Source organism: Euprymna scolopes, chromosome 36 (genome assembly GCF_053919585.1).
Source record: "Euprymna scolopes isolate OS-2025 chromosome 36, ASM5391958v1, whole genome shotgun sequence".
NCBI classification, from domain to species: Eukaryota; Metazoa; Mollusca; class Cephalopoda; order Sepiida; family Sepiolidae; genus Euprymna; species Euprymna scolopes.
In genome coordinates this window covers 69,715,451-69,859,629 of record NC_136517.1, presented here as the reverse complement: position 1 = coordinate 69,859,629, position 144,179 = coordinate 69,715,451, and positions in this window count along the sequence as shown.

Below are 144,179 nucleotides of genomic sequence, written 5' to 3'. Positions count from 1 at the left end.
AGAAATAAATAACACAAGAAAGGAATAACACAAGAAATAAATAACACAAGAAATAAATAACACATGAAATAAATCACACGAGAAATGAATAATACAAGAAACAAATAACACAAGAAATAAATAACACAAGAAATGAATAACAAAAGAAATTAATAACACAAAACATGAATAACACAAGAAAGGAATAACACAAGAAATGAATAACACACGAAATAAATAACACAAGAAATAAATAACACAAGAAATGAATAATACAAGAAATAAATAACACAAGAAATGAATAACACAAGAAATAAATAACACAAGCAATAAATAACACAAGAAAGGAAAAATACAAGAAATAAATAACACAAGAAATAAATAATACAAGAAATGAATAATACAAGAAATAAATAACACAAGAAATTACTAATACAGGAAATGAATAATACAAGAAATGGATAACAAAAGAAATGAAAAACTCAAGAAATAAATAACACAAGAAATGAATAATACTAGAAATAAACACCACAAGAAATAAATAACACAACAAATGAATAATACAAGAAATGAATAAACATGACATAAATAACACAAGAAATGGATAATACAAGAAATGAATAACACAAGAAATGAATAACTTAAGAAATGAATAACACAAGAAATGAAAAATACAAGAAATAAATAATAAAAAAATAAATAACACAAGAAATAAATAACACAAGAGATGAATAATACAAGCAATGAAAAACACAAGAAATGAAAAACACAAGAAATAAATAACACAAGAAATGAATAACTTAAGAAATAAATAATACAAGAAATGAATAACACAATAAATAAAAAATAATACAAGAGATGAAAAATAGAAGAAATAAAAAACACAAGAAATAAATAACACAAGAAATAAATAACACAAGAAATGAATAACTTAAGAAATAAATAATACAAGAAATGAATAACACAATAAATAAAAAATAATACAAGAGATGAAAAATAGAAGAAATAAAAAACACAAGAAATAAATAACACAAGAAATAAATAACACAAGAAATAAATAACACAAGAAATAAATAACACAAGAAATGAATAAATTAAGAAATAAATAATACAAGAAATGAATAACACAATAAATAAAAAATACAAGAAATGAATAACACAAGAAATAAATAACACAAGAAATAAATAACACAAGATAAATAACACAAGAAATGAATAACACAAGAAATAAATAACACAGGAAATCAATAACACAAGGAATGAATAACACAAGAAATAAATAACACATGGAAAAAATAACACGAGAAATGAATAATACAAGAAATAAATAACACAAGAAATGAATAACACAAGAATGAATAACACAAGAAATAAATAACACAAGAAATAAATAACACAAGAAATTAATAATACAAGAAATAAATAACACAAGAAATAAATAACACAAGAAATAAATAACACAAGAAATTATTACCAAAAGAAATTAAAAACACAAGAAATGACTAACACAAGAAATGAATAACACAAGAAATAAAAAACACAAGAAATAAATAACACAAGAAATGAAACATACAAGAAATTAATAACACAAGAAATGAATAATACAAGAAATAAACAACACAAGACATAAATAATACAAGAAATAAATAACACAAGAAATAAATAACAGCAGAAATGCATAACACAAGAAATAAAAAACACAAGAAATAAATAACACAAGAAATAAATAACACAAGAAATAAATAACACAAGAAATAAAGAACACAAGAAATAAATAACACTAGAAATTAAAAATACAAGAATTAATAACACAAAGAAATGAATAATACAAGAAATGAATAACACTTGAAATAAATAGCACAAGAAATAAATAACAGCAGAAATGCATAACACAAGAAACAAATAACACAATAAATGGGTAACACAAGATTAAATAACACAAGAAATAAATAACACAAGACATAAATAACACAAAGAAATGAATAATACAAGAAAGTAATAACACAAGAAATAAATAACACAAGAAATAAATAACACAAGAAATGAAAAATACAAGAAATAAATAACACAAGAAATAAATAACACCAGAAATGAATAACACAACAAATAAATAGCACAAGAAATAAATACCACAAGAAATAAATAACACAAGAAATGAATGACACAAGGAATAAAGAACACAAGAAATAAATAACACAAGAAATGAAAAATACAAGAAATAAATAACACAAGAAATAAATAATACAAGCAATTAATAACACAAGAAATAAATAACACAAGAAATAAATAACACAAGAAATGAATAACTTAAGAAATAAATAACACAAGAAATGAATAAAACAAGAAATGAATAACACAAGAAATAAATGACACAAGAAATAAATAACACCAGAAATGCATAACACAAGAAATAAATAACACAAGAAATGAAAAATACAAGAAATAAACAACACAAGAAATGAATAACACAAGAAATGAATAACACAAGAAATGAATAACACAAGAAATAAATAACACAAGAAATAAATAACACAAGAAATAAATAACACAAGAAATGAATAATACAAGAAATAAATAACAACAGAAATAAATAACACAAGAAATGAATCACACAAGAAATAAATAACACAAAAAATGAATAACACAAGAAATGAATAACACAAGATATAAATAACACAATAAATAAATAACACAAGAAATAAATAACAAAAGAAATGAATAATACAAGAAATGAATAACACAAGAAATGAATAATACAAGAAATAAATAACACAAGAAATAAATAACACAAGAAATAAATAACACAAGAAATAAATAACACAAGAAATGAATAACACAAGAAATAAATAACACAAGAAATAAATAACACAAGAAATGAATAACACAAGAAATAAATAACACAAGAAATGAATAACACAAGAAATAAAGAACACAAGAAATAAATAACACAAGAAATTAAAAATACAAGAAATAAATAACACAAGAAATGAATAATACAAGAAATGAATAACACATGAAATTAATAGCACAAGAAATAAATAACACAAGAAATAAATAACACAAGAAATGGGTAACACAAGAAATAAATAACACAAGAAATAAATAACACAAGAAATAAATAACACAAAGAAATGAATAATACAAGAAATAAATAACACAAGAAATAAATAACACAAGAAATAAATAACACAAGAAATGAAAAATACAAGAAATAAATAACACAAGAAATAAATAACATCAGAAATGAATAACAGAAGAAAAAAATAACACAAGAAATAAATAACACAAGAAATAAATAACACAAGAAATAAATAACACAAGAAATAAATAACACAAGAAATAAAGAACACAAGAAAAAAAACACAAGAAATAAATAACACATGAAATGAATAACACAAGAAATAAATAACTCAAGAAATAAATAACACAAGAAATAAATAACACAAGAAATAAATAACACAAGAAATAAAGAACACAAGAAAAAAATAACACAAGAAATAAATAACACATTAAATGAATAACACAAGAAATAAATAACACAAGAAATTAATAACACAAGAAATAAATAACACAAGAATTGAAAAATACAAGAAATGAATAACACAAGAAATAAATAACACAAGAAATAAATAACACAAGAAATAAATAACACAAGAAATAAATAACACAAGAAATGAATAACACAAGAAATGAATAACACAAGAAATAAATAACACAAGAAATGAATAACACAAGAAATGAATAACACAAGAAATTAAAAATACAAGAAATAAATAACACAATAAATAAATAACACAAGAAATGAATAACACAAGAAATTAATAACACAAGAAATAAATAAAACAAGAAATAAATAATACAAGAAATGAATAACACAAGAAATAAATAACACAAGAAGTGAATAACACAAGAAATAAATAACACAAGAAATAAATAACACAAGAAAGGAATAACACAAGAAATAAATAACACAAGAAATGAATAATACAAGAAATAAATAACACAAGAAATGTATAACACAAGAAATGAATAATACAAGAAATAAATAACACAAGAAAGGAATAACGCAAGAAATGAATAACACATGAAATGAATAATACAAGAAATAAATAACACAATAAATAAATAAAACAAGAAATGAATAATACAAGAAATGATTAACACAAGAAATGAATAACACATGAAATGAATAACACAAGAAATAAATAACACAAGAAATAAATAAAACAAGAAATGAATAATACATGAAATGATTAACACAAGAAAAAAATAACACAAGAAATGAATAACACATGAAATGAATAATACAAGAAATGAATAACACAAGAAATTAATAACACAAGAAATAAATAACACAAGAAATAAATAACACAATAAATAAAACAAGAAATGAATAACACAAGAAATGAATAACACAAGAAATGAATAATACAAGAAATAAATAACACAAGAAATAAATAAAACAAGAAATGAATAACACAAGAAATAAATAACACAAGAAATAAATAACACAAGAAATGCATAACACAAGAAATAAATAACACAAGAAATAAATAACACATGAAATGAATTACACAAGAAATAAATAACACAAGAAATGAATAACACAAGAAATGAATAACACTAGAAATGAATAACACAAGAAATGAATAATACAAGAAATGGATAACACAAGAAATAAATAACACATGTAATGAATTACACATGAAATGATTCACACAAGAAATAAATAACACAAGAAATAAATAACACATGAAATGAATAACACAAGAAATAAATAACACAAGAAATGAATAACACATGAAATGAATAACACAAGAAATAAATAACACAAGAGAGAGATTGATAGATAGATAGATAGATAGATAGATCGATAGATAGATAGATAGAGAAAGAGAAACGCAGTCTTCGTTATTTTAAAATATTTAAAAATCTGTTTACACAGTTACTTACTAAATGTTTATCTTTGAATGTCAGCAACTTCAATATAGTCAATTTTTCTATAATTTTCAATTTGGCTTTTTGTTGGCTTTTTTTACTTAAAAAATGTGCCCGCGCTTTTGGATTTTGCCTTTTTGCTTTTTTTTCTGAAAAATTTGGCTTTAAATAATTATTATCGTCTGCCAATCCAAGCAGAGAGAGAAAAAAGAGAACGCTCAAGGTAGAGAGAGAAAAAAGAAAAGAAAAACAAACGTTTAATGTAGTAGGAGTAAAAATATACTGCGAAACCATCATTCTCTCTCTCTCTCTGTTTCTGTCTCCCTCTATATCAGTAAACAAATGTATAAGTACATACACAAATGAAAATTTAGTAGTAGCATACGGCGGTCTCTCTTTCTCCCCCTCTCTCTCTCTGTCTGCTGCCTCTCTCTCTCATTATATTTCTCTCTCTCTCTCTCTCTCTCTCTCTGTATGTCTTTTTACTTCACTCTCTCTCTCTATCTATCTATCTCTCTCTAAACGGGAAATTTTCACGGGTCCAGCTAGTATTAATAAATACTGTTAGAGAACTTATTGTTACCTTTGAGAAATTAAAGAAAGCAGTGAAAATGAACTAACAGATATATTAATAAATATTGTTAGGGAACTTATTGTTACCCTTGAGGAAATAAAGAAAGCAGTGAAAATGAACCAACAGATATATTAATAAATATTGTTAGAGAACTTATTGTTACCCTTGGGGAAACAAAGAAAGCAGTGAAAATGAACTAACAGATATATTAATAAATATTGTTAGAGACTTTATTGTTACATTTGAGGAAATAAAGAAAGCAGTGAAAATGAACCAACAGATTTATTAATTAATACTGTTAGAGAACTTATTGTTACCTTTAGGGAAATAAAGAAAGCAGTGAAAATGAACTAACAGATATATTAATAAATACTGTTAGAAAACTTATTGTTACCCTTGGGGAAATAAAGAAAGCAGTGAAAATGAACCAACAGATATATTAATACATACTGTTAGAGAACTTATTGTTACCCTTGGGGAAATAAAGAAAGCAGTGAAAATGAACCAACAGATATATTAATAAATACTGTTAGAGAACTTATTGTTACCCTTGGGGAAATAAAGAAAGCAGTGAAAATGAACCAACAGATATATTAATAAATACTGTTAGAGAACTTATTGTTACCCTTGGGGAAATACAGAAAGCAGTGAAAATGAACCAACAGATATATTAATAAATACTGTTAGAGAACTTATTGTTACCCTTGGGGAAATAAAGAAAGCAGTGAAAATGAACCAACAGATATATTAATAAATACTGTTAGAGAACTTATTGTTACCCTTGGGGAAATACAGAAAGCAGTGAAAATGAACCAACAGATATATTAATAAATACTGTTAGAGAACTTATTGTTACCCTTGGGGAAATAAAGAAAGCAGTGAAAATGAACTAACAGATATATTAATAAATATTGTTAGGGAACTTATTGTTACCCTTGGGGGAATAAAGAAAGCAGTGAAAATGAACCAACAGATATATTAATAAATATTGTTAGAGAACTTATTGTTACCCTTGGGGAAATAAAGAAAGCAGTGAAAATGAACCAACAGATATATTAATAAATACTGTTAGGGAACTTATTGTTACCCTTGGGGAAATAAAGAAAGCAGTGAAAATGAACCAACAGATATATTAATAAATATTGTTAGAGAACTTATTGTTACCCTTGGGGAAATAAATAAAGCAGTGAAAATGAACTAACAGATATATTAATAAATATTGTTAGGGAACTTATTGTTACCCTTGGGGAAATAAAGAAAGCAGTGAAAATGAACCAACAGATATATTAATAAATACTGTTAGGGAACTTATTGTTACCCTTGGGGAAATAAAGAAAGCAGTGAAAATGAACCAACAGATATATTAATAAATACTGTTAGAGAACTTATTGTTACCCTTGGGGAAATAAAGAAAGCAGTGAAAATGAACCAACAGATATATTAATAAATACTGTTAGAGAACTTATTGTTACCCTTGGGGAAATAAAGAAAGCAGTGAAAATGAACCAACAGATATATTAATAAATATTGTTAGAGAACTTATTGTTACCCTTGGGGAAATAAAGAAAGCAGTGAAAATGAACCAACAGATATATTAATAAATATTGTTAGAGAACTTATTGTTACCCTTGGAGAAATAAAGAAAGCAGTGAAAATGAACCAACAGATATATTAATAAATATTGTTAGAGAACTTATTGTTACCCTTGGGGAAATAAAGAAAGCAGTTAAAATGAACCAACAGATATATTAATAAATATTGCTAGAGAACTTATTGTTACCCTTGGGGAAATAAAGAAAGCAGTGAAAATGAACCAACAGATATATTAATAAATATTGTTAGAGAACTTATTGTTACCCTTGGGGAAATAAATAAAGCAGTGAAAATGAACTAACAGATATATTAATAAATATTGTTAGGGAACTTATTGTTACCCTTGGGGAAATAAAGAAAGCAGTGAAAATGAACCAACAGATATATTAATAAATACTGTAAGGGAACTTATTGTTACCCTTGGGGAAATAAAGAAAGCAGTGAAAATGAACCAACAGATATATTAATAAATACTGTTAGAGAACTTATTGTTACCCTTGGGGAAATAAAGAAAGCAGTGAAAATGAACCAACAGATATATTAATAAATACTGTTAGAGAACTTATTGTTACCCTTGGGGAAATAAAGAAAGCAGTGAAAATAAACCAACAGATATATTAATAAATATTGTTAGAGAACTTATTGTTACCCTATGGGAAATAAAGAAAGCAGTGAAAATGAACCAACAGATATATTAATAAATATTGTTAGAGAACTTATTGTTACCCTTGGAGAAATAAAGAAAGCAGTGAAAATGAACCAACAGATATATTAATAAATATTGTTAGAGAACTTATTGTTACCCTTGGGGAAATAAAGAAAGCAGTGAAAATGAACCAACAGATATATTAATAAATATTGTTAGAGAACTTATTGTTACCCTTGGAGAAATAAAGAAAGCAGTGAAAATGAACCAACAGATATATTAATAAATATTGTTAGAGAACTGATTGTTACATTTGAGGAGATAAAGAAAGTAGTGAAAATGAACCAACAGATATATTAATAAATATTGTTAGAGCAGTTAGTGTTACCCTTCGAGAAATAAAGAAAGCAGTGAAAATGAACCAACAGATATATTAATAAATATTGTTAGAGAACTTATTGTTACCCTTGGAGAAATAAAGAAAGCAGTTTAAATGAACCAACATATATATTAATAAATATTGTTAGAGAACTTATTGTTACCCTTGGAGAAATAAAGAAAGCAGTGAAAATGAACCAACAGATATATTAATAAATATTGTTAGAGAACTTATTGTTACCCTTGGAGAAATAAAGAAAGCAGTGAAAATGAACTAACAGATATATTAATAAATATTGTTAGAGAACTTATTGTTACCCTTGGGGAAATAAAGAAAGCAGTGAAAATGAACCAACAGATATATTAATAAATATTGTTAGAGAACTTATTGTTACCCTTGGGGAAATAAAGAAAGCAGTGAAAATAAACTAACAGATATATTAATAAATATTGTTAGAGAACTTATTGTTACCCTTGGAGAAATAAAGAAAGCAGTGAAAATGAACTAACAGATATATTAATAAATATTGTTAGGGAACTTATTGTTACCCTTGGGGAAATAAAGAAAGCAGTGAAAATGAACCAACAGATATATTAATAAATATTGTTAGAGAACGTATTTTTACCCTTGGGGAAATAAAGAAAGCAGTGAAAATGAACCAACAGATATATTAATAAATATAGTTAGAGAACGTATTTTTACCCTTGGGGAAATAAAGAAAGCAGTGAAAATGAACCAACAGATATATTAATAAATACTGTTAGAGAACTTATTGTTACCCTTGGGGAAATAAAGAAAGCAGTGAAAATGAACCAACAGATATATTAATAAATATTGTTAGGGAACTTATTGTTACCCTTGGAGAAATAAAGAAAGCAGTGAAAAGGAACCAACAGATATATTAATAAATATTGTTAGAGAACTTATTGTTACCCTTGGGGAAATAAAGAAAGCAGTGAAAATGAACCAACAGATATATTAATAAATATTGTTAGAGAACGTATTTTTACCCTTGGAGAAATAAAGAAAGTAGTGAAAATGAACCAACAGATATATTAATAAATATTGTTAGAGAACGTATTTTTACCCTTGGGGAAATAAAGAAAGCAGTGAAAATGAACCAACAGATATATTAATAAATATTGTTAGAGAACGTATTTTTACCCTTGGGGAAATAAAGAAAGCAGTGAAAATGAACCAACAGATATATTAATAAATACTGTTAGAGAACTTATTGTTACCCTTGGGGAAATAAAGAAAGCAGTGAAAATGAACCAACACATATATTAATAAATATTGTTAGGGAACTTATTGTTACCCTTGGAGAAATAAAGAAAGCAGTGAAAAGGAACCAACAGATATATTAATAAATATTGTTAGAGAACTCATTGTTACCCTTGGGGAAATAAAGAAAGCAGTGAAAATGAACCAACAGATATATTAATAAATATTGTTAGGGAACTTATTATTACCCTTGGAGAAATAAAGGAAGCAGGGAAAAGGAACCAACAGATATATTAATAAATATTGTTAGAGAACTGATTGTTACATTTGAGGAGATAAAGAAAGTAGTGAAAATGAACCAACAGATATATTAATAAATATTGTTAGAGCAGTTAGTGTTACCCTTCGAGAAATAAAGAAAGCAGTGAAAATGAACCAACAGATATATTAATAAATATTGTTAGAGAACTTATTGTTACCCTTTGAGAAATAAAGAAAGCAGTTTAAATGAACCAACATATATATTAATAAATATTGTTAGAGAACTTATTGTTACCCTTGGAGAAATAAAGAAAGCAGTGAAAATGAACCAACAGATATATTAATAAATATTGTTAGAGAACTTATTGTTACCCTTGGAGAAATAAAGAAAGCAGTGAAAATGAACTAACAGATATATTAATAAATATTGTTAGAGAACTTATTGTTACCCTTGGGGAAATAAAGAAAGCAGTGAAAATGAACCAACAGATATATTAATAAATATTGTTAGAGAACTTATTGTTACCCTTGGGGAAATAAAGAAAGCAGTGAAAATAAACTAACAGATATATTAATAAATATTGTTAGAGAACTTATTGTTACCCTTGGAGAAATAAAGAAAGCAGTGAAAATGAACTAACAGATATATTAATAAATATTGTTAGGGAACTTATTGTTACCCTTGGGGAAATAAAGAAAGCAGTGAAAATGAACCAACAGATATATTAATAAATATTGTTAGAGAACGTATTTTTACCCTTGGGGAAATAAAGAAAGCAGTGAAAATGAACCAACAGATATATTAATAAATATAGTTAGAGAACGTATTTTTACCCTTGGGGAAATAAAGAAAGCAGTGAAAATGAACCAACAGATATATTAATAAATACTGTTAGAGAACTTATTGTTACCCTTGGGGAAATAAAGAAAGCAGTGAAAATGAACCAACAGATATATTAATAAATATTGTTAGGGAACTTATTGTTACCCTTGGAGAAATAAAGAAAGCAGTGAAAAGGAACCAACAGATATATTAATAAATATTGTTAGAGAACTTATTGTTACCCTTGGGGAAATAAAGAAAGCAGTGAAAATGAACCAACAGATATATTAATAAATATTGTTAGAGAACGTATTTTTACCCTTGGAGAAATAAAGAAAGTAGTTAAAATGAACCAACAGATATATTAATAAATATTGTTAGAGAACGTATTTTTACCCTTGGGGAAATAAAGAAAGCAGTGAAAATGAACCAACAGATATATTAATAAATATTGTTAGAGAACGTATTTTTACCCTTGGGGAAATAAAGAAAGCAGTGAAAATGAACCAACAGATATATTAATAAATACTGTTAGAGAACTTATTGTTACCCTTGGGGAAATAAAGAAAGCAGTGAAAATGAACCAACACATATATTAATAAATATTGTTAGGGAACTTATTGTTACCCTTGGAGAAATAAAGAAAGCAGTGAAAAGGAACCAACAGATATATTAATAAATATTGTTAGAGAACTCATTGTTACCCTTGGGGAAATAAAGAAAGCAGTGAAAATGAACCAACAGATATATTAATAAATATTGTTAGGGAACTTATTATTACCCTTGGAGAAATAAAGGAAGCAGGGAAAAGGAACCAACAGATATATTAATAAATATTGTTAGAGAACTTATTGTTACCCTTGGGGAAATAAAGAAAGCAGTGAAAATGTACCAACAGATATATTAATAAATACTGTTAGAAAACTTATTGTTACCCTTGGGGAAATAAAGAAAGCAGTGAAAATGAACCAACAGATATATTAATCAATATTGTTAGGGAACTTATTGTTACCCTTGGAGAAAAAAAGAAAGCAGTGAAAAGGAACCAACAGATATATTAATAAATATTGTTAGAGAACTTATTGTTACCCTTGGGGAAATAAAGAAAGCAGTGAAAATGAACCAACAGATATATTAATAAATATTGTTAGGGAACTTATTGTTACCCTTGGGGAAATAAAGAAAGCAGTGAAAATGAACCAACAGATATATTAATAAATATTGTTAGAGAACGTATTTTTACCCTTGGGGAAATAAAGAAAGCAGTGAAAATTAACCAACAGATATATTAATAAATACTGTTAGAGAACTTATTGTTACCCTTGGGGAAATAAAGAAAGCAGTGAAAATGAACCAACAGATATATTAATAAATATTGTTAGGGAACTTATTGTTACCCTTGGAGAAATAAAGAAAGCAGTGAAAAGGAACCAACAGATATATTAATAAATATTGTTAGAGAACTTATTGTTACCCTTGGGGAAATAAAGAAAGCAGTGAAAATGAACCAACAGATATATTAATAAATATTGTTAGAGAACTTATTGTTACCCTTGGGGAAATAAAGAAAGCAGTGAAAATGAACCAACAGATATATTAATAAATATTGTTAGAGAACTTATTGTTACCCTTGGGGAAATAAAGAAAGCAGTGAAAATGAACCAACAGATATATTAATAAATATTGTTAGAGAACTTATTGTTACCCTTCGAGAAATAAAGAAAGCAGTGAAAATGAACCAACAGATATATTAATAAATATTGCTAGAGAACTTATTGTTACCCTTGGGGAAATAAAGAAAGCAGTGAAAATGAACCAACAGATATATTAATAAATATTGCTAGAGAACTTATTGTTACCCTTGGAGAAATAAAGAAAGCAGTGAAAATGAACCAACAGATATATTAATAAATATTGTTAGAGAACTGATTGTTACATTTGAGGAGATAAAGAAAGTAGTGAAAATGAACCAACAGATATATTAATAAATATTGTTAGAGAACTTATTGTTACCCTTGGAGAAATAAAGAAAGCAGTTAAAATGAACCAACAGATATATTAATAAATATTGTTAGAGAACTTATTGTTACCCTTGGAGAAATAAAGAAAGCAGTTAAAATGAACCAACAGATATATTAATAAATATTGTTAGAGAACTTATTATTACCCTTCGAGAAATAAAGAAAGCAGTGAAAATGAACCAACAGATATATTAATAAATATTGTTAGAGAACTTATTGTTACCCTTCGAGAAATAAAGAAAGCAGTGAAAATTACCCAACAGATATATTAATAAATATTGCTAGAGAACTTATTGTTACCCTTGGGGAAATAAAGAAAGCAGTGAAAATGAACCAACAGATATATTAATAAATATTGTTAGAGAACTTATTGTTACCCTTGGAGAAATAAAGAAAGCAGTGAAAATGAACCAACAGATATATTAATAAATATTGTTAGAGAACTTATTGTTACCCTTGGAGAAATAAAGAAAGCAGTGAAAATGAACCAACAGATATATTAATAAATATTTTTAGAGAACTGATTGTTACATTTGAGGAGATAAAGAAAGTAGTGAAAATGAACCAACAGATATATTAATAAATATTGTTAGAGAACTTATTGTTACCCTTGGAGAAATAAAGAAAGCAGTTAAAATGAACCAACAGATATATTAATAAATATTGTTAGAGAACTTATTGTTACCCTTGGAGAAATAAAGAAAGAAGTGAAAATGAACTAACAGATATATTAATAAATATTGTAAGAGAACTTATTGTTACCCTTGGAGAAATAAAGAAAGCAGTTAAAATGAACCAACAGATATATTAATAAATATTGTTAGAGAACTTATTGTTACCCTTCGAGAAATAAAGAAAGCAGTGAAAATGAACCAACAGATATATTAATAAATATTGCTAGAGAACTTATTGTTACCCTTGGGGAAATAAAGAAAGCAGTGAAAATGAACCAACAGATATATTAATAAATATTGTTAGAGAACTTATTGTTACCCTTGGAGAAATAAAGAAAGCAGTGAAAATGAACCAACAGATATATTAATAAATATTGTTAGAGAACTGATTGTTACATTTGAGGAGATAAAGAAAGTAGTGAAAATGAACCAACAGATATATTAATAAATATTGTTAGAGAACTTATTGTTACCCTTCGAGAAATAAAGAAAGCAGTGAAAATGAACCAACAGATATATTAATAAATATTGTTAGAGAACTTATTGTTACCCTTCGACAAATAAGGAAAGCAGTGAAAATGAACCAACAGATATATTAATAAATATTGCTAGAGAACTTATTGTTACCCTTGGGGAAATAAAGAAAGCAGTGAAAATGAACCAACAGATATATTAATAAATATTGTTAGAGAACTTATTGTTACCCTTGGAGAAATAAAGAAAGCAGTTAAAATGAACAAACAGATATATTAATAAATATTGTTAGAGAACTTATTGTTACCCTTCGAGAAATAAAGAAAGCAGTGAAAATGAACCAACAGATATATTAATAAATATTGTTAGAGAACTTATTGTTACCCTTGGAGAAATAAAGAAAGCAGTGAAAATGTACCAACAGATATATTAATAAATACTGTTAGAAAACTTATTGTTACCCTTGGGGAAATAAAGAAAGCAGTGAAAATGAACCAACAGATATATTAATAAATATTGTTAGAGAACTTATTGTTACCCTTGGGGAAATAAAGAAAGCAGTGAAAATGAACCAACAGATATATTAATAAATATTGTTAGAGAACTTATTGTTACCCTTGGGGAAATAAAGAAAGCAGTGAAAATGAACCAACAGATATATTAATAAATATTGTTAGAGAACTTATTGTTACCCTTGGGGAAATAAAGAAAGCAGTGAAAATGAACCAACAGATATATTAATAAATATTGTTAGAGAACTTATTGTTACCCTTGGGGAAATAAAGAAAGCAGTGAAAATGAACCAACAGATATATTAATAAATATTGTTAGAGAACTTATTGTTACCCTTCGAGAAATAAAGAAAGCAGTGAAAATGAACCAACAGATATATTAATAAATATTGCTAGAGAACTTATTGTTACCCTTGGGGAAATAAAGAAAGCAGTGAAAATGAACCAACAGATATATTAATAAATATTGCTAGAGAACTTATTGTTACCCTTGGAGAAATAAAGAAAGCAGTGAAAATGAACCAACAGATATATTAATAAATATTGTTAGAGAACTGATTGTTACATTTGAGGAGATAAAGAAAGTAGTGAAAATGAACCAACAGATATATTAATAAATATTGTTAGAGAACTTATTGTTACCCTTGGAGAAATAAAGAAAGCAGTTAAAATGAACCAACAGATATATTAATAAATATTGTTAGAGAACTTATTGTTACCCTTGGAGAAATAAAGAAAGCAGTTAAAATGAACCAACAGATATATTAATAAATATTGTTAGAGAACTTATTATTACCCTTCGAGAAATAAAGAAAGCAGTGAAAATGAACCAACAGATATATTAATAAATATTGTTAGAGAACTTATTGTTACCCTTCGAGAAATAAAGAAAGCAGTGAAAATTACCCAACAGATATATTAATAAATATTGCTAGAGAACTTATTGTTACCCTTGGGGAAATAAAGAAAGCAGTGAAAATGAACCAACAGATATATTAATAAATATTGTTAGAGAACTTATTGTTACCCTTGGAGAAATAAAGAAAGCAGTGAAAATGAACCAACAGATATATTAATAAATATTGTTAGAGAACTTATTGTTACCCTTGGAGAAATAAAGAAAGCAGTGAAAATGAACCAACAGATATATTAATAAATATTTTTAGAGAACTGATTGTTACATTTGAGGAGATAAAGAAAGTAGTGAAAATGAACCAACAGATATATTAATAAATATTGTTAGAGAACTTATTGTTACCCTTGGAGAAATAAAGAAAGCAGTTAAAATGAACCAACAGATATATTAATAAATATTGTTAGAGAACTTATTGTTACCCTTGGAGAAATAAAGAAAGAAGTGAAAATGAACTAACAGATATATTAATAAATATTGTAAGAGAACTTATTGTTACCCTTGGAGAAATAAAGAAAGCAGTTAAAATGAACCAACAGATATATTAATAAATATTGTTAGAGAACTTATTGTTACCCTTCGAGAAATAAAGAAAGCAGTGAAAATGAACCAACAGATATATTAATAAATATTGCTAGAGAACTTATTGTTACCCTTGGGGAAATAAAGAAAGCAGTGAAAATGAACCAACAGATATATTAATAAATATTGTTAGAGAACTTATTGTTACCCTTGGAGAAATAAAGAAAGCAGTGAAAATGAACCAACAGATATATTAATAAATATTGTTAGAGAACTGATTGTTACATTTGAGGAGATAAAGAAAGTAGTGAAAATGAACCAACAGATATATTAATAAATATTGTTAGAGAACTTATTGTTACCCTTCGAGAAATAAAGAAAGCAGTGAAAATGAACCAACAGATATATTAATAAATATTGTTAGAGAACTTATTGTTACCCTTCGACAAATAAGGAAAGCAGTGAAAATGAACCAACAGATATATTAATAAATATTGCTAGAGAACTTATTGTTACCCTTGGGGAAATAAAGAAAGCAGTGAAAATGAACCAACAGATATATTAATAAATATTGTTAGAGAACTTATTGTTACCCTTGGAGAAATAAAGAAAGCAGTTAAAATGAACAAACAGATATATTAATAAATATTGTTAGAGAACTTATTGTTACCCTTCGAGAAATAAAGAAAGCAGTGAAAATGAACCAACAGATATATTAATAAATATTGTTAGAGAACTTATTGTTACCCTTGGAGAAATAAAGAAAGCAGTGAAAATGTACCAACAGATATATTAATAAATACTGTTAGAAAACTTATTGTTACCCTTGGGGAAATAAAGAAAGCAGTGAAAATGAACCAACAGATATATTAATAAATATTGTTAGAGAACTTATTGTTACCCTTGGGGAAATAAAGAAAGCAGTGAAAATGTACCAACAGATATATTAATAAATACTGTTAGAAAACTTATTGTTACCCTTGGGGAAATAAAGAAAGCAGTGTAAATGAACCAACAGATATATTAATCAATATTGTTAGGGAACTTATTGTTACCCTTGGAGAAAAAAAGAAAGCAGTGAAAAGGAACCAACAGATATATTAATAAATATTGTTAGAGAACTTATTGTTACCCTTGGGGAAATAAAGAAAGCAGTGAAAATGAACCAACAGATATATTAATAAATATTGTTAGGGAACTTATTGTTACCCTTGGGGAAATAAAGAAAGCAGTGAAAATGAACCAACAGATATATTAATAAATATTGTTAGAGAACGTATTTTTACCCTTGGGGAAATAAAGAAAGCAGTGAAAATTAACCAACAGATATATTAATAAATACTGTTAGAGAACTTATTGTTACCCTTGGGGAAATAAAGAAAGCAGTGAAAATGAACCAACAGATATATTAATAAATATTGTTAGGGAACTTATTGTTACCCTTGGAGAAATAAAGAAAGCAGTGAAAAGGAACCAACAGATATATTAATAAATATTGTTAGAGAACTTATTGTTACCCTTGGGGAAATAAAGAAAGCAGTGAAAATGAACCAACAGATATATTAATAAATATTGTTAGAGAACTTATTGTTACCCTTGGGGAAATAAAGAAAGCAGTGAAAATGAACCAACAGATATATTAATAAATATTGTTAGAGAACTTATTGTTACCCTTGGGGAAATAAAGAAAGCAGTGAAAATGAACCAACAGATATATTAATAAATATTGTTAGAGAACTTATTGTTACCCTTCGAGAAATAAAGAAAGCAGTGAAAATGAACCAACAGATATATTAATAAATATTGCTAGAGAACTTATTGTTACCCTTGGGGAAATAAAGAAAGCAGTGAAAATGAACCAACAGATATATTAATAAATATTGCTAGAGAACTTATTGTTACCCTTGGAGAAATAAAGAAAGCAGTGAAAATGATCCAACAGATATATTAATAAATATTGTTAGAGAACTGATTGTTACATTTGAGGAGATAAAGAAAGTAGTGAAAATGAACCAACAGATATATTAATAAATATTGTTAGAGAACTTATTGTTACCCTTGGAGAAATAAAGAAAGCAGTTAAAATGAACCAACAGATATATTAATAAATATTGTTAGAGAACTTATTGTTACCCTTGGAGAAATAAAGAAAGCAGTTAAAATGAACCAACAGATATATTAATAAATATTGTTAGAGAACTTATTATTACCCTTCGAGAAATAAAGAAAGCAGTGAAAATGAACCAACAGATATATTAATAAATATTGTTAGAGAACTTATTGTTACCCTTCGAGAAATAAAGAAAGCAGTGAAAATTACCCAACAGATATATTAATAAATATTGCTAGAGAACTTATTGTTACCCTTGGGGAAATAAAGAAAGCAGTGAAAATGAACCAACAGATATATTAATAAATATTGTTAGAGAACTTATTGTTACCCTTGGAGAAATAAAGAAAGCAGTGAAAATGAACCAACAGATATATTAATAAATATTGTTAGAGAACTTATTGTTACCCTTGGAGAAATAAAGAAAGCAGTGAAAATGAACCAACAGATATATTAATAAATATTTTTAGAGAACTGATTGTTACATTTGAGGAGATAAAGAAAGTAGTGAAAATGAACCAACAGATATATTAATAAATATTGTTAGAGAACTTATTGTTACCCTTGGAGAAATAAAGAAAGCAGTTAAAATGAACCAACAGATATATTAATAAATATTGTTAGAGAACTTATTGTTACCCTTGGAGAAATAAAGAAAGAAGTGAAAATGAACTAACAGATATATTAATAAATATTGTAAGAGAACTTATTGTTACCCTTGGAGAAATAAAGAAAGCAGTTAAAATGAACCAACAGATATATTAATAAATATTGTTAGAGAACTTATTGTTACCCTTCGAGAAATAAAGAAAGCAGTGAAAATGAACCAACAGATATATTAATAAATATTGCTAGAGAACTTATTGTTACCCTTGGGGAAATAAAGAAAGCAGTGAAAATGAACCAACAGATATATTAATAAATATTGTTAGAGAACTTATTGTTACCCTTGGAGAAATAAAGAAAGCAGTGAAAATGAACCAACAGATATATTAATAAATATTGTTAGAGAACTGATTGTTACATTTGAGGAGATAAAGAAAGTAGTGAAAATGAACCAACAGATATATTAATAAATATTGTTAGAGAACTTATTGTTACCCTTCGAGAAATAAAGAAAGCAGTGAAAATGAACCAACAGATATATTAATAAATATTGTTAGAGAACTTATTGTTACCCTTCGACAAATAAGGAAAGCAGTGAAAATGAACCAACAGATATATTAATAAATATTGCTAGAGAACTTATTGTTACCCTTGGGGAAATAAAGAAAGCAGTGAAAATGAACCAACAGATATATTAATAAATATTGTTAGAGAACTTATTGTTACCCTTGGAGAAATAAAGAAAGCAGTTAAAATGAACAAACAGATATATTAATAAATATTGTTAGAGAACTTATTGTTACCCTTCGAGAAATAAAGAAAGCAGTGAAAATGAACCAACAGATATATTAATAAATATTGTTAGAGAACTTATTGTTACCCTTGGAGAAATAAAGCAAGCAGTGAAAATGAACTAACAGATATATTAATAAATATTGTTAGAGAACTTATTGTTACCCTTGGGGAAATAAAGAAAGCAGTGAAAATGAACCAACAGATATATTAATAAATATTGTTAGAGAACTTATTGTTACCCTTGGGGAAATAAAGAAAGCAGTGAAAATGAACCAACAGATATATTAATAAATATTGTTAGAGAACTTATTGTTACCCTTCGAGAAATAAAGAAAGCAGTGAAAATGAACCAACAGATATATTAATAAATATTGTTAGAGAACTTATTGTTACCCTTGGGGAAATAAAGAAAGCAGTGAAAATGTACCAACAGATATATTAATAAATACTGTTAGAAAACTTATTGTTACCATTGGGGAAATAAAGAAAGCAGTGAAAATGAACCAACAGATATATTAATAAATATTGTTAGGGAACTTATTGTTACCCTTGGAGAAAAAAAGAAAGCAGTGAAAAGGAACCAACAGATATATTAATAAATATTGTTAGGGAACTTATTGTTACCCTTGGGGAAATAAAGAAAGCAGTGAAAATGAACCAACAGATATATTAATAAATATTGTTAGAGAACGTATTTTTACCCTTGGGGAAATAAAGAAAGCAGTGAAAATGAACCAACAGATATATTAATAAATACTGTTAGAGAACTTATTGTTACCCTTGGGGAAATAAAGAAAGCAGTGAAAATGAACCAACAGATATATTAATAAATATTGTTAGGGAACTTATTGTTACCCTTGGAGAAATAAAGAAAGCAGTGAAAAGGAACCAACAGATATATTAATAAATATTGTTAGAGAACTTATTGTTACCCTTGGGGAAATAAAGAAAGCAGTGAAAATGAACCAACAGATATATTAATAAATATTGTTAGAGAACTTATTGTTACCCTTGGGGAAATAAAGAAAGCAGTGAAAATGAACCAACAGATATATTAATAAATATTGTTAGAGAACTTATTGTTACCCTTGGGGAAATAAAGAAAGCAGTGAAAATGAACCAACAGATATATTAATAAATATTGTTAGAGAACTTATTGTTACCCTTCGAGAAATAAAGAAAGCAGTGAAAATGAACCAACAGATATATTAATAAATATTGCTAGAGAACTTATTGTTACCCTTGGGGAAATAAAGAAAGCAGTGAAAATGAACCAACAGATATATTAATAAATATTGCTAGAGAATTTATTGTTAAACTTGGAGAAATAAAGAAAGCAGTGAAAATGAACCAACAGATATATTAATAAATATTGTTAGAGAACTGATTGTTACATTTGAGGAGATAAAGAAAGTAGTGAAAATGAACCAACAGATATATTAATAAATATTGTTAGAGAACTTATTGTTACCCTTGGAGAAATAAAGAAAGCAGTTAAAATGAACCAACAGATATATTAATAAATATTGTTAGAGAACTTATTGTTACCCTTGGAGAAATAAAGAAAGCAGTTAAAATGAACCAACAGATATATTAATAAATATTGTTAGAGAACTTATTATTACCCTTCGAGAAATAAAGAAAGCAGTGAAAATGAACCAACAGATATAATTATAAATATTGTTAGAGAACTTATTGTTACCCTTCGAGAAATAAAGAAAGCAGTGAAAATGACCCAACAGATATATTAATAAATATTGCTAGAGAACTTATTGTTACCCTTGGGGAAATAAAGAAAGCAGTGAAAATGAACCAACAGATATATTAATAAATATTGTTAGAGAACTTATTGTTACCCTTGGGGAAATAAAGAAAGCAGTGAAAATGAACCAACAGATATATTAATAAATATTGTTAGGGAACTTATTGTTACCCTTGGAGAAATAAAGAAAGCAGTGAAAAGGAACCAACAGATATATTAATAAATATTGTTAGAGAACTTATTGTTACCCTTGGGGAAATAAAGAAAGCAGTGAAAATGAACCAACAGATATATTAATAAATATTGTTAGAGAACTTATTGTTACCCTTGGGGAAATAAAGAAAGCAGTGAAAATGAACCAACAGATATATTAATAAATATTGTTAGAGAACTTATTGTTACCCTTGGGGAAATAAAGAAAGCAGTGAAAATGAACCAACAGATATATTAATAAATATTGTTAGAGAACTTATTGTTACCCTTCGAGAAATAAAGAAAGCAGTGAAAATGAACCAACAGATATATTAATAAATATTGCTAGAGAACTTATTGTTACCCTTGGGGAAATAAAGAAAGCAGTGAAAATGAACCAACAGATATATTAATAAATATTGCTAGAGAACTTATTGTTACCCTTGGAGAAATAAAGAAAGCAGTGAAAATGAACCAACAGATATATTAATAAATATTGTTAGAGAACTGATTGTTAAATTGGAGGAGATAAAGAAAGTAGTGAAAATGAACCAACAGATATATTAATAAATATTGTAAGAGAACTTATTGTTACCCTTGGAGAAATAAAGAAAGCAGTTAAAATGAACCAACAGATATATTAATAAATATTGTTAGAGAACTTATTGTTACCCTTCGAGAAATAAAGAAAGCAGTGAAAATGAACCAACAGATATAATAATAAATATTGCTAGAGAACTTATTGTTACCCTTGGGGAAATAAAGAAAGCAGTGAAAATGAACCAACAGATATATTAATAAATATTGTTAGAGAACTTATTGTTACCCTTGGAGAAATAAAGAAAGCAGTGAAAATGAACCAACAGATATATTAATAAATATTGTTAGAGAACTGATTGTTACATTTGAGGAGATAAAGAAAGTAGTGAAAATGAACCAACAGATATATTAATAAATATTGTTAGAGAACTTATTGTTACCCTTCGAGAAATAAAGAAAGCAGTGAAAATGAACCAACAGATATATTAATAAATATTGTTAGAGAACTTATTGTTACCCTTCGACAAATAAGGAAAGCAGTGAAAATGAACCAACAGATATATTAATAAATATTGCTAGAGAACTTATTGTTACCCTTGGGGAAATAAAGAAAGCAGTGAAAATGAACCAACAGATATATTAATAAATATTGTTAGAGAACTTATTGTTACCCTTGGAGAAATAAAGAAAGCAGTTAAAATGAACAAACAGATATATTAATAAATATTGTTAGAGAACTTATTGTTACCCTTCGAGAAATAAAGAAAGCAGTGAAAATGAACCAACAGATATATTAATAAATATTGTTAGAGAACTTATTGTTACCCTTGGAGAAATAAAGAAAGCAGTGAAAATGAACTAACAGATATATTAATAAATATTGTTAGAGAACTTATTGTTACCCTTGGGGAAATAAAGAAAGCAGTGAAAATGAACCAACAGATATATTAATAAATATTGTTAGAGAACTTATTGTTACCCTTGGGGAAATAAAGAAAGCAGTGAAAATGAACTAACAGATATATTAATAAATATTGTTAGAGAACTTATTGTTAGCCTTGGAGAAATAAAGAAAGCAGTGAAAATGAACTAACAGATATATTAATAAATATTGTTAGGGAACTTATTGTTACCCTTGGGGAAATAAATCAAGCAGTGAAAATGAACCAACAGATATATTAATAAATATTGTTAGAGAACTTATTGTTACCCTTGGAGAAATAAAGAAAGCAGTGAAAATGAACTAACAGATATATTAATAAATATTGTTAGAGAACGTATTGTTACCCTTGGAGAAATAAAGAAAGCAGTGAAAATGAACCAACAGATATATTAATAAATATTGTTAGAGAACTTATTGTTACCCTTGGGGAAATAAAGAAAGCAGTGAAAATGAACCAACAGATATATTAATAAATATTGTTAGAGAACTTATTGTTACCCTTGGGGAAATAAAGAAAGCAGTGAAAATGAACCAACAGATATATTAATAAATATTGTTAGGGAACTTATTGTTACCCTTGGAGAAAAAAAGAAAGCAGTGAAAAGGAACCAACAGATATATTAATAAATATTGTTAGGGAACTTATTGTTACCCTTGGGGAAATAAAGAAAGCAGTGAAAATGAACCAACAGATATATTAATAAATATTGTTAGAGAACGTATTTTTACCCTTGGGGAAATAAAGAAAGCAGTGAAAATGAACCAACAGATATATTAATAAATACTGTTAGAGAACTTATTGTTACCCTTGGGGAAATAAAGAAAGCAGTGAAAATGAACCAACAGATATATTAATAAATATTGTTAGGGAACTTATTGTTACCCTTGGAGAAATAAAGAAAGCAGTGAAAAGGAACCAACAGATATATTAATAAATATTGTTAGAGAACTTATTGTTACCCTTGGGGAAATAAAGAAAGCAGTGAAAATGAACCAACAGATATATTAATAAATATTGTTAGAGAACTTATTGTTACCCTTGGGGAAATAAAGAAAGCAGTGAAAATGAACCAACAGATATATTAATAAATATTGTTAGAGAACTTATTGTTACCCTTGGGGAAATAAAGAAAGCAGTGAAAATGAACCAACAGATATATTAATAAATGTTGTTAGAGAACTTATTGTTACCCTTGGAGAAATAAAGAAAGCAGTGAAAATGAACCAACAGATATATTAATAAATATTGCTAGAGAACTTATTGTTACCCTTGGGGAAATAAAGAAAGCAGTGAAAATGAACCAACAGATATATTAATAAATATTGCTAGAGAACTTATTGTTACCCTTGGAGAAATAAAGAAAGCAGTGAAAATGAACCAACAGATATATTAATAAATATTGTTAGAGAACTGATTGTTACATTTGAGGAGATAAAGAAAGTAGTGAAAATGAACCAACAGATATATTAATAAATATTGTTAGAGAACTTATTGTTACCCTTGGAGAAATAAAGAAAGCAGTTAAAATGAACCAACAGATATATTAATAAATATTGTTAGAGAACTTATTGTTACCCTTGGAGAAATAAAGAAAGCAGTTAAAATGAACCAACAGATATATTAATAAATATTGTTAGAGAACTTATTATTACCCTTCGAGAAATAAAGAAAGCAGTGAAAATGAACCAACAGATATAATTATAAATATTGTTAGAGAACTTATTGTTACCCTTCGAGAAATAAAGAAAGCAGTGAAAATGACCCAACAGATATATTAATAAATATTGCTAGAGAACTTATTGTTACCCTTGGGGAAATAAAGAAAGCAGTGAAAATGAACCAACAGATATATTAATAAATATTGTTAGAGAACTTATTGTTACCCTTGGAGAAATAAAGAAAGCAGTGAAAATGAACCAACAGATATATTAATAAATATTGTTAGAGAACTTATTGTTACCCTTGGAGAAATAAAGAAAGCAGTGAAAATGAACCAACAGATATATTAATAAATATTTTTAGAGAACTGATTGTTACATTTGAGGAGATAAAGAAAGTAGTGAAAATGAACCAACAGATATATTAATAAATATTGTTAGAGAACTTATTGTTACCCTTGGAGAAATAAAGAAAGCAGTTAAAATGAACCAACAGATATATTAATAAATATTGTTAGAGAACTTATTGTTACCCTTGGAGAAATAAAGAAAGAAGTGAAAATGAACCAACAGATATATTAATAAATATTGTAAGAGAACTTATTGTTACCCTTGGAGAAATAAAGAAAGCAGTTAAAATGAACCAACAGATATATTAATAAATATTGTTAGAGAACTTATTGTTACCCTTGGGAAAATAAAGAAAGCAGTGAAAATGAACCAACAGATATATTAATAAATATTGCTAGAGAACTTATTGTTACCCTTGGGGAAATAAAGAAAGCAGTGAAAATGAACCAACAAATATATTAATAAATATTGTTAGAGAACTTATTGTTACCCTTGGAGAAATAAAGAAAGCAGTGAAAATGAACCAACAGATATATTAATAAATATTGTTAGAGAAGTGATTGTTACATTTGAGGAGATAAAGAAAGTAGTGAAAATGAACCAACAGATATATTAATAAATATTGTTAGAGAACTTATTGTTACCCTTCGAGAAATAAAGAAAGCAGTTAAAATGAACCAACAGATATATTAATAAATATTGTTAGAGAACTTATTGTTACCCTTCGACAAATAAGGAAAGCAGTGAAAATGAACCAACAGATATATTAATAAATATTGCTAGAGAACTTATTGTTACCCTTGGGGAAATAAAGAAAGCAGTGAAAATGAACCAACAGATATATTAATAAATATTGTTAGAGAACTTATTGTTACCCTTGGAGAAATAAAGAAAGCAGTTAAAATGAACAAACAGATATATTAATAAATATTGTTAGAGAACTTATTGTTACCCTTCGAGAAATAAAGAAAGCAGTGAAAATGAACCAACAGATATATTAATAAATATTGTTAGAGAACTTATTGTTACCCTTGGGGAAATAAAGAAAGCAGTGAAAATGAACTAACAGATATATTAATAAATATTGTTAGAGAACTTATTGTTACCCTTGGAGAAATAAAGAAAGCAGTGAAAATGAACTAACAGATATATTAATAAATATTGTTAGGGAACTTATTGTTACCCTTGGGGAAATAAATCAAGCAGTGAAAATGAACCAACAGATATATTAATAAATATTGTTAGAGAACTTATTGTTACCCTTGGAGAAATAAAGAAAGCAGTGAAAATGAACTAACAGATATATTAATAAATATTGTAAGAGAACGTATTGTTACCCTTGGAGAAATAAAGAAAGCAGTGAAAATGAACCAACAGATATATTAATAAATATTTTTAGGGAACTTATTGTTACCCTTGGTGAAATAAAGAAAGCAGTGAAAATGAACCAACAGATATATTAATAAATATTGTTTGAGAACTTATTGTTACCCTTGGGAAAATAAAGAAAGCAGTGAAAATGAACCAACAGATATATTAATAAATATTGTTAGAGAACTTATTGTTACCCTTCGAGAAATAAAGAAAGCAGTGAAAATGAACCAACAGATATATTAATAAATATTGTTAGAGAACTTATTGTTACCCTTGGGGAAATAAAGAAAGCAGTGAAAATGAACCAACAGATATATTAATAAATATTGTTAGAGAACTTATTGTTACCCTTGGGGAAATAAAGAAAGTAGTGAAAATGAACCAACAGATATTTTAATAAATATTGTTAGAGAACGTATTGTTACCCTTGGGGAAATAAAGAAAGCAGTGAAAATGAACCAACAGATATATTAATAAATATTGTTAGAGAACCTATTGTTACCCTTGGGGAAATAAAGAAAGCAGTGAAAATGAACTAACAGATATATTAATAAATATTGTTAGAGAACTTATTGTTACCCTTGGAGAAATAAAGAAAGCAGTGAAAATGAACCAACAGATATATTAATAAATATTGTTAGAGAACTTATTGTTACCCTTGGGGAAATAAAGAAAGCAGTGAAAATGCACCAACAGATATATTAATAAATATTGTTAGGGAACTTATTGTTACCCTTGGGGAAATAAAGAAAGCAGTGAAAATGAACCAACAGATATATTAATAAATATTGTTAGAGAACTTATTGTTACCCTTGGGGAAATAAAGAAAGCAGTGAAAATGAACCAACAGATATATTAATAAATATTGTTAGAGAACTTATTGTTACCCTTGGGGAAATAAAGAAAGCAGTGAAAATGAACCAACAGATATATTAATAAATATTGTTAGAGAACTTATTGTTACCCTTGGAGAAATAAAGAAAGCAGTTAAAATGAACAAACAGATATATTAATAAATATTGTTAGAGAACTTATTGTTACCCTTCGAGAAATAAAGAAAGCAGTGAAAATGAACCAACAGATATATTAATAAATATTGTTAGAGAACTTATTGTTACCCTTGGGGAAATAAAGAAAGCAGTGAAAATGAACTAACAGATATATTAATAAATATTGTTAGAGAACTTATTGTTACCCTTGGAGAAATAAAGAAAGCAGTGAAAATGAACTAACAGATATATTAATAAATATTGTTAGGGAACTTATTGTTACCCTTGGGGAAATAAATCAAGCAGTGAAAATGAACCAACAGATATATTAATAAATATTGTTAGAGAACTTATTGTTACCCTTGGAGAAATAAAGAAAGCAGTGAAAATGAACTAACAGATATATTAATAAATATTGTAAGAGAACGTATTGTTACCCTTGGAGAAATAAAGAAAGCAGTGAAAATGAACCAACAGATATATTAATAAATATTTTTAGGGAACTTATTGTTACCCTTGGTGAAATAAAGAAAGCAGTGAAAATGAACCAACAGATATATTAATAAATATTGTTTGAGAACTTATTGTTACCCTTGGGAAAATAAAGAAAGCAGTGAAAATGAACCAACAGATATATTAATAAATATTGTTAGAGAACTTATTGTTACCCTTCGAGAAATAAAGAAAGCAGTGAAAATGAACCAACAGATATATTAATAAATATTGTTAGAGAACTTATTGTTACCCTTGGGGAAATAAAGAAAGCAGTGAAAATGAACCAACAGATATATTAATAAATATTGTTAGAGAACTTATTGTTACCCTTGGGGAAATAAAGAAAGTAGTGAAAATGAACCAACAGATATTTTAATAAATATTGTTAGAGAACGTATTGTTACCCTTGGGGAAATAAAGAAAGCAGTGAAAATGAACCAACAGATATATTAATAAATATTGTTAGAGAACCTATTGTTACCCTTGGGGAAATAAAGAAAGCAGTGAAAATGAACTAACAGATATATTAATAAATATTGTTAGAGAACTTATTGTTACCCTTGGAGAAATAAAGAAAGCAGTGAAAATTAACCAACAGATATATTAATAAATATTGTTAGAGAACTTATTGTTACCCTTGGGGAAATAAAGAAAGCAGTGAAAATGCACCAACAGATATATTAATAAATATTGTTAGGGAACTTATTGTTACCCTTGGGGAAATAAAGAAAGCAGTGAAAATGAACCAACAGATATATTAATAAATATTGTTAGAGAACTTATTGTTACCCTTGGGGAAATAAAGAAAGCAGTGAAAATGAACCAACAGATATATTAATAAATATTGTTATAGAACTTATTGTTACCCTTGGGGAAATAAAGAAAGCAGTGAAAATGAACCAACAGATATATTAATAAATATTGTTAGAGAACTTATTGTTACCCTTGGAGAAATAAAGAAAGCAGTGAAAATGAACCAACAGATATATTAATAAATATTGTTAGAGAACTGATTGTTACATTTGAGGAGATAAAGAAAGTAGTGAAAATGAACCAACAGATATATTAATAAATATTGTTAGAGAACTTATTGTTACCCTTCGAGAAATAAAGAAAGCAGTGAAAATGAACCAACAGATATATTAATAAATATTGTTAGAGAACTTATTGTTACCCTTCGACAAATAAGGAAAGCAGTGAAAATGAACCAACAGATATATTAATAAATATTGCTAGAGAACTTATTGTTACCCTTGGGGAAATAAAGAAAGCAGTGAAAATGAACCAACAGATATATTAATAAATATTGTTAGAGAACTTATTGTTACCCTTGGAGAAATAAAGAAAGCAGTTAATATGAACAAACAGATATATTAATAAATATTGTTAGAGAACTTATTGTTACCCTTCGAGAAATAAAGAAAGCAGTGAAAATGAACCAACAGATATATTAATAAATATTGTTAGAGAACTTATTGTTACCCTTGGAGAAATAAAGAAAGCAGTGAAAATGAACTAACAGATATATTAATAAATATTGTTAGAGAACTTATTGTTACCCTTGGGGAAATAAAGAAAGCAGTGAAAATGAACCAACAGATATATTAATAAATATTGTTAGAGAACTTATTGTTACCCTTGGGGAAATAAAGAAAGCAGTGAAAATGAACTAACAGATATATTAATAAATATTGTTAGAGAACTTATTGTTACCCTTGGAGAAATAAAGAAAGCAGTGAAAATGAACTAACAGATATATTAATAAATATTGTTAGGGAACTTATTGTTACCCTTGGGGAAATAAAGAAAGCAGTGAAAATGAACCAACAGATATATTAATAAATACTGTTAGAGAACTTATTGTTACCCTTGGGGAAATAAAGAAAGCAGTGAAAATGAACCAACAGATATATTAATAAATATTGTTAGGGAACTTATTGTTACCCTTGGAGAAATAAAGAAAGCAGTGAAAAGGAACCAACAGATATATTAATAAATATTGTTAGAGAACTTATTGTTACCCTTGGGGAAATAAAGAAAGCAGTGAAAATGAACCAACAGATATATTAATAAATATTGTTAGAGAACTTATTGTTACCCTTGGGGAAATAAAGAAAGCAGTGAAAATGAACCAACAGATATATTAATAAATATTGTTAGAGAACTTATTGTTACCCTTGGGGAAATAAAGAAAGCAGTGAAAATGAACCAACAGATATATTAATAAATATTGTTAGAGAACTTATTGTTACCCTTCGAGAAATAAAGAAAGCAGTGAAAATGAACCAACAGATATATTAATAAATATTGCTAGAGAACTTATTGTTACCCTTGGGGAAATAAAGAAAGCAGTGAAAATGAACCAACAGATATATTAATAAATATTGCTAGAGAACTTATTGTTACCCTTGGAGAAATAAAGAAAGCAGTGAAAATGAACCAACAGATATATTAATAAATATTGTTAGAGAACTGATTGTTACATTTGAGGAGATAAAGAAAGTAGTGAAAATGAACCAACAGATATATTAATAAATATTGTTAGAGAACTTATTGTTACCCTTGGAGAAATAAAGAAAGCAGTTAAAATGAACCAACAGATATATTAATAAATATTGTTAGAGAACTTATTGTTACCCTTGGAGAAATAAAGAAAGCAGTTAAAATGAACCAACAGATATATTAATAAATATTGTTAGAGAACTTATTATTACCCTTCGAGAAATAAAGAAAGCAGTGAAAATGAACCAACAGATATAATTATAAATATTGTTAGAGAACTTATTGTTACCCTTCGAGAAATAAAGAAAGCAGTGAAAATGACCCAACAGATATATTAATAAATATTGCTAGAGAACTTATTGTTACCCTTGGGGAAATAAAGAAAGCAGTGAAAATGAACCAACAGATATATTAATAAATATTGTTAGAGAACTTATTGTTACCCTTGGAGAAATAAAGAAAGCAGTGAAAATGAACCAACAGATATATTAATAAATATTGTTAGAGAACTTATTGTTACCCTTGGAGAAATAAAGAAAGCAGTGAAAATGAACCAACAGATATATTAATAAATATTTTTAGAGAACTGATTGTTACATTTGAGGAGATAAAGAAAGTAGTGAAAATGAACCAACAGATATATTAATAAATATTGTTAGAGAACTTATTGTTACCCTTGGAGAAATAAAGAAAGCAGTTAAAATGAACCAACAGATATATTAATAAATATTGTTAGAGAACTTATTGTTACCCTTGGAGAAATAAAGAAAGAAGTGAAAATGAACCAACAGATATATTAATAAATATTGTAAGAGAACTTATTGTTACCCTTGGAGAAATAAAGAAAGCAGTTAAAATGAACCAACAGATATATTAATAAATATTGTTAGAGAACTTATTGTTACCCTTGGGAAAATAAAGAAAGCAGTGAAAATGAACCAACAGATATATTAATAAATATTGCTAGAGAACTTATTGTTACCCTTGGGGAAATAAAGAAAGCAGTGAAAATGAACCAACAGATATATTAATAAATATTGTTAGAGAACTTATTGTTACCCTTCGAGAAATAAAGAAAGCAGTTAAAATGAACCAACAGATATATTAATAAATATTGTTAGAGAACTTATTGTTACCCTTCGACAAATAAGGAAAGCAGTGAAAATGAACCAACAGATATATTAATAAATATTGCTAGAGAACTTATTGTTACCCTTGGGGAAATAAAGAAAGCAGTGAAAATGAACCAACAGATATATTAATAAATATTGTTAGAGAACTTATTGTTTCCCTTGGAGAAATAAAGAAAGCAGTTAAAATGAACAAACAGATATATTAATAAATATTGTTAGAGAACTTATTGTTACCCTTCGAGAAATAAAGAAAGCAGTGAAAATGAACCAACAGATATATTAATAAATATTGTTAGAGAACTTATTGTTACCCTTGGGGAAATAAAGAAAGCAGTGAAAATGAACTAACAGATATATTAATAAATATTGTTAGAGAACTTATTGTTACCCTTGGAGAAATAAAGAAAGCAGTGAAAATGAACTAACAGATATATTAATAAATATTGTTAGGGAACTTATTGTTACCCTTGGGGAAATAAATCAAGCAGTGAAAATGAACCAACAGATATATTAATAAATATTGTAAGAGAACGTATTGTTACCCTTGGAGAAATAAAGAAAGCAGTGAAAATGAACCAACAGATATATTAATAAATATTTTTAGGGAACTTATTGTTACCCTTGGTGAAATAAAGAAAGCAGTGAAAATGAACCAACAGATATATTAATAAATATTGTTTGAGAACTTATTGTTACCCTTGGAAAAATAAAGAAAGCAGTGAAAATGAACCAACAGATATATTAATAAATATTGTTAGAGAACTTATTGTTACCCTTCGAGAAATAAAGAAAGCAGTGAAAATGAACCAACAGATATATTAATAAATATTGTTAGAGAACTTATTGTTACCCTTGGGGAAATAAAGAAAGTAGTGAAAATGAACCAACAGATATTTTAATAAATATTGTTAGAGAACTTATTGTTACCCTTGGGGAAATAAAGAAAGCAGTGAAAATGAACCAACAGATATATTAATAAATATTGTTAGAGAACCTATTGTTACCCTTGGGGAAATAAAGAAAGCAGTGAAAATGAACTAACAGATATATTAATAAATATTGTTAGAGAACTTATTGTTACCCTTGGAGAAATAAAGAAAGCAGTGAAAATGAACTAACAGATATATTAATAAATATTGTTAGAGAACTTATTGTTACCCTTCGAGAAATAAAAAAAGCAGTGAAAATGAACCAACAGATATATTAATAAATATTGTTAGAGAACTTATTGTTACCCTTGGGGAAATAAAGAAAGTAGTGAAAATGAACCAACAGATATTTTAATAAATATTGTTAGAGAACGTATTGTTACCCTTGGGGAAATAAAGAAAGCAGTGAAAATGAACCAACAGATATATTAATAAATATTGTTAGAGAACCTATTGTTACCCTTGGGGAAATAAAGAAAGCAGTGAAAATGAACTAACAGATATATTAATAAATATTGTTAGAGAACTTATTGTTACCCTTGGAGAAATAAAGAAAGCAGTGAAAATGAACCAACAGATATATTAATAAATATTGTTAGAGAACTTATTGTTACCCTTGGGGAAATAAAGAAAGCAGTGAAAATGCACCAACAGATATATTAATAAATATTGTTAGGGAACTTATTGTTACCCTTGGGGAAATAAAGAAAGCAGTGAAAATGAACCAACAGATATATTAATAAATATTGTTAGAGAACTTATTGTTACCCTTGGAGAAATAAAGAAAGCAGTGAAAATGAACCAACAGATATATTAATAAATATTGTTAGAGAACTTATTGTTACCCTTGGAGAAATAAAGAAAGCAGTGAAAATGAACTAACAGATATATTAATAAATATTGTTGGAGAACTTATTGTTACCCTTGGGGAAATAAAGAAAGCAGTGAAAATGAACCAACAGATATATTAATAAATATTGTTAGAGAACTTATTGTTACCCTTCGAGAAATAAAGAAAGCAGTGAAAATGAACCAACAGATATATTAATAAATATTGTTAGAGAACTTATTGTTACCCTTGGAGAAATAAAGAAAGCAGTGAAAATGAACCAACAGATATATTAATAAATATTGTTAGAGAACTTATTGTTACCCTTCGAGAAATAAAGAAAGCAGTGAAAATGAACCAACAGATATATTAATAAATATTGTTAGAGAACTTATTGTTACCCTTGGAGAAATAAAGAAAGCAGTGAAAATGAACCAACAGATATATTAATAAATATTGTTAGAGAACGTATTGTTACCCTTGGAGAAATAAAGAAAGCAGTGAAAATGAACCAACAGATATATTAATAAATATTGTTAGAGAACTTATTGTTACCCTTGGGGAAATAAAGAAAGCAGTGAAAATGAACTAACAGATATATTAATAAATATTGTTAGAGAACTTATTGTTACCCTTGGAGAAATAAAGAAAGCAGTGAAAATGAACCAACAGATATATTAATAAATCTTGTTAGAGAACTTATTGTTAACCTTGGAGAAATAAAGAAAGCAGTGAAAATGAACCAACAGATATATTAATAAATATTGTTAGAGAACGTATTGTTACCCTTGGAGAAATAAAGAAAGCAGTGAAAATGAACCAACAGATATATTAATAAATATTGTTAGAGAACTTATTGTTACCCTTGGGGAAATAAAGAAAGCAGTGAAAATGAACTAACAGATATATTAATAAATATTGTTAGAGAACTTATTGTTACCCTTGGAGAAATAAAGAAAGCAGTGAAAATGAACCAACAGATATATTAATAAATATTGTTAGAGAACTTATTGTTACCCTTGGAGAAATAAAGAAAGCAGTGAAAATGAACCAACAGATATATTAATAAATATTGTTAGAGAACGTATTGTTACCCTTGGAGAAATAAAGAAAGCAGTGAAAATGAACCAACAGATATATTAATAAATATTGTTAGAGAACTTATTGTTACCCTTGGGGAAATAAAGAAAGCAGTTAAAATGAACTAACAGATATATTAATAAATATTGTAAGAGAACTTATTGTTACCCTTGGAGAAATAAAGAAAGCAGTGAAAATGAACCACCAGATATATTAATAAATATTGTTAGAGAACTTATTGTTACCCTTGGGGAAATAAAGAAAGCAGTGAAAATAACCAACAGATATATTAATAAATATTGTTAGAGAACTTATTGTTACCCTTGGGGAAATAAAGAAAGCAGTGAAAATGAACCAACAGATATATTAATAAATATTGTTAGAGAACTTATTGTTACCCTTGGAGAAATAAAGAAAGCAGTGAAAATGACCCAACAGATATATTAATAAATATTGTTTGAGAACTTATTGTTATCCTTGGGGAAATAAAGAAAGCAGTGAAAATGAACAAACAGATATATTAATAAATATTGTTAGAGAACTTATTGTTACCCTTGGAGAAATAAAGAAAGCAGTGAAAATGAACCAACAGATATATTAATAAATATTGTTAGAGAACTTATTGTTACCCTTGGGGAAATAAAGATAGCAGTGAAAATGAACCAACAGATATATTAATAAATATTGTTTGAGAACTTATTGTTACCCTTGGGGAAATAAAGAAAGCAGTGAAAGTGAACCAACATATATATTAATAAATATTGTTAGAGAACTTATTGTTACCCTTGGGGAAATAAAGAAAGCAGTGAAAATTAACTAACAGATATATTAATAAATATTGTTAGAGAACTTATTGTTACCCTTGGGGAAATAAAGAAAGCAGTGAAAATGAACTAACAGATATATTAATAAATATTGTTAGAGAACTTATTGTTACCCTTGGGGAAATAAAGAAAGCAGTGAAAATTAACTAACAGATATATTAATAAATATTGTTAGAGAACTTATTGTTACCCTTGGGGAAATAAAGAAAGCAGTGAAAATTAACTAACAGATATATTAATAAATATTGTTAGAGAACTTATTGTTACCCTTGGGGAAATAAAGAAAGCAGTGAAAATTAACTAACAGATATATTAATAAATATTGTTAGAGAACTTATTGTTACCCTTGGGGAAATAAAGAAAGCAGTGAAAATTAACTAACAGATATATTAATAAATATTGTTTGAGAACTTATTGTTACCCTTGGGGAAAAAAAGAAAGCAGTGAAAATTAACTAACAGATATATTAATAAATATTGTTAGAGAACTTATTGTTACCCTTGGGGAAATAAAGAAAGCAGTGAAAATGAACTAACAGATATATTAATAAATATTGTTAGAGAACTTATTGTTACCCTTGGAGAAATAAAGAAAGCAGTGAAAATGAACTAACAGATATATTAATAAATATTGTTAGAGAACTTATTGTTACCCTTGGGGAAATAAAGAAAGCAGTGAAAGTGAACCAACAGATATATTAATAAATATTGTTAGAGAACTTATTGTAACCCTTGGGGAAATAAAGAAAGCAGTGAAAATGAACAAACAGATATATTAATAAATATTGTTTGAGAACTTATTGTTACCCTTGGGAAAATAAAGAAAGCTGTGAAAATGAACCAACAGATATATTAATAAATATTGTTAGAGAACTTATTGTTACCCTTGGGGAAATAAAGAAAGCAGTGAAAATGAACCAACAGATATATTAATAAATATTGTTTGAGAACTTATTGTTACCCTTGGGGAAATAAAGAAAGCAGTGAAAATGAACTAACAGATATATTAATAAATATTGTTAGAGAACTTATTGTTACCCTTGGGGAAATAAAGAAAGCAGTGAAAGTGAACCAACAGATATATTAATAAATATTGTTAGAGAACTTATTGTTACCCTTGGGGAAATAAAGAAAGCAGCTAAAATGAACCAACAGATATATTAATAAATATTGTTAGAGAACTTATTGTTACCCTTGGGGAAATAAAGAAAGCAGTGAAAATGAACCAACAGATATATTAATAAATATTGTTAGAGAACTTATTGTTACCCTTGGGGAAATAAAGAAAGCAGTGAAAATGAACTAACAGATATATTAATAAATATTGTTAGAGAACTTATTGTTACCCTTGGAGAAATAAAGAAAGCAGTGAAAATGAACCAACAGATATATTAATAAATATTGTTAGAGAACTTATTGTTACCCTTGGAGAAATAAAGAAAGCAGTGAAAATGAACCAACAGATATATTAATAAATATTGTTAGAGAACGTATTGTTACCCTTGGAGAAATAAAGAAAGCAGTGAAAATGAACCAACAGATATATTAATAAATATTGTTAGAGAACTTATTGTTACCCTTGGGGAAATAAAGAAAGCAGTTAAAATGAACTAACAGATATATTAATAAATATTGTAAGAGAACTTATTGTTACCCTTGGAGAAATAAAGAAAGCAGTGAAAATGAACCACCAGATATATTAATAAATATTGTTAGAGAACTTATTGTTACCCTTGGGGAAATAAAGAAAGCAGTGAAAATAACCAACAGATATATTAATAAATATTGTTAGAGAACTTATTGTTACCCTTGGGGAAATAAAGAAAGCAGTGAAAATGAACCAACAGATATATTAATAAATATTGTTAGAGAACTTATTGTTACCCTTGGAGAAATAAAGAAAGCAGTGAAAATGACCCAACAGATATATTAATAAATATTGTTTGAGAACTTATTGTTATCCTTGGGGAAATAAAGAAAGCAGTGAAAATGAACAAACAGATATATTAATAAATATTGTTAGAGAACTTATTGTTACCCTTGGAGAAATAAAGAAAGCAGTGAAAATGAACCAACAGATATATTAATAAATATTGTTAGAGAACTTATTGTTACCCTTGGGGAAATAAAGATAGCAGTGAAAATGAACCAACAGATATATTAATAAATATTGTTTGAGAACTTATTGTTACCCTTGGGGAAATAAAGAAAGCAGTGAAAGTGAACCAACATATATATTAATAAATATTGTTAGAGAACTTATTGTTACCCTTGGGGAAATAAAGAAAGCAGTGAAAATTAACTAACAGATATATTAATAAATATTGTTAGAGAACTTATTGTTACCCTTGGGGAAATAAAGAAAGCAGTGAAAATGAACTAACAGATATATTAATAAATATTGTTAGAGAACTTATTGTTACCCTTGGGGAAATAAAGAAAGCAGTGAAAATTAACTAACAGATATATTAATAAATATTGTTAGAGAACTTATTGTTACCCTTGGGGAAATAAAGAAAGCAGTGAAAATTAACTAACAGATATATTAATAAATATTGTTAGAGAACTTATTGTTACCCTTGGGGAAATAAAGAAAGCAGTGAAAATTAACTAACAGATATATTAATAAATATTGTTAGAGAACTTATTGTTACCCTTGGGGAAATAAAGAAAGCAGTGAAAATTAACTAACAGATATATTAATAAATATTGTTTGAGAACTTATTGTTACCCTTGGGGAAAAAAAGAAAGCAGTGAAAATTAACTAACAGATATATTAATAAATATTGTTAGAGAACTTATTGTTACCCTTGGGGAAATAAAGAAAGCAGTGAAAATGAACTAACAGATATATTAATAAATATTGTTAGAGAACTTATTGTTACCCTTGGAGAAATAAAGAAAGCAGTGAAAATGAACTAACAGATATATTAATAAATATTGTTAGAGAACTTATTGTTACCCTTGGGGAAATAAAGAAAGCAGTGAAAGTGAACCAACAGATATATTAATAAATATTGTTAGAGAACTTATTGTAACCCTTGGGGAAATAAAGAAAGCAGTGAAAATGAACAAACAGATATATTAATAAATATTGTTTGAGAACTTATTGTTACCCTTGGGAAAATAAAGAAAGCTGTGAAAATGAACCAACAGATATATTAATAAATATTGTTAGAGAACTTATTGTTACCCTTGGGGAAATAAAGAAAGCAGTGAAAATGAACCAACAGATATATTAATAAATATTGTTTGAGAACTTATTGTTACCCTTGGGGAAATAAAGAAAGCAGTGAAAATGAACTAACAGATATATTAATAAATATTGTTAGAGAACTTATTGTTACCCTTGGGGAAATAAAGAAAGCAGTGAAAGTGAACCAACAGATATATTAATAAATATTGTTAGAGAACTTATTGTTACCCTTGGGGAAATAAAGAAAGCAGCTAAAATGAACCAACAGATATATTAATAAATATTGTTAGAGAACTTATTGTTACCCTTGGGGAAATAAAGAAAGCAGTGAAAATGAACCAACAGATATATTAATAAATATTGTTAGAGAACTTATTGTTACCCTTGGGGAAATAAAGAAAGCAGTGAAAATGAACCAACAGATATATTAATAAATATTGTTAGAGAACTTGTTGTTACCCTTGGGAAAATAAAGAAAGCAGTGAAAGTGAACCAACAGATATATTAATAAATATTGTTAGAGAACTTATTGTTACCCTTGGGGAAATAAAGAAAGCAGTGAAAGTGAACCAACAGATATATTAATAAATATTGTTAGGGAACTTATTGTTACCCTTGGGGAAATAAAGAAAGCAGCTAAAATGAACCAACAGATATATTAATAAATATTGTTAGAGAACTTATTGTTACCCTCGGGAAAATAAAGAAAGCAGTGAAAGTGAACCAACAGATATATTAATAAATATTGTTAGGGAACTTATTGTTACCCTTGGGAAAATAAAGCAAGCAGTTAAAATGAACCAACAGATATATTAATAAATATTGTTAGAGAACTTATTGTTACCCTTGGGGAAATAAAGAAAGCAGTGAAAATGAACCAACAGATATATTAATAAATATTGTTAGAGAACTTATTGTTACCCTTGGGAAAATAAAGAAAGCTGTGAAAATGAACCAACAGATATATTAATAAATATTGTTAGAGAACTTATTGTTACCCTTGGGAAAATAAAGAAAGCTGTGAGAATGAACCAACAGATATATTAATAAATATTGTTAGAGAACTTATTGTTACCCTTGGGAAAATAAAGAAAGCAGTGAAAGTGAACCAACAGATATATTAATAAATATTGTTTGAGAACTTATTGTTACCCTTGGGAAAATAAAGAAAGCTGTGAAAATGAACCAACAGATATATTAATAAATATTGTTTGAGAACTTATTGTTACCCTTGGGGAAATAAAGAAAGCAGTGAAAATGAACCAACAGATATATTAATAAATATTGTAAGAGAACTTATTGTTACCCTTGGAGAAATAAAGAAAGCAGTGAAAGTGAACCAACAGATATATTAATAAATATTGTTAGAGAACTTATTGTTACCCTTGGAGAAATAAAGAAAGCAGTGAAAATGAACCAACAGATATATTAATAAATATTGTTAGAGAACTTATTGTTACCCTTGGGGAAATAAAGAAAGCAGTGAAAGTGAACCAACAGATATATAATAAATATTGTTAGAGAACTTATTGTTACCCTTGGGGAAATAAAGAAAGCAGCTAAAATGAACCAACAGATATATTAATAAATATTGTTAGAGAACTTATTGTTACCTTTGGGGAAATAAAGAAAGCAGTGAAAGTGAACCAACAGATATATTAATAAATATTGTTAGAGAACTTATGGTTACCCTTGGAGAAATAAAGAAAGCAGCTAAAATTAACCAACAGATATATTAATAAATATTGTTAGAGAACTTATTGTTACCCTTGGGAAAATAAAGAAAGCTGTGAAAATGAACCAACAGATATATTAATAAATATTGTTAGAGAACTTATTGTTACCCTTGGGGAAATAAAGAAAGCAGTGAAAATGAACCAACAGATATATTAATAAATATTGTTAGAGAACTTATTGTAACCCTTGGGGAAATAAAGAAAGCAGTGAAAATGAACCAACAGATATATTAATAAATATTGTTAGAGAACTTATTGTTACCCTTGGAGAAATAAAGAAAGCAGTGAAAATGAACCAACAGATATATTAATAAATATTGTTAGAGAACTTATTGTTACCCTTGGAGAAATAAAGAAAGCAGTGAAAGTGAACCAACAGATATATTAATAAATATTGTTAGAGAACTTATTGTTACCCTTGGAGAAATAAAGAAAGCAGTGAAAATGAACCAACAGATATATTAATAAATATTGTTAGAGAACTTATTGTTACCCTTGGAGAAATAAAGAAAGCAGTGAAAATGAACCAACAGATATATTAATAAATATTGTTAGAGAACTTATTGTTACCCTTGGGGAAATAAAGAAAGCAGTGAAAATGAACCAACAGATATATTAATAAATATTGTTAGAGAACTTATTGTTACCCTTGGGGAAATAAAGAAAGTAGTGAAAGTGAACCAACAGATATATTAATAAATATTGTTAGAGAACTTATTGTTACCCTTGGGGAAATAAAGAAAGCAGTGAAAATGAACCAACAGATATATTAATAAATATTGTTAGAGAACTTATTGTTACCCTTGGAGAAATAAAGAAAGCAGTGAAAATGAACCAACAGATATATTAATAAATATTGTTAGAGAACTTATTGTTACCCTTGGGGAAATAAAGAAAGCAGTGAAAATGAACCAACAGATATATTAATAAATATTGTTAGAGAACTTATTGGTACCCTTGGGAAAATAAAGAAAGCTGTGAAAATGAACCAACAGATATATTAATAAATATTGTAAGAGAACTTATTGTTACCCCTGGGAAAATAAAGAAAGCAGTGAAAGTGAACCAACAGATAAATTAATAAATATTGTTAGAGAACTTATTGTTACCCTTGGAGAAATAAAGAAAGCAGTGAAAATGAACCAACAGATATATTAATAAATATTGTAAGAGAACTTATTGTTACCCTTGGGAAAATAAAGAAAGCAGTGAAAGTGAACCAACAGATATATTAATAAATATTGTTAGAGAACTTATTATTACCCTTGGGGAAATAAAGAAAGCAGTGAAAGTGAACCAACAGATATATTAATAAATATTGTTAGAGAACTTATTGTTACCCTTGGGGAAATAAAGAAAGCAGCTAAAATGAACCAACAAATATATTAATAAATATTGTTAGAGAACTTATTGTAACCCTTGGGAAAATAAAGAAAGCTGTGAAAATGAACCAACAGATATATTAATAAATATTGTTAGAGAACTTATTGTAACCCTTGGGAAAATAAAGAAAGCTGTGAAAATGAACCAACAGATATATTAATAAATATTTTTAGAGAACTTATTGTTACCCTTGGGAAAATAAAGAAAGCTGTGAAAATGAACCAACAGATATATTAATAAATATTGTTAGAGAACTTATTGTTACCCTTGGGAAAATAAAGAAAGCTGTGAAAATGAACCAACAGATATATTAATAAATATTGTTAGAGAACTTATTGTTACCCTTGGGGAAATAAAGAAAGCAGTGAAAATGAACCAACAGATATATTAATAAATATTGTTAGAGAACTTATTGTTACCCTTGGGGAAATAAAGAAAGCAGTGAAAATTAACCAACAGATATATTAATAAATATTGTTTGAGAACTTATTGTTACCCTTGGGAAAATAAAGAAAGCAGTGAAAGTGAACCAACAGATATATTAATAAATATTGTTTGAGAACTTATAGGTACCCTTGGGAAAATAAAGAAAGCTGTGAAAATGAACCAACAGATATATTAATAAATATTGTTAGAGAACTTATTGTTACCCTTGGGGAAATAAAGAAAGCTGTGAAAATTAACCAACAGATATATTAATAAATATTGTTAGAGAACTTATTGTTACCCTTGGGAAAATAAAGAAAGCAGTGAAAATGAACCAACAGATATATTAATAAATATTGTTAGAGAACTTATTGTTAACCTTGGGGAAATAAAGAAAGCAGTGAATGTGAACCAACAGATATATTAATAAAACTTGTTAGAGAACTTATTGTTACCCTTGGGAAAATAAAGAAAGCTGTGAAAATGAACTAACAGATATATTAATAAATATTGTTAGAGAACTTATTGTTACCCTTGGGGAAATAAAGAAAGCTGTGAAAATGAACTAACAGATATATTAATAAATATTGTTTAAGAACTTATTGTTACCCTTGGGGAAATAAAGAAAGCTGTGAAAATGAACTAACAGATATATTAATAAATATTGTTAGAGAACTTATTGTTACCCTTGGGGAAATAAAGCAAGCAGTGAAAGTGAACCAACAGATATATTAATAAATATTGTTAGAGAACTTATTGTTACCCTTGGGAAAATAAAGAAAGCAGTGAAAATGAACCAACAGATATATTAATAAATATTGTTAGAGAACTTATTGTTACCCTTGGAGAAATAAAGAAAGCTGTGAAAATGAACCAACAGATATATTAATAAATATTGTTAGAGAACTTATTGTTACCCTTGGGGAAATAAAGAAAGCTGTTAAAATGAACCAACAGATATATTAATAAATATTGTTTGAGAACTTATTGTTACCCTTGGGGAAATAAAGAAAGCAGTGAAAATGAACCAACAGATATATTAATAAATATTGTTAGAGAACTTATTGTTACCCTTGGGGAAATAAAGAAAGCAGTGAAAATGAACCAACAGATATATTAATAAATATTGTTTGAGAACTTATTGTTACCCTTGGGAAAATAAAGAAATCAGTGAAAGTGAACCAACAGATATATTAATAAATATTGTTTGAGAACTTATTGTTACCCTTGGAGAAATAAAGAAAGCAGTGAAAATGAACCAACAGATATATTAATAAATATTGTTTGAGAACTTATTGTTACCCTTGGGAAAATAAAGAAAGCAGTGAAAGTGAACCAACAGATATATTAATAAATATTGTTTGAGAACTTATTGTTACCCTTGGGGAAATAAAGAAAGCTGTGAAAATGAACCAACAGATATATTAATAAATATTGTTAGAGAACTTATTGTTACCCTTGGGGAAATAAAGAAAGCTGTGAAAATGAACCAACAGATATATTAATAAATATTGTTTGAGAACTTATTGTTACCCTTGGGGAAATAAAGAAAGCAGTGAAAATGAACTAACAGATATATTAATAAATATTGTTAGAGAACTTATTGTTTCCCTTGGGGAAATAAAGAAAGCTGTGAAAATGAACCAACAGATATATTAATAAATATTGTTAGAGAACTTATTGTTACCCTTGGGGAAATAAAGAAAGCAGTGAAAATGAACTAACAGATATATTAATAAATATTGTTAGAGAACTTATTGTTACCCTTGGGGAAATAAAGAAAGCAGTGAAAATGAACCAACAGATATATTAATAAATATTGTTAGAGAACTTATTGTTACCCTTGGGGAAATAAAGAAAGCAGTGGATGTGAACCAACAGATATATTAATAAATATTGTTAGAGAACTTATTGTTACCCTTGGGAAAATAAAGAAAGCAGTGAAAATGAACCAACAGATATATTAATAAATATTGTTAGAGAACTTATTGTTAACCTTGGGGAAATAAAGAAAGCAGTGAATGTGAACCAACAGATATATTAATAAAAATTGTTAGAGAACTTAATGTTACCCTTGGGAAAATAAAGAAAGCTGTGAAAATGAACTAACAGATATATTAATAAATATTGTTTGAGAACTTATTGTTACCCTTGGGGAAATAAAGAAAGCAGTGAAAATGAACCAACAGATATATTAATAAATATTGTTAGAGAACTTATTGTTACCCTTGGGGAAATAAAGAAAGCAGTGAAAATGAACCAACAGATATATTAATAAATATTGTTAGAGAACTTATTGTTACCCTTGGGAAAATAAAGAAAGCTGTGAAAATGAACCAACAGATATATTAATAAATATTGTTAGAGAACTTATTGTTACCCTTGTGGAAATAAAGAAAGCAGTGAAAATGAACCAACAGATATATTAATAAATATTGTTAGAGAACTTATTGTTACCCTTGGGGAAATAAAGAAAGCAGTGAAAGTGAACCAACAGATATATTAATAAATATTGTTTGAGAACTTATTGTTACCCTTGGGAAAATAAAGAAAGCAGTGAAAGTGAACCAACAGATATATTAATAAATATTGTTTGAGAACTTATTGTTACCCTTGGGGAAATAAAGAAAGCAGTGAAAATGAACCAACAGATATATTAATAAATATTGTTAGAGAACTTATTGTTACCCTTGGGGAAATAAAGAAAGCTGTGAAAATTAACCAACAGATATATTAATAAATATTGTTAGAGAACTTATTGTTACCCTTGGGGAAATAAAGAAAGCTGTGAAAATGAACCAACAGATATATTAATAAATATTGTTAGAGAACTTATTGTTACCCTTGGGGAAATAAAGAAAGCTGTGAAAATTAACCAACAGATATATTAATAAATATTGTTAGAGAACTTATTGTTACCCTTGGGGAAATAAAGAAAGCTGTGAAAATGAACCAACAGATATATTAATAAATATTGTTAGAGAACTTATTGTTACCCTTGGGGAAATAAAGAAAGCAGTGAAAATGAACCAACAGATATATTAATAAATATTGTTTGAGAACTTATTGTTACCCTTGGGGAAATAAAGAAAGCAGTGAAAATGAACCAACAGATATATTAATAAATATTGTTTGAGAACTTATTGTTACCCTTGGGGAAATAAAGAAAGCAGTGAAAATTAACCAACAGATATATTAATAAATATTGTTTGAGAACTTATTGTTACCCTTGGGGAAATAAAGAAAGCAGTGAAAATGAACCAACAGATATATTAATAAATATTGTTAGAGAACTTATTGTTACCCTTGGGGAAATAAAGAAAGCTGTGAAAATTAACCAACAGATATATTAATAAATATTGTTAAAGAACTTATTGTTACCCTTGGGGAAATAAAGAAAGCTGTGAAAATGAACCAACAGATATATTAATAAATATTGTTAGAGAACTTATTGTTACCCTTGGGGAAATAAAGAAAGCTGTGAGAATTAACCAACAGATATATTAATAAATATTGTTAGAGAACTTATTGTTACCCTTGGGGAAATAAAGAAAGCTGTGAAAATGAACCAACAGATATATTAATAAATATTGTTAGAGAACTTATTGTTACCCTTGGGGAAATAAAGAAAGCAGTGAAAGTGAACCAACAGATATATTAATAAATATTGTTTGAGAACTTATTGTTACCCTTGGGAAAATAAAGAAAGCAGTGAAAGTGAACCAACAGATATATTAATAAATATTGTTAGAGAACTTATTGTTACCCTTGGGAAAATAAAGAAAGCAGTGAAAGTGAACCAACAGATATATTAATAAATATTGTTTGAGAACTTATTGTTACCCTTGGGAAAATAAAGAAAGCAGTGAAAATGAACCAACAGATATATTAATAAATATTGTTAGAGAATTATTGTTACCCTTGGGGAAATAAAGAAAGCTGTGAAAATGAACCAACAGATATATTAATAAATATTGTTTGAGAACTTATTGTTACCCTTGGGGAAATAAAGAAAGCTGTGAAAATGAACTAACAGATATATTAATAAATATTGTTAGAGAACTTATTGTTACCCTTGGGGAAATAAAGAAAGCAGTGAAAGTGAACCAACAGATATATTAATAAATATTGTTAGAGAACTTATTGTTACCCTTGGGAAAATAAAGAAAGCAGTGAAAATGAACCAACAGATATATTAATAAATATTGTTAGAGAACTTATTGTAACCCTTGGGGAAATAAAGAAAGCAGTGAAAGTGAACCAACAGATATATTAATAAAACTTGTTAGAGAACTTATTGTTACCCTTGGGAAAATAAAGAAAGCTGTGAAAATGAACTAACAGATATATTAATAAATATTGTTAGAGAACTTATTGTTACCCTTGGGGAAATAAAGAAAGCTGTGAAAATGAACTAACAGATATATTAATAAATATTGTTTGAGAACTTATTGTTACCCTTGGGGAAATAAAGAAAGCTGTGAAAATGAACTAACAGATATATTAATAAATATTGTTAGAGAACTTATTTTTACCCTTGGGGAAATAAAGCAAGCAGTGAAAATGAACCAACAGATATATTAATAAATATTGTTAGAGAACTTATTGTTACCCTTGGGGAAATAAAGAAAGCAGTGAAAATGAACCAACAGATATATTAATAAATATTGTTAGAGAACTTATTGTTACCCTTGGGGAAATAAAGAAAGCAGTGAAAGTTAACCAACAGATATATTAATAAATATTGTTAGAGAACTTATTGTTACCCTTGGGGAAATAAAGCAAGCAGTGAAAATGAACCAACAGATATATTAATAAATATTGTTAGAGAACTTATTGTTACCCTTGGGGAAATAAAGAAAGCAGTGAAAATGAACCAACAGATATATTAATAAATATTGTTAGAGAACTTATTGTTACCCTTGGGGAAATAAAGCAAGCAGTGAAAGTGAACCAACAGATATATTAATAAATATTGTTAGAGAACTTATTGTTACCCTTGGGAAAATAAAGAAAGCAGTGAAAATGAACCAACAGATATATTAATAAATATTGTTAGAGAACTTATTGTTACCCCTGGAGAAATAAAGAAAGCTGTGAAAATGAACCAACAGATATATTAATAAATATTGTTAGAGAACTTATTGTTACCCTTGGGAAAATAAAGAAAGCTGTGAAAATGAACCAACAGATATATTAATAAATATTGTTAGAGAACTTATTGTTACCCTTGGGGAAATAAAGAAAGCAGTCAAAGTGAACCAACATATATAATTATAAATATTGTTAGAGAACTTATTGTTACCCTTGGAGAAATAAAGAAAGCTGTGAAAATGAACCAACAGATATATTAATAAATATTTTTAGAGAACTTATTGTTACCCTTGGGAAAATAAAGAAAGCAGTGAAAATGAACCAACAGATATATTAATAAATATTGTTAGAGAACTTATTGTTACCCTTGGAGAAATAAAGAAAGCTGTGAAAATGAACCAACAGATATATTAATAAATATTGTTAGAGAACTTATTGTTACCCTTGGGAAAATAAAGAAAGCAGTGAAAGTGAACCAACAGATATATTAATAAATATTGTTAGAGAACTTATTGTTACCCTTAGGGAAATAAAGAAAGCAGTGAAAGTGAACCAACAGATATATTAATAAATATTGTTAGAGAACTTATTGTTACCCTTGGGAAAATAAAGAAAGCAGTGAAAGTGAACCAACAGATATATTAATAAATATTGTTAGAGAACTTATTGTTACCCTTGGGAAAATAAAGAAAGCAGTGAAAATGAACCAACAGATATATTAATAAATATTGTTAGAGAACTTATTGTTACCCTTGGGAAAATAAAGAAAGCAGTGAAAATGAACCAACAGATATATTAATAAATATTGTTAGAGAACTTATTGTTACCCTTGGGAAAATAAAGAAAGCAGTGAAAGTGAACCAACAGATATATTAATAAATATTGTTAGAGAACTTATTGTTACCCTTGGGGAAATAAAGAAAGCAGTGAAAGTGAACCAACAGATATATTAATAAAACTTGTTAGAGAACTTATTGTTACCCTTGGGAAAATAAAGAAAGCTGTGAAAATGAACTAACAGATATATTAATAAATATTGTTAGAGAACTTATTGTTACCCTTGGGGAAATAAAGAAAGCTGTGAAAATGAACTAACAGATATATTAATAAATATTGTTTGAGAACTTATTGTTACCCTTGGGGAAATAAAGAAAGCTGTGAAAATGAACTAACAGATATATTAATAAATATTGTTAGAGAACTTATTTTTACCCTTGGGGAAATAAAGCAAGCAGTGAAAATGAAACAACAGATATATTAATAAATATTGTTAGAGAACTTATTGTTACCCTTGGGGAAATAAAGAAAGCAGTGAAAGTGAACCAACAGATATATTAATAAATATTGTTAGAGAACTTATTGTTACCCTTGGGGAAATAAAGAAAGCAGTGAAAGTTAACCAACAGATATATTAATAAATATTGTTAGAGAACTTATTGTTACCCTTGGGGAAATAAAGCAAGCAGTGAAAATGAACCAACAGATATATTAATAAATATTGTTAGAGAACTTATTGTTACCCTTGGGGAAATAAAGAAAGCAGTGAAAATGAACCAACAGATATATTAATAAATATTGTTAGAGAACTTATTGTTACCCTTGGGGAAATAAAGCAAGCAGTGAAAGTGAACCAACAGATATATTAATAAATATTGTTAGAGAACTTATTGTTACCCTTGGGAAAATAAAGAAAGCAGTGAAAATGAACCAACAGATATATTAATAAATATTGTTTGAGAACTTATTGTTACCCCTGGAGAAATAAAGAAAGCTGTGAAAATGAACCAACAGATATATTAATAAATATTGTTAGAGAACTTATTGTTACCCTTGGGAAAATAAAGAAAGCTGTGAAAATGAACCAACAGATATATTAATAAATATTGTTAGAGAACTTATTGTTACCCTTGGGGAAATAAAGAAAGCAGCCAAAGTGAACCAACATATATAATTATAAATATTGTTAGAGAACTTATTGTTACCCTTGGAGAAATAAAGAAAGCTGTGAAAATGAACCAACAGATATATTAATAAATAGTTTTAGAGAACTTATTGTTACCCTTGGGAAAATAAAGAAAGCAGTGAAAATGAACCAACAGATATATTAATAAATATTGTTAGAGAACTTATTGTTACCCTTGGGGAAATAAAGAAAGCAGTGAAAATGAACCAACAGATATATTAATAAATATTTTTAGAGAACTTATTGTTACCCTTGGAGAAATAAAGAAAGCTGTGAAAATGAACCAACAGATATATTAATAAATATTGTTAGAGAACTTATTGTTACCCTTGGGAAAATAAAGAAAGCTGTGAAAATGAACCAACAGATATATTAATAAATATTGTTAGAGAACTTATTGTTACCCTTGGGGAAATAAAGAAAGCAGTGAAAGTGAACCAACAGATATATTAATAAATATTGTTAGAGAACTTATTGTTACCCTTGGAGAAATAAAGAAAGCTGTGAAAATGAACCAACAGATATATTAATAAATATTGTTAGAGAACTTATTGTTACCCTTGGGAAAATAAAGAAAGCAGTGAAAATGAACCAACAGATATATTAATAAATATTGTTAGAGAACTTATTGTTACCCTTGGGGAAATAAAGAAAGCAGTGAAAATGAACCAACAGATATATTAATAAATATTGTTAGAGAACTTATTGTTACCCTTGGGGAAATAAAGAAAGCAGTGAAAATGAACCAACAGATATATTAATAAATATTGTTAGAGAACTTATTGTTACCCTTGGGGAAATAAAGAAAGCAGTGAAAATGAACCAACAGATATATTAATAAATATTGTTAGAGAACTTATTGTTACCCTTGGAGAAATAAAGAAAGCTGTGAAAATGAACCAACAGATATATTAATAAATATTGTTAGAGAACTTATTGTTACCCTTGGGAAAATAAAGAAAGCAGTGAAAGTGAACCAACAGATATATTAATAAATATTGTTAGAGAACTTATTGTTACCCTTGGGGAAATAAAGAAAGCAGTGAAAGTGAACCAACAGATATATTAATAAATATTGTTAGAGAACTTATTGTTACCCTTGGGAAAATAAAGAAAGCAGTGAAAGTGAACCAACAGATATATTAATAAATATTGTTAGAGAACTTATTGTTACCCTTGGGAAAATAAAGAAAGCAGTGAAAATGAACCAACAGATATATTAATAAATATTGTTAGAGAACTTATTGTTACCCTTGGGAAAATAAAGAAAGCAGTGAAAATGAACCAACAGATATATTAATAAATATTGTTAGAGAACTTATTGTTACCCTTGGGAAAATAAAGAAAGCAGTGAAAGTGAACCAACAGATATATTAATAAATATTGTTAGAGAACTTATTGTTACCCTTGGGGAAATAAAGAAAGCAGTGAAAATGAACCAACAGATATATTAATAAATATTGTTAGAGAACTTATTGTTACCCTTGGGGAAATAAAGAAAGCAGTGAAAATGAACCAACAGATATATTAATAAATATTGTTAGAGAACTTATTGTTACCCTTGGAGAAATAAAGAAAGCTGTGAAAATGAACCAACAGATATATTAATAAATATTGTTAGAGAACTTATTGTTACCCTTGGGAAAATAAAGAAAGCATTGAAAGTGAACCAACAGATATATTAATAAATATTGTTAGAGAACTTATTGTTACCCTTGGGGAAATAAAGAAAGCAGTGAAAGTGAACCAACAGATATATTAATAAATATTGTTAGAGAACTTATTGTTACCCTTGGGAAAATAAAGAAAGCAGTGAAAGTGAACCAACAGATATATTAATAAATATTGTTAGAGAACTTATTGTTACCCTTGGGAAAATAAAGAAAGCAGTTAAAATGAACCAACAGATATATTAATAAATATTGTTAGAGAACTTATTGTTACCCTTTGGAAAATAAAGAAAGCAGTGAAAATGAACCAACAGATATATTAATAAATATTGTTAGAGAACTTATTGTTACCCTTGGGGAAATAAAGAAAGCAGTGAAAGTGAACCAACAGATATATTAATAAATATTGTTAGAGAACTTATTGTTACCCTTGGGAAAATAAAGAAAGCAGTGAAAGTGAACCAACAGATATATTAATAAATATTGTTAGAGAACTTATTGTTACCCTTGGGGAAATAAAGAAAGCAGTGAAAATGAACCAACAGATATATTAATAAATATTGTTAGAGAACTTATTGTTACCCTTGGGAAAATAAAGAAAGCAGTGAAAGTGAACCAACAGATATATTAATAAATATTGTTTGAGAACTTATTGTTACCCTTGGGAAAATAAAGAAAGCAGTGAAAGTGAACCAACAGATATATTAATAAATATTGTTAGAGAACTTATTGTTACCCTTGGGAAAATAAAGAAAGCAGTGAAAGTGAACCAACAGATATATTAATAAATATTGTTAGAGAACTTATTGTTACCCTTGGGGAAATAAAGAAAGCTGTGAAAATGAACCAACAGATATATTAATAAATATTGTTTGAGAACTTATTGTTACCCTTGGGGAAATAAAGAAAGCAGTGAAAATGAACTAACAGATATATTAATAAATATTGTTAGAGAACTTATTGTTTCCCTTGGGGAAATAAAGAAAGCTGTGAAAATGAACCAACAGATATATTAATAAATATTGTTAGAGAACTTATTGTTACCCTTGGGGAAATAAAGAAAGCAGTGAAAATGAACTAACAGATATATTAATAAATATTGTTAGAGAACTTATTGTTACCCTTGGGGAAATAAAGAAAGCAGTGAAAATGAACCAACAGATATATTAATAAATATTGTTAGAGAACTTATTGTTACCCTTGGGGAAATAAAGAAAGCAGTGAAAGTGAACCAACAGATATATTAATAAATATTGTAAGAGAACTTATTGTTACCCTTGGGAAAATAAAGAAAGCAGTGAAAATGAACCAACAGATATATTAATAAATATTGTTAGAGAACTTATTGTTAACCTTGGGGAAATAAAGAAAGCAGTGAATGTGAACCAACAGATATATTAATAAAACTTGTTAGAGAACTTATTGTTACCCTTGGGAAAATAAAGAAAGCTGTGAAAATGGACTAACAGATATATTAATAAATATTGTTTGAGAACTTATTGTTACCCTTGGGGAAATAAAGAAAGCAGTGAAAATGAACCAACAGATATATTAATAAATATTGTTAGAGAACTTATTGTTACCCTTGGGGAAATAAAGAAAGCAGTGAAAATGAACCAACAGATATATTAATAAATATTGTTAGAGAACTTATTGTTACCCTTGGGAAAATAAAGAAAGCTGTGAAAATGAACCAACAGATATATTAATAAATATTGTTAGAGAACTTATTGTTACCCTTGTGGAAATAAAGAAAGCAGTGAAAATGAACCAACAGATATATTAATAAATATTGTTAGAGAACTTATTGTTACCCTTGGGGAAATAAAGAAAGCAGTGAAAGTTAACCAACAGATATATTAATAAATATTGTTTGAGAACTTATTGTTACCCTTGGGAAAATAAAGAAAGCAGTGAAAGTGAACCAACAGATATATTAATAAATATTGTTTGAGAACTTATTGTTACCCTTGGGGAAATAAAGAAAGCAGTGAAAATGAACCAACAGATATATTAATAAATATTGTTAGAGAACTTATTGTTACCCTTGGGGAAATAAAGAAAGCTGTGAAAATTAACCAACAGATATATTAATAAATATTGTTAGAGAACTTATTGTTACCCTTGGGGAAATAAAGAAAGCTGTGAAAATGAACCAACAGATATATTAATAAATATTGTTAGAGAACTTATTGTTACCCTTGGGGAAATAAAGAAAGCTGTGAAAATTAACCAACAGATATATTAATAAATATTGTTAGAGAACTTATTGTTACCCTTGGGGAAATAAAGAAAGCTGTGAAAATGAACCAACAGATATATTAATAAATATTGTTAGAGAACTTATTGTTACCCTTGGGGAAATAAAGAAAGCAGTGAAAATGAACCAACAGATATATTAATAAATATTGTTTGAGAACTTATTGTTACCCTTGGGGAAATAAAGAAAGCAGTGAAAATGAACCAACAGATATATTAATAAATATTGTTTGAGAACTTATTGTTACCCTTGGGGAAATAAAGAAAGCAGTGAAAATTAACCAACAGATATATTAATAAATATTGTTTGAGAACTTATTGTTACCCTTGGGGAAATAAAGAAAGCAGTGAAAATGAACCAACAGATATATTAATAAATATTGTTAGAGAACTTATTGTTACCCTTGGGAAAATAAAGAAAGCTGTGAAAATTAACCAACAGATATATTAATAAATATTGTTAGAGAACTTATTGTTACCCTTGGGGAAATAAAGAAAGCTGTGAAAATGAACCAACAGATATATTAATAAATATTGTTAGAGAACTTATTGTTACCCTTGGGGAAATAAAGAAAGCTGTGAAAATTAACCAACAGATATATTAATAAATATTGTTAGAGAACTTATTGTTACCCTTGGGGAAATAAAGAAAGCTGTGAAAATGAACCAACAGATATATTAATAAATATTGTTAGAGAACTTATTGTTACCCTTGGGGAAATAAAGAAAGCAGTGAAAGTGAACCAACAGATATATTAATAAATATTGTTTGAGAACTTATTGTTACCCTTGGGAAAATAAAGAAAGCAGTGAAAGTGAACCAACAGATATATTAATAAATATTGTTAGAGAACTTATTGTTACCCTTGGGGAAATAAAGAAAGCAGTGAAAATGAACCAACAGATATATTAATAAATATTGTTAGAGAACTTATTGTTACCCTTGGGGAAATAAAGAAAGCTGTGAAAATTAACCAACAGATATATTAATAAATATTGTTAGAGAACTTATTGTTACCCTTGGGGAAATAAAGAAAGCTGTGAAAATGAACCAACAGATATATTAATAAATATTGTTAGAGAACTTATTGTTACCCTTGGGGAAATAAAGAAAGCAGTGAAAATGAACCAACAGATATATTAATAAATATTGTTTGAGAACTTATTGTTACCCTTGGGGAAATAAAGAAAGCAGTGAAAATGAACCAACAGATATATTAATAAATATTGTTTGAGAACTTATTGTTACCCTTGGGGAAATAAAGAAAGCAGTGAAAATTAACCAACAGATATATTAATAAATATTGTTTGAGAACTTATTGTTACCCTTGGGGAAATAAAGAAAGCAGTGAAAATGAACCAACAGATATATTAATAAATATTGTTAGAGAACTTATTGTTACCCTTGGGGAAATAAAGAAAGCTGTGAAAATTAACCAACAGATATATTAATAAATATTGTTAGAGAACTTATTGTTACCCTTGGGGAAATAAAGAAAGCTGTGAAAATAAACCAACAGATATATTAATAAATATTGTTAGAGAACTTATTGTTACCCTTGGGGAAATAAAGAAAGCTGTGAAAATTAACCAACAGATATATTAATAAATATTGTTAGAGAACTTATTGTTACCCTTGGGGAAATAAAGAAAGCTGTGAAAATGAACCAACAGATATATTAATAAATATTGTTAGAGAACTTATTGTTACCCTTGGGGAAATAAAGAAAGCAGTGAAAGTGAACCAACAGATATATTAATAAATATTGTTTGAGAACTTATTGTTACCCTTGGGAAAATAAAGAAAGCAGTGAAAGTGAACCAACAGATATATTAATAAATATTGTTAGAGAACTTATTGTTACCCTTGGGAAAATAAAGAAAGCAGTGAAAGTGAACCAACAGATATATTAATAAATATTGTTTGAGAACTTATTGTTACCCTTGGGAAAATAAAGAAAGCAGTGAAAATGAACCAACAGATATATTAATAAATATTGTTAGAGAACTTATTGTTACCCTTGGGGAAATAAAGCAAGCAGTGAAAGTGAACCAACAGATATATTAATAAATATTGTTAGAGAACTTATTGTTACCCTTGGGAAAATAAAGAAAGCAGTGAAAATGAACCAACAGATATATTAATAAATATTGTTAGAGAACTTATTGTTACCCCTGGAGAAATAAAGAAAGCTGTGAAAATGAACCAACAGATATATTAATAAATATTGTTAGAGAACTTATTGTTACCCTTGGGGAAATAAAGAAAGCAGTCAAAGTGAACCAACAGATATATTAATAAATATTGTTAGAGAACTTATTGTTACCCTTGGAGAAATAAAGAAAGCTGTGAAAATGAACCAACAGATATATTAATAAATATTTTTAGAGAACTTATTGTTACCCTTGGGAAAATAAAGAAAGCAGTTAAAATGAACCAACAGATATATTAATAAATATTGTTAGAGAACTTATTGTTACCCTTGGGGAAATAAAGAAAGCAGTGAAAATGAACCAACAGATATATTAATAAATATTTTTAGAGAACTTATTGTTACCCTTGGAGAAATAAAGAAAGCTGTGAAAATGAACCAACAGATATATTAATAAATATTGTTAGAGAACTTATTGTTACCCTTGGGAAAATAAAGAAAGCTGTGAAAATGAACCAACAGATATATTAATAAATATTGTTAGAGAACTTATTGTTACCCTTGGGGAAATAAAGAAAGCAGTGAAAATGAACCAACAGATATATTAATAAATATTGTTAGAGAACTTATTGTTACCCTTGGAGAAATAAAGAAAGCTGTGAAAATGAACCAACAGATATATTAATAAATATTGTTAGAGAACTTATTGTTACCCTTGGGAAAATAAAGAAAGCAGTGAAAATGAACCAACAGATATATTAATAAATATTGTTAGAGAACTTATTGTTACCCTTGGGGAAATAAAGAAAGCAGTGAAAATGAACCAACAGATATATTAATAAATATTGTTAGAGAACTTATTGTTACCCTTGGGGAAATAAAGAAAGCAGTGAAAATGAACCAACAGATATATTAATAAATATTGTTAGAGAACTTATTGTTACCCTTGGGGAAATAAAGAAAGCAGTGAAAATGAACCAACAGATATATTAATAAATATTGTTAGAGAACTTATTGTTACCCTTGGAGAAATAAAGAAAGCTGTGAAAATGAACCAACAGATATATTAATAAATATTGTTAGAGAACTTATTGTTACCCTTGGGAAAATAAAGAAAGCAGTGAAAGTGAACCAACAGATATATTAATAAATATTGTTAGAGAACTTATTGTTACCCTTGGGGAAATAAAGAAAGCAGTCAAAGTGAACCAACAGATATATTAATAAATATTGTTAGAGAACTTATTGTTACCCTTGGAGAAATAAAGAAAGCTGTGAAAATGAACCAACAGATATATTAATAAATATTTTTAGAGAACTTATTGTTACCCTTGGGAAAATAAAGAAAGCAGTTAAAATGAACCAACAGATATATTAATAAATATTGTTAGAGAACTTATTGTTACCCTTGGGGAAATAAAGAAAGCAGTGAAAATGAACCAACAGATATATTAATAAATATTTTTAGAGAACTTATTGTTACCCTTGGAGAAATAAAGAAAGCTGTGAAAATGAACCAACAGATATATTAATAAATATTGTTAGAGAACTTATTGTTACCCTTGGGAAAATAAAGAAAGCTGTGAAAATGAACCAACAGATATATTAATAAATATTGTTAGAGAACTTATTGTTACCCTTGGGGAAATAAAGAAAGCAGTGAAAGTGAACCAACAGATATATTAATAAATATTGTTAGAGAACTTATTGTTACCCTTGGAGAAATAAAGAAAGCTGTGAAAATGAACCAACAGATATATTAATAAATATTGTTAGAGAACTTATTGTTACCCTTGGGAAAATAAAGAAAGCAGTGAAAATGAACCAACAGATATATTAATAAATATTGTTAGAGAACTTATTGTTACCCTTGGGGAAATAAAGAAAGCAGTGAAAATGAACCAACAGATATATTAATAAATATTGTTAGAGAACTTATTGTTACCCTTGGGGAAATAAAGAAAGCAGTGAAAATGAACCAACAGATATATTAATAAATATTGTTAGAGAACTTATTGTTACCCTTGGGGAAATAAAGAAAGCAGTGAAAATGAACCAACAGATATATTAATAAATATTGTTAGAGAACTTATTGTTACCCTTGGAGAAATAAAGAAAGCTGTGAAAATGAACCAACAGATATATTAATAAATATTGTTAGAGAACTTATTGTTACCCTTGGGAAAATAAAGAAAGCAGTGAAAGTGAACCAACAGATATATTAATAAATATTGTTAGAGAACTTATTGTTACCCTTGGGAAAATAAAGAAAGCAGTGAAAGTGAACCAACAGATATATTAATAAATATTGTTAGAGAACTTATTGTTACCCTTGGGAAAATAAAGAAAGCAGTGAAAATGAACCAACAGATATATTAATAAATATTGTTAGAGAACTTATTGTTACCCTTGGGAAAATAAAGAAAGCAGTGAAAATGAACCAACAGATATATTAATAAATATTGTTAGAGAACTTATTGTTACCCTTGGGAAAATAAAGAAAGCAGTGAAAGTGAACCAACAGATATATTAATAAATATTGTTAGAGAACTTATTGTTACCCTTGGGGAAATAAAGAAAGCAGTGAAAATGAACCAACAGATATATTAATAAATATTGTTAGAGAACTTATTGTTACCCTTGGGGAAATAAAGAAAGCAGTGAAAATGAACCAACAGATATATTAATAAATATTGTTAGAGAACTTATTGTTACCCTTGGAGAAATAAAGAAAGCTGTGAAAATGAACCAACAGATATATTAATAAATATTGTTAGAGAACTTATTGTTACCCTTGGGAAAATAAAGAAAGCAGTGAAAGTGAACCAACAGATATATTAATAAATATTGTTAGAGAACTTATTGTTACCCTTGGGGAAATAAAGAAAGCAGTGAAAGTGAACCAACAGATATATTAATAAATATTGTTAGAGAACTTATTGTTACCCTTGGGAAAATAAAGAAAGCAGTGAAAGTGAACCAACAGATATATTAATAAATATTGTTAGAGAACTTATTGTTACCCTTGGGGAAATAAAGAAAGCAGTGAAAGTGAACCAACAGATATATTAATAAATATTGTTAGAGAACTTATTGTTACCCTTGGGAAAATAAAGAAAGCAGTGAAAGTGAACCAACAGATATATTAATAAATATTGTTAGAGAACTTATTGTTACCCTTGGGAAAATAAAGAAAGCAGTGAAAATGAACCAACAGATATATTAATAAATATTGTTAGAGAACTTATTGTTACCCTTGGGGAAATAAAGAAAGCAGTGAAAATGAACCAACAGATATATTAATAAATATTGTTAGAGAACTTATTGTTACCCTTGGGGAAATAAAGAAAGCAGTGAAAATGAACCAACAGATATATTAATAAATATTGTTAGAGAACTTATTGTTACCCTTGGGGAAATAAAGAAAGCAGTGAAAATGAACCAACAGATATATTAATAAATATTGTTAGAGAACTTATTGTTACCCTTGGAGAAATAAAGAAAGCTGTGAAAATGAACCAACAGATATATTAATAAATATTGTTAGAGAACTTATTGTTACCCTTGGGAAAATAAAGAAAGCAGTGAAAGTGAACCAACAGATATATTAATAAATATTGTTAGAGAACTTATTGTTACCCTTGGGGAAATAAAGAAAGCAGTGAAAGTGAACCAACAGATATATTAATAAATATTGTTAGAGAACTTATTGTTACCCTTGGGAAAATAAAGAAAGCAGTGAAAGTGAACCAACAGATATATTAATAAATATTGTTAGAGAACTTATTGTTACCCTTGGGAAAATAAAGAAAGCAGTGAAAATGAACCAACAGATATATTAATAAATATTGTTAGAGAACTTATTGTTACCCTTGGGAAAATAAAGAAAGCAGTGAAAATGAACCAACAGATATATTAATAAATATTGTTAGAGAACTTATTGTTACCCTTGGGAAAATAAAGAAAGCAGTGAAAGTGAACCAACAGATATATTAATAAATATTGTTAGAGAACTTATTGTTACCCTTGGGGAAATAAAGAAAGCAGTGAAAATGAACCAACAGATATATTAATAAATATTGTTAGAGAACTTATTGTTACCCTTGGGGAAATAAAGAAAGCAGTGAAAATGAACCAACAGATATATTAATAAATATTGTTAGAGAACTTATTGTTACCCTTGGAGAAATAAAGAAAGCTGTGAAAATGAACCAACAGATATATTAATAAATATTGTTAGAGAACTTATTGTTACCCTTGGGAAAATAAAGAAAGCAGTGAAAGTGAACCAACAGATATATTAATAAATATTGTTAGAGAACTTATTGTTACCCTTGGGGAAATAAAGAAAGCAGTGAAAGTGAACCAACAGATATATTAATAAATATTGTTAGAGAACTTATTGTTACCCTTGGGAAAATAAAGAAAGCAGTGAAAGTGAACCAACAGATATATTAATAAATATTGTTAGAGAACTTATTGTTACCCTTGGGGAAATAAAGAAAGCTGTGAAAATTAACCAACAGATATATTAATAAATATTGTTAGAGAACTTATTGTTACCCTTGGGGAAATAAAGAAAGCTGTGAAAATGAACCAACAGATATATTAATAAATATTGTTTGAGAACTTATTGTTACCCTTGGGGAAATAAAGAAAGCAGTGAAAATGAACCAACAGATATATTAATAAATATTGTTTGAGAACTTATTGTTACCCTTGGGGAAATAAAGAAAGCAGTGAAAATGAACCAACAGATATATTAATAAATATTGTTTGAGAACTTATTGTTACCCTTGGGGAAATAAAGAAAGCAGTGAAAATTAACCAACAGATATATTAATAAATATTGTTTGAGAACTTATTGTTACCCTTGGGGAAATAAAGAAAGCAGTGAAAATGAACCAACAGATATATTAATAAATATTGTTAGAGAACTTATTGTTACCCTTGGGGAAATAAAGAAAGCTGTGAAAATTAACCAACAGATATATTAATAAATATTGTTAGAGAACTTATTGTTACCCTTGGGGAAATAAAGAAAGCTGTGAAAATAAACCAACAGATATATTAATAAATATTGTTAGAGAACTTATTGTTACCCTTGGGGAAATAAAGAAAGCTGTGAAAATTAACCAACAGATATATTAATAAATATTGTTAGAGAACTTATTGTTACCCTTGGGGAAATAAAGAAAGCTGTGAAAATGAACCAACAGATATATTAATAAATATTGTTAGAGAACTTATTGTTACCCTTGGGGAAATAAAGAAAGCAGTGAAAGTGAACCAACAGATATATTAATAAATATTGTTTGAGAACTTATTGTTACCCTTGGGAAAATAAAGAAAGCAGTGAAAGTGAACCAACAGATATATTAATAAATATTGTTAGAGAACTTATTGTTACCCTTGGGAAAATAAAGAAAGCAGTGAAAGTGAACCAACAGATATATTAATAAATATTGTTTGAGAACTTATTGTTACCCTTGGGAAAATAAAGAAAGCAGTGAAAATGAACCAACAGATATATTAATAAATATTGTTAGAGAACTTATTGTTACCCTTGGGGAAATAAAGCAAGCAGTGAAAGTGAACCAACAGATATATTAATAAATATTGTTAGAGAACTTATTGTTACCCTTGGGAAAATAAAGAAAGCAGTGAAAATGAACCAACAGATATATTAATAAATATTGTTAGAGAACTTATTGTTACCCCTGGAGAAATAAAGAAAGCTGTGAAAATGAACCAACAGATATATTAATAAATATTGTTAGAGAACTTATTGTTACCCTTGGGGAAATAAAGAAAGCAGTCAAAGTGAACCAACAGATATATTAATAAATATTGTTAGAGAACTTATTGTTACCCTTGGAGAAATAAAGAAAGCTGTGAAAATGAACCAACAGATATATTAATAAATATTTTTAGAGAACTTATTGTTACCCTTGGGAAAATAAAGAAAGCAGTTAAAATGAACCAACAGATATATTAATAAATATTGTTAGAGAACTTATTGTTACCCTTGGGGAAATAAAGAAAGCAGTGAAAATGAACCAACAGATATATTAATAAATATTTTTAGAGAACTTATTGTTACCCTTGGAGAAATAAAGAAAGCTGTGAAAGTGAACCAACAGATATATTAATAAATATTGTTAGAGAACTTATTGTTACCCTTGGGAAAATAAAGAAAGCTGTGAAAATGAACCAACAGATATATTAATAAATATTGTTAGAGAACTTATTGTTACCCTTGGGGAAATAAAGAAAGCAGTGAAAATGAACCAACAGATATATTAATAAATATTGTTAGAGAACTTATTGTTACCCTTGGAGAAATAAAGAAAGCTGTGAAAATGAACCAACAGATATATTAATAAATATTGTTAGAGAACTTATTGTTACCCTTGGGAAAATAAAGAAAGCAGTGAAAATGAACCAACAGATATATTAATAAATATTGTTAGAGAACTTATTGTTACCCTTGGGGAAATAAAGAAAGCAGTGAAAATGAACCAACAGATATATTAATAAATATTGTTAGAGAACTTATTGTTACCCTTGGGGAAATAAAGAAAGCAGTGAAAATGAACCAACAGATATATTAATAAATATTGTTAGAGAACTTATTGTTACCCTTGGGGAAATAAAGAAAGCAGTGAAAATGAACCAACAGATATATTAATAAATATTGTTAGAGAACTTATTGTTACCCTTGGAGAAATAAAGAAAGCTGTGAAAATGAACCAACAGATATATTAATAAATATTGTTAGAGAACTTATTGTTACCCTTGGGAAAATAAAGAAAGCAGTGAAAGTGAACCAACAGATATATTAATAAATATTGTTAGAGAACTTATTGTTACCCTTGGGGAAATAAAGAAAGCAGTCAAAGTGAACCAACAGATATATTAATAAATATTGTTAGAGAACTTATTGTTACCCTTGGAGAAATAAAGAAAGCTGTGAAAATGAACCAACAGATATATTAATAAATATTTTTAGAGAACTTATTGTTACCCTTGGGAAAATAAAGAAAGCAGTTAAAATGAACCAACAGATATATTAATAAATATTGTTAGAGAACTTATTGTTACCCTTGGGGAAATAAAGAAAGCAGTGAAAATGAACCAACAGATATATTAATAAATATTTTTAGAGAACTTATTGTTACCCTTGGAGAAATAAAGAAAGCTGTGAAAATGAACCAACAGATATATTAATAAATATTGTTAGAGAACTTATTGTTACCCTTGGGAAAATAAAGAAAGCTGTGAAAATGAACCAACAGATATATTAATAAATATTGTTAGAGAACTTATTGTTACCCTTGGGGAAATAAAGAAAGCAGTGAAAGTGAACCAACAGATATATTAATAAATATTGTTAGAGAACTTATTGTTACCCTTGGAGAAATAAAGAAAGCTGTGAAAATGAACCAACAGATATATTAATAAATATTGTTAGAGAACTTATTGTTACCCTTGGGAAAATAAAGAAAGCAGTGAAAATGAACCAACAGATATATTAATAAATATTGTTAGAGAACTTATTGTTACCCTTGGGGAAATAAAGAAAGCAGTGAAAATGAACCAACAGATATATTAATAAATATTGTTAGAGAACTTATTGTTACCCTTGGGGAAATAAAGAAAGCAGTGAAAATGAACCAACAGATATATTAATAAATATTGTTAGAGAACTTATTGTTACCCTTGGGGAAATAAAGAAAGCAGTGAAAATGAACCAACAGATATATTAATAAATATTGTTAGAGAACTTATTGTTACCCTTGGAGAAATAAAGAAAGCTGTGAAAATGAACCAACAGATATATTAATAAATATTGTTAGAGAACTTATTGTTACCCTTGGGAAAATAAAGAAAGCAGTGAAAGTGAACCAACAGATATATTAATAAATATTGTTAGAGAACTTATTGTTACCCTTGGGAAAATAAAGAAAGCAGTGAAAGTGAACCAACAGATATATTAATAAATATTGTTAGAGAACTTATTGTTACCCTTGGGAAAATAAAGAAAGCAGTGAAAATGAACCAACAGATATATTAATAAATATTGTTAGAGAACTTATTGTTACCCTTGGGAAAATAAAGAAAGCAGTGAAAATGAACCAACAGATATATTAATAAATATTGTTAGAGAACTTATTGTTACCCTTGGGAAAATAAAGAAAGCAGTGAAAGTGAACCAACAGATATATTAATAAATATTGTTAGAGAACTTATTGTTACCCTTGGGGAAATAAAGAAAGCAGTGAAAATGAACCAACAGATATATTAATAAATATTGTTAGAGAACTTATTGTTACCCTTGGGGAAATAAAGAAAGCAGTGAAAATGAACCAACAGATATATTAATAAATATTGTTAGAGAACTTATTGTTACCCTTGGAGAAATAAAGAAAGCTGTGAAAATGAACCAACAGATATATTAATAAATATTGTTAGAGAACTTATTGTTACCCTTGGGAAAATAAAGAAAGCAGTGAAAGTGAACCAACAGATATATTAATAAATATTGTTAGAGAACTTATTGTTACCCTTGGGGAAATAAAGAAAGCAGTGAAAGTGAACCAACAGATATATTAATAAATATTGTTAGAGAACTTATTGTTACCCTTGGGAAAATAAAGAAAGCAGTGAAAGTGAACCAACAGATATATTAATAAATATTGTTAGAGAACTTATTGTTACCCTTGGGGAAATAAAGAAAGCAGTGAAAGTGAACCAACAGATATATTAATAAATATTGTTAGAGAACTTATTGTTACCCTTGGGAAAATAAAGAAAGCAGTGAAAGTGAACCAACAGATATATTAATAAATATTGTTAGAGAACTTATTGTTACCCTTGGGAAAATAAAGAAAGCAGTGAAAATGAACCAACAGATATATTAATAAATATTGTTAGAGAACTTATTGTTACCCTTGGGGAAATAAAGAAAGCAGTGAAAATGAACCAACAGATATATTAATAAATATTGTTAGAGAACTTATTGTTACCCTTGGGGAAATAAAGAAAGCAGTGAAAATGAACCAACAGATATATTAATAAATATTGTTAGAGAACTTATTGTTACCCTTGGGGAAATAAAGAAAGCAGTGAAAATGAACCAACAGATATATTAATAAATATTGTTAGAGAACTTATTGTTACCCTTGGAGAAATAAAGAAAGCTGTGAAAATGAACCAACAGATATATTAATAAATATTGTTAGAGAACTTATTGTTACCCTTGGGAAAATAAAGAAAGCAGTGAAAGTGAACCAACAGATATATTAATAAATATTGTTAGAGAACTTATTGTTACCCTTGGGGAAATAAAGAAAGCAGTGAAAGTGAACCAACAGATATATTAATAAATATTGTTAGAGAACTTATTGTTACCCTTGGGAAAATAAAGAAAGCAGTGAAAGTGAACCAACAGATATATTAATAAATATTGTTAGAGAACTTATTGTTACCCTTGGGAAAATAAAGAAAGCAGTGAAAATGAACCAACAGATATATTAATAAATATTGTTAGAGAACTTATTGTTACCCTTGGGAAAATAAAGAAAGCAGTGAAAATGAACCAACAGATATATTAATAAATATTGTTAGAGAACTTATTGTTACCCTTGGGAAAATAAAGAAAGCAGTGAAAGTGAACCAACAGATATATTAATAAATATTGTTAGAGAACTTATTGTTACCCTTGGGGAAATAAAGAAAGCAGTGAAAATGAACCAACAGATATATTAATAAATATTGTTAGAGAACTTATTGTTACCCTTGGGGAAATAAAGAAAGCAGTGAAAATGAACCAACAGATATATTAATAAATATTGTTAGAGAACTTATTGTTACCCTTGGAGAAATAAAGAAAGCTGTGAAAATGAACCAACAGATATATTAATAAATATTGTTAGAGAACTTATTGTTACCCTTGGGAAAATAAAGAAAGCAGTGAAAGTGAACCAACAGATATATTAATAAATATTGTTAGAGAACTTATTGTTACCCTTGGGGAAATAAAGAAAGCAATGAAAGTGAACCAACAGATATATTAATAAATATTGTTAGAGAACTTATTGTTACCCTTGGGAAAATAAAGAAAGCAGTGAAAGTGAACCAACAGATATATTAATAAATATTGTTAGAGAACTTATTGTTACCCTTGGGAAAATAAAGAAAGCAGTGAAAATGAACCAACAGATATATTAATAAATATTGTTAGAGAACTTATTGTTACCCTTTGGAAAATAAAGAAAGCAGTGAAAATGAACCAACAGATATATTAATAAATATTGTTAGAGAACTTATTGTTACCCTTGGGGAAATAAAGAAAGCAGTGAAAGTGAACCAACAGATATATTAATAAATATTGTTAGAGAACTTATTGTTACCCTTGGGAAAATAAAGAAAGCAGTGAAAGTGAACCAACAGATATATTAATAAATATTGCTAGAGAACTTATTGTTACCCTTGGGGAAATAAAGAAAGCAGTGAAAATGAACCAACAGATATATTAATAAATATTGTTAGAGAACTTATTGTTACCCTTTGGAAAATAAAGAAAGCAGTGAAAATGAACCAACAGATATATTAATAAATATTGTTAGAGAACTTATTGTTACCCTTGGGGAAATAAAGAAAGCAGTGAAAGTGAACCAACAGATATATTAATAAATATTGTTAGAGAACTTATTGTTACCCTTGGGAAAATAAAGAAAGCTGTGAAAATGAACCAACAGATATATTAATAAATATTGTTAGAGAACTTATTGTTACCCTTGGGAAAATAAAGAAAGCAGTGAAAATGAACCAACAGATATATTAATAAATATTGGTAGGGAACTTCCTGTTACATTTGAGGAAAAAAAGAAAGAAGCGAAAACAGATAAATATATTAATAAGATAAAAAAAAAACAAGTGGGACAAGACGAAATGAATAGAAAAGGATTAAAAGTGTTTCCATTTTCTATTTGTGATGAAACTCTGATGTACACAGACAGAGTGGTAATACCTCAAGTATTACAAAAGAAAATCCTAAAGGAATTCCACATGGGACATCCTGGAAACTCCAGAATGAAGGCCCTAATGAGAGGATTCACATACTGGCCTGGAACATTGAGAAAATGGTGATATTATGTAAAGGTTGCCAAGTAGCCACAAGATCTCCCCCCCCCCCCGATACGGACACAACCTTGGCCTAAAACAGATGTACTGTGGACACGCATCGATTACGCAGAACCTCTGAATTCTGATATTATTAGTAATCGTAGATAGTATGTCAAAATGGCCAGAAATTTTTAAATGCAAACACCCTACAGCGGCAAACACAATAAAAGCGCTGGACGAGGTATTTAGTCGGTTCGGAGTTCCAAAAACAATGGTTAGTGATAATGGCACTATGTTCACAGGTCCAAAATTCAAGCACTACTGTGAGGCACTGGCCATTGAACACATTACAACACCAACTTTTAACCCTCGATCAAACGGACAAGCAAAAAGATTTGTCGATACTTTTAAACAAGCTTCTAAAAGAATAATAACATCGACACAGAAGAAAAAAGCATTCAAAAATTCTTAGCAACATATAGGAATACACCAAATCCAAATCCAAATGCTAAATTATCCCCAGCTGAAATTATGTTTGTCAGGAAGGTACATTCGGTGTTCGACCGGTTAATCCCAAGAGGAAAAGTAAAAAAAGTATCAAGGATAATGTAAGGTACAAGACTTACAAAGTTTTCTTCAAAAATTATCGGGCAGGAAAAGTTTCTGGGAAGAAGGCATAATTTCAAGAAGAATTGGGAGAATGGTTTACATTATAAAAGGGCAGACTTTTTTCCACAAAAAACATATTAACCAACTGAAACCCCGATACATAGAAACAGTCAGAAACCAAGAGTTACCAATGGAAATGCTCTATGACACTTTCCATATACAACCTCCAAATAAGGAAGTACCAGTAACTCAGAAATCCAGTCACTCTCCAAAAGTAAAAAAAAATCGGCAAACACAAATGGTGAGGAGAAGTGAAAGAAAAAGGAAAAGGACCGAATTTTTTGGACAAAGTCTAAAAAGGGAAAAATAGTAGAAGCAAAATTCTATGGAAGAATTTAGCTTGGGAGGAAGGTGATATAATAACCTAACATCCCTTCATAGATGAAATGAACTATACCCTCTCACGTGACTGAGAGAGAAGGAAAAAAGACAGGAAGATGTTGAGTAACTCTTATGGCACATGTATTCCCTTGTGAATAAACTCCTTTGTCTTTCACCCATAACCCCGTGTTTCTTGCTGTATTCTTATTTAAAGTAAGGATATATATATATATATATATATATATATACTTTTTATTTGTTTTACATAAGTATTAATAAGTCGCCACACGTTTATGAGCATTTTCAGTTAGCCATCTACAAGTAACTAGAGACTTCTTCAGGCGATGCTGCTTAATTGTATTTTGATTGGCACCTTCACCCCTCTTGGACCTCCGCAACAAGTGGTGACTCCCGACATGATTCTTAGATACAGGCAAACAGCTGGCAGAGAAAAATGACGAAAAACATGATTTTTAGACACAGGCAAACAGTTAGTGAAGAAAATAACATTCCGCTAAGACTATCGAATATGCTCTTGCTTTCATACTAGATGCAAAAAGTCAAACTCAACATCAACAAGCATTAACAACAACATCCTTCAAGACCTACTGACTTTCTCTGACAACAAACGCAACAGTCGAAATTTCACGGACAAGCACTATTAAATTTCTGGATATTCACAAACAACAACTATAGAAGAAGTCACACCAATTCAAAACGAGTTAAGCTGCAACACATACATATTAGGAAACTCAACGACTGAACGTTGAATGATTCAATCAATGCACAAGGAATCCAATCACTTCAAACAGAATGTTTTGACACCAATACAGACACACTTGTACTTGGCCTTGTAGACTTGCAAACCTAGCACAACTGACTTCAATCATACCATCGACAATTACTTCTGCAACACGAACAACAAATGCAAACTCACTTGCACTCATTTCTTGGACAGATGCGCATGCAGACTAAGATCGCAAATAATCATGTAAACTCACACTCATCACTTTCAACCAAACGTGCATGTTCATCACCAAATTTTCTCATGAACCATGCAGACCATTGCACTCATCAATTCGATGATCCTTGCATGCACATCTGTATGACAGCCTGACACTTTTTTCTTTGGAAATTGATAATGATCAGTTATGCAGGGAGAGAGCCTGGTTGCAATTGCAAATCACTGCTGCTTTGTTATTGTAAACAACACATGCTGATTGGCAGAAACAGACATGAAACCTAACACTAATTTCGAACATGGCTACTCAACAAAGTAATTATGCAAGGCCAAACAACACGTGTGCCATACACATTCTACTCTCTACTGCTCTCTGCCTCCTGGAACTCCCCATTACAGCCTACTACCAGTTTCTGTAGCTTCTAACAACTTCAGCTTACTCTTGTAGCTTCCAGCGACTCCAGCTTACTCCAGTGACTCTCCAGCTCCAGCGATGTTCAGCTACCTGTTCCAGTGCCTATTGACGTCCAACTACTTGTTTCAGTAACCACTGTAGCTCAGTTTACCAGTTCCAGTACCCACCAACGTCCAGATATCTGTTCCAGTGCACACTGATGTCTAGCTGCCAGTTCCTACCCCAAGAAATAAAGAATTTCAACCTCGCAAAACGGCAGTTCTCACCCCAGCTGATCCTGAATCCATTTACCTTTTTTCTTTGTAAAAATAAAATACGATACACATTTTCCCTTTTTTCTTTGTAAAAATAAAACACGATACACATCGTCTTTAACCGATCATCTTTTTTGCCGTTAACTCTTTGCCTTGCATCTACTTTATTAGTTGTGTCATCGATTGGAACCTTTACACCCATTCTGTTACATATATGTCTGGCTGGTGATCATCTAGCTATAAAAATAAACAGTTATTTCATTTATGAATGAATACGAGACACTTTGATTATAATAAAGACGTTGTTGATTTTACTATATATTTAATATACACGCTTCAACAAAATGACAGCAGTGGGGGTTAGGACAGAGGTGGGTCGCAAACTGTGTCAATTTGTGCCTTGCCTTTGTCCGTCTCTCTAACTGACTTTTGCTTTGTTCCGCTCGATCTTTTATTGGTATCACTTCGACCTGTTAACCTACTTTCTCGCCAGCTTGTTTATTACACTTTTGCCGGTTTTAGCTCAGACCCATAACCGATTGACGTCATGGATACAGGTCGCTCCAAATCCCGGGATTTCCATTGTTTATTTTCGTTTGCCTTGATGTCACCTTTCCTGAGACCGATCGTTCTTTTGATCGCCTAGAATTTCCATTGTTCTTCCTGCTTGCCTGGACACAGTTCGCCCGCACCCCTCCTTAACAATTCAGCCCTCTGTAAAAACAAATAAGAAAAAAATATTAATAATAACAAAAAAATTATAAAATTATACACCAATAAACAAAAAAATAAAAATATAAAAACAAAACAAACAAAACAACAGAAACTGGAACAATAATTAAAAAACAAAAGAGAGACCCAAATATATCTTTATATCATAGAGGAGTGAGAATTGAAAAAAACAAGCATCAGGTGACCATCTAGGTGGGAGAGGATGAGAGTTCAGATAACAAGACAGGCGCCTGGGTTTAATGAGGTAAAAAAAGGTCAACGACAAAGCTGTCACATGGGTAAAGTGATTTTAGATTAAAGATAAAAAATTTAATTTTTAATTACGGGGGATAAAAAAACGAATTAAAATAATTATAATCATACTGGTTCAAAAATTCACATTACTGCATGAAAGGCTAATTCAGAACCTGGAAAGATGAGTCCAGGAAGCAGATGTGCCAGAATGGATGACCAAAGGTAGAATTACACTGGTGCAAAAAGACGCAGAAAAGGGAACTATCCCCAGCAACTACAGGCCTAACTAAGTAAATGAATTTATCATTCACTTCATAATTACGGACTGAGAAACAGAAAGGATGCCCAAAAGAGAAAAGTGCATGACCTACTATACATAGACCAAAAGATCCTGAAAAAAAAGGTAAAAAGTATAAAAAAGAACATAACCATGGCATAGACCGACTAAAAGAAAGCATATGACAGAATCCCTCAAGCATAGATATTAGAATGCTTGAGAATGTATAAAATATCAAGCAAGATTATCAATCCGATTGAAAATATAATGAGTATATATTTGAATATCTCTCTCTCTCTCTCTCTCTCTCTCTCTCTCTCTCTCTCTCTCTCTCTCTCTCTCGGCTTTTTGCGTCAGGGTTCTAGCGTCGGTTAGATTCCGGGAGAAGTTTTCGCTTCGCAAACGGATATTATCTCTATCTTGTTTTTGATCGCATTTTAAAAAATTCCTGCCATCCCATCGTGTCGGCTGTTTGTCTTTTTCGTATAAATAAAGTATCTGTTCTATAATTGGTCCTTGGTCAATGTACCCCTTCATACTGAGACAACTATTTATTTAGATATTGCCAGAGTTCCCCCTTTTATGGGGTGGTGGATTTCCCCAACATTAAAAACGACCTTGTGTCTAATTTGCTTTCGTAGGAAAACAAATAAATAAAACAACAGAAAGCGTGAAACTTAACTGGCCCCTGGCCAGGTTAAAAAGCACGTTCATTAATTACCTTATGTTTCAAGTTCGATCCCACCTCTCTCTGTCTTTTTTTTTTTATTTCGTCCTTGTGCCAATATCCTCCACCCGGGCAAAAGTTAATTACCATTTTGTACATTCATTTCCTGTTCGACCCTGCTTGCCTACTACCACTTTTTTTTTTTTTTGCTCAACACACACCTCCAAACACAAGGGGGAAGGTGGAAACTGATAAACAAACAAAGTTTATAAAAAAAACCCAGAGTGAATTTAAATCAAAATAAAATTAAAATAAATCCAAAATAAAATTAAAATAAATCCAAAATAGGGCAAAATAAAATAAATAGATAAAATAAAACAGGAGTAAAAAACATAACTAAATAACCTATGTGAATTCTTTTTTAACATCTGAAATGAAATTCTCTGTTTCTGATGAAAATGATTCTGCTTTTCTGCAGAACATGGATATTGGTAAGGTATATAACTTGAACTCATGCATCCGGTCTGAGCGGAGTAAATTTTTTAGTCCATAAAGTTTTAATTTTTTAGTTTTCCTTGGTTAATTTTTAAGTTTTCCTTAGCAGTATAACGTTGGTTTAATTTTTTTAAGTTGATTTGTGTACCGTTAACGGCCTTTGCTGTTTTTATGAGATCACAACATTGTGGATCCATTCAAAATTTATTATTGATAGGTCCGAACTTAAATCTAATTGTAATTTAATTTCTTTGTCAAGAATTTTTAGTGTTACATATTCATGCAAACTTTCTTCATGGTTTTCAGTGATTTTCGTTAGACACACTGGACTTTTAATTCTATTTTTATTCTCACAAAGGGAACTTTTGTGTGCTATTTTTTTTACATACCAAACATTTTTTAGACAGATATGGGCAGTCTCTGACCCAGTGCAAACCTCCACATTGATTACAGGGAGAAAGAATTTTCTTTTTAATTTTTAATTTTAATTTTTTTTTAGATATGTAGGGGATATGCATAATAATTTCTCCCATCCTGACTTTTATTTGTTCTGACGTTGTTTGGCTCCTTTTTTGTATGATTTGTAAGATGCCAGATTTGCTATCTTTACAGCTTTTTAATGATTTCTATCTTCTGGCAGTCTTTTGTAGTTAAACTTGGTTCAAATTATAATTTTGTTAGATCACGTCTCTCTGATTTCTACATCTCTATCTAATGCAAGTCCATGTGCAAACACTAGACATTTGAAATTGTCCGCGCTGAGATCTGATAATTTAAATTCATTGACCACAGCCGCATAAGTTGCGAAATCATCTTTGTCATTTTTAACCAGATTTCAGCATTTGCAAAATAGAATAATATGGAATAGTCCATAAAAGTTGCGTAAGGAGTTTAACCGTAAAAGCGAAAGATAGCTCCAAAGTTTTCTGAGGCCAAATAAAATCCACAAATTTATTATGTTCAACAGTCTGCAATTTGTGTAATGTGGTATAAAATGTAATTAAATAAATTGATTACGTGGTGAAAGGAATAAAGTAACTTACACAAACAGGTGTACCTCTCTCCTGTCGGATGACGGAATGAGGGAGGGAAAGAGAAAATCTCCATTTGTAGGAGACTCAGTTATATACATGTGGCAATGAATTGCATAAGAGGACAGAAACTGTTATGAGACGAGTTGAAAGCACAACGGCAGTTCTTGTTTTGAATAGCAGAGAGAGAGAGAGAGAGAGAGAGAGAGAGAGAGAGAGAGAGAGAGAGAGAGAGAGCGAATGAACGAACGGTGGAAAGTTTCAGTTGAATTTAGTTATAGAAAAGCAGGAGTTTGAACAAATATTTTTTCTTCATTTAATTTTCCTTTTCTCTTCCATTTCATATGGATACATTTTATTGAATGTTGGTTTTCTTTCTGGGCATATTTATTTGGTAGAGGAAAACCAGCAATGTGAAGACGTCTTACTTTACCGAATACACATAATACCAACGTATTTAATTACACGTAATGGCAAATTCTTTTTCTGATTCTGCCAGTCTATACTCAAAAAGTCTCCATACATTCTATAGTATGTCGTAAATAACTTATCGTCATCTGGTATATAGCAGAAATTGTAAATTGCAATCCATATTGAATCTTGTAAAAATATGGTATTATTATCCTCGTACATTTTGGGCACTCCTTGGGCGTTGAGTTCCTTGGCGACCAGCTGAAAAATTTAATGGGTAAATGTTTACTTTAACTACAACAGAACACCGACCAATAATTTTTTTTTTTTTGTTGTAGGTTTTCGGGGTCGCTGACAACGAATCTGATATTCAAACCCGTCGCAAATTTACCGTTTGCATGGTATTAACCCCTGAACCCTCGCACTTTTGTGCAAACTCACCACCATCGTTTATGCTATTCTTACATGATGTGTTCGCGCATGGACTTGTCACATCGCGGAAGAATTTTTTAGCAGGCATTTAAAATAACAAGAAAGTTTTCAAAAACAAAATGGGGTTCATTTTTCTGTGTTACGTAGTTTTTGATGCTTTTTTAATTGAGCTAAAAAAAATTTAAGTTTTCACGAGCGGTCTACAAAAGCATTTTTAGTTTTCGTTTTTTTATTTTTTGGGCAGGGGGGGTTCAATTTTAAAACTTGTACAACATTTAACAGGTGCTTCTGCAGTTTAATTTACCATTTTTCTGTAAGTAACGCGCCGACATACACCGAGCAGAAGAACTGTTTAATTTTTCACAAAAATTCTGTTTACATTGGGGGGGGGTGCAGGGACAGGGGGGGTAGTGTCGCGCTCCTATGCGCGTTCATGCGCGAACACATCATGTAAGAATAGCATAAACGATGGCGATAAGTTGGCACAAAATAGTGCGAGGGTTCAGAGTTTTATACCATGCAAACGGTAAATTTGCGACGGGTTTGAATATCAGATTCGTTGTCAGCGACCCCGAAAACCTACAAAAAAAACAAATTTTATTGGTCGGTATTCTGTTGTAGTTAAAGTAAACATTTACCCATTAAATTTTTCAGCTGGTCGCCATGGAACTCGACGCCCAAGGAGTACCACACTTTGTTTTTACGACTTGGAAAAATAATATATATGCCTTAAGATGTTCATGTTGTAAGAGATAGCATATTGGAGACATAAACAGGTATATATAAAGAGACAGACAGTTCTGTATGAACGGGAGTGTTTCTATAAATACTGATACATATATTTCTTACCTGTTTTTGAGATGATGATTTTCACAAAGTTCTTATAATATAAATGGACAATACCTTTTCTGTTGAATCACAACACAAAGACGTATATACACAAAGATTATGACGTCCTTTATTTCATGACCGGTCCATGATTTCGCTTGAGGAATTCAAAGTTTCTTTACATGGCTTTTTCTTCTCTACCCTTTCGCTTCCAAGGTTTGACGTCAGCAGCCGTTTCTGACCTCTCTCTCGGCTCCCTCTCCCCGACTCTTCTCCTCTTCTCCCAGACTGCATCTAAAACTCTACCTATATTGAGAACTCGTGACGTCATCGTATGATTAAACATGTGCTCATAAAGCACGTTGGTTGACATGTGTCACGTTGCCAAACTTGACATGACCCCGAGTTCAGTAACCTATTTTTCAAATAATCTCTTTACAAAATATGTTTACAATTTCAATTGACGATTAAATTCCTTATTTTAATTTTCATAGAAACAAATTTCATTATTACATTTCTTTTCCAATAAACAGACATCTAAGTATTTTGTGTGAGCTAAACAATTGCGATTCCACATTCCTTATTTCAATAACATTCTGTATTTATTTTAACTTATGATTGGAATTTTCAATTCCAAATCTAGCTTCGCAAGTTTGAATCCTTAACTATCCTATTTCATATTTACATTTAACTAATTCCCTATTTTTTTACTTACATGAAAAGGGGACAGCCCTTTTATCATGTGACATTCTTTGGTTTCACTTTATGCATCTGTATAGGGAATATAAGCAATAAATCCTGATAGAAATTATTTTTGGCTAATTGGTATCTTTCATATCGTTTGACAATTTAGTTTCACGTTTGTTAGCTACTGACAAACACAAAAGACAGTGTCAATTTTCCACGATAAAAATGTAAGTGTGTATCTTTAAAACAATTTTAAAGACAGTCAAAATGTATTTCATGAATTAAAAATTAATTTAATTCAAGTCTGATGTAAATAAATTCATATTGAGTAGCCCACATATATAGTATGGCTCTACCCAAGTTCCACCACGACTGATTTTTGTTTCGCCATATATCTAACACTTATCTTTGAGTGATGTTCGTTAAAATAATATATATATATATATATATATATATATATATATATATATATATATATATATATATATACATGCAGTACTGTTTCGCTGTTTCACAGCTCATCAGTACGGCTAGACAAGCAACTACCTCAAGCCAATCACGCAAGCTTCTAACCATTGTTCTATACGACTGCTGCTATGTGGGCAGTGAATTAACAATGTTTTGACATTGTCCAAAGTACCTAAGCTCAATTTGTTTACACAAAAAGCATCGCTTCATACGCTAATGGTAATTTGTATATCATTTCCCAAATGCTCAACCTAAGATAGGGAGCATTATATATACACACACACACACACATATATATATTGATCGGTGTGTGTGTGTGTGTGTACAAACATAGATCGTACACAATACGCTGCAAAAGTATGTAAAAAAGGAACGGAACATAAATTTTAGCAAAACGAAATTAGCAATTAATTATACAGAGAAAGGACGATGAAATTCAATTTTTATGGTATCTTTTGTTAATTAGAATGTTATGTGAAACTACAGTCTAGTTGAATAAATGTTTTTTTAGTTATTTCATTTCATTATTAACGTATTCATAACAAGTACAGATTAGGGTTACAATCAGGATTTGGTCCTGGGGTACGGGAAGGAGTGAGTCACTCGCTCGATAACAGCACGTTTCTGCCCTCTTCTTTTCCAATCGACCACACCTGGCCTCTCGCCACCAATGTCACACCGCACAATCTGAACGACAGCAATAGGAAATACACAACACTTTTTTTTTTTTTGCAGCCTCCAGGGAATTTTTCCCAGCTTTTATATTCTCCTATCTAGAAAAAAAAAGGAAGAGACAGGAAAAAAACCAGCTTCTCCAATCATGCCCTGCCTTCCCAAGATGCCCTTTGTGTATATAAATGAGCTAGCCATCCTTTCCTTCTTCTTTCCCAAAGTGCGATGCAGTACGTTTTTTTTGTTTTTTTTCTAACCATATACCCCCCCCCCCCGAGCTTTGAGATCAATAAGACACTTCATAATCCTTCATCCAAGCAGGCCTCCTCCTCTCACATTGAAGCCTCTGGGGGACAACTTCTTGGAGGTTGAAGTTTTCACCGTCAGGGTTACACGACGCAGGTCTAGGATATGCTGGGGAACACCTTTCACCATCACGTTGTTCTTCGACTGCATTCTGGTTACGACCCCCCTCCCCCAGCGAGTGGTACATTTTGCATTGGGGGGCTTCACCCACACCTCCTCACCCACTTTAATGGTAGCTTCTTCACCCTCAATTCCTACCGTTTTGTTGCACGGATGCCGCCACTTATATGCGAAGATGGCTCTATGAGGCACAGTTGTCTTATCTTGTCTGGTTTTCAGTGAGATGTTGTACCAAAACACCGCCTCCATGGGTGAAATGTTGCTTTTTTCCGCAGCAGCTTTGATGGTGCAATGATTCCTCTCCACTATCCCATTGCCACTCGGCCGATAAAAATTGCTTTAATCCCCACTTATCACACACCTCTTTAAAGGCTTCTGATCATTAACAGTTCTTCAATCGGCCCTCTCTCCAAAAATATTTCTTTGATGACCCCTCCTATCGCCCATGCAGCTTCTGCCCTGATCTCTCTCCAGATGGAAAACTTCCCCGGTCCACAGTTGACCATCGACAGATACAGCTCATGGTGATAATGGATCACATCAATGGCCAATCGCTTCTGGTCCTCTGCAATGCGTAACTCTCCTGCTTTGTGTCTGGACGGCCCGGGTCTATCGATTGGAACTCTTGACAGTGCTCCACTACCTCCCTAACCTCCTTCTCAGTGGTTTCCGGGTAAACCTCTCTTGCCAGGAATAACGTCCGTTCTCGACGAAAGTGGTGCATTTCATGTAACTTTTTAACTTCCTCTCCTGCACAGCATACTGAGGAAACCTCCTTTCCCTCTTGCAACCAGACCTTCTTTACCCGTGTCATCGAATCTGCCTTGTTCTTTTCTGATGGGACCAGCACTACAGATACTTTCAACTGGAATTCCGCTATCAAATCTGCGAGTGCTCCGAGCCTGCGCTTGATCAGCATTTCTGCAGAACCTCTGGTTCCAACTCTCTTATCGCCAGTCACTGCCGACCTGATCCATGAAACTACCATTGCCGAATCGGATTTTATTTCAATTGTTTTCAATCCCCACTTCAGGGCCAGATTGATTCCTTTCATAGCGGCCTCCAGTTCGGCTACATTGATATGGGAATAGTCGTTTTTCTTTCTTAGCCATGCCGCATCTTCCACAGTTACATCTACCATCTCTAATATGACGCTTAATGCCAGGCTGCTGGCATCGCACCAAATCACCCCTGTGTCTCTGCCACTGACATACCATTCCCTCTTTACTGTGTCTTCTTTCATCACTCTTGCGATGATTTCTTGTAGCATGTTCATGACCTCCTTCGTCACACAGCCCTACCCACCATCAGTGCCTGTTTGTCGTTTAATAAAGCTGCACGCTATCCTGAACCAGCCAGCGATTGGATAGTGTCCCACCAGTCTCCCGCAGACCGAGAAAAGTTCTCGATTTTGGGTATTGTATTCCCTCGTCTAAAGACAAGGCTTCCTTTGCCATCTCGGCATAGTTTAAACCCCAACGCCACTTCTCCATCCAGGGACTCTGCGGTTTTGCAGTCAACCCATACCTCACGACATGGTCTCTCACTTTCTCCGCTGTCACCTCTGCTTCCTCCACGAGAATGTCGTCAATGTACGAACTAGTGGCCTTGTCCACTGTACATTCTTTACTCAGCACTGTCTTCAGCATGGCAGTCATAATTTGGGGGGCTGAGCTCAGCCCAAAGCCTAACCTCGTCAGGCAATACATCTTCCCCTTGCACCGTACCAATTGATGTTGCCAGAGTTTTTCATCTACATGGATCTGGAGATAAGCTGACTTCAGGTCGACAATCTTAGTGGCCTGCTCCATCCTCCTCCATTTCCTCATAACCTCTTCGCATACGTCAATCCCCTTTCCAGTGTGGCAGGCTACATGTCTATTTAATTCTCTGAAATCCAGTACCGGTCTAACTTTGTTCTTTGTGGGTTGAACAACAGCCAGTAATGGTAGCACTCCTTTTCCTTCTCCTGTCCACGGTTTCAGAATTCCCTCCTCTATCCACCCCTCCACTTCTTCCTCAAATCCTTTTCTTATTTCTCCTCGCAGTGTTTTCTCATAGCAGCTTAGTTTGTTTTGTAGTTCCTGAGGCCTGGAGATCCATTTCCATTCCACCGTCCAACTCTCACCATCGAACCTCGCCAGGAAATCCTCGTCCTTTATGCAGCAAGCCTCCAATTTTTGCGTTCTGATGTTTCTATCGCCTTACACTCCTGCCATTTCTACTGCGCCAAAGAGTCCAAAAGTTACTTGGCCCCCTCTCAACGTAGCGCCCTCCAGTTGGTTGATTGCACTTACACCTAAAACCACATCAACATCACCAACCAGACGATCCAACACCAGGGCTCGTAGTCACGGCCACCAAGAGTAAGAAGAAAGCCTGTTAACTGAAAAATGCATGCAGGCAATGTAGGTAAGATTTGTCAGACTGTCAGTACTATATGAGAGCCATTTGAAAAAGAGCAATAAAACATTTTTAAAAAGAAAAAGGAACACAGTTCGATTAATACTTAAACTGAACTTTATTCAATGTAAAATATAAACATTATCTATGTAAAATTAAGTAATTTTAAAGCAATATACAATTTAATACTGATAAAACTGAATTATGAATTTAGGGAACAAACAATTAAAGAAACATTAAACAAATATTTTTTGGCCTTCGAAACAAGATCAGTGTAGTATCTGTTTTGATGCTACAATTTACCTTTCCTGTCCTTGGTCGGTGGAGGAGAAATCTTTCATGACTGAGATTATTTTTGTTCCTATCCAGAGTGCCCCTTATTGGGAAGCTGGATTTTCTCCACAAGATTATATGTTGAAATATTTAAATAACTATTACTTTAAATACAGAAATTATATTTAAAGTTTTGGTTTTCTGTTCTTCTATGTCCATTTTTTCCCCATGTTTTTCATCAAAATGTGTAGCGTATTAGTTATGTCACAAGCCATCATCAGTGATTGCTCACTGGCAGTAACCTGTGGTGTTCCCTGGAGACCAAGTGACAAGTCTCCCCAGATTTCCAGTGTTCTCCACCTTTTGACCACTTGTGCAGATGATTGCATGTTATCGCAACAGCCGTTGTCACTGATTTCTCGTTGGCATCGGCCATTGGTGTTTCCTGGGGTTTGGGTGACAAAATGTCTCCCCAAAGTACCAGATTTGAACTGCACATTTCCAGTGGAGATTTGGTCAGTACTCTCTCACCTCGGTCTTTCCATCCTCCCTGACTCTTCACAACTAGTTGGTGTGGTGTGGCGCCAGTCGATGTCATCTACACCAGTTTATTATTATTATTATTATTATTATTATTATTATTATTATTATTATTATTATTATTATTATTATTATTATAAGGGTGCTTGTGCAGTGTACGCACGTGTATTTTAAATATTTTCAAGTTAAATTAAATTTTAGGTTTGTATTACTGTACACATAGGTTCGAAAAAGTTGTCAAAAAACAAATATATCACAAATAAATGTTATCAAAGGCAAGATAAGTTACTTTTCTGGGAAGGTTTTTAGTGGTTTTACTCACTTTAAAACGTGTAATCGCTTCGAAAATCATACAATGTTTATCAATATATTTTAAAAAGAAAAATGTCGGCTTGTTTGTAACTTATCTTGCCTTTGATAACATTTATTCGTTATATTTGTTTTTTGACAACTTTTTCGAATCTGTGTACAGTAAAACAAACTCGTTATGTAAATTATTTACAGTTAAAATGTTATAAAAAACAAAAAATTGAAGTTTTAAATATATTTCAAAAAAATGAATTACGCCCCGTGCTAAAATATTGATAATTCACCAATCGTAAAAAAAAAAAAAAAAAAAAAATCACTGCCGTGAAAAATGCTTACTTTAAAAGGGGTTGTATTACTGTACACATAGATTCGAAAAAGTTGTCAAAAACAAATATATAACAAATAAATGTTATCAAAGGCAAGATAAGTTACTGGTCTACCTAACTACGTTTTCAGTGTTTTTATTTAATGTAACATGTTTATTCAGCTCGAAAAACATACTGTGTTTACCGATGTATTGGAAAATTTAAAATGGCGCCCGACTCTTTCTTTAACACAGTAAGTTTGGGAAAAGGTGCTATAAATATAAAACTAGACAAAATACTGTTAGAAACCGCTCAATATATATTACCGTGACATAGGTTGACATATATTCAGTGTTTTTTTAATTGTATTTTGTCTAGTTTATTATTTATAATACCTTTTCCCGAACTTACCGTGTTAAAGAGAGAGTCGGGCGCCATTTTGAATTTTCCAATTCATCGGTGTAACAATGTATGTTTTTCGAGGTGAATAAACATGTTACATTGAATAAAAACACGAAAAATATATTGGTAGAAAAGTAAAGATCGTCCATTCCATCGTATTGATCTCAGTGATTCTCTTTATGTTTGCGGAGATTTCTTCTGGGAAGCCGTTCACTAGGTATAGCTTTACCATCATCTCCAGGCTCCTCCCTATGTAACCAGCCAATCCTGCCAGTCTCCTGATCTCCGCAGCAAAGACGCCAATAGACTCGCCAGTCCACCTCAAACTTGCAAGCTTGTCGAGTGCTTCAAATGGACTCTCAGCCAAAGCCAATTTCAGTCTTTGCTCCACTGAGACAAGGTCTCCCTTATCTTCATCGCGCAACTGCTGGTAAATTGTAAGGGCTTCCCCCTCTAAGTGGAGCGGCATCAGGGTGACAACGTCTTCGATTTTTTGCAACCTTGCCACCATCTTTAATTTTTCCAGCCATTTAATTAGGTCACCCTCCCCAGTGAAAGGTTTCAACATCTGAGCTGAGAGTCTCCAGTCAGCCATGTTAATCTGCTTGACACGCTGAAATAGCTTCTAGGGTTACAATAAGGATTCGGTCCTGAGGTTCGGGATGGAGTGAGTCACTCGCTCGACAACAGCACGTTTCTGCCCTCTTCTTTTCCAATCGACCATACAATGTCACACCGCACAATCTGAACGTCAGCAACATGACAATTAAAACACACTTATTATTAGTTGTTGTTATCCACAGTCGAGTAGTTTTTTCTTGCTAGGCTGTACAGTCAACTTGCTAATTTCGTTTCTCTAAGACTTGTGTTCCGTTTCAGTTTTTTATATCCGTTTCCAGCCGCCATTTTCTGTACGACTTTTGTTAACATTGCTGCAAACACACATTATATATATATATATATATATATATATATATATATATATATATATATATATATATATATGTATATATATATATATATATATATATATATATATATATATATATATATATATATATATGTATATATATATATATATATATATATATATATATATATAATGTGTGTTTGCAGCAATGTTAACAATATATATATATATATATATATATATATATATATATATATATATATATATATATATATATATATGGCAATCTTGAGAAGAGTCATCGGGAAGATAGGGACCGTGAACGGATGTTAAAAATGGAAAGGAACGCAATTTTAACGAAACGAAATTAACGAGTTGACTATAAGCCTAGCACAAAAAACAACTCGATTGCTGATAACACAAGCGTGTTTTAATGTTTAACTACTCTATACTTGTTATATGTTAGGGTTAGAGTTAGGGAACGGCATACATATTGTTTTTAAAATATAATTATCCACTGACACGTGTTTCATCGTCTACAACTCATCAGAGTGGCTGAATCTAGTGAGATTCGATATCGGGACCCTGCGGTAATGAGCCTAAACTCTTTATCCGCGCATCCATCTCGCTCAACTGTCTGGATGCATCGCGATTTATTTAGATATTATTTGCTTTTGTTTTTGCGATACAAACGATGTGTCATCGTGGCAAATTCCTGTGCCTCATAGTGTAAGAATTAATATCATCAAAAGAGGGACCTTTAGCAGCCGCTACAAACAGGCTACTTCTCACAACTTCGAAATTTGAAATCCATTTCCTCCTGGCTTGTCAAATCACAAGCCAGCTCTCAATCGCGTGACCGAATATATAAAAGGCGACATCTGAAACCATTAATTCTCTTTCAACCTGACCCTACTGCCCCAGGCTGAACATGAGTACTACGAGCTCTTTTCAAACTCCCATTTGTTTCCACCCCAAACGAACATTCTTTGTCATGATAAAGAACTGTCCTCGTCGATACAATTCACACCTATGACAACACGTCAACACGCTGAAGTTGTGCTTTCTTTCTCCTTTAAGGAGCTTCGTTCATCCCGACGACGACGACTATAAACACATGTGGACTGAGTTGTTCTCTCCTCAACAAGCAGGCAATTCATTTTATCTTCACACAAGAACACTTCAACATACTAAACACGCTTCTCTCTCTTTCAATGAACTTTCTTACTAATACGTTTCTCTCTTCTACCAAAGCTACTAACGAAAATGACAAATAAAGTTTGTTTGTTAATATAGAATGAAACTCAATTTCGTTCTCTCATTTCTATAGACCTTTTCATTTTTGTCACTGGTTTTGAAGCCTGGAGGAAGCTAAATCCGAAAATTATTGAGCATGAACAGTCAAAGTGTTACAGGAAAAAGGGCTGTCCCCTTCCCATGTGAATAAGAACATTAGATAAGTGAAAATGAGATTAGGATAAGCCGAGACTCGAACCTTGTAAGCAAAGTTAAGAAATAGAATGTTAGAAATCAGAATGCTAAAAAGGTCTATTGTTAAATTCTATTATAAATAGTTAGATATTGTTTATATTGTAAAAAGGATTGATTATTCGTTCTTTTACAAAACTGAATATTAAAAATGTTAGCTAAAAAGAATGAATAATACAAATTAAAAATACATTATTAAAAAATAGGTTAGTTGAGAATTTTTTGTTGTCAAAAGTGTGTTTGGAAAAACGTGTGCATAGCCACGTGAATTGGTCACACTTGGGAAACACACTTCTGACGTCATAGAAAAAGGGGGATTCTCATTATAGGAGCTAGAGTTAGTCAGATCAGGGCAGTTGAAGCAGAACAGTCAGCAAAGTCGGTCGGAAAGAATTGATCGGCCAAGAGTTTACATGGTCAGAGAAGGGTCCCCTTAGAGGCGAAGGATTAGAACATTAAAACTATGTAAATCCCGAATTTGAATTCCTGACGTCATCATCATTCGACTAGTCCACTAAATCGAATATTTTTGTGACTGGTTGTCTTCGTGTCGTCATTCCACCAACTAAAAGGTAAATGTGTTTTGCCATCATTCAACAACCAAAAAGTAATGTGTTAATCATCTTATTATGAACATTACGTAACTCTCCCAAGAATTTGTATCTCTCCTCCTCCTCCTCCTCCTCCTCTCTATATGTGTTATAAGAAATATAAGAACTGTGCATCTATCACCCTATCACCCTCAATATATATATGATGTCCCAAGAATCCCGAAACTGTAATGTATAAATGTCTCTCTGTCCCTCTCATCATCATCGTTATATCCGTTATATGTATTGTCTCAATATGAATCCCCGTTATATCTCCTTAATATGAAACCCCACAACACAACAAAAGGACAATCTATCGTTCTGGAAGAATTGGAAAATGCTGGCTTCACGACTCAAGCTGCAAAAAAAAAAAAAAAAACTATCGATGCAACGCACATTCCCTTATGGAAAAAGAGAAAAGGAAGTTCAGAGACATTCTGTACAGAGTTTAAGACGTGATACATTTTCTTGAACGACAGAATCTGTCATTTAGAAGACATTGCAAGAATACGTCCTCATTAAACAATGGTAACTTGTTGGAACTTGTTGAATTGTTATTTCACTATGATGTAATGTTAAAGGAACATCTTTCCAACCTCCAGCAAAGCACAGACAGTCAGGCAATATGTTCATACATGTCGCCTGAAACACAGAACGAGATTATTTCTCTTTTGGCAAAACATGTGATTGGAAAACTCGTTGCTGACATCAAGAATGCAATGTACTTTGGTATACTTTTTGATAGCACACCAGACGTTTTGCATGCAGATCAAATGTAAACAGTAATTAGATATGTACATGTAAGCGATGGTGCAGTTGAAGTGCGTGAGTCATTCCTGGGATTTTTATATTTGAAAGATAAAACAGCTACTGCATTGACTTAGGATATCTTTGAGAAATTAGAAAACGAAGGATTAGATATTCAGTTCTGTCGTGGTCAAGGATACGATAATGCTGCAAGCATGGCCGGAATCCATGGTGATGTGCAAAAATAGGTCAAGGACATTAATCCAACGGCCGTTTTTGTAGCTTGTTCTAATCATTCTTTGAACTTTTGTGGGAAACATTCGTTTTTTAACAATCCCTCTTGTGTAACATTTTTTAGAAGTCTTGAGGCGCTGTACACTTTTTCGCTCTGTCAACCCATCGCTGGGATGTGTTAATAAAGTACATAGGTCTTACAGTGAAGAGATTATCCACAACTCGCTGGAGTGCTACACGCTGATGCAGTGAAGCCGGTGAAACAAGTTTAATCAGTTCGTGGAAGCTATTGAATCTCTGTGTGATGTCGAAGAAACCACCGAGACAAGAGGCTCTGTGCACAATCTGTTACCAGCTATGTGCGACTTTTCTTTCATGGCTTTCTTGTTATTCTGGAGTGACGTTTTATAAGAAGTAAACATAGTTCAGAAGTGCATACAAATACCAGGTATTACCTTGAACATGGTTGCTACCAAACTAAGGGCTCTCAGGATCTTTTTTTGAAGAGCAGCGTATGAATGTCGTTGACAATGCCGTCTAGCAAGCACTTGTAAAATGTGAAGAACTTGATATATCTACAGAAAGGAGAATCAGAAGAAAGAATAGAATGCCAGGAGAGGAGGCAAGAGATGTTGGATTGTCATTGCAGTGTCTGGACCGTTTCCATATCGAGTTGAATACCAGAGTACAGGCAGTGAATGACATTTTGTTGCCCTTTTCTACCGTTCTGCCAGATAAGATTATTTGTGCCCGCGAAGAAGGAATACAGTTGTCTGTTGCCAAGCTCACGGCTGTGTATGATGAACTATATAAAGAAGACTTTGTTTGGAAATTCCACATTTAAAGCGACATCTGCAAGCAGTCGGAATAAACTTGGAGGAAGACAAGCACTGTACTGCAATTCTTACAGTTTATCATAAAGTGGGCTTTTGTTGAATCGTTGCCATATCTTACGCTGGCTCTAAAATTTTTTCTGACAATATGTGTTCCTGTGGCATCGTGTGAGAGAAGTTTCTTCAAAATGAAACTTATAAAAACTTACCTCCGGTCAACCATGAGCTAGACGAGACTGTTGGATCTGGCTGTCTATGTTTATTGAAAATGAATTTACAAAGCAAATAGATTTTGACAATGTCATTGACGAGTTTGCCACAAGGAAAACAAGAAAACATTTATTATAGGGCAATAATATTGAACGTATATTCTTTTGTGAATTGCTAAGTTTTTCATTTAAATGTTCGGAAAGTGAACATTTCTTCTAAAGATGAAAATACGATGAGGTGTAGCGTTTTATGTAATGGTACGATATTTATGTAATATTACTATATTTATGTAATGTTACGATATTTATGTAATGTTATCATATTTATGTAATGTTACCATATTTATGTAATGTTACTATATTTATGTAATGTTACTATATTTATGTAATGTAACGATATTTATGTACTGTTACTATAGTTATGTAATGTTACTATATTTATGTAATGTTACGATATTTATGTAATGTTACTATATTTATGTAATGTTACTGTATTTATGTAATGCTACTATATTTATGTAATGTTACTATATTTAAGTAATGTTACCATATTTATGTAATGTTACTGTATTAATATAATGTTACAATATTTATGTAATGTTACTATATTAATGTAATCTTACGATATTTATGTAATGTTGCTATATTTATGTAAAGTTACCATATTTATATAAGGTCACTATATTTATGTAATGTTACGATATTTTTGTTATAATGCTATATTTATGTAATGTTACGATATTTATGTAAAGTTATTATATTTATGTAATGTTACGATGTTTATGTAATGTTACTATATTTATGTAATGTTACGATATTTATGTAATTTTGCTATATTTACGTAATGTTACTATATTTATGTAATGTTACAATATTTATGTAATGTTACGATATTTATGTAGTGTTATGATATTTATGTAATGTTACTATATTAATGTAATGTAATGATATTTATGTAATGTCACGATATTTATGTGATGTTACTTTATTTATGTAATGTTATGATATTTACGTAATGTTACTATATTTATGTAATGTAACAATATTTATGTAATGTTACTATATTTATGTAATGTTACGATATTTATGTAATGTTATTCTGTTTATGTAATGTTACTATATTTATGTAATGTTACGATATTTATGTAATGTTATGATATTTATGTAATGTTACTGTATTTATGTAATGTTACTATATTTATGTAATGTTATGATATTTATGTCATGTTTTTATATTTTTGTAATGTTACTATATTTATGTAATGTTACGATATTTATGTAATGTTATGATATTTATGTAATGTTATTATATTAATATAACGTAACGATATTTATGTAATGTCACGATATTTATGTAATGGTACTATATTTATGTAATGTTACTATATTTATTTGATATAATGTTACAATATTTAATGTTAGGATATTTATGTAATGTTGCAATATTTATGTAATGTTACTATATTTATGTAATGTTAGGATATTTATGCAATGTTACGATATTTATGCAATGTTAGGATATTTATGTAATGTTACTATATTTATTTAATGTTAGGATATTTATGTAATGTTACGATATTTGTGTAGTGTTACTATATTTAACATAATGTTACTATATTTATGTAATGTTACGATATTTATGTAATATTACTATATTTATGTAATGTTACTATATTTATGCAATGTACAATATTTATGCAATGTTAGGATATTTATGTAATGTTACTATATTTATGTAATATTACGATATTTATGTAATGTTACTATATTTATGTAATGTTACTATCTTTATATAATGTCACTTTATTAATGTAATATTACAATATTTATGTAATATTACTATATTTATGTAATGTTACGATATTTATGTAATGTTACTATATTTATGTAATATTACTATCTTTTTGTAATGTTACGATATTTATGTAATGTTACTATATTTTATAATGTTACTATCTTTATGTAATGTTACGATATTTATGTAATGTTACTATATTTATATAATGTTACTATATTTATGTAATGTTACTATATTATGTAATGTTACTATATTTATGTAATATTACTATATTTAATAAAAATATTTATTGGAATTTGTTTTGTCCCCGCTTTGTAACACTCTTTTCTGTTTATTTTTTGTTGTGTTTTATATAAATACAACTACAAACATAAATATAACTACAAAACAGAATGAAAATGGAAGAAACAAAAAATTTTTTACACATGTCTATTTCAAATTTGATATGATTTAACAAAACTGTAAAATAGCTTAAAAGTTATTACGTTACTTATGAAGTTTTGTTAATATGATTTTTCCGAAGTTTTTGTTAATATGATTTTTCCGAACTTTTGAGCACTTCTGAGCAGATATCAGGAAGAATCGGTATATGATGATGCAGAAATACGATGAAGACCAAAAACCCAAATAACGTAAAATAATTGCTAATATATGTTACGTAGAAAATAAGTAAAATACCATTGGTGATGTTAAACTTTTATTTTAACAAGAAAACGAAAACGAAGTAAAAGAATGTAAAGAACATATGATAAAGAATTTTTGTAGATGTCTTTTTATGAAACCTATTAATCAAAATTTTTATTTATTGTTGTTTGGGGGTCAATGTTGTTTTTTCGAGGGAGGGCATTGTTATGATTTTTTTCTTGTTGGTTATTAATTTTTTTGCCGATTGTTAGTGGTCATGTTTATGTTTTTTTGTTTGGTTGGTTTTTATTTTTTAATGTATAGGGTAGGGTGGTTGGCAAATTTTCTGTTGCTGCAAGAGCAGACGATAACCGCAAAGATAGAAAAGAGGGCGTACAGAAAGTGGAAGTAAGCTGGGAGTTATAGTGAGCTACCTGGTTCATTATGCAGGCGAAAGGATCATTGAATTTCTGTCTCCACATGAACTCTGTCAGGTAGCTTTCTGATAATTCCCCGTTGGTCCTACATTCGATTTTGTTTCTTTGCTTTGCTTCTCTCCACATTCTCCTGACGTGGTTTGTTATCACGGGCGTAGTACGGTTAACAAAGTTTATAGATTCATTATCTTCATTATCTGGAAACTTTGGCAAAAAAGAAATGTATTTAAGTGTGTCGGAAATTTATTCTCTTTCAGATAAATTCGACGGGAAACTAACAGCCTGAAGAAAAAAATAAAAGGATGCGATAAAAAGGAGGGGGGGGGGGTAAAGAATAAAATAAAAAGGTCTTGTTTTATAACGAAGAAGATATTTTATTTACAAAAAGTTGCAAATTTTTCCATTTACACGCATTAAATACAAAAACAAACAACACCAAAGTAACCAGATTTAATACAAAAAAAAAACCCAAAAAACAAACAAAAACGCTAGTTTTTATATTGAAAATGTCGTATCAACGAACGAATACAATATTATGGCAGACAGAAGTTCGCCTCGTCGCGACCGGATATTCTTTGCCGGGTTATACTTCTTTGAAGGAAAGACTCGGGAAATTCCCCATCTGCGCCGGGCAATGAATTCACGTCCAATCTCGTCGCCGCTGGAATTCAAAAGAGGCCGATTTTCACGCTGGGACTAGTGACGTCATCATCAGGGAGTTAGCATTGCCCTTTTATTCAAATTAAAGGGAGTTTCGTACGAACCCAAAATATCCGAAACTAAGATCATTAAAAAATATGAAATACAGAAAATCAAATATAAGAACCAGAATAAAAACAGAATACATGTATACAGGGGATGCACAATTATTGAAGTACAAAAAAGTGTGAATTTTGCCAAAAAATAATTGAATAAAAAAATTTCATTAAAATATTTTAGCGTCTGCTAACTTGAATTCGATTAGTTAAGCGTCTCGGTAAATCTCGGTTCTTCTCGATATCTGCCTGGAAATGCTCGTAAAGATTCGGAAAAATCGCGGTAACAAAACTGCATATTTTTCTTTCTAGTGTAGATTTTAATATAAAATAAAAAGATCGTTAATTCACTGTTTCGGTTTTTTTTTTCTATTTTTATAAGCGTCTTACTTCTTTTCTCACTGATTTTTCCTTTTTTTAAATCTTTTTCAGCGTTTCTATTCGACTGCATTTCTAATGCTCCGTTTTCTTCTTCTTCACAACAATTAATTTATTTTTTTCATCCATTTACTAAATGACTCGTCATAGTATACACTTATGCTGTTCTTCCTAAAAAGGTTTTCATACCCGGTTTTCATACTAGTAAATAAGTTTATTATCATTGTGATATTATGAACGGTTGCATTTGAACTGATTGTTTTTTCGTATTTCATTTTGTCTTTGATTGTACATGTCAGCAGTGATGTCAGGAAGTAAGTAGAGCATGTATGAAAATTTAAGATAGCTAACCATTCAGCATAGGGTGAAGTGGAGGTCAGTCGGGTGACATTTGGGCGGACCGCCCCCGGTGACGTTTAGTCTAGCTACGCCAGTGGATCTATTAAAGTTGATATTTTAGCCACAGAACGCAATTATGCAAATCTTCGTATAAAAGAATATATACTAATATCTAAACTATGGGCGGATCTTAACACATAAGCAATTAATATCAGACTGGAACTCAGCTCATCATTCATTATAGAATATCTCATATAGCTTCTATTACAGCCATCTCATTGTACTCTGCTATCCTAAACTACTAGAACAGATACAGCTAAACCACTGCACCCCTGGCTAACCTCCAAAACTAAACCAAAACTTATGAAGAATTGTTGGTAAAATTATTTATTACAAAAAATGGAGGTACATAACAATTAAATCACTCGGATGTAAGCGTGACACACAAAATAAATGTTATGGCGAGATGAGCAATTCACTGCCGGAACGTTTTATCAAAAGAACGTTATCACCGGTCAACGGTTGTGCGAACCTTCCCTGGGCGGGAACACTTAAAAACGTAACATGCTGTCTCTGTAAATATTCTCAATAAACTTCTCTATTTCTTTATTACCTCAGAACCTCTTTATCCATTTATTTCCCTGGTGGAATACCTTTCTTGAATATCTTTTTATTACGGCCACCCACCGCAGGATATATCAACTGGTGACGAAGATGAGATACGAACTGTAAATTCATCTAAAAAAAAAAAAAAAAAAAAAAAAACACGTGGTAACCGAGAACATTCTGAAAATTGTTCACAAAGTTCACTTTTAATTGAAGAAAAAGCTTCTTAGAAAGCGAAAGACTGGTGTCTGCCAAAAATTTACGCAAGTAAAAAATAATTTTTATATTATTGACGAGTTAAACTCCGTTTTTCTCTTTTTAAACTCCCAAGGAGTTGACGTTATATAACGTGTGTGTGTGTGTGTGTGTGTGTGTGTCTGTGTGTCTGTGTCTGTGTAAATTGTGACTTTCTTCATGAGAGAATTTTTACGTGTTTTTTGGATTTGGTTAATAGGATAAAAAACCAACAAATAAACAATACTGAGGAATCTGTGTTTATTTAATAAAGAAAATTTTTTCAAAGAAGTTTACGTGTGTCTGCTGAAGTAGACAAAAAGAGTCTCTTGAAATTTTGTCAAGTGTTATTTTAACGGTGATTTTTTTTTCGGAACTTTCCTATGTGTTGACAATTTTCTGTGAAAATAAGCATCTTGTTTTTGAACAATATTTTTAACTTGCTATTGATACATTTAAAAAGAAAATGACATCGGAACAAATAGCGACGTTGACGAAAACGTTAATTGAGAGTTTAATCGCTCAACAAAAAGCCCAAATGGATTTTCAAAAACAAATGCTAATTCAACAAGAACGTTTCGAAACTCTTGTAATACAACAAACGACGGATAATCGCTTATTTTGTGAAACGATTTTGTCAGAGAAATCTAAGGAGGGTGCATCCAGATTTTTTTCGGTTGAGGGTATAGCGAACTCGCTTTCAGAGTTTAAATATGACCCAGAAAAAGGTGACACTTTTCCAGCCTATTATCGTAGGTTTGAAACGATATTTACAAAACGATGCGAGAAGTGGTCGGATGAGGAAAAATAACACTATTACTACAAAAAATGGGCACAGAAGAAAATACTAAATTCACGAATTTGATATTGCCTAAAAAACCGGAAGAGATCTCTTTTTCTGAAACGGTGAAAATTTTGTGTGTTATATTCGGTGAAAGAGATAGTCTTTTTCATACACGGTATAGGTGTTTAAATATGTCAAAAGACGAAACTGATGAAATTGTCACATATGCGGGCAAAGTCAACGCCCAGTGGGAACTGTTTAAATTAAAGGATTTATCAGTGAACATGTTTAAATGCTACATATTTGTCCAGGGACTGACAGCACCGAAGGACAAGGATTTAAGGTCAAGAATATTATCAATCATGGAGCAAGACCCGGAAATGGAGCAAGACCCGGAAAAGTGACAGAAGAATGTCAAAAATTGATAAATGTAAAAAGGGACACTACGAGGATAGAGGGAAAAGTCACATCCCAAGTCCAAGTAGTAAAACAGAAGACATTTCCAAAAGACAAAGGAAAAGTTTTGAATGTTGGAGTTGTGCGGGTCCGCACTTAAGAAAAAACTGCCCTTATAAAGACCAACGTTGTACCAAATGTGGCCTAGTGGGACACCGGGCATCCCACTGCCGAACTAAGCAAGACAAAAGACGGAAATGGAAGCCAAAAGTAAATGTGGTCTTGTCCAAAGAAGAAATAAAACAAGGAGGGAAACGGAAATTCGTTCACACACAAATAAATGGTCATTCACACACAAATAAATGGTCACTCAGTGAAGCTACTTTTAGACACAGGTAGCGACATATCAATTATCGACGAAGTAACCTGGAAGAGAATTGGTGGTCCAAAACTGAGAAAAACACAAAAAATTGCAAAAGGTGTTTCCGGAGAGCGATTAAAATTCATGGGGGAATTTAATCTCTTGGATCGAAAACTTTTTCCTCAAACCTTTCAGTTGTTCCAGGAATAAATTCTTGCCTTTTTGGAATTGATTGGATTGTTTTGTTTGATTTATGGGAGCTACCCATAAATTCATTTTGCAATAATGTAAGAGCGTTGGAAAAGAAAAATTCCAAACAAAATGACCATTTTCTGGCAGTGTTAAAAAGTGAATTCCCCAAAGTTTTTTTCAGAGGGATTAGGAGTGTGCACCAAAACTGAAGTAAATTTTGAATTAAAACAGAATGTGAAACCTGTTTTTAGACCAAAAAAGAAATGTGCCTTTTTCTTCAAAAGAAGATATTGAAATTGAACTAAAAAGACTACAGAAGAATGGTGTAGTCGAAAAAGTTGACTATTCTGAGTGGGCGAGACCCACTGTGTATGTTAAAAAGAAAGATAAGAAGATTCGGGTATGTGCCGATTTTTCTACAGGCCTTAATGACTGTGTGATGGATCATAGTTATCCACTTCCATCTTCTGAAGACATTTTTACAAAACTGAATGGAGGTAGAATTTTCTCCAAAATCGACTTATCGGAAGCTTACCTTCAGGTAAAAGTCAGTGAAGAATGTTCTAAGTATTTGTGTATCAATACCCATCTAGGACTTTTCCAACTAAAAAGACTTCCTTTTGGATTAAAAGTGGCCCCAGTACTATTTCAGCAAATAATGGATACGATGCTTGCTGATTTAGATGTTGCAATCGCATATTTGGATGACGTCCTTGTCAAAAGTAAAAATGTACAGGAACATAAGGAACACATCAGAGCAGTTTTCCAAAGAATTGAGGAATTTGGTTTCAAGTTAAGTGCCGAAAAATGTGAATTCTTTTTAAAACAGATAAAATATCTTGGTCAAATTATCGATAGCCAAGGCAAAAGACCGAATCCTCAAAGAACAGAAGCAATCGAGAGGATGCCAGCACCCAATAATGTTGCCCAGTTACAATCTTTTTTTGGTTTGGCTCAATATTATGCTATTTATATTCAAAACATGCATAAGTTGAGATTACCATTGAATGATTTGTTAAAAAAAGGACAAAAGTGGATTTGGTCAAAAGAATGCCAAAATGCGTTTGAAGATATTAAGAAATGCCTGCTATCAGATTTAGCTCTAGCACATTTTGATCCACAGACAGAATTGATTGTTGCATCAGATGCAAGTGACTACGGAGTAGGAGCAGTTCTTCTCCATAAACTTGAAGATGGATCAACAAAGCCAATAGCCCATGCATCCAGATCACTTTTGCCGGCTGAAAGAAACTATTCTCAAATTGAAAAAGAAAGCTTGGCGATTATTTATGCCATTAAAACATTCCATAGATTTATTCATGGAAGGATGTTTACTTTGCAAACTGACCACAAACCCTTATTGACTACTTTTGGCTCTAAAAAAGGCACACCTACGCACACTGCAAACAGACTCCAACGATGGAGCATAATTCTAAAAATTATAACTTTAAAATGGAGTACATTTCATCCAAAAATATCGGACATGCAGATGGACTGTCCAGGCTCATCAAAAAGTGTGCTGAACGTTTGGAAGACACAGTAATAGCTGCATTGACAGAGGAAAAAGAACTCTCCAGATTACTGTGCAACACAATCAGAGAGTTACCAGTGACTCTAGACGAAATAAATAAGGCAGCAGAAAAGGATGATTATATTGTGAAAATGAAAAAGTTGGTGCAACTAAATGGAAAATCAAAGAAAGACCCTAAAATTTTACCATTTTCCATTTGTGCTCAAACCTTGATGTACGCAGACAGAGTCTTCATACCGACTACGCTTCAGAGAAGAATTTTAAAAGAATTTCATAGTGGTCATCCAGGCATGTCGAGAATGAAAGCTTTAATGCGTGGATATACGTATTGGCCTAGGATGGACCAGGACATTGAAAAACTCGTAAGAGAGTGTCAAGGGTGTTAGCTAGCAGCAAAGGCACCACCTGTGCAGATACAACCGTGGCCAAAGACTGATACACCGTGGACTCGATTACATATCGATTATGCAGGTCCTTTAAATGGATATTATTTCTTAGTGGTCGTCGACAGTTTTACAAAATGGCAAGAAGTGTTTAAATACAAACACCCTACTTCGATGAGTACAATAGATGCACTAAGAGTTCTCTTCAGTCGTTTTGGAGTGCCTAAAACTATTATCAGCGACAACAGCACCCATTTTACCAGCAAAGAATTTGAAGAATTCTGCAAGGCTCTAGCCATTGAACATTTAACAACGGCAATCTACCACCCAAGGTCAAATGGCCTAGCAGAGAGGTTCGTCGATACATTCAAAAGAGCCTTGAAGAAAAACCAAGGCATGGACACTGACGAGAAGAGTCTTGAACAATTTTTATCGGTGTACAGGATAACTCCAAACCCAAACACTGATACCGGTTCGTCACCAACCGAACTAATGTTTGCACAGAAAATCAGATCTGTATTTGACAGAATTTTACCAAGTGCAACCACAAACAACAACAAAAGAAAATTTTCCAACAAGGTTTTACAAACCTGGCGACAGAATATTCTTCCTGAATTACAGGAGTGGAAAAAATTTTTGGGAGGAGGGGATTATAATGAATAGAATCGGACACATGCTATATTCTGTAAGAAGTATTAAATTCGATTGTCGCAGGCATATAAATCAGCTAAGACCTCGACACACTGATGACTACAAACAGGCAGAAGAAAATGACCTGCCCCTAGAGGTTTTGTATTATTCTTTTAATATTCCCCAACCCTTAACAGAACTTACTCCAGATTTGAGAGTTCCAGCTTCTCCACCAACTCCACCCACTCAAACGATATTGAGGAGAAAAAGTACAAGGGTGAAAAGAAAAGTTAACTGGCTGAGCCCCAAGCCAAAAAGCAAACGATATTAAACCAAATTCTCTTGGGAGAAATTGTCTTAGGGGGGAGGTGTTATGGCGAGATGAGCAATTCACCGCCGGAACTTTTTATTGAAAGAACATTATCACCGGTCACCGGTTGTGCGAACCTTCCCTGGGCGGGAACACTTAAAAACGTAACATGCTGTCTCTGTAAATATTCTCAATAAACTTCTCTATTTCTTTATTACTTCAGAACCTCTTTATCCATTTATTTCCCTGGTGGAATACCTTTCTTGAATATCCTTTTATTACGGCCACCGCACGCAGGATATATCAATAAATAACACACATGCTATCCTATTAATATATAGATAATAATAAAAAAAATAACAATAATTGACTTAAATTATAAATAAAAATATGAATAAAATTAAATAAGTTAATAAAACGACAGCTAAAACTATGTATCATAACTTCCACTATCAACATAAGCTTTGCACTATATGAACATGTAAAAATATATATTAAAAAAAAACGAAAATAAAGAAATCAATAACAATTAACTAGTAAACAAATCTAGGATTAATAATCAAATATGTCAGGCCCACATATAAACATTCATTATTATTACAGGGATACTCATGGCAAAAAGGATAAATAAATAATTTAAAATTAAAAAATAACGATAATCACGACCATTCAGATATTAAACATTTAACTATCTAATATATACATATCTGTCATCTGTTAATTCTAATCAGTGAATATGCAAAAAAAAAAACAAAAAAAAAACAAACAAAAAAACGTTTCATTTAAAAAGGATAAAATGTCCAACAAATAAAATACAAAAATGAATAAATTCCAGCATCGATTGTCCAGTGTCATTCTCCTTTGGTTTCTCTCTTTTTTCCTTCTATCTTTCTTTACCGCACTCAAACTTCAGATCCAAACTTCAACTGTTGGACAACAGTTCCACTCCCCTCTCTCTCCATACTTAACCCATTCAAGTGAGCGATCGGCTTGACCTACATAGACTAGGTTGTTCCACCGAATAAGTAAACCAATAAATTAAAAAAATAAAATAAAAAAGAATAAATAAAATAAAATAGAAATTATGAAAAAACAAATGAAAAATCTTACAATAATAACAACAATAATGTTATTACTAAAAACACGCTTCACCCTTCACCATATATTTGCTGCGGTATACCGCACAGCCATCTTTATCTTTATTTTTATTTTTATCCTTCATTCTAGCTTTGGACAGATCTGTTACATATATCATTTGACCAAGGGGCTTCCCTGAAATATATCATGGAACATTGTCACACACAGTAGACCTCTTCAAGTAAGACATATCAATACATAACACAATTGAATAAGCATATATATATATATATATATATATATATATATATATATATATATATATATATATTGTGTGCAAATTGTCACTTGTTTTCTTCTTTCTTCCTCAACATCGATTACATTTCATTCCCTGCATTGTGACAGCCTTCTAAACCTCTTCTATATAACTATCTCACACAGTGCGTCAAGCAAACTACATCTCATTTTTAAAAACAATTGAGCATACCCTCTCCCTCATATTGAGCCTGATTCATGGTCGGTTTGTCTATATGAATGAGTAGGACTTCAATGATGAGGAGGTACAAGTTACAATATGAGACTGCTAAAATGGTGGTATTTTTTATTGATATATTTCTAAATTTATTTTTTGGCGCCGTCATGTGCTACTAGATGTTGGTAGATATAGCTGTTAGGGGAAGGAAGGGGTCCATCCTGGGCGCAACTCTCTTCCTGATCTACATCAATGATCTCCCTAAACACATACTTAAATCATTCGTTGACATCTATGCTGATGACACGACCATCTACGGCAACACATCAAAGGCTGTAAATGACAAAGTTCTCTCTGATTCTCTCTCCTCTGATTTCAAGCGCATGGTTCGTGGCTGCTTACCTTTAATACATCTAAAACCAAACTCCTATCTTTACATCATCAACGCTCTAATCCCCATCTGGCATCAATTGAAATGGATGGCTCTCGTCTAGGAGAAGCCCCATGTTTTGACAAGCTTCTGGGTTTGACCTTTACTCCTGATCTGAAATGGAACATGTACATCAAATCTGTTGCCAGGGACGCTGGGAAAATGGTGGGATCCTTCTATCGCTCCAGAAGATATCTCACTACTGATACAATTCTCTATCTGTATAAAAGCCAAGTACGTCCAAGGATGGAGTACTGCTGCCACATCTGGGCAGAAACTACTGAAAACAGCCTATCCTGCCTTGACAGAGTACAAAATAGACTTAGTGGGGGATGCCCTTTTCTCTTCCCTGCAACCTCTTTCCCACAGAAGAGACGTTGCGAGCTTGTCTTTGTTTTAGCGTTATTTCCATGGCAGGTGCTCGTCTGAGCTCGAATCCCTCGTCCCCCCTAGCTAATCATTCACGCGAAACACCCGTCTGGCTGAAACTACTGTCAATAATTTTCCCCACTCTTTATCTGTGCCTAAATCCATGAGCAAAGCTTCTTTCTTAGAACTGTACGCCAGTGGAACTCTCTGCCGCTTGCCTGTTTCCTACCTGACTACAACTTGGACGTCTTCAAGTCCAACATAAACAAACTCCTGACAAACCGCCCCCTTAAGTAAGACACGCTATCAAAAAACCCAATACTAATGATTACTACAATACTATCTCATTGATTACTGTACACGCAATAACCCTTATCCCTGAGTGGCCTTGATAAGTGGTGACCCCCATGTAAAAAAAACAAAAACAAAACACACGTAAGAAATACTAGTCCTAGTCATGCCGTGTTGGGTATCTCATGAGGAGGGGATCCAAATAGACTCTTTGAGTCTCTCATTTGTTCTTTTGTCAGCATTTTCTCGTTATGAACCTTTTCTATTCTCTTCTCAGCTCTGCTCTCATCTTGTGATTTTTGGTAGCATTGTGCCAAGGGGAATGGCCTGATTTCTGCAAAATTCCCCTTATCAATCAGAGAATTCGACCTCACTCCCAGTTCTCATATTGATAAATCCTAATCGATCAGGTGCATTTAGGGTCATTGTGAGATTCCCCAATTTTCATGGAAAAGAGCATGGGACAAGTTGGGGTCAATCTCGACAAAACATAAACCTGTTTTTAACAATAATCATTTTTTCTACGCACGGATGTATGATTAACCAAAGCCAAAAACAATTGTTGGTTCTCACTCATAGTATGTTGGAACTTCAACCTACCTACAATGAATATAAAAAAGTAAAATAAATAATTGTTAAAAGTTATACTCCATTGGTTTGAGAATTGCCCAAAACCTCGGTTCAATCTCCAACCAAATAGGGCTGATTTGCTGCCAGTTTCACTTCAGCCTGTGAATTGTTCGTCAGTTTTGCATATCATATTTTAATTGTTTTACTTATCATATTTTAATTGTTTTGCATATCATATTTTAATTGTTTTGCATATCATATTTTAATTACTTTGCAAATCATATTTTAATTGTTTTGCGAATCATATTTTAATTGTTTTGCATATCATATTTTATTTGTTTTGTGAATTCTTTTTCATTGTTTTGCATAACATATTTTAATTGGTTTGCAAATCATATTTTAATTGTTTTGCAAATCATATTTTAATATTTTTGCAAATCATATTTTAATTGTTTTGCATAACATATTTTAATTGTTTTGCAAATCATATTTTAATTGTTTTGTGAATTCTTTTTCATTGTTTTGCATAACATATTTTAATTGTTTTGCATAACATATTTTAATTGTTTTGCAAATCATATTTTAATTGTTTTGCATATAATATTTTAATTGTTTTGCATAACATATTTTAATTGTTTTGCACATCATATTTTAATTGTTTTGCAAATCATATTTTAATTGTTTTGCTTATCATATTTTAATTGTTTTGCATAACATATTTTAATTGTTTTGCAAATCATATTTTAATTGTTTTGCATACCATATTTTAATTGGTTTGCAAATCATATTTCAATTATTTTGCATATCATATTTTAATTGTTTTGCATAACATATCTTAATTGTTTTGCTTATCATATTTTAACTGTTTCGTGAATCATATTTTAATTGTTTTGTGAATCATATTTCAATTGTTTTGCATATCATATTTCAATTGTTTTGCATAACATATTTTAATTGTTTTGCATAATATATTTTAATTGTTTTGCATACCATATTTCAATTGTTTTGCAAATCATATTTAAATTGTTTTGCATATCATATTTTAATTGTTGTGCATATCATATTTTAATTGTTTTGCATATCGTATTTTAATTGTTTTACATATACTATTTTAATTGTTTTGCATATCATATTTAAATTGTTTTGCATATCATATTTTAATTGTTTTGCATATACTATTTTAATTGTTTTACATATCATATTTTAATTGTTTTCCATACCATATTTCAATTCTTTTGCATATCATATATTTTTTTTTTATATACTATTTTAATTGTTTTGCATATCATATTTTAATTATTATGCATATCATATTTTGATTGTTTTGCAAATCATGTTTTAATTGATTTGTGAATCATATTTTAATTGTTTTGCTTATCATATTTAAATTGTTTTGCATGTCATATTTTTATTGTTTTGTATATCATATTAATTGTTTTGCATATCATATTTTAATTGTTTTGCAAATAATATTTTAATTGTTTTGTTAATCATATTTTAATTGTTTTGCATATGAGATTTTAATTGTTTTGCAAAACATATTTTAATTGTTTTGTGTATCATATTTTAATTGTTTTGCATATCATATTTTAATTGTTTTCAAAACCATATTCTAATTGTTTTGTTGATCATATTTTAATTACTTTGCAAATCATATTTTAATTATTTTGCATATCATATTTTAATTATTATGCATATCATATTTTAATTGTTTTGCGAATCATCTTTTAATTACTTTGCAAATCATATTTTAATTGTTTTGCATATCATATTTTAATTGTTTTACATATCATATTTTAATTGTTTGGAAAATCATATTTTAATTATTTTGTGAATCATATTTTAATTGTTTTGTGAATCATATTTTAATTGGTTTGCAAATCATATGTTAATTGTTTTTTGAATCATATTTTAATTGTTTTGCATATCATATTTTAATTGTTCCTCTTCTGGAAAAGTTAGATACGAAAACCTTTATTTCATAAAATATTTAACACATGCGTCCTTGACCCATGATTATTATAAACATTATAAACATGTTCTGTTCATTCATAGAGCACTCTTTAGTAAACACAAAATTTTCAGTTTATCTACTTCTAAAAAAACAAAAACTGTACAACTATTATATATATATACATATATATATATATATATATATATATATATATATATATATATATATATATATATATATATATCATATGCTGCTGGTATGGTACCATGTAACCCAGTTCTACCTGGCTCATGGTCGGGTCATCGGCGACTAAACTGGTTCCCCCACCAGACTTGTTTGGTGAGGAGGGTGGCTAGTCTCCCTGAAGGATTGAAAACAAGACCTTCCAAAGGGCGAATGAACCCTTTTCGGGGTCAAAGACCCATTAGCACTGTGTGTGTTTATGTGTGTGTATGTGTGTGTTGGGGTGGAGAGAGCTCCCGTAAGCCGTGGTGAAGGCAACCGTTCTAGGAGAAGCAAATCTCTGATTTACAAAACCATAAAGCAGGAGACCAATACCCGCATTAAGCTGGTCTGCAGTTTAACTTGTTGCTGGCTATCTTGCTCTTGCTTGTTGCTGGATCTCAATATTTTGCACTGAGAGAGAGACTTAGCTGTTGTACAAAGCTAAGACTCTGTAACATCATCTTTGTATAGATACTCCCTCAGGAATTTGTCTATAAAAATGGTCCTGTGCCGATGGAAAAGTTGTGACGGGTGGAGGCTTGAAATGCTGGAAGCATGTAATAATTGATCTCAATGACGTCTAAGGGAGTGGCATTCGTCTGACAAGACATTCCAATCATATATATACACATATATATACATATATATAAATATATATGTATAGACATATAAATATATATATACATATATATACATATAAATATATATACATATATAAGAGTTACATTTATATATATACATATATATATATATATATATATATGCATATATATACATATATATATATATATATATATATATATATATATATATATATATATATATATATATATATATGGTAATGGTGGTTTTCCATCAGATCCGAAGATGACGTTTGTGTTCTGCATCTCATCTGTGCGCACGGAGGTGGCTCTGCAGCCCCAGTCTAGAGGCACATAGTCTACAACATTGGGGGCACTGGAAGTCAGTTGTTTTGATCACCGCTGAAGCTGCTCTGTGGTGACTCTCTCTTTTTATTTTATTTTATTTTATATTTTATTTTTTATTATTTATTTATTTATTCTTTATTTATTATTTATTTTCTATTTAGTTTCGTCTAACAACTCTTGCTGACCTTTTTTTAAAGTGATGACCTGTACATTTCAGTTGACCTATATTATTTTGCCCTATATATTTTTTCGCGCCATTAACATTTCCTGTCTGGGTCATTTTGACTTTTGTTTCCCTTTATTTTATATTTTATATTTAACTTTATCATCATTTTTTTCTCTCTTCCCTGTTCTTTATTATTTATATTTATGTCTCGGAAGTAGAGTGAAAAGCATATCTTATTTTTCTTTTATTAATATTATTGGAATCTTTTCTTTTTTTCCTTGTACACATTTTTGTGAATTATTCCATGAATTTTTGCCTTTGGATTATTATAGACCATCTTCTTCCAATTACGGGATTTGCTTGGATTTTACTTGTACAAATGGAAATTCTTTTAACTTTCTTGAAGTTTTACATTTGGATTTTACCGTCACTTGATTTTTTATTTTCCACCAGACTATCCATTCATGTGTAATTACCTTTTTCTTCACTATATTCCCTCTGCTTCACTTTTTTTGTTTCCAAGTAAGATCTTTGACTTACTTGTTGTTTCATCAAATACTTCTGGATGCAAAATCCGATCCCGCATTTTGCTAATTCCTACCCTCTGATGAGAAGGAAAGTATTTCTTCGAAACTCTGTGGATTAAGGACTATCCATTTATTTAGTGTTTCCTTTTCAGATTAAATATGTTTTTAACTCATTTCAAAGTGTTTTTTTAACATATTTGATTAACTGTTTGCTCATATTATAAGCTCTATTTCCTATTTAGTTTTATCGAGCTTTTACATCTGGCTGAGATAATTTTATAAATATCATTTCTTTAATATTTATAATATACTTTAATTTTACCATCTTGGATCATTTTGGTAAATTTAATTGTAATTCTTTCTTTTATTTTATATATATATATATATATATATATATATATATATATATATATATATATATATATATATATATATATATATATATATACACACACACGCACACACACACATATATATATATATATTTTTTTTTTTATGGGAAAAATATACTTAATAAATTACATTTCATCCTTTATTTATACAAATCCTTTTATTTATGAAGCTCAATGTATGTTAAATATAACTACAGAGCATATACAAATGAATGATAAAAAGTCTATATTCCAAATTCCAAGATGTTGTTCGTCATACTGTTTATTTCTTTCAGCATATTAAAATGTTCAATTTTTGATAGCACCTGTTTCGTAGCACAGAAACAATCATGTAATTATTTCATCAATTTTTGAATATTTTCCGCCCTGAATCATCAAAAGAATAAGAACTTATTAACTTAAAAAAAAAAAATTGGGGATGATTACATTAATCCAAAAAATCCGCATGAGTAATTGCATTGTTTTTAGAATATTTACGCCATGTTATCTTGCATTTTTAGAATGTGCTAAAGTTTGATAACCGTTTTTATTAAGTCAAGATTGTTTATTCTATGAGAATATTGTCAAAGTCTAAAAGTAGCCAACATTCTCATAGAGTGAACAAAAGAATAAAAACGGTTATCAGACTTTAACACATTCTTGGAACGCAAGGTCACACCATCCCTTTCGCATCCCACTTGGTCCCAACCAGAATGCTTAGCTGGATTGTCTGGACTGTTTACTCCCCCAACACACACTAGCTTCTAAACGACTGGCCACATGCCAGAAGAATCTTCACCATCATTCTATCAATCTTGATCAAAACCAAGAAAGGCTGAAAGGAATTGGGCATGGGATACAAGAATGTTTGGGGAGAGATTGGGCGGACATCCAGACATTTAGTCCCAATATGTTTAGATTAACATAGACAATATTTATCTTATCTAATTATGATAACTAATATATATATATATATATATATATATATATATATATATATATATATATATATATATATATATATATATATATATATATATCCAGGTTTCTTACTCAGGACCCCGGATAGATGTCTATACCCTTGTTTACTTTTTTTTATATATTATGCTATTTAATTACTATTATTTACTTGTTTAATTTTATTCTAGGAATTTCTACTGATGGAATGAAAGTTACTACTACTACTACTACTACTACTACTAATAATAATAATAATAATAATAATAATAATACACATTACTTTCCAATCTAGATCTGTAAAATCTATTGAAGTTTTGATATGATGAAAGAACTGATTTTTGGAATATAGCTGTACTGTTAGTGTAGTAATGATGCTATAAACAACGCTCTCTTTGCTGTCAGTGAAAATCAGAAGATGCAAAAGATGAAAATCAGAAGATGCAAAAGATGAAAATCAGAAGATGCAAAAGGTGTGACATGTTTTATGGGAAAAGCCACATGAAATGAGTTGCAGAACATAAATGGCCAAAGTCTAAAGGAAAGGAGTCAGTTTTTTGCTCATATTTGATGAGTAAATCTCCATTGGAAAGAGACTCACATGCGTATAGAACAAAACGGTGGTGTGAGCCATAATTATCCAAACTCTACAGGACAGTTACTCATTTATATATGCTCTGTTGTCATATGTAACAAACATTGAGCTTTTAAACAACAAGGATTGTTATACACAAAGAGTGAAATATAATCGCACAAGCAGATGTTGTCAAAACATAGTGTATTCATCTCAACATAAGATCCAAGTGGAAGAATCTGCAATACGTTAAGAGTTTCAAAAAGTCCAAAAATAAAATGCGCGATCAAAAAATATTTTTTTATGAATAAATTTCTTGCCATTTGTAAAGCTTCCTACCAAAGAGAAAAAAATTAAAAGAGTAGTTACACAGAAAAAGTGCAAATGAAAAAAATATTTGTTTATATAAACTTTATATATATGTGTACGTGTTGTTCTGATCCTCTGTAACACACACACACACACACACACACACACACACACACACACACACACACACACACACACACACACACACACACACACACACACACTGTGGTTGAATGAGGAACTCTTTTCTATCCAACTTAATGACATCATATTCCGATTTGTTATTCTTATGGTTTACATTTTATGAATTTCATTTTGCAGTTGAAAACAGAACCAAAATAACAAAGAATAAAAAGCAAACTAACGTACAAACTAAAAATGTGGAAGTTATTTTAAAGTAATAAATTTGTGACTGTTAAGACAAGTTTGTGACTCAGTGAGTCAACAAGAAAGATGATAAGTTGTTACCATAAGATGATGGTGATGGTTATCCTGGATGCAGTGTCCTTTGGTTTTTCTGCTGTAGAACTTTAGGTAGTTGGAGAACAAACTGAAGATGTCAATGATGATGTTGCGTGGTTGATAGCTGCTGTGATGATAGTAGACATCTTTTCTCATCATCATGTTAAAAATGCAAGAAGGGCTGCTGTTACTGCTGACTTGCATTGTCAAAGTCATGAAATGGCACCGTAAGTGGAGCAGTTGCGGTTAGTGGAGATGGTGGTGGACATTAAGGCTATGGGGCAAAAACAGCTCCCGAATGAAGAAACAGATAGAGCCAATATTTCCTGGAAAGAATAGAAAGAATAATTGAGCATCAAATAAGCATATATGAAAAGTATGGGCAACACTGCTGTTATACTTATGTTGAGACAAATGCAAAAGAAATAACAGTATTATGACAACTGCATCAATCGATCTTTGATTGTCGTCCACATAAAAGAACTTGTGGACATTACAGAATGTTGACATATCATTTCTAATATCTATAAAAACCATACCAGTGACCATTCCAGCTTGGAAGTCATCCTCTATATATTTAGTTAAGTTCAATACTTGACCCTTGCATGACCTACCGGGCCGAAAACCAGACTGGTTCTCTGGCTTAAGGAGGGCAGTTACTTTGGCCTTTCTCAAAATCTTTGGGATTTGATGGTGGTGCAGCTGTTATAAACCGCTAGAATCCTGAATTGAGTGTCCTTGAGCCAAAGTTCTGCATCATCTAAACTTGAGGCTTTGCCTGATTTAAGATGTTTCACGGCAACTATAAATTCCTCCATCATAAATGGTAAGAAGATGTCATCTGATTGTTCCATTGCAACTTTCATTTCAGTCTTCATTTGTTTCAGGCATTCACATTCTTTTTTGCCATTCAACAGCAGTTTATTGGCAACTTAGTTAGGAGTTACCCCAGCCATTCTTTGCTTAGTTGACAGCATTTAGTTTATTTACTGTCTTCTATACTGTCTTGCTGTTGAATCTAGCCTTGGCCTTGATGGTAATAGGCTGGATAACTAGTTGTTGAAGCTTAACAGTACAGTATGGACGACTGACGCCATCCCTGAAATGAAGCAATCACCCTACTCTCTTCAAAAAGAGGGACGGGATACTTTGTTCAACTTAGAGGACCATTAATCAATGTGATAGCGAAAGATTTTCAGTTCTTCTTCTGAAAAGATTCCAGAAAGCTTGTCATCTTCATACATGCCAAAGACATCTGGAAAGGAGCCGTATTGACCAAATTTTAATCCTTGACTGGCACAAGGCTTCATCAATTTTGCAGCTACCTTAAATTCCGATGATAAAGACATCATCACGATGGCAGATAATGCTCCAACAAAACTTTATCATCTCATCCAGAGCTACTACAGGTCAAAATGAGTTTTAGTACAAGCATAGGGTGATGAGTCAAAGACCTTCGTCAGGGATATGCATTTTTTCTAACAATGACACTATTGACTACATCCTTCATCATGCTCTATAGTGTCTATGCTGATGACATTGTATTGCCGGCATCATCTGGGGATAAGGAGCAAATTGCACTTCACAACGATTAGGGCTTCTCTTCATTGGCTTATACAGAAGACTGTTGATCTCTGAATGGCATTGTATTGAAGGAAGTGGATACATTTGTGCCCACAGTTTTTCCATCCACAGTGAAATAAATGTCAATCATCAGTTGTGGGTGGTTCTTTTGGGAGTGCAAGGTGTATCCACCTTTCACAACTTTTCTAATTTTGCTTAATTGCTAATGGAATGGAAAGTATTTGGTGTTGTCTGCCACAATAAAAATAATGTTGTCAACTTGAGAAGCACCATCTTCCAAATTAGCAAAAGACTCATCTATTATATAAAAGGCAAAATGTGTGTGTGTGTGTGTGTGTGTGTGTGTGTGTGTGTATGTGTGTGAGTATGTTTGGATCTCCGCTAAAAACTTTTGAAAGACGGAACCAAATTTCACAAAGACGGTATCATATTGAAGCCCCATCCTTCGGATGACAAATATTGAAACATTAACCCAAAAGGACCATCAGAAGTGGGTCAGCTGATCGATTTTCTGCAGAGGGGGGCCCAAAAAGTGACATTTTTTCGTTTTTCCAATGTATTTAAATAGTAATGATGGATTGATCTAATGATATTTATACGTAACTAGCAGGGGTTACCCGGCATTGCCTGGGTGATCGGCCCCCTTCCCACTCCGAGGGTAACAAAAAAAGTTACCCCTCTGGATTTACATGCTTGGTGCCGGCCTCCCCCCTTCAGGGAGAGATAATCCCCAACCCCACCTTCAGGGAGGAGGGTGCCTGTAAGCTTCTCCCCCCCCCCCAGAAAAAGTCACCTCCTCCTGGCTTCTTCGCCCCCCCACCCTTGGGGGGGACACCGGCTCCCTCCTTTGGGGGAGAAACTGCCAAGCTCCCCCCTTTCGGGTGAGAAAATGCCAGGCTTCCCTTTTGGTGGGGGGATGGTGGCGTGGCTTTCGTTATAAAGATGGCCGGCCAGCTGAAAAAATGACGTCATCGCCGAGGTCCCAACAAGCAAGATATGTGGAACTCTTAGACTGTCAATAATGAACAGTAATTTTTACAGACAGCGTTACAAAACTTCAAAATTGGATTGAAATAAAGAAAGAACACGGTGATTTATACTGAAACTCATCTAATATTAATAATAAAAAAATAATTAAAAAAACACAAGTTTGTTTAAGTATTATAAGCAATTGAATATTTCGTTGTATTATAGATTTTAAAGATTAGAATGCGTTCTTTAATTACTTATAAATTACATTTTAAAAAAAGTGAAGGAACACGATTTGATTTGTAGTAAACTTGAAGTTTATTTAAAATAATTAAATGAAAATTACGCATGTAAGATTATGAATATTTGAAGCAGAACACAAGCAAAATATTGGATATGAGTTAAGACAATAAACAAATATTAAAATTTTTTTTTAATCAAAATGAATTTTTTTTAAATCAAAATGAATGTTGGGTTTGTATTACTGTACACATAGATTCGAAAAAGTTGTCAAAAAACAAATATATAACAAATAAATGTTATCAAAGGCAAGATAAGTTACTTTTCTACCAAACTGGATATATTTTTCGTATTTTTATTCAATGTAACATGTTTATTCAGCTCGAAAACCATACAGTGTTTACCGATGTATTGGAAAATTCAAGATGGCGTCTGACTCCCTCTTTAACACGGTAAGTTTGGGAAAAGGTGTTATAAATAAAAAACTGGATAAAATACTGTTAAAAACTCGCTCAATATATGTTACCGTGACATAGGTTGACATATATTCGGCGGGTTTTTAGTAGTATTCTTTCTAGTTTTTTATTTATAACACCTTTTCCCATACTTACCGTGTTAAAGAGGGAGTGAGGCGCCATCTTGAATTTTCCAATACATCGGTAAACACTCTATGTTTTTCGAGCTGAATAAATATGTTACATTGAATAAAAACACATAAAATGTATCCAGTTTGGTAGAAAAGTAACTTATCTTGCCTTTGATAACATTTATTTGTTATATATTTGTTTTTTGACAACTTTTTCGAATCTCTGTATACAGTAATACAAACCCGTATTTTGTATAGTTTTTTTTATTTATAACACCTTTTTCCAAACTTACGGTGTTAAAGAGGGTGTGAGACGCCATCTTGAATTTTCAAATACATCGGTAAACACTGTATGTTTTTCGAGCTGAATAAATATGTTACATTGAATAAAAACACGAAAAATATATCGAGTTTGGCAGAAAAGTAACTTATCTTGCCTTTGATAACATTTATTTGTTATATATTTGTTCCCCCCCCCTCCCAAAACAAATTAGAGTGGTCGGTGTTCTGTAGTAGCGTATCTGGATATTTACCAAAAAAAAAATATTTAGGTTTGGCTATAAATTCCTAAACTCATTTCATCCTAAATAATTTAGGTGACTGAAATAGGAATCTAATTGAATCTTTAATTTCCTGAATAGTATCCGATAATTCATTTTTCTTCGAGTTATATCGAATACATTAATACGGACTTTAGGGGCTTTTTTCGTAATGTTACTGTAAAAATTATTTCTTATTGTTACAAATTACGATGCTTTAAAAAAAGCAAAAATAAATTCTTGCGTTTTTTATTTACTACTGAAAACCATAACTTTAGTAAAGGTATTTTTTGTTTAAACAAAATAAAATATTTTCACTAAGAGTTAAGTAAAAAATAATTAGTTCATTATATTCTGCGATCATTATTTGAAAAATACTGCAATTTTCATTAAAATTCGTTAATTTCCTGATTTTTGGTGAATTTTTAAGTAAAGGGAGGAGTCAAAATGTGTATACACTTTGAGCGTCGGCATTCATTTTGAGACCACGTGTGGTTAATTTAAATATCCAGTTTGGCAGAAAAGTAACTTATCTTGCCTTTGATAACATTTATTTGTTATATATTTGTTTTTTGACAACTTTTTCGAATCTATGTGTACAGTAATACAAACCTGAAATGAAAAGACCACGAGTGAACGCGCTTTTTTTTTTTTTAGTTTAGTTTCATATATATATATATATATATATAAATAAGTATTTTTAAATTTTATCTTTCTAGCTTTAAAAAAAAGTTTTAAAATTTTATCAGCCGGCATAATTTATTTTTAAATATTGAAAAATTTCAGGAAAATTAATTTTTGCTAGATTTTTAAAACATGTGTCAACAGCTTAAAAAATCGTCTCTTCAAAAGAACATGTTATAAAGAGTGTGTGCGCGTGTGCTGGGTAGTAGTAGTAGTACTAATAATCTGTCCAGCGTTTGCTTTCCTGTTGTGTGTACGTGTGTGCGGATAGCGCCAGAATGGCGGACGTTGAGTCGGAGGTTGGATTGTGATGTCTGGTGTAAGTTTCGTATTTTTGTAATTTGTAAATGGCAAGTTAGAAACAAATTAAACCCTTCCAAGATGGACAATAAATAAGACCAAAATATTTTATGGTAAAGTTAAGAGCATAAGAACTATAGTTTTTTAGGAGATGTGATTATTGGATTAACCAATCAGAAATCGTCTGTGGCACACACATCTCTGTTTTTATAGATATATAGACTAGAAAAACGCTTAGTCATGTCACGTGACGTGACGTCACCATTCAGTAATGGCGATGTCTGTAAATAAACAATTCTTATCGATAAATTTGCAAGAATAATTCAATGTCAGTATATATAATCTTAAACGTTATGAAAATGTTTCCAACGTGATTAACTGGTTAAAAATAGTAATTATACGAGAGTATAACGAAAAATGTCAAGAAAAAATGATAAAGGATAAAAAAAAATTCAGCTTAAAAATATTCACCGATAAAAAAAACGATCGTTATATTTAAGCTAAAAATAAAGTCATTTTCTTTTTTGTATTATTACCACGTGACCTCCTACCTCTGTTAAACTGTAGGGGGGGGGAGTGGCCGCTTGAAAACCAACAAAAACGGTAATTTTCTTTTTATATTAGTAACACTACGACCTAATTCTATTGAGAGGGAGGAAGGGGAGAATGAGTTAATCAGCGACTACAACCTATTTTAATATAATACGAAATGAGAGTTAATGGATTAGGTGAAACCTGCTTTAATTCAAAGAACAGATACTACACTTTGATCTTAGCTAAAAGACCAAGTAAAAAAAATGCGTATTATATATTTTTGAGGAAGGTGAGAGGCATATTATGAGTTAGTGGGAGGAGGGGGCGAAAGATGAAACCGTTTATTTCTAAGAACAGATACTACACTTTGATCTTATTTATATATTTTATTGATTGAAAAAACATTGAACATACAAAAAGCACAAACAATATAAACTCAATGCAACAAAATTAGACACAAGGCCCTATAAGAAATTGGGAGGGGGAGAGTACAGGGTCATTGTGACTATCTGCATTTGTGAATAATGAAGACTTTGGAGTCTTACTCTTGACTGGCAACATTTACCAAAATACCTCATTCACTCTATGGGTCTTAATCTAACTAATATATGTCCCCAGCGTTTATGATTTAAAAGATATATGTACAAATTAATCAACATTCGTCTGTGTGTTTGTGTATGCATTTTAAAAAAATTTTTTTTTTTTTGTGTGTGTGCATTTGTGTTAAAGTTCAATTTCATTAGAAAAATACAAATTTCTTAAATAAATTGTGTGAACAATTCGTGGAGTGGGGGAAACTACTTGAAAAAAGTTCTTGCAAAAATAAAAGAAAACAAAAAGAAAAGACTACTGGGTTGTTAGTATTGAACCCCCCTGTGCTACTCTATGTGACTAGACCCCCCCCCCCCACTGTTTTCCGGGGAGCCGAAAACAAGCAGGGCGATCCCTAATGGGGTATGGGGGCGAATCCTTAGTGGGAGAAAATAAAGCAACGGATGGAGGGGGTTGTAAGGTGACCTCTGAGTAGGGGAATGACCGGGGGTGTTCAAAAAACAAACGAGTGTATGGTAGGGGATGACTCAGAGGTTCTCTAGTATCAGAAAAATAAAAACGGGAACAGGATCTCATTTGTACCACCAGTCAAGAGTCTTCTTACGTTTTTCTTAGCTAGAATCTAAGCGGGGTGGGTTCCCGAAGGCCCCAGCACCGCCCGTGCCATGTCTAAGGCGGGAACACGTATTCGAACTTGGCTCCTCGACGAATGCACAAACTAGTGCTGTGCACCCACCTCTTGTTAAACTCCGCTCTGGGCAACCTCCTCCAATCGCATCTGATCTTTACTTTAAGCAAATGTTTAAAGTAAGCGATCAGATCCCGATCCGGAACAGATGTCCCTTCGCGGACCAACTTGAGGCGCGTGATTCAAATGACCATTTGCGCTACTGCTAGGATCGCCAGGAAAATCATTCTTTCCTCCCTGGGGAATGGTGGCTCCATGTTGTACACAAAACATCCTACGTCGAGATCGAGCAGACACTCGGCATCGATGTGAGCTGTTACCCCTTCGACGTACCTTAATAAGAGCTGTATCTGGCTGCAACTAAAAAACGTGTGCTCGATCGTTTCGGGCTCGCGTTCGTCACAGCACGGACAGAAGCGCCTGGTATGTTCTTTATACCGGAAAAGTTCGTCGAAGAGGGGCAGCGCATTTCGGACCAGTCGCCAAGTCAGGGAAAATTCTGAGTTATTCAGAATCTCCCGTCCCGGCGCCCAACACCATTGAGAACGGACAACCTCCATCGACCATCCCATCCGCCTACAAAGTGGATCCTTCGCGGTACCCTCCACTAACTCCCGATATAGTTCCTTCCTTGGCTGATCGAGGACACTGGTCCCCGGCAAGGCTCTAAGAGCGGTCCGGCATTCGGAGTAGAACTTGGACTCCCCCTTCGGTCTACGACGACCTTCTACCGAAGGGTTGGGTTTGAGATTGGGAAACGAGTTCTCAACCACAGGGACCCAAGGAGCGTCTCCTTCAAGCGAACGACCCAGGAAAGCCAATCTCTCGGCGTTTCTATGACATAAGAGACTGGGCTGACCCAGGCCTCCCTCGCTCGGACGTTGAACACAGACCTCTCTGCAGACATAATGCTTACCCTCGTTCCACAATAGTGAATCGAGGCACCCTTGTAAGCGGGTTAGTCGTTCTGCAGGGAGAGGAAGTACAGACAAACGGTAAAGGATGAGCGGAAAGACGTATGTTGCACACGCCTCCGCCCGACCCTTCAAGGACAATTTCCTTCCAATCCAAGACTTTACTGACGATTTGACCTTAGACTGTACTTCCGATGCGCATTGGACAGAATTGGTGCATATGTAGGAGGAAATTACCCAGCGTCGCCCGTAATGGTATGACATAGCACTAGCACGACATATATACTAGCTGATTACCCTGCATGGCCTGTGATTGGAAGAACACTTGGTGACGCCTGGGATTGGAAAAAATTGGTTGATATATGTAGTAGCTAAATGCCCAGCATCGCTCGGGATGGATTACATAGGTGGGTATCTGTACTAGCAAAATACCCGGCATAGCCCAGGATTGGACAAAGCAGGTTTATATGCACTAGCAGAACAACCGGCGTCGCCCGGGATTGTATGACATAGGTGGATGTGTACTAGCAGAATACCAAGTGTCGCCTGTGATTGTATGATATAGGTGAAGTATAGGTCCGCTTTGACAATTTTGAAGGTGCTTGTGGATTATCGGTCCCATTTGACAATTTTTAAGGTGCTTGTGCAGTATAGGTCCGATGTGAAAAATTTAGAAGGTTCTTGCACAGTATATATGTTACAATATGCAAGTGACCTCCCTTGGATGTAGCTTCATTATCGAAATCCATTAGATTAATATACAATCATTGTTATAATATGCAAGTGACCTCCCTTGGATGCAGCTTCATTGTCGAATTCCATTATATTATTATACAATCATTGTTATAATATGCAAGTGACCTTCTTTGAGTGTAGCTTCATATGTGTACTAGCAAAATACCCGGCATAGCCCAGGTTTGGATAAAGTAGGTGTATATGCACTAGCAGAACAACTGGCGTCACCCAGGATTGTATGACATAGGTGGATGTGTACTAGCAGAATACCAAGTGTCGCCTGTGATTGTATGATATAGGTGAAGTATAGGTCCGATTCGACAATTTTGAGGGTGCTTCTGCAGTATAGGTCCGATTTGAAAAATTTTGATGGTGCTTGTGCCTTATAGGTCCGATTTGACAATTTTTAAGGTGCTTGTGCATTATAGGCCGGTTTGACAATTTTGAAGGTGCTTGTGCAGTATAGGTCCCATTTGACAATTTTGAAGGGGCTTGTGCAGTATAGGTCCAATTTTAAAAATTTAGAAGGTGCTTGTGCAGTTATGTCCGATGTGAAAATTTTGAAGGTGCTTGTGCATTATAGGTCCCATTCGACAATTTTGAAGGTGCTTGTGCAGTATAGGTCCGATTTGAAAAATTTTGATGATGCTTGTGCATTATAGGTCCGATTTGACAATTTTGAAGCTGTTTTGTGGATTATAGGCCGATTTGACAATTTTGAAGGTGCTTGTGCAGTAAAGATCCCATTTAACAATTTTGAAAGTGCTTGTGCAGTATAAGTCCGATTTGAAAAATTTAGACGGTGCTTGTGCAGTTTAGGTCCAAGTTGAAAAATTTATAAAGTGCTTGTGCAGTATATATGTTAAAATATGCAAGTGTCCTCCCTTGGATGTAGCTTCATTATCAGTTACAATTAGATTAATATACAATCATTGTTATAATATGCAAGTGACCTCCCTTTGATGTAGATTCATTGTCGAATTCCATTAGATTAATATATAATCATTGTTATAATATGCGAGTGAACTACCTTGGGTGTAGCCTTATTGTCGAATTCCATTAAATTAATATACAATCGTTGTCATAACATGTAATTGACCTCCCTTGGGTGTAGCTTCATTGTTGAGTACCATAAGAATAATATACAATCATTGTCATGATATGTAATTGACCTCCCTTGGATGTAACTTCATTGTTGAATACCATTAGATTAATATATATAGTCATTCTCATAATATGTAAGTGACCTCTTTGGATGTAGCTTCATTGTGGAATACAATTAGATTAATATAAAATAATTGGTATGATATGTAAGTTACCTCCCATGGATGTAGCTTCATTGTCAAATTCTATTAGAATAATACAATCATTATAATATGCAAGTGACCTCCCTTGGGTGTAGATTCATTGTCGAATTCCATTAGATTAATATACAATCATTGCTATAATATGCAATGATCTCGGTGTCGCCCGGGATTGTATGACATAGGTGGATGTGTACTAGCAGAATACCAAGTGTCGCTTGGGATTGTATGATATAGGTGAAGTATAAGTTTGATTCGACAATATTGAATGTGCTTGTGCAGTATAGGTCCGATTTGAAAATATTTGATGGTGCTTGTGCATTATAGGTCCGATTTGACAATTTTGGAGGTGTTTGTGGATTATAGGCCGATTTGATAATTTTTAATGTGCTTGTGCAGTATAGGTCCCATTTGACAATTTTGAAGGTGCTTGTGCAGTATAGGTCAGATTTGAAAAATTTAGACGGTGCTTTTGCAGTATAGGTCCAATTTGAAAAAGTTATAAGTTGCTTGTGCAGTATAGGTCCAATTTGAAAAATTTAGAAGGTGCTTGTGCAGTATAAGTCCGATGTGAAAAATTTAGAAGGTGCTTGCGCAGTATATATGTTACAATATGCAAGTGACCTCCCTTGGATGTAGCTTCATTATCAGATTCCATTAGATTAATATATAATCATTGTTACAATATGCAAGTGACCTCCCTTGGATGTAGCTTCATTGTCGAAATCCATTATATTAATATACAATCATTGTTACAATATGCAAGTGACCTCCCTTGAGTGTAGGGCGATAATATGGATTTACTCATGAAAAATGATTGCAGAAATTAGTAACATACCATAGCCTATGTATCAATGTTTTTATTTTAGTAAGAGTGGAGGCAATAATGTAAGTTAAATCATGTGACATGGTTGTTGAAATTAGTAACATATCAAAAAATTATGAAAAATGATGAAATGTGGGTTATTTGGATGATGTGTTTGTAATGAAAAACCAACCAATACAATGTCTTAAAGTTATTATTTTAGGCAGGTGAGCGATAATGTGCATTAAATTGTGGAAATGTGTAACAATCCAAGAATTATGGGATTCAACAAGATACGTCAACATATATACTTACAGATTACCAGGAGTCACCCTGGATTCAATGAGATACATGCAAACGTATGCAAGCAGAATACATGGTCAGCTGGGATAAAATGAGATAGATGCAAATATATACTAGCAGAATACTTGGCGTTTCCTTGGATTGAACTAGATTGATTGAAATATATACTAACAGAATACCTTGCGTCACCCAGGATTTCATGAGATTGATTGAGATATATAGTAGCAAAACACCCAGCGTTACCCGGGATTGAATAAATAGATGAGAATATCTATTAGCAAAATACCTGGCATCGCTTGGAATTTGATGAGATAAATGTGTTGCATATTACCTGTCCTTGCATATACATGCTGTAAATTACCTACCCTAGGTAAGATACAATTATTTCATGTGTAATACCTGTCTTATGTAGGTAAAATATTCTTTTGCTCGAAATAGCAAATGATACATAAATAATAAACATACAAAATTCCTCTCTCATAAGAATAATAAATATATTACAAAACCAAATTCAATTTTTTCATTGTGTATACGGTCCTGCGCAATGCCGGGTAGCCCCGCTAGTCACTATATAAAACTCATGTAGATTGCCAAGATTAGGAACATCAAATTATTAAAACTCCTTCTTAGACTTCTTGATATTCTTGTTGGCTTATCTTATGCATTCTATTCTACTTTTTTAAAATTATTTATGAAGGAACTGATATCAAAACTGAGATCAGAGTTTGTGTTGCAATATAACCGGTGGCTTGGTTCATGGTAATCTATTCTGCTGAACTCAGTTTCCCCATCTCTAAAAGCCAAAGTTGCAGGGATAGTTTGTAGATTTTGCACATATTTGTTTTTCAGTGTGTTGCCCAACATCTAGATCAAGTTTATTGAAGACCTGAATAGCTCGGAGCCACCTTAACAAAAATCAACATGTGTGATGATGCAATTTTCTTTTTTTTTTTTTTTTTTTACACAGTGATCACCACTTATCAAGGCCCGGAAGCCACTCAGGGATAAGAGTTATTGCAAGTACATTACATTAGTATGGAGATTTGATGAAGTGTTTACTTAAGGAGGCAGTTCATTAGGAATTTGTTAACATTGGACTTGAAGACATCCAAGTTGTAGTCAGGTGGGATGCAGGCAGACGGAACAGAGTTCCACAGGCGTGCAGTTCTAAGAAAGAAGCTTTGTTCATGGAATCCGCGTTTTGATCTAGGCACAGATATAGAGTGGGGGAAATTTTTCACAGTGGATTCAGCTAGACGGGTGTTTTTCGTGAAAGATTGGCGAGAGGGGACCAGAGATTGGAGTTAAGACGAGCACCTGCCATGGAAATAACGATAAAACAAGGATAGGCTCGCAACGTCTCTTTTGTGGGAGAGAGGTTGCAGGGTAGAGAAAAGGGCACCCCCCACTAAGCCACAAAGTCTATTTTGTACTCTGTCAAGGCAGGATAGGCTGTTTTTAGCAGCTCCTGCCCAGATATGGCAACAGTATTCCATCCTTGGACATACTTGGCTTTTATATAGATAGAGAATTGCATCAGTAGTGAGATATCTTCTGGAGTGGTAGAAGGATCCCACCATCTTTCCAGCGACCTTGGCAACAGACTTGATGTACGTGTTCCATTTCAGATCAGGAGTAAAGGTCAAACCCAGAAGCTTGTCAAAACACGGGGCCTCACCCAGACGAGAGCCATCCATTTCAATTGATGCCAGATGGGGATCAGAGCGTTGATGATGTAAGGATAGGAGTTTGGTTTTGGATGCATTAAAAGTAACAAGCCACATCTTTCCCCACTGAACCACGTGCTCGAGATCAGAGGAGAGAGAATCAGAGAGAACTTTGTCATTTACAGCCTTTGATGTGTTGCCATAGATGGTCGCGTCATCAGCATAGATATTAATGAATGATTTAAGTATGTGTTTAGGGAGGTCATTGATGTAGATCAGGAAGAGAGTTGGGCCCAGGATTGACCCCTGAGGGACTCCAGCATTTATATTGCAGGCCTCCAATTTTTGTCCATCTACCACTACTCTTATGAGCCTATCGGAGAGAAATGATTTAATGATTGAGAAAACATTTCCAGTTATACCGTAGCTGGAAATCTTGTGAAGTAGACCCTTATGCCATACCTTGTCGAAGGCCTTTGATATGTCAAGAGCAATTGCCCTAGAAAGGAAGCCTTTGTCAAGAGATTCACTAATCCTGTGGGATATAACCGTCAGCGCATCTACGGTAGATCTTGCAGAGCGGAAACCATATTGTGTGTCACTAAGAAGGTTGTTTCTGCTGAGGTGGTTGACTATTTCTCTATTTAATATGGATTCCAGCAACTTACTCATAACACACAGGAGACTTATTGGTCTGTACTGAGAGAGAGATGAATTCTTAAATACAGGGCAAACTGATGAGGCCTTCCAGGGAGTCGGAAAGCACTTCTCCTTAAGGCAGCGCTTAAATAGTTTCATAAGTATGGGAGCAAGTTCTGGTTGAAGCTTTTTTAACACTATAATTGGGATGCCATCAGGGCCAGTTGCTTTACTGGAATCTAGGTTCTTGATTAGCTTGGCGATCTCATGCACAGATATTTGTATGTTTCTGTGTTATCGAAGGAAATATGGGGAGTTGATGGGCTTTGTCGCATAGGGTAGAATTAGCTGCAAAGTTCTTTGCAAATAGTTTCGCCTTGTCTGACACTGGCGAAATGACCTCTGGTCCATTGATAATGGTTGGGATAGAACGCACACTTCTGTTCAGGATCCTATTTGTTATTTGCCAAAACTGGTGGGAACCAAGCCGCTGATCAGCTACCTTGGATTTAACAGACTGGGCATATAGCTCTCTTGCATTTTTTATTACTCTTTTACAGTGGTTGCTGGCAGTCCTGAAAGCAGCTTTAGTCTCAGTGCATCTATTACGTTGGTAGCTATGGAAAAAGTGATTTCTGTGCGTGATAGCAGCAGCACATTCTGGGGAGAACCATGGCTGGCTGTTAGGTTTTGTTGGAATTTTTTAGATGGTATTAATTGGTCTATGCCTACAATCGGTCGGATCTGATACTATAGAGGACACTTCCTTTTTAAACATAGAGTGCAGAGGTAAATCAGATATGAATGTATGGAAGCTATCCCAGTCAGCCATAGAGTACTGGTATACAGTACGGTGGAGGGGTACGTCTGGGGGCTTCTTACATTTCGTTTTTATCTTAACTGATACGACGGAGTGGTCAGAGGATCCTAGAGGAGAATGAATGGAACATGAACATAGCTCAGGGGAAGTTGAGAGAAAAAGGTCTAGGAAGCTTGCATATTGACCGGGTGTATCGGGCACACGGGTGGGTTCGCGAACAATCTGAGTGAGGTCATAAGCAATGGCAAAATCATGACAAAACCTCCCCTCATCATCTGTCTAATTTGAATGGGTTAGCCATTCCACGTTATGGACGTTGAAGTCACCACAGATGTGGATGTTAGCCGAGGGATGTGAAGACAGTATGTGGTCTATTTTCTCAGATATGCTTTTAAAGATAGTAACTCCGCTGTTGTGGGGCTTATAGAGGGCAAATATAAATGCAGTGGTGTTAGCAAGTGCAATCCTGAAGCACATATAGGGTAAATTAGGATCTTCTCTAGAGATATCCCTGCCACACGGGAAGCCATCCTTAATGTAGGCACATATTCCACGCCCATGGCGATCTTGGGGGTCAGATTTAGCTGTTAAATTAGAGTATCCGTTAATTATGAACTCATCTAGGGAAGTGGTCAGCCCTATTCCAGTTTCACTTAGAAATAATATGTTCGGTTTCGTCTCCTGTAATTGGGTTTCAACCTCTGGAAGGTTGGAACGTAGACCCCTGATGTTGGAGAAGGAGACCTGGTAGTTTTCTAATGGAATCATGTGAAGGCAGATTTATTATACTTTGACACCTCAATGTTGAGGCATGAGTTAGACCATACACACAATTTGAGAGCTTCCAAAATTTGTTATTGTCACTGATAATTTCAGATAATAAATAAATTGGTTTGTCATTCTTTCAAAGACAAGATTGTGACATTCACCAAGGAATTTGTTAATTTTAACATGAACATTGGCAGGTCTTTGAAGTTCTTCCAATCTTGAACTGTTGGAAAAACGAAGAGGTATACACTTCAAAATTCTGATTATTAAAATCTTTATTTACTTGTATGACTAAATTGTCAATGCAATTTTTCTGTAATTTTCATTTTTTAAAAATTTCTGTTTTTTTTTTAATACACTTTTGATTTATTATACGTTTGACAAATAGAAAATAGTTTTAGCACTTCCAATCACGCTTAAAAGTCTCATAATGTTGTTTTGAAATAATAACAAAGGGAAATGTACAAAAAAAGATTTCATTGACTTTTACATGACTAATAACAATGTAGTGTAATGCTTTTGTGTTTTTATATTTTAAAGAGTTCAGTAAAGGAGGGAACATTTAACAGTCCAAGGGAGGTAATCTACATTATTTCACAATAATAATGTCCAGAATCAGTGCATTTTCAGTTTCCTTTCAAACATTTCAATTGAATCCAAAATCCAAAAATGTATTTGTCTTCTTCATTGCTTTTTTTACTGAGTAGAATTGTAAGATCTGAATCAACAATATTAACACTGATATCAACTTCTTTTTCACTAAGCACACAGGGTCGCATGACATGATACAGAAATGGAAGATCATCACCATTTGCGTTTTTGCTTCCATTTTGTCATACATCACTTTTTGATCTTAAGTCACCACAAACTGTATGGAATCATAGTTAAGAATGATAGTTTGCTTCATAGTTCTACTCCCTTACCAAGTTTGTTTATGAGGTTTGCTCCATGCATGTTAATAGTCTCTAGTCCAATGAAGTATGAAACCAAAATCAGCACATGTAGAGGGCCTGACATCAAATCCGAATGGGTTGTGATTTTTCTGTGATTGTGAGATTTATAGCCTCGTCTATTATATGTATACTCCTTATATAATTAGCATTTCTGGTACACCAGGATCAAAGGCATGAAATGTCTCTTTTTCCTGGCATTCCTCAAATCCATTGCTGTTTGTAACATCTGACTCTTTTTGGTCTGATCTGACATAAAATGAAAATTACTAGAAACACATCGAACATTTTTTTTTTTACATGGTAGTCACCACTTATCAAGGCCTAGAAGCCACTCGGAGATAAGGATTATAACGTGTACAGTAATCAATGGGATAATATCGTAGTAATTATTAGTAATGGAGATTTGATAAAGTGTCTTACTTAAAGGGGCGGTTTATCAGGAATTTGTTTATGTTGGACTTGAAGACATCCAAGTTGTAGTCAAGTGGGAAACAGACAAACAAAAGAGAGTTCCACAGGCGTGCACTTCCAAGAAAGAAGCTTTGTTCATGGAATCTACGTTTTGATTTAGGCACAGAACATGTCTCATTTTCTGCATTTTGATATGGAATCCATCGTCAAATCCTTTATCATAGCATTTCTGGTTCATCAATGTCAACCAGAATAACAGGCATCCATTGTTGTTCACTAGCCCCTCATTATAATCAGGTAATTTTTATGTTAAAACTGGTTCTGGTAGGCTTGTCTCATATTCCCTCAACTTGGCAACCAGATGTGATCCAATTCAGATAATCATTGCTATCATATATTTTTCAAAGGACTCATATGCCATCAAAGCAGTAAAGTTATTATTAACTGTAAAGAGAGTATCTTTATTTAAAGAGAGTGTCTTTATTTAAAGAGAGTATCTTTATTTAAAGAGAGTATCTTTATTTAAAGAGAGTATCATCCTATTTATACCATTAAATGTTTCTGCACCTCCAGAACTGCTTCCCATGCTTTTTTAGTTAAAGACACCACAGGAGCTTTTTTTAACCTTTTAAACACTAGCAGCCATCTCCCCAAACCTCGTTTCCTTTCCCCAAGAGTGATATTTTTCTGGGTTCAGTATAGGTGGAAGTAGACATTTTTGAAACCATGATGATGTCAGAAAATTTTGGAAAGTTCTTGAAAAGTCAACTACACTCTGTTACTCAAAATTGTTGGTTGCAGCTCATATAATCGATAGCATTCTTCAATCAAAAAGTAAAGTTTATATATTAATGACCTCTTATGCAAATTGACTGTCATTTACTTTTAGAAATTCTATACAACCAATTTGTAAAAGAGAGATAATTCAGTTAACAGGGAGATTTCTATATCAACAAAAAGGCATCTCTATCTATCTGCCATTAGGTCTATTCTTATCTATGAAACATTATAAGACATAGCTGAGATCTTGGGCAACAATTATCTAGGAGAAGCCATCTTGACTAGGGTGAATAGCATTGTGACGATGACAACAATAATAACAACAAAGAATAAACAAAAAATAAAGAACCATTATTATGTTTAGATATGCAAGGAAATGTTACAATGAATTTTTGAATTAAAGGTAAAAAAACAAATCTTAGTATCACTAGGTAACCTTTCCTTTCATTTAAATACTACTACTACTACTACTACTACTTTTTTTAAACATGTTTACGTAAAACCAAAGTAGAAAACGTTGATGTAACTTTCTACTTCCTCAATTCTCGTTTACTATGAGCAATATTTCTGAGAGAAAGTGTGCGAGTCTTTTCTAGTATCGCACAAAAACACGCGTTCATATCTCAAGCCATATTTCCTGTCATATACATACGCGCACACAAACATATGCGCACATGTACACACACGTAGATATATTCACGTTCACGTACATACACTCACATTCACGTGCATACACACACACATGCTAACGTACACACATGTATGCACACATACGCGCACACGTACACACACATGGGCAACGTCACTTCCCCTTTTGAAGGAAATCCACATGCACAAAAGACCACCAGAAACAACTGAACCATCGACGGACCAACCGCGTGGCCTTTCGGGGTGCACGCGCCCACGCACATCATGTACCCTGCTACTGTGTGGGGCAAGAGTCAACAGACAGTACGTACACCTTACACGTTTTCTCTCTCCATGAACTGGAATGACTTTCTCACTCTTTTTTCCCTTTTGCTTTGGTCCATCAACCAGACAAGTTCGCGTCCTAGTGGCCCGAAGACATTTCCACGTGGACAAGTACCAACATGTGCGTGCAGCTTTACTGATGTCAACCCTCTATCTTTATCTTTGTCTACACGCTGGACTGCCATTTCTCGTTCCACTACATTACTCACTCTTCTTTCCACGCGCGGACATAAACACGAGTTACACCTAAAACATTCATTTTTCAACAGAAAATAAACGACATGTTTATTTTATCCAGCAATTGAGTTTTGTTTCCTTCTTTCCATTCGTTTCATTATTTTCTTTTGTAGCGAGTTAGGATATTTATATCCTGGCCCGCAACAAAAGGGAAGAACATGCTGAGTAGACTTCACTCAAACTCTCTCTTTCTCTACTGTTCTTAACAACTTTTCAGATCACGTTCACAAATTTTCCAACCTCAACATGAAATATCACATATAACACGCATAAACACAAAACTTCCAATGTAGATCTTCACTATCAGATCTCCCACAAGATTTACATTCCAACCAAAGATTTACATTCCAACCTTCCAGAGATTAAAATCCAATTCCGGGAGACCAAATCCAACCTATTGTTCGTGTGCAAAACTGACATTCCACTTCATACTTTTTCCATAGATGATTTCATGATTATTGGAATATAACTTTCAAACCTCAAAATCGTTATGACCATGGAATATGTGCCTACATTAGGGATCGTTTTCTATGTAGTAGGGACATCTCCGAAGAGGACCCTAAATTGCCCTATATGCACTTCCAAGTAATCTTACAGCGCCGATTTAATATTTGGCTCTAAAATGATGAAATTACTATCTTTTAGAGTTTATCAGGAAAAATATTTGACCATATTCTCCGCTCATTCTTCTGCCAACATTAACATCTGCGGATTTTGATATCAGTGAAATTATTGTATATGTAAATCATCATCATCATCATCATCATCATCATCATCATCATCATCTTACTAGAATATACTGTGTGTTACTTATTTTGTATGTCACGCTTACATTCGAGTGACTGTCGTTTAATTGTTATGGACTTCCATTTCTTGTAATCAAAGTATTACATATAAATGAGTCCTCTGTGGAATTTCCACAGTTCCCGCTAATTATTATTATTATTATTATTATTATTATTATTATTATTATTATTATTATTATTATTATTATTATTATTATTATCTGTATCCTGCTTTTCTTTTTACAGTAATGTAAATCAATCTAATAACCAATCAAATCTTTATAATTGCGAGAAAAGACACAAAGGTAATAGAAACCCCTCCCAATATTAAGAATTGTTTTCTAAATAGTAAAATTATTATATAGAAACTCATTCTTGATATGGGACGGGCTTTATTAATTATTCCGATAACTATAGTAAAATTAAAAATAGAAGAAAAAGAAATATAATCTGGTATATGCCGCCATACAATCAAATGTTAAAAACAAATCAAGAAATTTCTAGACCTCATCGAAAAGCACTTACCCGTAGCCAATTCCCTATACAAAATCTTCATTACAAATAACCGAAAGTTATCATACAGCTGTTGTGAAAATTTAGAGATGATAATTAAGCACATAGCAAAATATTAAGTAAGGGCAATGAAAACAATAATAACAAAATAAATAATAAAATAGTGAACAACATGACAAAAATAAAATTAGCACAAATGACAAAAAATGTAACTAGTAGAAATAATAATAATAATAATAATAATAATAATAATAATAAATCATACAACAACAACAACCCTAATAGAAATAAAAAGTAAAAATACTAATAAATGCATCTGTAAATCCTGCACACTTTTCCTACTTCAAAATAAATGTCTAACCAAAAGCATAGTATACCAGGCCACAATATTTGTCAAAGAAAACCCGAATAACAAGAAATATTATATAGGTATGACTTCCTTGTCAATGAATAATTATATTTAAAAAAAAATATACATGCCGCTGCCCATTTAGGGGTACCAAATTGATAAAAGGGAAAATTATTCCCAACTCGCATTTAGGTAAAAATGCATTTTCGTAAAATAATTGAATTCATTCAAAACGTGGCGTAAAAAAAAATAAATGAATACATCGATGTAAATATTCAAACAGTCATGCGAAAGGGGTCTAGTGGTAAGAGTTGAAGTTTTTTACCATGGAGTCCTGATTTCGAATCTCGCTAGATTCAGCCACTCTGATTAGTTGTAGACGATGAAACACGTGTCAGCGGATAATTATATTTTAAAAACAATACACATGACGCCCCCCATTTGGGGGTATCAAATTGGTAAAAGGGAAAAATATTCCCAACTCGCATTTAGGTAAAAATGCACTTTCGTAAAAAATAATTGAATTCATTCAAAACGTATCGTAAAAACAAATAAATACCTCTCTCTCTCTCTCTCTCACTCTCTCTCTCTCTCTCTCTCTCTCTCTCTATATATATATATATATATATATATATATATATATATATGTACATATATTGTACGGTCACATACACACACACACACACACACACACACACGCACACACACACACACACACTAGCGTGCAAATAATGAACCATTATTCATTTTGATTTTCCCCGCGCATTTTGAAAAAAAACATAATCTGTCAGTAACGGCTCAATTTTAAATACGCCCACACACTTTTCTCAAAACAACAAAAGTGAAAATAACATGTTTGGAGGACGTAGTTGAGAGCAGGTCACGTGACACAATCAGCCAATGAAAAAATTAATATAATTCTTTTTACGGATTTCCAAAAGCAGGGGCGGTCTCTTCCTGGTGCCGGCCAAAAATGTATAAAATAGCCGTCTACAGAGGCATTTCAGCTTTCTCTCCCTCTCAGCTCACTTCGAGACACCATGAGAGCATGTTTCTCTTGTTCACGACCTCACCGCCGCCAACATCGTAAAACATCACACGCATACGCGACGCGGACACAAAACTGCTTGTGCACACACGCATTCATCCCGCACATCTTCTAAAGTTAATAACAACAAAATCACTCACTTCTTGAATTTCTTTCCTTATGGGACTCTTTAAGCAAGGCGAACTTCGCCCATACACAAACTGTAAATTCCTTTTTTTAATAGCTTTCACACAGGACTTTCATCTAACATTTCTAGTTACAATGACGTCGAAAGGACCTTTTGTGATCACCTTATTGTTGTTGTTCAAAAAAATGAATGCAGTGCACTTACATCAGAAGGAGGTGTCGTTTGTTTCATTTTTTTTAAAAATTATTATTATTTGTTTGGGGCGAGGCAATTTAATCTCACTTAAATTTCTGAATCTCCACTAATATATATATATATATATATATATATATATATATATATATATATATATATATATATATATATATATATATATATATATATATATATATATATATAAATGTAACTCTTGGTTCGTTCGTAATTAATAGTCTAAATAACCACTGGACGGATGGCTTCCACATTTTGGTATAATATGTTTACTGTACCCATGCATGTTTTATATATCTCTTTTTAATTATAATATTATACTTAATTTTTCTATAATAAATAGGTGGTTTTCTTTGTACAGATGGGCCATTTTTTTTTATTTGGGGACAATTATTTCACACCGTGTGCCATCACGTGACATCACTAAACGGAACTTTTATATACCAAATTGACTTTTTTTATTTAAAAATAGAATTATTTCTCTTTCATTAATATTTTTAAAAAAATATTTCGTGTTTTATATATATAAAGTACAATTGTTGAATGTTATTCTTTTGATTATATTTGTTTGGGAGAAGCACAATTAAAAAAAGATCAAAACGGAGCGAAATTTAAATTTCCATTCCATTTTTACAACAATCGTAAACCAGCGCATACTTTGCAAGTTTTATCGTAAGTTAACGAGCAACCCATAAAAATCTGGTAGCTGAGTGTCAAATCTGCTTAAAATATTGTAAAAAAAAAAGAAAAATAGAACCTCTCCCTAACATACTGACAATAATTTGGTTCCGTCCTTCCCTTGAGTGTTCTAAGATTTGTATTAGAAGCTGAGCAAAATTATTTAATTGTTGAATTTTTTGCATTTTGGTTAAATTTGTTAGTTCGCAATCGCTAAAAGCCCACACAAAAAATTGAACAAAAGACAAAATTAAAAAGAATGGTACTCATGCAGAATTTACCCCACCCCCACCCACCGGATTCCAATTAGTTTAGGGTTCGACCGGCCATCGTGACCGGATTCAGCTAAGCGTTGTTCAAATGTTGAAACACTAAATGTAGAATTAATTAATGATGGGAGTATTTTTTTCTGTTTATTTTCTTAACATCTGTTGACCAAAAAAATAATTTGTACATTCTCTTGAAAAATAATCTAACTTTTCTCTACTTTCACCTAACTATTTACAGTGTTCATATAAAGCATTCATCTTTTCTTTTTATAATAAAAATTCTGTTTTCAAAAAGAAACGTTTACTACCAACTTTCTTTTTTAAAAAATTGCAAGTTTTCCTGACCCTCCCCCCCAAAAAAAACCTTTCACTTAACAATTTATGGCAAAAATAGCGACCCATAAAAATCTGGGGTGCTTCTACACTTTATTGCCGAAATTGGAGACGCCATTTTTTTTCACGCACTTGCTATCCAAATCTAGGGGAGACATCATTATATGGCCGAAGGATTGCTTCCGGAAAGGGAAAGAATAAATTTACCAAAATTAACATTTATTACTTCCGGAAACGTTAAATTAAACTAAAATTATCATTTATTACTTCCAGAAACTTGGTGAACCGATATTACTGGAGAAAATGAATCTTGACAATTAAAAAAAATGTTTAAAATTAATTATTTGTTCAAAAAACAAACAAAAAAAAACTATTTTATAAAAGTCCAATGTTGCTTTAAAATTAAATAAAGAAAGTGAAAGAGAACATATATACGTAATTGTTTAGTTGGAAATGTTTCGATTTAATTAATGAGAACGGGGAAGTTTTTCATGAAGCATTTTTTTTTTTATTAAAAACAGAAAATTGAAATGATATATTCATAATAGTTTAAACTGGGCGAGCGCCATTTGAAAATCAAACCAAAACCAAAACATTTATTAGTTTTTTGTTTGTTTGTTTATTTTTTCGTGTGTGTGTGTGTGTGTGTGTGTGTGTGTGTGTGTGTGTGTGTGTGTGCGTTTTTCGAACAAATAAACAATTTTAAATATTTTTTTGAATTGTCAAGATTCATTTTCTCCAGTAATATTGGTTTACCAAGTTTCTGGAAGTAATAAATGATAATTTTAGTTTAAGGGAGTAATAAATGTTAATTTTGGTAAATTTATTCTTTCCCTTTCCGGAAGCAATCGTTCGGCCAGATGTCTCCCCTAGATTTGGATAGCAAGTGCGTGAAAAAAATGGCGTCTCCAATTTCGGCAATAAAGTGTAGAAGCACCAAATCTGGTAGCTGAGTGACAAATCTGCTTAAAATATTGAAAGAAAGAAAGAAAAAAAAAGAATAGAACCTTTAGATGTATCTGAAATTTGGAAACTGCGAATAAAATATAAAAAATTCATAATTTCTCATTTTAAAGTGGGTTGTTTATTTTCTGTATGGAATATACTTTCAAAATAAACTATTAAAGTTGTTTAAAAAATAATATTTCTATTATTTTTTATTTTTTAAAAAACAGTGTTTACAAAATGTTTAGAAAATACCGGCGTGCCTTCATGCAGCCATTTTTTTACACAATAAAATCAATAGAATTTTACGAGTTAAATACTTTTCAATTTTAAAACTTTAAAAATTTATAAAAAATTTTCTATTAGTTCAATTTTTACGATATTTTCAGGGTCAATGTAAAATTTTATGCCTTTCCAATAAACCAAATATAATATTTTAGACAAAAGTTTTTTTTTCAAATTCACCCCCCATTTTGAAATGTTTATTAAAATTTTGATAATTAATTTATGTGTCAAAGTTTTATATATCACAAATTGAAGATAAAAGATCAATAAAGAAAATATTCTAATTTAAAACAAAAAAAGAATAGTTTTTTGGAAATTTACCTGTAAAGTCCAAAGTGTAAAACCTTTTTTTTTTATAAAACACGTTGATTTCTTTTTAAAATGAAAGCTCATGTTATGCTTACATCGTCAAGTAAATACCAGACGCTGACGGCAAATTTTTATATTTCATTGAATGTTTTCTTTTTTTTAGATATTTAAAAAAAATTAGTCCATGAAGAAGTATCAAAATATATCAATAAAAAACTCGTGTATTTCATTAAAAGAATTTTTTTTAAATCGATGAAGCAGATTTTTTGTTCTAGGGGAAAAACTTATAAGTGAATGTGCGTTTCTTTTTTAACTAGGGAGGATGAAAAATACTAATTTTGGTTAACACACGCAATAAAAAAGAGACATTATTTATACCCTTGGACGAAACCATACTTCATAAATTTCATTTTAGCAGCAGCAGTTATTTTATGCTTCACGCAAAACACGTTACAAAAATGTGATTTTCTAGAACTCTCGCTTTAAAAAATCCTTTTACTTAAAAATACATGGAATTTAAAATATAAATATGGAAAAATTCTTAACAATGAAGAATGAAACTACTCATTTAATAATATTTTTTAGGTAAGTGATTTTTTGGCATTTATATATATATAAATATATTTATAAGCAAGTCAAAATATGTTGATTTTCTTTAGATTTTTTTAAAAAGAAAACCGCTTTAAAGAAACAAATATTTCATAATTTGATATTAAACATGTTATTATTTTTTTTAATTGGTCTTTGCTCCCTTAATTGAAAAAAAATAGGGTTTGAATTATATTTTCAAATGGTTATAAGCTTAAAAAAATAGTAAGTTCAATTATTAAGGTTCTGATCATCATTTTCAATGACCACTTTCTGATACACCTATAGAACCTCTCCAAACATACTGGCAATAATTTGGTTTCGTCCTTCCTTTCAGTGTTTCCAACAAGGGGGATTGATTCACTAGGATTTGTATTAGGAGCTGGGCACGTATTAAAATTATTTAATTGTTAAATTTTTTGCATTTTGGTTAAATTTGTTAGTTTCCTAGCGCTAAAAGCCCACACAAAAAATTGAACAAAAGACAAAATCAAAAAGAATGGTACTCATGCAGAATTTAACCCCTCCCCCCTCCCCGCACTGGATTCCAATTAGTTTAGAGTTCGACCGGCAATCACCGGATTCAGCCGAGAGTTGTTCAAATGTTGAAACACTAAATCAACATTTTATTTATTTTTTTGCAGAATTAATTAATGATGGGAGTATTTTTCCCGTTTCTAACATCTATTGACAAAAAACAAATTGTACATTCTCTTGAAAAATAATCTAACTTTTCACTACTTTCACCTAACTATTTACAATGTTCATATAAAACATTCATCTTTTCTTTTTATGATAAAAATTCTGTTTTCAAAAAGAAATGTTTACTGACAACTTTCTTTTAAAAAAGTGCAAGTTTTGCTGGAAAAAAACCCTGTCATCTAAACATTTATGGTAAAAAATTCACCTTTTCTTGGGGAAAAAACAACTTTTATTGATAAAAAAAAATGCAAAAATAATAAAATAAATAAATAATGCAAAATACAATTTTTTATGAGGAATGTGTTCCATTTTAACAAACTGAGCCACAGCAACGCGTGGCCGGGTACAGCTAGTATATATATATATATATATATATATATATATATATATATATATATATATATATATATATATATATATATATATATATATATATTAGTAATGGGAGGGATTGCAAATATTTTCCGATAAAATTACAGATTTTATTCTAATTTCGATAAAATTTCCGATTTCAAGCTTTTTAAATTTTTAAATATTGATTAGAGACTTGTTGGTTCTTTCATTTTTAAATTATTGCAAAACCTTCGTGTAATGTCTGCATATACTTTTACAAAGGCAAAACATTAACTGGATGGGCTTGATGACACGAGCAAATCTTTCTCAATATTATTTCTAAAATTTTTCCCTGGAATTTACTGGAAATTGTTAAACAACTAAAAATTTATTTCCCTTTAAAACAAAATCGATGTGAATTTAATCATCGTTAGTTGACAAGATGCATTTTTTCTAAACAATTGAAAATAGCCGACGATTGGTAAGAAATAGTTAACTAAGCCTACACCATGCTATGTAAAGTAAATAAGTAAATAATGTAATAATAATATTAAATAATAATTAAAATATCCGTTAAATAAATAAAACGAATGGCATTTTTAAGAATTCTATTTTTAAGAATTTTATTCGATTTTGTAACAATTCATTGTAAAGTGTGTAAAATTTAAATGTCTATCAACGACAACAGATATTTTTCAATTATTCATCTTTGAGGATTGAACGAACTCATTTCAAAATTGCTTCAGAAGTTAATAACAAACAAACAAACAAACAAACAAACAGAGGCACATCACACACATTTTGATATGGATGGTAAGAATTTGCGCGTTACGTTTAAAGAATTATTGGAAAAATGTTGCGGTATAAAAGCCTATTATGTACATGGGCGATTATAGAATACACACGCTTTATTACAGTTTATAACATATTGCGTTGATATGGGAGGGAAATATTGATATTTTATAATCTATAATGGCTATTATTAAGCCCTTTGAAGTGGATTCATTTTTGGCACCTGCATTATTAGCCTCATACTAAACAACAGCTTTTGTGAGTCCTTAAGTGCAATGGCGATTTTGGCTTACATCCAACAAGAAATCCATTCAATAACGGTTCATAGATTAAAAACAGTTTCTTTTAATACACATTTTCTATTTTACACACACACACACACACACACACACATACACACACACACACACACACACACACACACACACACACACACACACACACACACACACACACACACACACACACACACACACACACACAATAATGAACACAGATTTTTTCTCGTGTCCATGTTTTGCCGGATTATGTCGTCGTCATCAACAAAATGTTTGCTTCTTCGCATTAAATTGGAAATCTGCCATCTGCAAGAAGCACAAAAATGTATTCATTGCTCAATGTTTCATCATATTTTAATGTCTTAACGGAATTTTATTCCTCTTACTTCATTTATTTGCAATCCAATAATTTCAAACGTTTAACTTAAAATGCTTTATTATAAGAATTGCTCATTCAATTGAGGAGGATGTAATTGGAGAATATGTCTCTAAAAATTGAAATGTTACACCGCAAGGCATAATAAGTAATCATTCTTGTTTTGATATTCTATGAACCTCTTTCTATGAACCAAGTAATAATTCTTGTTTTGTTTTTCTATGAACCTCTTTCAATAAACCAAGTAATGATTCTTGTTTTGATATTCTATGAACCTCTTTCTATGAACCACTTTCTATGAACCAAGTAATCATTCTTGTTTAGTTTTTCTATGAACATCTTTCTATGAACCAAGTAATCATTCTTGTTTTGTTTTTCTATGAACCTCTTTCTATGAACCGAGTAATCATTCTTGTTTTGTTTTTATATGAACATCTTTCTCTGTATCAAGTAATCATTCTTGTTTTGTTTTTCAATGATTATCTTTCTATTAACCAAGTAATCATTCTTGGTATGGTTTTCCATGAACCTCTTTCTATTAACAAATAATCAGTCTTGTTTTGTTTTTCTATGAACCTATAAACAACGTAATAATCCTTGTTTTGTTTTTCTATGAACCAAGTACTCATTCTTGTTTTGTTTTTCTATAAACCTCTTTCTATGAACCATGTAATCATGCTAGTTTTGTTTTTCTATTAACCTCTTTCTATGAACCAAGTAATAATTCTTGTTCTGTTTTTCTATGAACCTCTTTCTATGAACCAAGTAATCATTCTAGTTCTTTTCTATGAACCTCTTTCAATGCACCAAGTAATCATTCTTGTTTTGTTTTTCTATGAACCTCTTTCTATGAACCAAGTAATCATTCTAGTTTTTTGATACGAACCTCTTTCTATGAACCAATTAATCATTCTCGTTTTGTTTTTCTATTAACCTCTTTCTATGAACCAAGTAATCATTCTAGGTTTTTCTATGAACCTCTTTCTATGAAGCAAGTAATCATTCTAGTTTTGTCTTTCTATAAACCGCTTTCTATGAAGCAAGTAATCATTCTTGTTTTGTTTTTCTATGAACCTCTTTCTATGAACCAAGTAATCATACTAGTTTTTTTCTATGAACCTCTTTCTATGAACCAAGTAATAATTCTTGTTTTGTTTTTCTATGAACCTCTTTCTATGAACCAAGTAATCATTCTTGTTTTATTTTTCTATGAACCTCTTTCTATGAACCAAGTAATCATTCTTGTTTGTTTTTCTATGAACCTCTTTCTATGAACCAAGTAATCATTCTTGTTTTGTTTTTCTATGAACCTCTTTCTATGAACCAAGTAATCATACTAGTTTTTTTCTATGAACCTCTTTCTATGCACCAAGAAATCATTCTTATTTTGTTTTTCTATGAATCTCTTTCTATGAACCAAGTAATCATTCTTGTTTTGTTTTTCTATGAACCAAGTAATCATTCTTGTTTTGTTTTTCTATGAACCTCTTTCTATGAACCAAGTAATCATACTAGTTTTTTCTATGAACCTCTTTCTATGAACCAAGTAATCATTCTTTTTTTGTTTTTCTATGAATCTCTTTCTATGAACCAAGTAATCATTCTTGTTTTGTTTTTCTATGAACCTCTTTCTATGCACCAAGTAATCATTCTTGTTTTGTTTTTCTATGAATCAAGTAATCATTCTTGTTTTGTTTTTCTATTAACCTCTTTCTATGAACCAAGTAATCATTCTTGTTTTGTTTTTCTATGAATCAAGTAATCATTCTTGTTTTGTTTTTCTATTAACCTCTTTCTATGAACCAAGTAATCATTCTTGTTTTGTTTTTCTATGAACCTCTTTCTATGAACCAAGTAATCATTCTTGTTTTGTTTTTCTATGAACCTCTTTCTATGAATCAAGTAATCATTCTTGTTTTGTTTTTCTATGAACCTCTTTCTATGAACCAAGTAATCATTCTTGTTTTGTTTTTCTATGAACCTCTTTCTATGAACCAAGTAATCATTCTTGTTTTGTTTTTCTATGAATCTCTTTCTATGAACCAAGTAATCATTCTTGTTTGTTTTTCTATGAATCTCTTTCTATGAACCAAGTAATCATTCTTGTTTTGTTTTTCTATGAACCTCTTTCTATGAACCAAGTAATCATTCTTGTTTTGTTTTTCTATGAACCTCTTTCTATGAACCAAGTAATCATTCTTGTTTTGTTTTTCCATGAACCTCTTTCTATTAACAAATAATCAGTCTTGTTTTGTTTTTCTATGAATATCTTTCTAGTAAACAAGTAATCATTCTTGTTTTGTTTTTCTATGAACCAAATCCTATAAACCACGTAATAATCCTTGTTTTGTTTTTCTATGAACACAGCAATCATTCTTGTTTTTTTCTATGAACCTCTTTCTATGAACCAAGTAATCATTCTTGTTTTGTTTTTCTATTTACCTCTTTCTATGAACCAAGTAATCATTCCAGTTTTTTCTATGAACCTCTTTCTATGCACCAAGTAAACATTCTTGTTTTGTTTTTCTATAAACCTCTTTCTATGAACCAAGAAATCATTCTAGTTTTTTCTATGAACCTCTTTCTATGCACCAAGTTATCATTCTTGTTTTGTTTTTCTATAAACCTCTTTCTATGAACCAAGTAATCATTCTAGTTTTTTCTATGAACCTCTTTCTATGCACCAAGTTATCATTCTTGTTTTGTTTTTCTATAAACCTCTTTCTATGAACCAAGTAATCATTCTAGATTTTTTCTATGACCCTCTTTCTATGCACCAAGTAATCATTCTTGTTTTGTTTTTCTATAAACCTCTTTCTATGAACCAAGAAATCATTCTAGTTTTTTCTATGAACCTCTTTCTATGCACCAAGTTATCATTCTTGTTTTGTCTTTCTATAAACCGCTTTCTATGAACCAAGTAATCATTCTAGTTTTGTTTTTCTATTAACCTCCTTCTATGAACCAAGTAATGATTCTTGTTTTGTTTTTCTATGAACCTCTTTCTATGAACCAAGTAATCATTCTAGTTTTTTCTATGAACCTCTTTCTATGCACCAATTAATCATTCTAGTTTTGTTTTTCTATTAACCTCTTTCTATGAACCAAGTAATCATTCTAGTTTTTTCTATGAACCTCTTTCTATGCACCAAGTAATCATTCTAGTTTTGTTTTTCTATTAACCTCTTTCTATGAACCAAGTAATCATTCTAGTTTTGTTTTTCTATGAACATCTTTCTATGAAGCAAGTAATCATTCTCGTTTTGTTTTTCTATTAACCTCTTTCTATTAACCAAGTAATCATTCTTGTTTTGTTTTTCTATTAACCTCTTTCTATGAACCATGTAATCATTCTTGTTTTGTTTTTCTATGAACCTCTTTCTATGAACCAAATAATCATTCTAGTTTTATTTTTCTATTAACCTCTTTCTATGAACCAAGTAATCATTCTTGTTTTGTTTTTCTATGAACCTCTTTAATAAACAAAGTAATCATTCTTTTTTTGTTTTTCTATGAACCTCTTTCTATGAACCAAGTAATCATTCTTGTTTTGTTTTTCTAATAATCTCTTTCTATGAATCAAGTAATCATTCTTGTTTTGTTTTTCTATGAACCTCTTTGTATTAACCAAGTAATCATTCTTGTTTGTTTTTATATAAACCCCTTTCTATGAACCAAGTAATCAGTCTTGTTTTGTTTTTCTATGAACCTCTTTCTATGAACCAAGTAATCATTCCTGTTTTGTTTTTCTATGAACCTCTCTCTATGAACCAAGTAATCATTCTTGTTTTGTTTTTTCTATGAACCTCTTTCTATGAACCAAGTAATCATTCTTGTTTTGTTTTTCTATGAAACTCTTTCTATGAACCAAGTAATCATTCTTGTTTTATATTTCTATTAATCTCTTTCTATGAATATATAATCATTCTTGTTTTGTTTTTCTATTAAAAACTTTCTAGGAACCGAGTAATCATTCTTGTTTTATATTTCTATGTACTTCTTTCTATGAACCAAGTAATCTTTTTATGTTATGTTTTCCTATTAACAACTTTCTAGGAACCAAGTAATCATTCCTGTTTTGTTTTTCTATGAACCTCTTTCTATGAACCAAGTAATCATTCTAGTTTTTTTTCTATGACCCTCTTCTATGTACCAATTAATCATTCAAGTTTTGTTTTTCTATGAACCATGTAATCATTCTTGTTTTGTTTTTCTATGAATCTTTTTCTATGAACCAAGTAATCATTCTTGGTATGTTTTTCCATGAACCCATTTCTATTAACAAATAATCATTCTTCTTTTGTTTTTCTATGAATCTCTTTCTAGTAAACAAGTAATCATTCTTGTTTTGTTTTTCTATGAACAATTTCCTATAAACAACCTAATAATCCTAATTTTGTTTTTCTATGAACACAGCAATTATTCTTGTTTTTTTCTATGAACCTCTTTCTATGAACCAAGTAATCATTCTTGTTTTGTTTTTCTATTAACCTCTTTCTATGAACCAAGTAATCATTCCAGTTTTTCTATGAACCTCTTTCTATGCACCAAGTAATCATTCTTGTTTTGTTTTTGAAGAAACCTCTTTCTATGAAACAAGTAATCATTCTAGATTCTTTCTATGAACCTCTTTCTATGCACCAAGTAATCATTCTTGTTTTGTTTTTCTATAAACCTCTTTCTGTGAACCAAGTAATCCTTCTAGTTTTGTTTTTCTATTAACCGCTTTCTATGAAGCAAGTAATCATTCTTGTTTTGTTTTTCTATTAACCTCTTTCTATGAACCAAGTAATCATTCCAGTTTTTTCTATGAACCTCTTTCTATGCACCAAGTAATAATTCTTGTTTTGTTTTTCAAGAAACCTCTTTCTATGAAACAAGTAATCATTCTAGATTTTTTCTATGAACCTCTTTCTATGCACCAAGTAATCATTCTTGTTTTGTTTTTCTATAAACCTCTTTCTATGAACCAAGTAATCCTTCTAGTTTTGTTTTTCTATTAACCGCTTTCTATGAAGCAAGTAATAATTCTAGTTTTGTTTTTCTATTAACCTCTTTCTATGAACCAAGTAATCATTCTAGTTTTTTCTATGAACCTCTTTCTATGCACTAATTAATCATTCTAGTTTTGTTTTTCTATTAACCTCTTTCTATGAACCAAGTAATACTTCTAGGTTTTTCTATGAACCTCTTTCTATGCACCAAGTAATCATTCTTGTTTTGTTTTTCTATTAACCTCTTTTTATGACCCAAGTAATCATTCTAGTTTTGTTTTTCTATGAACCGCTTTCTATGAAGCAAGTAATCATTCTCGTTTTGTTTTTCTATTAACCTCTTTCTATGAACCAAGTAATCATTCTAGTTTTTTCTATGAACCTCTTTCTATGTACCAAGTAATCATTTTTGTTTTGTTTTTCTATGAACCAAGTAATCATTCTTTTTTTGTTTTTCTATGAACCAAGTAATCATTCTTGTTTTGTTTTTCTATGAACCTCTCTCTATGAACCAAGTAATCATTCTAGTTTTTTTCTATGAACCTCTTTCTATGCACCAAGAAATCATTCTTATTTTGTTTTTCTATGAACCAAATAATCATTCTAGTTTTGCTTTTCTATGAATCTCTTTCTATGAACCAAGTAATCATTCTAGTTTTATTTTTCTATGAACCTCTCTCTATGAACCAAGTAATCATTCTTCCTTTGTTTTTCTATGAACTTCTGTCCATGAACCAAGTAATCATTGTTGTTTTTTTTTCTATGAAACTCTTTCTATGAAACAAGTAATCATTCTTGTTTTGTTGTTTTATGAACCTCTTTCTATGAACCAAGTAATCATTCTTGTTTTATATTTCTATGAACCTCTGTCAATGAACCATGTAATAATTCCTGTTTTGTTTTTCTATGAACCTCTTTCTATGAACTAAGTAATCATTCTTTGTTTTGTTTTCATATGAACCTCTTTCTATGAACCGAGTAATAATTCTTGCTTTGTTTTTCTATGAACCAAGTAATCATTCTTGTTTGGTTTTTCTATAAATCTCTTTCTATGAACAAAGTAATCATTCTTGTTTTGTATTTCTATAAACATCATTCTATGAACCAAGTAATCATTCTTGTTTTGTTTTCTATGAACATTTTTCTATGCACCCAGGAATCATTCTTGTTTCGTTTTTCTATAAAACTTTTTCTATGAACAAAGTAATAATTCTTGTTTTGTTTTTCTATGAACCAAGTAATCAGCTTGTTTTGTTTTTCTATGAACCAAGTAATCATTCTTGTTTTGTTTTTTTATGAACCTCTGTCTTTGAATCATTGTTGTTTGTTTTTCGATGAACATTTTTCTATCAACCAAGTAATCATTTCTTTTTTGTTTGTCTATGAACCTCTTTCTATGCACCAAGTAATCATTCTTGTTTTGTTTTTCTATGAACCTTTTTCTATGAACAAATAATCATTCTTGTTTTGTTAGTCTATGAACCTCGTTCTTTGCACCAGGTAATCATTCTTGTTTTGTGTTTCTATGAATCTCTTTCTATGAACCAAGTAATCATTCTTGTTTTGTTATTCTGTAAACCAAGTAATCATTCTTGTTTTGTTTTTCTATAAACCTCTTTCTATGAACCAAGTAATCATTCTTGGTTTGTGTTTCTATGAACCTCTTTCTATGAACCTAGTAATCACTCTTTGTTTGTGTTTCTATGAACCTCTTTCTATTAACCAAGTAATCATTCTTGTTTTGTTTTTCTTTAAACCAAGTAATCATTCTTGTTGTGTTTTTCTATGAACCTCTTTCTATTAACCAAGTAATTATTCTTGGTTTGTGTTTCTATGAACCTCTTTCTATGAACCAAGTAATCATTTTGTTTTGTTTTTCTATGAATCTCTTTCTATTAACTAAGTAATACTTCTTGGTTTGTGTTTCTATTAACCTCTTTCTATGAACCAAGTAATAATTCTATGAACCTTTTCTATGAACCAAGTAATCATTCTTCTGTTGTTTTTCTCTGTACCTCTTTCTATGAACCAAGTATTCATTCTAGTTTTGTTTCTATGAACCTCTTTCTATGAACCAAGTAATAATTCTAGTTTTTTTTCTATTAACCTCTTTCTTTGAACCAAGTAATCATTCTTGTTTTGTTTTTCTATTAATCTCTTTCTATGCACCAAGTAATCATTCTTGTTTTGTTTTTCTATAAACCTCTTTCTATGAACCAAGTTATCATTCTTGTTTTGTTTTTCTATAAACCGCTTTCTATGAACCAAGTAATCATTCTAGTTTTGTTTTTCTATTAACCTCCTTCTATGAACCAAGTAATGATTCTTGTTTTGTTTTTCTATTAACCTCTTTCTATGAACCAAGTAATCATTCTAGTTTTTTCTATGAACCTCTTTCTATGCACCAATTAATCATTCTAGTTTTGTTTTTCTATGAACCTCTTTCTAAGAACCAAGTAATCATTCTAGTTTTTTCTATGAACCTCTTTCTATGCACCAATTAATCATTCTAGTTTTGTTTTTCTATTAACCTCTTTCTATGAACCAAGTAATCATTCTAGTTTTTTCTATGAACCTCTTTCTATGCACCAAGTAATCATTCTAGTTTTGTTTTTCTATTAACCTCTTTCTATGAACCAAGTAATCATTCTAGTTTTGTTTTTCTATGAACATCTTTCTATGAAGCAAGTAATCATTCTCGTTTTGTTTTTCTATTAACCTCTTTCTATGAACCAAGTAATCATTCTTGTTTTGTTTTTCTATTAACCTCTTTCTATGAACCAAGTAATCATTCTTGTTTTGTTTTTCTATGAACCTCTTTATATGAACCAAATAATCATTCTAGTTTTATTTTTCTATTAACCTCTTTCTATGAACCAAGTAATCATTCTTGTTTTGTTTTTCTATGAACCTCTTTAATAAACAAAATAATCATTCTTTTTTTGTTTTTCTATGAACCTCTTTCTATGAACCAAGTAATCATTCTTGTTTTGTTTTTCTAATAATCTCTTTCTATGAATCAAGTAATCATTCTTGTTTTGTTTTTCTATGAACCTCTTTCTATGAACCAAGTAATCATTCTTGTTTTGTTTTTATATAAACCTCTTTCTATGAACCAAGTAATCAGTCTTGTTTTGTTTTTCTATGAACCTCTTTCTATGAACCAAGTAATCATTCCTGTTTTGTTTTTCTATGAACCTCTCTCTATGAACCAAGTAATCATTCTTGTTTTGTTTTTCTATGAACCTCTTTCTATGAACCAAGTAATCATTCTTGTTTTGTTTTTCTATGAAACTCTTTCTATGAACCAAGTAATCATTCTTGTTTTATATTTCTATGAACCTCTTTCTATGAACCAAGTAATCATTCTTGTTTTATATTTCTATTAATCTCTTTCTATGAATATATAATCATTCTTGTTTTGTTTTTCTATTAAAATCTTTCTAGGAACCGAGTAATCATTCTTGTTTTATATGTCTATGAACTTCTTTCTATGAACCAAGTAATCATTTTGGTTATGTGTTCCTATTAACAACTTTCTAGGAACCAAGTAATCATTCCTGTTTTGTTTTTCTATGAACCTCTTTCTATGAACCAAGTAATCATTCTAGTTTTTTTCTATGACCCTCTTCTATGTACCAATTAATCATTCTAGTTTTGTTTTTCTATGAACCATGTAATCATTCTTGTTTTGTTTTTCTATGAATCTTTTTCTATGAACCAAGTAATCATTCTTGGTATGTTTTTCCATGAACCCATTTCTATTAACAAATAATCATTCTTCTTTTGTTTTTCTATGAATCTCTTTCTAGTAAACAAGTAATCATTCTTGTTTTGTTTTTCTATGAACCATTTCCTATAAACAACCTAATAATCCTAATTTTGTTTTTCTATGAACACAGCAATTATTCTTGTTTTTTTCTATGAACCTCTTTCTATGAACCAAGTAATCATTCTTGTTTTGTTTTTCTATTTACCTCTTTCTATGAACCAAGTAATCATTCCAGTTTTTTCTATGAACCTCTTTCTATGCACCAAGTAAACATTCTTGTTTTGTTTTTGAAGAAACCTCTTTCTATGAAACAAGTAATCATTCTAGATTTTTTCTATGAACCTCTTTCTATGCACCAAGTAATCATTCTTGTTTTGTTTTTCTATAAACCTCTTTCTATGAACCAAGTAATCCTTCTAGTTTTGTTTTTCTATTAACCGCTTTCTATGAAGCAAGTAATCATTCTTGTTTTGTTTTTCTATTAACATCTTTCTATGAACCAAGTAATCATTCCAGTTTTTTCTATGAACCTCTTTCTATGCACCAAGTAATAATTCTTGTTTTGTTTTTCAAGAAACCTCTTTCTATGAAACAAGTAATCATTCTAGATTTTTTCTATGAACCTCTTTCTATGCACCAAGTAATCATTCTTGTTTTGTTTTTCTATAAACCTCTTTCTATGAACCAAGTAATCCTTCTAGTTTTGTTTTTCTATTAACCGCTTTCTATGAAGCAAGTAATCATTCTAGTTTTGTTTTTCTATTAACCTCTTTCTATGAACCAAGTAATCATTCTAGTTTTTTCTATGAACCTCTTTCTATGCACTAATTAATCATTCTAGTTTTGTTTTTCTATTAACCTCTTTCTATGAACCAAGTAATACTTCTAGGTTTTTCTATGAACCTCTTTCTATGCACCAAGTAATCATTCTTGTTTTGTTTTTCTATTAACCTCTTTTTATGACCCAAGTAATCATTCTAGTTTTGTTTTTCTATGAACCGCTTTCTATGAAGCAAGTAATCATTCTCGTTTTGTTTTTCTATTAACCTCTTTCTATGAACCAAGTAATCATTCTAGTTTTTTCTATGAACCTCTTTCTATGTACCAAGTAATCATTCTTGTTTTGTTTTTCTATGAACCAAGTAATCATTCTTTTTTTGTTTTTCTATGAACCAAGTAATCATTCTTGTTTTGTTTTTCTATGAACCAAATAATCATTGTTGTTTTGCTTTTCTATGAATCTCTTTCTATGAACCAAGTAATCATTCTTGTTTTATTTTTCTATGAACCTCTCTCTATGAACCAAGTAATCATTCTTCCTTTGTTTTTCTATGAACTTCTGTCTATGAACCAAGTAATCATTGTTGTTTTTTTTTCTATGAAACTCTTTCTATGAAACAAGTAATCATTCTTGTTTTGTTTTTCTATGAACCTCTTTCTATGAACCAAGTAATCATTCTTGTTTTATATTTCTATGAACCTCTGTCAATGAACCATGTAATAATTCCTGTTTTGTTTTTCTATGAACCTCTTTCTATGAACTAAGTAATCATTCTTTGTTTTGTTTTTCTATGAACCTCTTTCTATGAACCGAGTAATAATTCTTGCTTTGTTTTTCTATGAACCAAGTAATCATTCTTGTTTGGTTTTTCTATAAATCTCTTTCTATGAACAAAGTAATCATTCTTGTTTTGTATTTCTATAAACATCATTCTATGAACCAAGTAATCATTCTTGTTTTGTTTTCTATGAACATTTTTCTATGCACCCAGGAATCATTCTTGTTTCGTTTTTCTATAAAACTTTTTCTATGAACAAAGTAATAATTCTTGTTTTGTTTATCTATGAACCAAGTAATCATTGTGGTTTTGTTTTTCTATGAACCAAGTAATCAGCTTGTTTTGTTTTTCTATGAACCAAGTAATCATTCTTGTTTTGTTTTTTTATGAACCTCTGTCTTTGAATCATTGTTGTTTGTTTTTCGATGAACATTTTTCTATCAACCAAGTAATCATTCCTTTTTTGTTTGTCTATGAACCTCTTTCTATGCACCAAGTAATCATTCTTGTTTTGTTTTTCTATGAACCTTTTTCTATGAACAAATAATCATTCTTGTTTTGTTAGTCTATGAACCTCGTTCTTTGCACCAGGTAATCATTCTTGTTTTGTGTTTCTATGAATCTCTTTCTATGAACCAAGTAATCATTCTTGTTTTGTTATTCTGTAAACCAAGTAATCATTCTTGTTTTGTTTTTCTATAAACCTCTTTCTATGAACCAAGTAATCATTCTTGGTTTGTGTTTCTATGAACCTCTTTCTACGAACCTAGTAATCACTCTTTGTTTGTGTTTCTATGAACCTCTTTCTATTAACCAAGTAATCATTCTTGTTTTGTTTTTCTTTAAACCAAGTAATCATTCTTGTTGTGTTTTTCTATGAACCTCTTTCTATTAACCAAGTAATTATTCTTGGTTTGTGTTTCTATGAACCTCTTTCTATGAACCAAGTAATCATTCTTGTTTTGTTTTTCTATGAATCTCTTTCTATTAACTAAGTAATACTTCTTGGTTTGTGTTTCTATTAACCTCTTTCTATGAACCAAGTAATCATTCTTGTTTTGTGTGTCTATGAACCTTTTCTATGAACCAAGTAATCATTCTTCTGTTGTTTTTCTCTGTACCTCTTTCTATGAACCAAGTATTCATTCTAGTTTTGTTTCTATGAACCTCTTTCTATGAACCAAGTAATAATTCTAGTTTTTTTTCTATGAACCTCTTTCTTTGAACCAAGTAATCATTCTTGTTTTGTTTTTCTATTAATCTCTTTCTATGCACCAAGTAATCATTCTAGTTTTTTTCTATGAACCTCTTTCTAAGCACCAAGTAAGCATTCTTGTTTGGTTTTTCTATTAACCTCTTTCTATGAATCAAGTAATCATTCTTGTTTTGTTTTTCTATGAACCTCTTTCTATGAACCAAGTAAGCATTCTTGTTTGGTTTTTCTATTAACCTCTTTCTATGAATCAAGTAATCATTCTTGTTTTGTTTTTCTATGAATCTGTTTCTATAAACCAAGTCATCATTCTTGTTTTGTTGTTCTATGAACCACTTTCTCTGAACCAAGTAATCATTCTTGTTTTATTTTTATATTAACCTCTTTCTATGAACAAGTAATCATTCTTGTTTTGTGTTTCTGTGAATCTTTTCTATTTACCAAGTAATAATTCTATTAACGTTTTCTGTTAACCAAGTAATCATTCTTGTTTATTTTTCTATGAACCTCTTTCTATGAACCCAGTAATCATTCTTGTTTTGTGTTTCTATGAACCTCTTTTTATAAACCAAGTAATCATTATTGTTTTGTTTTTCTATGAACCTCTTTCTATGAACCAAGTAATCATTCCATGAATCTTTTCTATGAACCAAGTAATCATTCTTGTTTTCTTTTTCTATTAACCTCTTTCTATGAACCAAGTAATCATTCTTGTTTTGTGTGTCTATGAACCTCTTTCTATGAATCAAGTAATCATTCTTGATTTGTTTTTCTATGAATCTTTTTCTATGAATCAAGTAATCATTCTTGTTTTGTTTTTCTATTAACCTCTTTCGATGAACCAACTAATCATTCTTGTTTTGTTTTTCTATGAACCAAGTAATCATTCTTGTTTTGTTTTTCTATGAACCAAGTAATCATTCTTGTTTTCTTTTTCTATTAACCTCTTTCTATGAACCAAGTAATCATTCTTGTTTTGTGTGTCTATGAATCTCTTTCTATGAACCAAGTAATCATTCTTGATTTGTTTTTCTATGAATCTCTTTCTATGAACCAAGTAATCATTCTTGTTTCGTTTTTCTATTAACCTCTTTCTATGAACCAAGTAATTATTCTTGTTTTTTTTCTATTAACCGAGTAATCATTCTTGTTTTGGTTTTCTATGAACCAAGTAATAATTCCTGTTTTGTTTTTCTATGAACCAAGTAATCATTCTTGTTTTGTGTTTCTATAAAACTCTTTCTATGAACCAAGTAATCAATCTTGTTTTGTTTTTCTATGAACCTCTTTCTATGAACCAAGTCATCATTCTTGTTTTGTTTTTCTATAAAACTCTTTCTATGAATTAAGTAATCATATTTGTTTTGTCTTTCTGTGAACCAAGTAATCATTCTTATTTTGTTTTTCTATGAACCTCT